Raw genomic sequence first — 142,462 nt, forward strand, 5'->3', positions numbered from 1 at the left:
AGCAATATTCTGTGGTTCATGAGGGCTTTGTTGTTGATTGGTCAGAGCAGCGAGGTGTGACTCAGCCAAACTGAAAAGTCCCTACAAACAAAGGAGCAACCAGACACCTCATCTGACAAGAAAGAAGTCTGGCAATCTTTGAGACACTGTGATAGCAAGAAGTCTTTTTAGCTGAAATATATACTGAGATCAGTATTGTACTGCATTGTACAGTAATCTGTCATACACATCTAATGTTGTGTGTAATAGAGGCATCCTATTGAATGCCATGCACTATAAAGGTAATTTAGTTAATTAGGTTGCCACTGCTGACGTATTTTAGATTGTCCATCTCATTATTGCTCCGCCTACATAATGTTATGTAGACAGTGACAAGAGAAGTATCCAAATCTTGGTAAGATTTTACTTTAAGCACACACATGTCAACAATTATAGCTTCTCCTATGGACATGACGTGTTTATTATTACAACTGAGTTTTACTCTAATATCATGAGAAATCTGTTTGCCCCCTACAAGTAAACATCTTTTATTTGAAATTTCACTTAAAAGTATTTTAATGCAGTTGTGTATTTACAAATACATTTTGTTTGCTACACTAGTCATATATTTTGTATTTGTGTCTACAAAGTGACAAATTATATGTTGAATGTGGAGGAAAACTTGCAGGCCTATGCTTTATTGTAGATGTAGATTAAACTCACTTCTTACACCTGATCCCACACGCTATTTTAATTATTGTGGCCACTAACCCGTAGGCAGCAGACTGTGCAAAGGCCTGCGCATTTCAGCTTGACATGGTGGACAGCTAACAACCTAATGTCTGAGGCAAGAAGGAGCACACGGTGGACTGCTCCTCAGCCTAATGGAGTCTGGGCCCTTGGCTGGTCTCCTTCTCTCAAGGCCTTATGACTAATATGATGATAGGGTCTGACTTCATCCATCATTCGTCAAGGTGTGATGAGCAGGTTGAATTTTGAAGAGAAATGGACATTAAGAAAAGGAAGTGACTTATATATTGACCCCGCCCCACAGGGGAAGCTTAAATTATTGTTAAATAAAATGTAAAAGAAAGAAGTACAAATACTGGAAAGCAGTTGACATGTCACTAATGAATAACATTTTTGAGTGGTGAATCATTATTGAAGATCACTTGTGGGCCTCAGTGCTTATTTAGTACATAAAGATTTACAAAACAATAAAATCTTAAAATCATGTTTGCACATGGTACAAATGTATTTTATTCTGGTAAAAAATTGAAACAACTTTTGGATGTTGTGGAGAAAGAAATGAAACTTCCAAAGAGATTCCAACGAGTTTGATGATATGTTCTTTGAGAATCGTTTCTGATGGTGATTATAATAAATTGTGATGGAAACAGCTACAATTATACCAAACTCTACTGAAATACTGTAGAAAATTAAGGACTTTTTAAATCAAGCTCTATTATACACGTTGTATTGTTCACATACACTTCCATACATTGCTTAATGTGTAGTTGTATGCAGAAACAAAAAACACAAGTTAAAGTTTCATACTTCAAAAGAGTGCATTTGTACATTTACAGTATAAACAAAACAACTAATCAAGAATGAACCAAACTACTGTTTTAAATTGTAGGCATAAAATCAGAGACTTGGTAGATCTGAAGACAGCATAAGTCATATGAAAGGTCAATAATAAATTACTACCTGAAAGTATACAAAAGTTGTTTCTAATGGGAGAAGAGGAATGTGAATGTTTAAGAAACAAAGGGTCAGGAGGACTGATGATGATCTTTGTATTTGTATTTGATAAATGTATGGAACAGTAGTGGGGAAACTGAAATAGTGTGCCCCACTTGTAAGTTTAAAACATTTTTTGAAAATACTATTACGGACAAATAACTACCTATAATCAGAATGGCATGTTGGCATTGGTATAGCAGGAATAGTGTGAAATTTGTCTGATGTTACCATTGATGTTAAATAGGTTGTGTTTTGTAAAAAGGGTAGGCACTTTAAATTACACAGGAATAGAATATTAATAGAAGAGAAAAAAAAAAACTTACAACACTACAAGTTCCTGTATGACCAAACCTAACCTACCAGTCAATCAAACATAATAGCAGTCTTGTCAGGAGATAAGAGCTGAGATTAGGCAACAGCACATCCATTATCTTCCCCATAGCTGGAGCTGAGACACATTACCAGGCAACAGACAGGATGGCGTGCTGTGTACACAAAACAGAGGCCTCAGATTACACACATTTCAGCAGTCATTTTCTGGCTCTCCGCAAACACGAGCTATAAAAACAGGACAATTACAAGCACCAGCCACCCGCATTCAGTTCCTTGGATTACGAAAACCAGAGCCCTTGAGGCGTCAGGAACGGAATGTTGGTTTTAGTCAGTGATGAAAAGCTGAAGTGGTCTAAGGAATTAGCCAACAGGCTGGAATTGTAGGTAGAACATCAGCGCCCCTTCCCACTCATCCATCATCCTACAGCCTGTGATCCCCCTCAGGGGCAGTTCCCATGGTCGGTGCCAACCTGAGCATGCTCTGTGGGGTCTGGAGCAGAGACATAATAATAATACAACTACAGGTGAGACTGCAGATGCAGACATGCAAACTCTGGCAGATCAATGGGCTGATAATTCCTGCACACGTGCAGGTGGAGTAACTTTCTGGGCACGCTGACAGACCTTAAAATTGGTTTTCATTAATGATACAATAAAACATTGTAAACCCTTTTTTTTTTTACCTTGTGAGAAAATATACAATAGATCTCAAGATCCATTCTTAATAATGTATGAAACTGAAACAAACTAGCATTTAATTTTTTTTTTTCTTGTCCCTTTGGACAGTAGCTCAAAATATCCTTCTTGTGTGTCTCCAGATACATTTTTAGGTTATACATGTGAGGGGGGGGGGAGCAACAAGGTCAAACAAAACAACTGGTTTAAAATTGTTTTAATGGATGATGATGCACTGATATGTAACATGTACAGAACACTGAAGGTCAAAGTTCTTTAAACATGCATTGGCCTGTGACCAAAGTTTGTGCTCTATAGAACATAATTTACAGGCATACCAGCTGCAGTACGGTAAAGTGAAAGGTCACGGGTTTCCTAGTCCTTTTCTGCCACACAGTACGTGCTTGTTAGGTTGTTTAGTAAAAATTTGCTTGTTAAGTACAAAAGTAAACAAAGTCTAAATTCAAAACACAACAGAGTATTTATACTTTCTATTTACAGTGTACATATTTACACCACAGCTTTGACGACCATTAATACCTACCTACAGTGCTGAAAGGGCAAACACTCTCTTAAGTTCGAAATGACCCCCCTCCCCTCATACTGTGAGGCACCAGTAGAGTATAAAAAAATGACAATGAAGACGGTTTTGTACAGTTTTGGCAGTGTCTTTGCTCTTGTTAGCAGGGGGCTGAGGCACACTCTGAGCTGCTGCTGGATTGTTCACAGTCTTTGTCAAGGTGCTCCGTCAATTTTAGAATGACGACTTTCCTCTGGAGCTGCTGAGTCTCCGGTGGTGCGGGTTGTTCGGCTACTGGTTGCACAGAGCTCTCAGTAACCAAGTCTTGGCATTCCTGTGGCAGCAGCATAGTGATGATGTTCGAGTGTCTGCCCTGCACTGCCAGGTGTAACGGGCTGAGCCCCTGCTCGTCTGACAGAGTGCCACCATCTGGACAGTGAAGGAGCAGCTCTTTCAGGACCTGACAGTGTCCGTTCTCTGCTGCCAGGTGGCAGGGTGTGCGTAGGGCCTGGTTGGTTCTGTAAGGGTCTGCCCCCTCTTCTATCAACATCTTGACTGTGGCCAGGTGGCCTCGCTGAGAGGCTAGGTGGAGGGGAGTGAGTCCGTGGGTGTTCTGGGCGTGGATATCCGCCTTGTGTTTGATCAAGAGGCGTGAGGTGCTGGTGTGACCCGTCTCTGCCGCCACGTGCAGGGCTGTGTTAAACCCAGCAGACGTCATGTGAACATCTGCTCCAAGTTCAATCAGGATCCGTGCCACGCGGTACTGCCCCCTCTGGGATGCCAGATGCAGAGGCGTGCGGCCGTCTGTCGTTTGCCCGTCCACGTCGGCACCGGCCTGCTTGACCAGCAGCTTGACGATGCCCAGGTGCCCTTGCCAGGCAGCCAAGTGGAGCGCCGTCCAATTGTCCTTACACCTGATTCGAACATCAGCACCACGGCTCAGCAGCACTCGGATTACATTCTCTTGGCCGTGCTGGCATGCGACATGAGCTGGCGTGCGTCCCTGGCCATCGGTCTCGTTGATGGCCGCGGCCCGGTCTAGCAGCAGGCGCGTGATGGCCTCGTCCCCGTTCTGGGCAGCCCAGTGCAAAGCTGTGTACTGGTCCTCGTCCTTGGCATTGACGTTGGTGCTGCGCCGACCAAGCAGAAGTTCTGCCAGGGGCTTCAGGTGCTTCTCTGTGGCCAGGTGCAGGGGTGTAGAGCCACGGGCATTCGCGAGGTTGGGATTGGCATTGTTCAAGAGAAGGAACTTGACAGCCTCTTCATTGGCCGAGGTGATGGCGTGGTGGAGCAGACTGTCTCCTCCGTCCAGGAGAAGGTCGACATCCTGAGGCTGGAGGATCTTCATGAGCTTAGCAGTGTCTTTGGTCCTGATGGCCTCGCACAGCTTCCGCCTCTGGACCTCAGCAGAATCTGGGCAGGAAGGAAGAAAAGGGATGGGTTTGAGGCGAAATTCAAAAGTCCATCTAAACTGCTACATTTCCACTGATTAGCTGGGATTGTTTCTTTTCCGTGAATTCAGGTAATCATGAGCATATAGGACTTTTAGGTCAACTGGAATAACAGTTACAGTTGTAGGTGTTTCATCAGCTCTTACCACATGCGTTTTCTTTCTCAAAAGACAGCGAGATCGAGTCTTGGGAAGAGAAGGCGGAATCAGCCGAGGAGATGCCGGACAGTCTCTTGCAAGGGTTCTCTTTGCTGTAGCTGCTTTCCTCCTTCACTCGATCAAAGCTCCTAGAGATCCCAGAATCCACCTGGCTCAACAGCTCTGACAGGCTGTAATCCTTTTCCGGCAACATGGCTGACTTTGGACGCACCGGTATGTTGTCTTTAATCTGTAGAGCAAACAGCCAGATTAGCATATTTGGACAAGCTGGTCTCTGGCGCTCACATTCCATTACATTTATACTCCGGTATGTAGCTGCTGCCCTTATCCAACACCATTTACAGTACAATGGCTACTGAATGTTGACATTGTGACAATTTGCTGAACTTGAGTTTGATCTAAAATCCCTTGATTACACAAGTTCAACACCTTATCTTCTGTCCCTACAGACAGATATGACACAGTTCAGATATCAGCAGCTGTCGCCTCTCATGAGCAGTTCTTTTAGTCACGTACACAACAGCAAACACGGCGGAAATGACAAACAGCACACAGGTTAAACATTCCCATCAGTCAACATTCCTCTTCGGTGATGCAACTGTTGTTCAGGATAAAACATTTACACAACATATGACTTTAAAAGTCATCATCATGTCTGGAGCACTTTGGAGATAATTGTCTGGGCGGATCGTTACACATTAATGGAAATACAAACAGCTATAAAGAAGTTTTCAGAATTAAGCAACATGATATAAGGGGGTAATGACCGTTGTTTTAAAAACTTAAGAGGTTCACATGATTCACTATGTTAAAAAATCATATCTGTATCTTTATGAAACATAGGTCTGGTTCATCCAAATGCAGTTAATATGGTGTTGTCATGTCGTACCTGGTCACTAGTGAGTGTGTTCGGGGACGTGGGCTCTGGCTCTGACGTTGATAAGGTTGGAGTCTTGGGCTCCTCTTGAGGTTTAGAGCAGAGCTCCTCAGCTTCAGATGTGATTTCTGTAAGGACAACGTCTCAAGGTCAGGTTTCATTAACATCAAGGATGAGATTGTGAAATACAAAAAGGGGAGAAAAAGCAACACTAAAAGCAGGAGAGAAAAACCTCAATCTAACAGACTGCAGGACTTTCTAAGTCTGTGTTAGGAATAGGGTCACTTGTGTTCCATGTTGATTTTATATGTTATCATGAAAAAGGTTGACATTTTATTTGTAATAGAAGTGCACAAGTTACCCTGGAAGCTGGGTCTGGCATCAGGGTTTGTGGTCCAGCAGTGCTGCATGAGGCTCAGGAACCCTGTGCAGGCTGAAGGTCGACAGCGTGGCACTGCACCCAGGTCTGGGCGCACCCCCTTCACCACCTTCACCATGATCTGAAGAATGTTACTCTCTCCTAGGGAGGAAACAATAAGATACTTCAGATTTATCTCTAACAAATCAGGTTTTACACACATATTTGTGGGGCACATAAATCTGATCTGAAGCCTTGTTTTCTGACGTTTGAAGACAAATACAAATAACTTGATGATGTAACATGCTGCGGTACATGAGAACATAACCTAAGGTGCTGGAAGGAGCCAGTGCCTACAGATATAGCCAGTTATGCCCAGCTTCATCACCATCTTCCCCTGTGCTCTGATAAGGGAGTGTGTGCTGTTCTTTCATATGGGAGCAAAATGGAAAAGCTCTAAACAGATCCTGGTCTGGCCTTTTTCTCTGTGGGATCAGCCCAGTCTGTGATTCAGAGCAAACAGGTAGAGGCCTTAATCACAGGTACTTCACCCCCTATTGTAGCCTTAATACCCTTTGCAGGTGGAGGAGGGCGACGGGAAGGGATGGTAACCAGGGCATTTCTCACTTTTTCATTATGTCTGGATCAACATAGGCGGTGCCAGAGCCAACTTGGAAACCCTCATATAAACACTGGTCTTCATAAAGAGCCAGATTTATGAAGTGAACTGCTACGTGATAGGCCTGGGAAGAAAAAAAACCCACTCCGCTTGCCAGTCTAGCCCTGTCCAACTGCCTGCTCTGGAATTCACCGAGTAAACACATACACTACAGCACCTGTACACCCACACACATACACACAAACACACACACGCCCTGAAATGTGTAACCTAAAGTGTTCACCTAGGGTTGTGTCTTTACTGGGAAATGTAAATGCCTGCAAGGGAAGTGTTAAAAATAGACGAAAAGTTAAGAGGAATAAAAATAAATATTCAGGTCAAATTTAATCAGGCCGGGTGTTATTTTTATTAATGGTATGGCAATGTCTGTCAGTCAGTCCACCAAGACTGAGATATTTCAGAAACTACTGGAAGGGTTGCCATGACATTTTGTACAGACATTCATATTCTCCAGAGGACGAATCCTACTCACTTTGGTGATCCCCTCTGACTTGATGTGATTAAGCTTGAGCACCACCACATTTGGTACAAACATTCATGTTCTCTTCCGGACAAACTGTCGTAACTCTGACTTAACCCTTTACATCATTATCATCATTTTAAACTGTTAATTTGTCAAGTACTTTGGTCCACGACCGAATACCAGCAAAACTAACGCCATTCACATCAACCTTCAGGTGTACTCTATGTTTAGTGCCAATTAGCAAATGCTAGCATGCTAATACGCTAAATTAACATGGCGACTGTGGTAAACATTATAACTGTTAAATATCACCATGTTATGATACCATAATAAGCAAGAATCATACTTAATAACATACAATTCATTAATTTTCTTGGCAGGAATGGCTTCATTGGTGTCTTGTATTCATCGTACTACAAGTCTCACCTTGGTAGGGCTTCTTCTGCGTGAGAATCCCCCAGATGACAATGGAGAAACTGGAATAGAGGCAACATGAAATATAAAAGGTGTCAGTACAAGGAAAATGTCAAACATGATACATGTTTTCTATTTCAAGCTGAAATTGCTTATTGTTTAAATCGTCCCCTACCACACTGTTACTGTATAAACCAGTGCTGTCAGATTGTAAAAAATTATTCTGTGGAAAGTGCTAGCAAATCCATGTCCTACATTTGAACAATTACACATACTGATGTGAGTCAGACCTTGACTGAACATGCAAACGTAGGTGAAAGGTAGACAGACAGCAAAAAACAAAAACCTACAGTTACATAAAAAGGTTGCATGCAGACTGCTATAAAACTATCCAACCTGTATACGTCATGCTTGGTGTCCGGCACTCTGTCCTTCTCAATGATGCTCTCAGGTGGCAGGTAGGCTATAGTGCCACAGAAGCCGTCTCTACTGATGTCATCAGCCCGTGACAGGCCGTTCCATCGGGCCAGGCCAAAATCTGATATCTGAAATGGGGAGAGATCTGATAAGACCCTCAAACAGAGCAACCACCGCCTTTCTCATGAAGCACCGTGGCCTTGATGACTAACTTTGCCCGCTGAGTGTCACAGGCTGCTAAGCTCTTATTATGTACTCAGTGGTATGATGAGGGCAATGCAGCCATGTCCCAGCCTGTAGGAGAGGAGAGGCCCTTCACGTTTGTGTTGAATAGTGCACACCCACACTCTTTCATGCACGCACACAGACACACACACACATTCACAGAGGGAGATTTAACAGGAGATGAATTAATCCTGTTGGGACAGGCCCGGGTGAGGTGTTTACATCCAGGTATTAAACTCCAGAAATGACAGTTCCCACCCATTGCTCTCAGTGCAGTTGAGCTGTTCAGATGTTGGACAGAGGCTGAGAGACACCTGTCTGCCCAGAGCGTGTGCAGGGCTGTCATTTTTAAAAGGATGAAAAGGAACTGCAAAGCACTTAACAGCTGAAATTGCTTCTAAAACCGTAAAACTCTGACATTTAACCAGCTTTGATGCCATGATGGCTGTGACTTGACCTCATGGCTTAACAGCAACACAAGAATTCAATCATTACACTTCAAAAGGGGAGTAATAATATATGAGCCATGTCTAATAATACAATTAAGATGATGGATTTTTCCCAATCATTAATTCGTTTACATATTGTTACTGCCATAGAAAAACAGCTGTTCTGATAACAGCCAGAATATATACATAATAGTTATCAATATAACTAAATATTGGCAACACAACAAAACCATTTAGGCCATATTTTAGAAAAGATATGTACACACTACCAGCTGAATATCACAACTTTTTAATGTTTTCATGCAGGCTAAAGAATGGCCTTAAGAGGCACTAAGGATGAGACAGACTCCCTACCTTGACATGATAGTGAGCATCCAGCAGGATGTTGGCCGGCTTCAGGTCCAGGTGGAGCAGCGGTGGGTTCATGCAGTGCAGGAAGTTCATTCCCACCGCAGTCTCGTGGATGATGCGGAAGCGGAGCTCCCAGGGCAGCGGCTCGGTGGCCAGCAGGGTCTCCAGGGATCCGGTCTCCATGTACTCCATGACGAGGCCCTGTGGGTCCTCACAGATCCCATACACTGGCAGGATGTATCGGAACTTGGCTGCCTCCATCTTCTTAGCCTCCTCGAGCAACTCTGACCGCTCCCTGTGATTTTAAAAAAACAGTTATGTTCAGTGGGTCAACAAACTGCAGACGAACCATTGGTTTTAAGGTATTTAAGTTAGCTTGTTTTTAACCAATCCTTCCACATCCATTGGCTCACAGACGTTTATCAACTATATCTTCTCATCAAACATTAACCTTGTGATTCTGGCGTCATACTTTGCTCATTGAGCTGTAATATTTGGCATAACTTTTGTCCTAACCCAAATTATCCCACATTACATGTCATCCTTACTGAGCTCACAGCTTTGCAAAATGTTTACTAGCATTAACCTTGAATATGTGACTTCTGAAAACATCTATAATTTATTTACCAGTGTTCATCCCGAGTATGTGGATTGTGCTCTTAACTGTCCGGGGGCTCTTTTAAAGCCTTGAGGACATTCTAGCTCAGCCTGGAATGCATCAGGAGAGCATTAAACAGAGCTCTTGTTCACTGTTGCTCAACCTTTGCACAGCTCCCTTTATCAGCCCACTGGCCCCACTGACATACCTCAAACCCAACTGTGCAGGTCATTCATGACCTCAGTGCACATATCTCCAGCAAAGGTTGCTTTAAAAATGCAAACTCTTAATGAGGACAGATGAGAGAAAGATAAATCACTAATGATTGTGTTCAAAGGAATGTGCTTCGAATGTAGAATTAGGTGAGCTGGACTGGGGCTTCACTATTAATAAAATGAAATTGGATGCACAGAAGAGACTCCTACAACTCTATTAGGTGCAAAGTGTATCAGGTTACTAGAAGAGTCATGTTCCATAGGCTTGGCTATAATTGTCCTTTATAGTCAGTCCAAGTAAAGGAGGCACAAGCCCCAAATCTGCCTGGCAGGAATAATCAAACATAATATGGGAGAATGAGCATGCACTTGTTCGCTAAATCCTTAATCTAATCCAAAGTGCTCCTCAGCAGCTCTTTAGAACCAAACAGTATCCCTGCTTTAACAGAGAGGCCCGGTAAGACCGGTTTTACAGCTTCTTGTATTGTCTGTACCACACGGCAGCAGCCTGCAGACAGACAAAGGTGGCTTTGAGTTCCTATTGCTTTATGTTATGTGTGGGTCAATGAAGGCTGCAATCTAATGACTGTTTATGTACTCTACAGATGTTTGGAGATGATAACATCTTTGGCTCAGGTTCAGCGGATGCTTTATGTTGCACCACAGGTTCGGAGAGGATGTTAGTCCCCTTTTTTTGGTGGCAATGTTGAAACAGCCGCTTCCTGTTTGTTAGTTATCTGTCTGAAATGTTAACATCATAATCATAATCTGATATCAGACAATCCAAAGAACAAGAACAAGAAAATAGTCAGCTGAGTGATCAAATGAGGAAAACATATTTAGATAGCTGGGGCTTAACCTCAATGTCATTTTGAAAGGACAGCTGCAACTCGGTCAGGTACTTAATGTCAATTTGTTGAATCACTTCATGAGCAGTGATTTATTTGTCCACACATTAAAACATGAAAAAAGGTTCTTGTGAGGTAATATTTATAATTTGTCTGAAGCCCACAGATGAACCCAGTGTGTGTATACACAGCTGAGAAGAATGGAAACTTCCATTGAGGGGCGGGTTGCTGTGCTGCTGAGGGGGTTGTCCTTCAATGAAGGCTCTCATAGAACTTGACATTGGTCACCCACACAGCAGGACAGCTGACACACACACACACACACACACACACACACACACACACATTAAAAATTAACATTAAAAAATCCATTTTTCTTTCTTTTGAGATCCATGCAGAGCAAAGCTTCATGGTTATGCAAAATGTTACAGAGTTCAAGAGGGTTGAGTAATGTCTAGTGCCTGGGGGAATGCCTGCCTCACTGAAATGTACATTTATTAAAACCAGACCCTCGCTGAGGCCAATAGATTAAAACGTCGCTGTTGATTGGGGATATCAGCAATGAACCTTTCATGTTAGGGTCTGGTTAGAATTAGTAAGCGGCTATGGCCCTGAGCAATGTGGACTTGGCTTTACCTGGGGTATGAATTAGCATGTCAGTGGTCATTACAACACAACTTTACGGTGTCTAGATATCTAAAAGTGCCCTCGTGTTTGCTGCAGAGCCACTTTTACAGCTGCAGTGTGTGCCCAGACTGGCAGTGAGTGAGTCACACACAATTCCTGGTGTTCCACTATTCAAGGAACACAGTGGAATGAATTTTCACCAGCACAGTAATGATCTAAGCCTCTGTCTGTCTGCTGTTTAGTCATAAACTGGTGATCAAATGCTAAGCTTAAGACACAGGAGCTGGCTGAAGACAAGACAGATCTGTCCATCTGGCACTCAGAAGGACCAAATACAGAAGTAAAGAAATATCTAAACTATGTCGGAGCTTCACCAAGAGCATGTTGAGCTAAATTCTTTTACACTACTACATGTAATTTTACACATACATTAGCTCAAAGACAATCCATCATAACCTGTAACTTACTTGTCATCCACATGAAGGCAGGGAGGGCACTTGATAGCCAGCCATGTTTTCCACTGTACGTGCCGGACTTTGTATACTTGTCCAAATCCACCTGAGCCTATTTGCTCCCAGCTGCCAAACTCAGAGCAATCAAATGTCCTTAACAGCCCCATATTCCCATGTGGAGAATCCGGGACATCCATATCCGTGTTGAGAACCCCACCAGCTGGGTAAACTCCTTTTTTATTCTTCACCAAGGCGCAATCCAGGCGAGTGAACATACACAACACACCGACCTGCCCGCTTGTGAGCTCTTTCCTTGTTGTTCCCCTTGTCAAGCTCAGAAAATGCCCCTCCCTCTCTTCAGGTGAAAAAGAGGGGTTGGGCCTGGTGCTGTGACATCACTTCCTGGTTTGGAGACAGGCAAGAAGGCACCATGCTGCCACAGCGTCTTTAGACAGTGGTTTTCCAGATGCCCTAAAGTCCCACGCGTTCTCATATTTCTGCCATGGAAATGAGAGAATAACCTTTGTCCCACTGTAAAAAAAAAGAAGAAAGAAAAGGGGAATAGGCAGGTTATGTGATATTAATCAGATGGTTTGGGAATGTGTGAACCCATCCAACAGAGGGGATCAGCACATGCTTTCATAGCTGTGGATTGTCAGTATATAAAATCTGCCGGTGTCACAACTGTGTGAAACAGTCGTCCTGTGTGGAGCTGATATGAAAGTGTTTTGCTCAAGGACACTCAGAAGTCTTGAACCTGCGTCCTCTGGTGGGAGGCTCTAAATGATTTACTTTTCACTTATCATCAAACAAGGATGTACTGGAGGTTAAATCAGCCTTATCTCAAGTTGTTGACGTAAACACAATGATGCAAACTCCTAGAATACTGTACATTAAACAATTATATGAAATGATGCATGACTGCATTAATCTACAAAGTTGACTATTTAAAACAGTTTCCTTGAGTTCCTGAATGTAAGACATCAGATTTAAATTACTTATGCCTTAGAGGTTTTGGCTCAAAAAAAAAAAAAATGTCATGACAAAAAGTTAAGACCCGTTTTGAGCTCCCAAAAAGCTTCCCTCTGGCCCTCTCTTCCCCCCTAACCATTTCCGTACAGTTCCTCAAGGATCTCTTTGATTTTTGGGCTATGTGATGGCTGTTTTAATTTTCCGCTTTTTGTTTCGGGGCCTGGATTCCTAATTTTAATGTAGTTTTACCTGCATGTCAATATATAATGTTTGAAAATAGAAAACTGTATTAAATGTATCTATAAGCAAATAATGGCTTTTGGGGCCCCCCTCTTGCCCTCTGTGTAATCCAGGCACAAGAGAGGACAAAATGCTATTTAATGCATCTCTAAAAACAGTTATTCTGTATTGTTGTTTGCTTTGTAGTGAAAATACCACCACTTTATTTATCTCCACCTAACAGGCATAACTCATGATGTCACTAGATCACCCTGCTCCACCCTGCTCTCCGGATTTATTTAGGAAACTGGAAGGACGAGCTATATAAATCTGTCATCAGAGAGGCTATTGAGACAATAAGCAGATTTTATTGGTCCGTGAGGAACAAAGCCTCATTTCAGGCTGGCAGCTCATATGATCAGCGTATGTCCCCTGAGGCTGCTGCTTTGCAGACACACAGAAGCATTAACATATGCAGAGAGTTGGTCGGTGGTGTGATTGAGAGCCCTTTGAGATGTTAGTCCACCCCTTGTGTAAAGTGTAAATGTATTCTCTGGGGCAACGTCGCACCTCCCAACCATTACAGTGAAAGAGGAACTCTTTTTTCATGTGCTAATTAAATCAGTCCTTTGCATCTGCTTTACTGCTCTGATTAAAAACAAGAATATAAATCAGGTCCGTTCACTTTTCCCCACTGTGAGAAAAATGGCTCCTTTTGAGCTCCTCTTTAGTGGTCTGAAAGAACCAGTGAGCAAAATGTGGAGATTTGTGACTAAATTCATGTTGGAATTAACATCAATATGTGAATGTTCAGTTGGTGTGGTACGGTATTACTGATTTCTTGCACTACTGATACTGTGCTTCAAATTTGGTGAAAGGTCTTCTTTATGAAGGCTCTTTGCACCACATGTTGGAAATCTTGTTTTGCAGAACTGTTTGTTGGTCTCAGTAGGAAAACAAGTTTGGTAATAGTAAATATAAAAACATACATTTTTCCCCTGTGTGTGAGAAACAGGCTTTATCGCCCTCTACTGGAAGTTTCATATTAAAGCATTTAGCTCTGTCATATGAGTGGTCGAACAGCGTCAAAGACATATATGTATTTATAAAAAGATATGCAGAAATGCTAATTTGACATTGTAAATTTCAGGGAAATAGGGAAATGTTACAGAATCTGGCACTGGTGAAAGTATAGCAAATGTTGTTTTTTCCCCTGTAAAGGTCAGTGCTGGGTTACAATAGCTCAGCTGTGTTTGAACTATCCAACATTAAACAGTAGTCCCAGATATGGAAAGTATGAAGTCCATGACTGAGCGGTGGTGTGCTCATACTACAGGTTTATGATTAAGTGAAATATTCTGTTGCAGATTACTCACCATATTGATAGTTTCAGTGTGAAGTTTGATGTAGTAAACATGTTCGCATAAAACATTGTCACTCCACAATTACATGTATATATCTATTTTTGTTGCTTCAACACAATCACTTCATTTCTAATGTTTTGATGTATGTCTGTTCAGCTTTCACCCTGTCTCTCCATTCCCCATAATTTATTAATTATTATATATTATTAATTTATACTTAATTATGAGAATATTGTATAATGGTAATATAAGTATTTGTATTGTTAAACTTTCTTAACTTCACATAAACTTCACACAAAAATCCGTTGAACTGTTCAGGCTGGTGTTAACTGATATTCATACTACACATAACAAGAATTAATATCAAACCTATGCATTTGATTGGAAATACGTTTTTGAACCTTTTCATTTTATGTAAAGGGCCAGCTCTGGGCCTGAGGCCATCTAAAGGTTTGTTTTGTGAGAGAACCAAGCATAAATATTTTATTGCCATGGGAACAAAACCACCCCTAATACGGATTTAAAAAAAGAACACGTTGGTTGTTTTGTGTGTTCCATTATTAAAGTATGAAGTTATGGTTTGAGATAACAGAATTTGAGGATAAAGTGGTGAATGTTATTTCAAACAAATCTCCTTGTTTCTTCAAAAAAAACAAAAAAACAAACAAACATTGCTTTCTGGACAGCTGTTTGTGTTTTCACAAAATCTTTGTGAAAAAAGAGAAGATTCATTTTTGTCTGTCTGGATCTTTTAAATGCAATACCTGGTCTTTCTCTAGATAACAGAAAATGTAGAATACTAATTAAGATTTTCTTCTTATTTTGCAAAGAAATGTATTTTGTTATCTTGCAAGGAAAAAGCAGAACTGTGGGTATAAGTTTGGGATCGTTTGCTATCATATTAGGTCACAGATGCGAGGATTTGTTGATTTATCTTAATCTGGATGCTGATTTGGCCCTGCGATGGACTGGCGACCTGTCCAGGGTGTACCCCGCCTTTCGCCCGATGTCAGCTGGGATTGGCTCCAACCCCCTGTACGCAGGATAAGCGGTTGACGATGGATGGATGGATGCTGATTTGATAAGCAGATTTTGTTATAAGGAGCAGAGTCGTTTTTTTCTTTTAAGTATTTGTACTTGTACTGTAATGGGTCAATTTAACAAATCTTTCCTAATTTGCTCATTGTTGGCATGGATTGGAAGTTTTAAGTTGTATGTTCCGATGCTGTGATCCGTTTTAATTTTGTATCTCTGGAGAACATGCAATATTCATTAACTAATTGTTTATGTGGATTCCCCATCACCGATTCCTGTGTTTTAAACTAATACTTACAATGGCAGTACACGCACACACATTTATGTCCTTTGACTGATTATGTGTGTTACACTCACATTGTTTCCAGAAAAGCCATCAGCTTCTGGAGGACTGACTGGAGGACAAACAGGGTCGCTGGTCTGAGACCTGAGGAGATCCTGGACTGTCACAATGCTATAAAACAGACTGAGACAGAAACAGAAGCAGGTTTGATTCAGACGCCATTTGCACCACGATTTAGAAATACCTTGCTGCTGAAACGTGCCTCCCTTCTGGGCAATTATCACAGTTGAGCACACAAACAAAATGTATATGAAGACAAAAAGTACAACCATTTCAAAGAGGTATTGTGTTTAAAAATAACAGTACAAAAACTCCAGTATTTCTTCCCCCCCCAGATAGTCCAACAATAATTACAGTTTACAGCATTCAAAAATAACATTTCAGGAGTGAGCCAACCATTACTTATCACATAACCTGGCAGAAGTGCTTTCTCTTAAAACTGCAGACTGCACCGAATAGGTCTTCTTTTTCAGGTTGGTACATTTTCATATTACATTTGGCCAGTGCCATTTATCTTGAAAACATGCATGTTTTTAAAAGGCTGGTAAGGCATTTGAATATTCAACATTGCTTTGGTTTGAAATGTAAATCTTCCAGAGGAGTGTCAGTGATTTTGGCTAAATGTACCATTTTGCTTTTCTTTTTAAATATTATGGTAAAAATGAACAGCTACTTTGCTTTGTCCGTATAAAAAAAGAAAAATCATTACAATTTCATTCACTTCCATTGGGCTGGAGAGGCATCTGGGTGATCAAAGCTTTGTACAGCTTGATAAAATCTACTCTAATATATAACAATGTGAGGTGACCAGCACCTCCAGTCTCTGCTCTAGTAGCTGAACATCTGCTGTCCGGAGCTGCTCTGCTGCTGCGGCGTGGGCGGCTGGCTCTGGTTGGGCCGGCCTGGCTCGGGGCCTTGATTCTGGGCCTCCTGACTCTCCCCCTGAGCCCCCTCCGCCATGGCGGTGACCTGGCTTGCCTCAGCTGCCGGTACAGGCCTCCAAGCCAGAGTCGGGGCCTCCAGCTGGTGGCCCATGGGGTTGACCAGAGTGGTGACGTTGATGAAGTGGGCGACTGACTGGGGCGCTGCGCCTCCGCCAGGGCCCACCGTCTCTGGGACGAGTTCGGCTGGCCGGTTGTGGAGCATGGCGGAGCCGCTGACGGTGTCGAAGGTGACGGTGAGGATGGAGTTGTCCAGGGTGAGTGGCCGGTCGCTGGCTGTCAGGTGGCCCACGGCTACGGGCTGCAGGCTGGTGAACTGGGCGGGGGCGTGGCTGGTGATGGGCGTGACGGTGATGTTGGTCAGTCCCACTGAGCTGTTGGGTGAGGAGACCGATGGAACGCTGGAGTCGGCCAAGACCACCACCTGAAACAGCAGCAGCAGGTCAATTAGAACAACAACATATATACACACAAACACTTCTGAGCAACAACATTTCCTTTCAGATATTTTTGAGTTTGGAAGCGGTGTGATGAACGTCACATACTGTCAATCATGACTTAATATGGGATGTAACCTATTCCTGAATTAATACTGACTGGTGAAAAAATACTTGACTTAGAACAATACTCCTTTCAGATATTAAAATGTTAATCAAAAGGCCCTACAGAGTGTGTTATTATTTACTGATCAATATTCAGATCCAATATATAACAACCCTTATAAAGTCATAATTGATGGATAACTGCTGATGTTATGACATTATCTGTCTATTGATGAGTTTTATTACTTTTTAATCCCATTTAGGTTTTTACATTTTACCAAAAATAAAAGCAAGCTCCTATTTATACAGAACGGTGATGGCATTATTCTACCACAGATGTACATCATTTGTTTTTGTTTTTTTATTCTGCTTGCCATCAGCAAGGTGTGGTCAGCTGCTGTCTCTGGGCATTTTTTATCCCCCTACCCATTTCTTGTGGTCTTAAAAAAATAAAAAATAAAAATAAACGACCTCTTATTATGACAATAAAAAAAACAACTTATGAAAATCTTCATATGTACCTGCTGGATACTCTGCACAGCTGAGCTCGTCTCGGTCTCCTCACCGACGATGACGGTGTTGAATTCCGCCATGGGCTCGTGCCTCGCCTCGGGGAAATCAACATATTCGTCGGACTCAGAAAGCTCCGGCTCAGCCTGAACTCTCTGCTTCTTCTTGGGGTGTCTGGAAGGTCGGCTCGGCCTCTCCGGATGCGCTGCGTCTTTTTCCAGAGACAAAGTGGGCTGAGGAGAACATATGGACAGCGACAGGGTACACTTTACATCTAGACTGTATTCATTTCGTCTTTCTGCAAACACAAGCATGTCACACAGGATGCGTGTAACACCAGGAGCAAAGTGAATCATGGTGATGCTAGGATAGATATTTAATGCAGAAACACTATGCAGTATGTAGATGTCTGATTCAGAGCTCACACTGTGAGTAAACAGGAACTCTTGATATTTTCACAGTGACAGTTCTACTATATTTAGTGTACAATCAAACGTGCTAAAAGGGCACCACAAGAAAGTATAGGGAACGTGATGTACAGTAGTGCCAGGCAACATCATCATTTTACCATCTGATGCATAGATGGGATATGTAAATCAAATGACTTGCTCTGTGCACTTTACTTTATTGTGATCTAACCTGCACGATGCTGATAGACGAATCATGAATCATCGAGGTTTCCTGAAAGTCATCAAACTCATCGATTCTTACAGACACCACCTAAAAGGCGTGAAGGAGAACAATGACTTTTCATCAAGTCGACATTTAGGATACAATAACAGAAACTGGCCCGGGTGGTGAAACGCATCGTTTCCCCGTCTAACCTCGGGGTGTTTGCGTCGCAGATGCCGGTTCATGGAAGCCCGCGTGGACACCTTGGTCCCACAGAGGTGACACGACTGGGCCTCCACCTTCTCGTGGGTCAGATGCACATGCTTCTGCAGCATGTACTCTGTCAGGTACTTCTTATCGCACGTTGCACATGTCCACGTCTTACCCACTGCGGTGAGAAAGAGGGAAACGGGATGAGACGGCCAAATTTGCACTCTACAGGTGGGAGCTTCTGACATTTACAGTTTTGACCTAAACATTTCCTCTCCCCTTAGACAGAACTCTTTGTTCCAGTCCTTGATGAAGAATAGAGACGTGCACAGAAAATCCATTTACCACATTACACCAGGGACACCAATCAAGGTTTACATTACATTCTTTATATATTTTGACTTATCTGGTAACTTTTTACTATCTTTTGTCAGTCTCTGGGCTGATTTCATTTTCCCCTCTATCTTCCCAACAACCCCCCCCCACCCCCCCAAACATGTTTTTATTCTGGCAGCATTCTGGCTCAGTACACAGTGGGGGGCAGGGCAAATGACAGGCTCCCATGTTCTGCTTGTAACTTTCTTACAATACTCAGTGTCGCAGACTGAGGAGTGGGCGTCAGTCTGGTGAGACACTCACCTGTGTGGATGAGCTTGTGTGTTTCTAGAGTCGTCCGCTCACTGAACGTCTTTCCACACAGCTCACACATGAAGTCCTTAATACCTACAGGCAGAGTGTCACGAGAATGTTACAACAAACAGTAACACCATGTACTTAAAGTAAAGTTTGCACTGTCGACGTCAGGGTGAAAAATGCACATTTATGCAGCAATCACATCTATAGTTGTGTCCATTTATGAGACCATTTATTGATTTTCTTACACATTTTGTGAATCTTTCAAAACACACTCATTTTGACTCACCCGTATGTCTCTTGTAGTGTTTCAGCATGTTGACCTTTTGGGCAAACTTGCGATTGCACGCTTTACACTCGTACTCTTTGATGCCCTTGTGAAGCTTCATGTGGTGCCTCAGAGCGTGCTTGGTCTTCATGCCTGCCCAGGCAAACATTTTGTCAATATGAATACGTATTGTATTTTCAACATTGTGAGGAGAAAGAAAAAGTAATGGCGTTTGACCTTTGCCGCATTCTGCACACAGGAAGTCTCGGATGTCATCGTGGACCCTGAGGTGCTCCTTCAACATGTCCTTCCTCGCAAATGATTTGTTACACTTGTCACAGCTGTGGCTCTTTACCCCTGGACGATCAAACAAACACAAATGCAGACACTCGATTGAAGTGAATGAAGAAAAAATGCTTGTCTGTGTGATATTATCATCTTGTGCAGATTATTTTTCTGTTACACGTCACAGCAAATATGTCAAGAGTTGTTTCTAATGTCGAAATATCACACTGCTCCTTCTCAGTCATAACTCTGAACACACAGATAGGATAAATGTCCATTAATGTGCTTAACAAAAATCATTAAAAAAAGACGCTCATTTTAAGTTCAAATCTTGCCCCATAATCTTCACATTTTCTTCAGTTTTAAAAGTGTTAAAGAATTTAAAAGTATTCAAGAGTGCCAGCTAATAGCCAATTCAGCATGACTTTTTAATGGTGCAAATTTGGAACATTGTAAAAGTATCAGCTAAGAAACAGGCCTCAAGGTGTAGCTTCCAGCTCACTCACTAACCCCATGGGAACCTTATACTTATAACATTATGTACTCAAAACATGTTTATGCCAAAGATAAGCAAGAGAAAGAACAACATGTGTGACAAATTCATTAATACTAGCTTTTCTGGTTAGTCAATAAATGTTTTGACATTTCTAAGGCTCTGCACGTCCTGTCGACGTGCTTCTTATATCCCTGGAACACCGACACTCTCGTCTATCTGTTCACATACAGGTATTTGCGAGTATCTCATGCAGGTTGAGCTGAGTGAACACCTGTCTAAGTCCCACACTACCACTGTGCTCCATGTAGGAACACTTTAAACCACACAAGAACATCAATCCCCAGGACACGACACAAACATTACATACAGAGAACCCAGGCTGTTGCTCACCAGTGTGGATGATCTTGTGCCGTTCCAGGTTCCCAATACTATTGAAGATTCGGCCACAAATTTCACATGGATGGATGTACCTTTAGGAGAGATGGGCAGATTTGAAATGATTACAGTTTTTACGGCTTCTTTTATATTTGAATTTCACTTTGAAATGACCTTTTATGCTTCAAATCAGACAATTTGCTTTTAGCCGCAGTAACTTAAGCTCTTATAGATCCAGACCTGAACCTTCTCAATAGTCCCTAATGTACATGGATTTGAAACAGATTCTTGATATTCAGTTGCAGCTGCATTAAAACGTCTCTTTATCTCCATCTCCTCTTTTGCGATCAGTATACATGTTAAGGGAATAATAAAAAAAAAAGTTAATGGCTTCCTCATCAGCACACTCTAAAATAGTGTCTGTAATATTTTGTATAATCAGTATACAACAGACCTCAGGTCACATTCTCGTCTCCATTCTTATCCATTATCTCAGCCTCGACTGGGCAAGGCTACGGAGACATACAAACCGCAACCACAAATGAGAGGTGGAACGTCTTGGTGCCGCTTCCTGCGGTCCTTACTTCTGCACCGCAGGGTCGGGCAGCTGCTCTCTGTGGATGACCAGGTGAGCATTGTACGTGGCCTTCAGCGCGAAGCGTCGGTTACAGATCCCGCAGCCGTAGCCTCTCTCCTTGTGCTGCTCCATGATGTGCTTCAGGTACTCTCGGCCCTTTGCAAATGACAGCTAGAGACACAGAAGTAGGGCGCGCGTGAACTGGAGTGAGACCGAGTGAAAAACTCTCTGTCGCCATAGATTCATAAACAGCCTTGAGCATGTTCACTGAACACTCCGCTCAAGATAACCGGGCAAAGACAAGACATTTTGTTTTCTAAAACGGTACTTTGTACCACACCAGCTCTCTGAACGGTTTGGATATTACTACAAGTCAATAAGTGGGTTCAGATACAGACTTAACAGCCTGTGTTGAAGTCTGCGGGCCAGATCTTACTCACTTGACATTTCTTGCAGTTATACTTGTGGTGCTCAGGACCATCTTCCTCTTCATCGTCGTCCGACTCGTCGCTGTCGCCCGCTGAAATGCCGATCTTCTTGATGAAGCCCTCTCTCTCCTGCTCATCCATTAAGGCAATGTCCTGGAACAAAAACAGCTCTCTGTAACGCGTCAACTCAGCGACAGCTAAGATCCAGAGCGGGTTTAATGAAACACGTGTGAACCGAGGTGCTATGTAATAACCATAATGACATCTGACCGCTTTTTTTTTTTAATCCAACATGGTGCATTTTAGTTTCATCTGCGGGGATACTGCTAGCGTGGCTAAAAACAAAACCCCTTTGTTTTTACAAGGAACGGCTCCATTCGCTAGAAGGGCACGTTACATTGCATTCTCACTGGCTGTCGAGTGTCGTGGGAGCTGAAGAGTGAGCTACAACTCAGCTGAACTTCTGGACAACGAAAGGGTCTTTAATTCAGTGCATACGCAGGCCGAGGCTTGTAAGACTTTTTGTGCATAAGAGGAGGACTAGATACCAGAGATTCAGACTGCGCAAATAGTTTGACACCTTTTTCTGGATGTTTGGTTGTTTGCTGCATCAAAGAGAAACGAGTACAAACTGCTGCATTAGCGGATATATGGACTGAGTAACTGGTAGAAAACAGAGCAGTACCTGACATCATGCCACATTCTAGAAAAGGTTTTCTAATTTATCTACTTTGTCTGCACAAATAAGTACAAACACTGAAGGTGCTGAGATTTGCACTTGCTCCATTTAAGGATAAAAGCGGTTATATTTTTTTACTTGTGTTGATTTGACACCCCTCAAATATACATTTGCCAGTGCCTTATCACTTCATGGTGACACCTACATCGGTGAGAAAATAAAACGACGAGAAATGTTAAATGGGAGCGATAGAGAAGTGTTAGGCGTGGGAATCCAGACGCCTCCGCTCTGCGCCGTCTCACCTTGAAGTGAACGTGAATGTGATCTCGGAGGACGTCCACGCGGAAGAACTTGCGAGCGCAGATCTCACAGGTGTACTTCTTGTCGCCGTGAGTCAACAGGTGCTTGTTCATGTTACTCCTACAGGAGAACACCTGCACACGCACACACACACACACACACACGTCCATGTAACCGGCGAAGCACTTCTGGACGGGATTTATGTGCAGTTATTTGACCGGCTGCAGTAAAGGGCAGTTAATCTTCGCTCACCTTGCCGCAGATGGGACAGGGGGACGGCTCCTTCCTGTACTTGGTCCCTTCTTCTCCATTGGCCTCCAGCTCCTCTCTTTTCATGTGCTTTGGTCCTGTCCAGGATGCATTGTGGTTTAACTTCAGCAAAGAGCTTAAAAGGCCCAACAGAACAAATACGGTAACATGGAACTAAAAGGTAGGTTTGATGCAAGTCGGGCCTCTGTGCCGTTCTCTATTATATTTGATCCACTTCAGTTTTTTTCTTAAGAAAATTCAAGAAGTAAACATTCCATATTAAGTGACAATTTTCTCCTACACTGCCCTTACCAAAAACACTTGAAACTAAACACAATCCAAAATGCAGCCTTGCTCCCTCACCCACACCGTGCCTCCTGTGGTGCTCCTGCATAACGTCTTTGCGGTAGAACATCTTGTTGCAGATCTCACAGGAGTAGAGCTTCTCGCCGTGCTTCTTCTTGTGCTTGGAAAGGTTGCTGTTGGTGGAGAAGAACCGCGAGCAGATATCGCACTGGAACGTCTTGTCGTCTGGAGAGAGAAGGGGACGGAATGAATTAAATCTAACCCGGCTGAAATGTTATCAGAAATCAGAAATTAACTTTTTTTTTTAAAAAGGAAAAAAAATAATAATATGAAAGATAAAGGGGGGGGGGAAGCATTATTCTAAACAAAAGTAAATAATAAAAGACAATCCTACCTGTCCGGCAGTTATGGAACTTTAAGGCATTTTCCAGGCGAAAGGATTTCTCACACGTGTTGCATTTATATTTGTACTCGTGGTCAGGCTGTTGGGAGCACGCGAAAAGAGGACATATAAAACATCTGAACTGACAGGGTTCTGCGGTAACACTTTGATGCGTTACTCACTACGTTCTTGCTGTGCTTATAAGAGATGTGCTGCTTTAGACTCTCCTTGCGACTGAACAACTTGTCACATTCATCACATTTGAACAGCTTATCACCTGTGAGAACACACAAGAAGGCATGCCCAAATTTATAACTTTTTTCGATTTTTGTGATTTCTCAGAAAGAGACGCTGAACCCAACACTGTACCGTGAGATCGGATGTGTCTGTTGAGGTTGCTGCTGTTCTGGAAGACCTTGTTGCAGAGGGAGCAGCGGTACACCCTCTTGTGCTCTCTGGCTTTGTGTCTCTTCAGGACAGCCCCGCTGTCTGGCGCGCTCAGCAGGCTGCTGCTGCTCTCCGCTGCTGACGCCACCTCCGCCGCCTCGGAGGCCACCGGCTCTGAGCTCTGCACCGGGGGCTTCACTTCTGCACACATCAGGAATCCAATGTCAAAGGGAAATCTACAGCAGACGCAGCACCAACTTCTGAGCCCAATAATGATACTGATGTTTGAGATGAATATAAATCTTGTAACAATACATAGTGACATAGTTAGCACAGACTCAGCTGTACACAAAGTACAGCGGAGTCTGATGGGACTTAGTTTTGTAGGTATTCAGTTATAAACCAAAGTAAACCGCAGCCACGCCGCTTCCCCCGGTTAAAAAGACGTAAAAAGACTAATGTTTACTGAAGATGTGTCTTAACATGATATCAAGCGGTTACTCCTCAAATTGGGTCCAGAAAGTACATCACAAATTTTAGGTATATCTTAGTGATATACTAAAGTAGCGGTCGACCGATATGGGTTTTTCCAACGCCGATATTTAGAGAGCAGGGCGGCCGATGGCCAATATATAGTGCAGATATCAAATCATAGATTGGGCTATGCTGTAGATTTCAAAACGTGACTGGTGTTTAAGGGAGAGTTGCATTATTTTATATAGTATAACAATATACTGTACTTTCAACGCTAGCCAGTAACGGTGTTAGTTTATATCTGCTGTCCTTTGTGACGGGAGAAACACGTTGACATTTAGAAGAGAGAATGGTGAATTTAGGGGCTCTAAACCTTTTCACCACCTTCCCAAAACTCACCAGGCGGCGCGCCAACGTCGTTCCACAGCAGCCACACTGACATGGCTGCCTGCAGATGTGTCCACAGACATTTTTTGTTTGCCTGCCTCGAGAGTGCAGGTATCCGCCGATGTGCCGCTTCTCTCAAAATACCAAATATTGGCCCAATAAAAATCGGGCAACTGATTGTATACTTACATATGCATATCACAAATAACCACAGTACCTTTGAGCTGTTCTTGTGTTGTAGGCTGGATTTTTCTGCTCAAGCCAGACTTTCTTTTCATTTCTCACCTTTGTTTTTGCTCGCTGTTGCCGTAGCTCCAGGCCTGCGTCCCTTAGCTCTCCTCCCTCGGCCCTGCCCTCTCTTGGGGCCCGGTCGAGCTGCCAGGGGGTCACGCTCCTCTTCGTCGGGGCCGACCGGACTCTCGTCCTGGGGCGGGTGCGGGTCGACTGGGAGCACCGTTGCCGTCTTCACCTCATCGAGGTGACTCAGCATATTGCCTGCGATCGACAGAAGGAAGTCGGGAATGAGAGCGTGGGGGTCAGCTTCCCTCTTAATGAAATAAGAACATTTCTAAGATGTACTGACTGTGTTTTGAGCTTACCTGCATTGTGTTCTTCAGCCACTGGGGGCATGGGGGCGCCAGTTTTCTCTGAGGTCTCTGTTTTAGCAGACGAAGACATCACATCTCAGCAAAAGAGAGAAAAACTACAAGTTACTGTTGCCAAGGCACCCTACAACAGCATCGGTGCTGCAGAGTCACCTACCTGATGGAGGTGGCGGTGGCTCAAGTGGAGGCTTAAGTGTGGACTTCTCCATCTTCTTGGCATAGAAAGCTCCGTACCAGACCCTCAGCTCTGTTCCTGGCAGCACATCCTGGGAAACAAACAAACAGGGGCCAAAAGGAAGAGTACACCAATCTCCTATTAGAACTGAATGAGCTGAGGAAATGAATCCCTGAAATCTTGGGCAAACAGCAGCGGCCCCTAAAAGCTCAGGTCTACCAAGTACCTGGGAGGTGTTGAAGTACACGCCATCGTCCTGCTGGTAGGCCGTCAGATTCTGGTGTTTGTGGTCAGTGGCAGGTCGTACCAGCATCATCCAGTTGCAGTCTTCCTCGCTGCTGGAGTCAAAACACACCACCACGCCATCCTTCTGGAAGATCTGCCCATTGAAGGATCAAGGATTAACAAGAAAGGAATCTAAGAAATAGCAAAGACAACTATCACGTCCGTCGATTTACAGCGCAACAGAGCATCAGGTGCGTCCTCTCTGCGTGCAAACTCGGTCAGCACCTTCAGAGGGAACGCTCCTTCCTTCTCCAGATGGGGGACCCTTTTAGCTTCAAAGGGCCCAAAACGGGTCCTCTTGACCAGCCGGCGCAGAACGAACACGCCCTCCTCCCCGTCAGCCACATGTCTGATCTCCAAGCTGTTTGGCAAAGACGACCTGATCCAGGACGAGAAGGACGGAATGGCAATCACACAACAATAATCCAAAATTAAAAGTACTTCACCTCGTGTTCTAATAATCTAGCATGTGCGTGATGGAACTTCAAGTGCCAGAAAGTCACTATTACTCGCACACACTCTCTTCAAGGCCTATAATATTTATAACATGAATGAAATCACTGGTTTGACTGCAGACGCTCCGTGTTGTCACTCACCGGGCCCGGCTGAGGACAAAGGAGTCCGGGACGGTCACCAGCGGTCCCAGCTCAGGACACTCGGAGTCATGGTACTGGCCACAGTCCTCACACCCTGCGAGACACACACACACACACACACACACACACACACACACACACACACCTGTCACAGCAAAGTCTCACAGTTTGCCAGTACAGGTGAGAGCTGGATTCATACTCACAGATGAACTCATCTGGCGTCTGCTCAGCCATTATGCCAACCTGCAAAGAGAGGAAAAGACAGCTTCTGTCATGCTATTAACAGGAAACAATGATCAGGGCAGGGGGGAGACCTGACCCGAGATCAGGTCCTGCAGAAGAGGAAACGTACATTTATATAAAGGAACTACTTTTAAGAGTGTGTTAGAATGTAATTGAACTTCCAAGCCTGCATACGCGTTTAACGTGGGACGCATAGGAATGCATCAGACCTCCTGGCTACACAGCGGCGTTATTATGACTACATTAACTGGTTTAAGCGATACAGTTGGAGCAGGCATTATTAACATATGCAGTCCGGGCAGGAGAAGGGATCCAGGATTTGAGTCGTTCCCAAACTCTAGCCGGGTTTTAACTCCGATCTGAGCGGCCCCTCTTCAGCAAAATGTAACAAAGAACAGTCGGCATGGCGGATGGACCGGAGACTCAAGCCACCAAACCGGAGTCGATGCTCTTCAACGCCATGCAGTCAGCGGAGGAGGCGGCGCAAGAGAGCCCCGAGCGAGGCGACCGCACCAGCTGCAGCTCGACTACAACCCTGCGTCGCCATTTTGAGTGAAATTGGTGCACATTTATGGGAAAACACGTTACCTTCTCTGCAAAAGACCCTTCATTTATCGGATCCTGACTCCGGGTTCCAATCCGCTCCAGAAACGGCGCAAGACCGGAAACGAACCGCGCCCAGTGCATTATGGGCAATGTAGGCTCATCAGAATGGATGTAAACAACTCAATCAAACATTAATTAGACGATTATTGGTTTTACTGTAGGTCGTTAAACAAAGGAGGCATAAAAGGCAAATTCAAGTACTTGAATTTAAAAAATGTATCCCCTTTAATTCCCATTAGATGTTATTATTGGTAGTAATGGTGTAAATTAAACCCAGGTAACCCCACATACAGATCTGAGTAGTACATTTTTATTTACAGCATTATTCTACAGCTTTTACTATACAGCAGCTTATGTAGGGGAAGTCTTCAGGTATTTTACTTAAGATTAATTATACAACGACGTAAAAAAAACAGAAGTTAAAGTGTTGCATTCAATATACTAAGTAAAAGTCAGCAAAATGTATATTAATGTGAAAGCAACATTTTTCAGATAGCTGTTGGAGGTGGAGATGATTTTAACTACTTTGCTGGTTAAACTGCTAAACACTTTACCTTTACTCTTATAAATCCATTTCTGTTTGTAATTTAATCTTAATAAAATTAAAATATTATCTTAATATTAAATATGTTAATATCCCTACTACACTGGCCGTTTCACTTTTTACGAGACTTTTTGAGGAATCAATACCAGACTCAAATGACTTCATGATTTTTACTGCATGCACCATGCTAGAAGCTAATCTGCAAAAGAACTTATTTATTTTGCTATTTGATTCACTTCTATTTCTAGAGCACCTTTTCATAACAGAGGTTATCTCATTGTACTTTTCAAACAGAGCAGGTCTAGACTGTGCTCTTTGTAATATTATTTGCAGAAACCCAACAGTGCCCACCACGAGGAAGCACTTAGCGACAGTGGCAGGGCCTTTATATCCGACTGTAGCTGTCAGATAAATGCAGTGCAGAATAAAGGACAATATTTCCCTATGAACTGTATTGTAACAGTGTATAAAATGGAAATATTCAAGAAACAGTATTGCTGAACTGTATTTAAATACTTTCAACAACTGCGTTATTTTCAGCCAGCAAAGTAGGACACTGTTGACCATTCATGAACAAAAGCCTCTGTAATAATTCATGTGAAATACCATATCAGCATGTACAGGTTTACAAGTGACAGAAGCACTGGAGAGAATTCACTACAGCACTACTACAGAAAACGGCACCACAGTCACAGTTATTCAATCCATATTTATTGCTGAAAATGAAATAACTCGATATATATATTAGTTACAATCCCTGCAGGGAAGTGACTGACATTCTGCAACAACAGTTAGGTCAGTCAGTTTCTGTGCACAGAGCAGATGCCAATGATAAAAAATAAAAACACACGCACACACACCAGGAAGCAGTTTATTAATCACATACAGCCCTACTGCTCACTGAATGCACAACAGCAGCCACTGCTAGCAGGCTGCCATAAGGAAGGGCCCTGAAGCGGAGCGTAATTAAAACAACCCGTTTTCCCCCCTCAGTAAAGGTGATTTCTGTGTGAATGGTAACAGATTTTTCTGCAGCCTGAATCAGACTGCAATCCGTGGTGGTGGAAGGGTGCAGGGTGATGAGAAGTGATCGCAGCTCGATTGTGAACTGTAAATACCAAGACACAAAGACAACCCACGCTGGCTCTGCAGTGTAGTGTTGTCATTAACAGCGAGTGAGTGTTTTTAATCTCTGAGTCTAATATTAATAATGATGTAAACACTCAGTTATCAGATATGTTATGTGCATAGGCTTCTTGATTATAGACATTGCAGATGGTGCAAAAACGTGACGGTACACTTGTCTCTCAGAGCCAATCCAACAGTGCGCTTCTGTCTTTAAATCCTCTGGTCTGAAAGTCACATCAAATAGAGGAGAACAAGTCCACCCGTGACATCATCCTCAGGATAACTCTAAGGCAATCTGTTAGTTCTGCCTGCTACTGTGCTGCATCATTTCTCTGAGCAGATTAACTCACTGACAAAACATTAACAGGATGTACAGAAATATCTTCAACAAGCTGCTTACAAAAAGAAAATACAATCATTAGCTGGATAAAAAAAAACAAACAGCCACTACTAGCCAACTATTTGGTTGCCCCCAAATGTGTTCACCCTTTCTCTCGTTCATGTGTTCATAGCTACATCCTTTAAAAAAAATAAAACATCAATTAAAAGAACGACGATTTCATTCGGTTGAAAAGCAGGATTTAAATGAGCCTAGAACAAATTTCATTAATGCGACAAGTAGTGTAACGTCACAGTCTCTGGATAAAGGTTCATACGGTTCCCTTTTGACACATTAACAGCCCTGCTGATAACAGTAGTGTGCAGGAGGAATCTTTTAGGAAGACAAAGAAGAAAGTTGCATATCGTTTGAAAACACAGCAGAGAGGAGTAAACACAAAATGCTTGCATACAGCGCGAGCTTCACGTTAGCCACACTGCTTGTCTTGTTTCCTGGTTGGAAGGGTGTTATCTCATGTTAATGGCCGGCGTTGCATGTAAACATGTTAACACAACCTCTGTACATGCCGATCATAAATAACTGGTTCTGATATCTTTTTAATGAGGTTGACATTTTCCCAGATAGCTTTGTTTTACAGCCGTTACACGCAAATGACATATGGCTGTTCTTCTGATCTCATTTTATTAGGAACAAAATTAAAAGGACTTTTAATGAATTGATATAAAGACCACATTTCATAGAATTAGTGTCAAAAGTAGTCGTGTCACTCCCACTTGCACCGGTGGTGCGGCGACAATATCATCTCCCTTTGTGAATGTTGTTAACACAACTCTCTACCACAAGAGTAGCTCCTGTCATTGCACTTTAAATAAAGGGTACTCAAATTGTGCAAATCATACAAACACCGCTCTTTTCTTTATCTTTGGTCCTGTTGGTCCACCGGAGGAAATTACGGTTTACAGCAGGGAGACTTTACTCTTTACCCACAGTGGCAGTGAGGTAAAGATTGACGGCCCACACCAGTCCCTTCTGTCAGTAACAAGGCCACAAAAGCACTTAAAGATTTCAAAATGTTGCATAAAAATCAAGAAAACATGCAATACAATATCCTCTGAAATGCCATTAATTCAAGACAGGTAGACCTTCATCCACACACTTGCTTTTGGTGGAATATCCGTTTCTTATAGGAAGCAGGAAATGGCAATAGAAGAGGGGGATATTACTCCATCTGCACAGCTTTCCCAATCACAATGCAGGAGCCCCACTATGCAAGTCGGGCATTTAGGGAGTAGGTTAGCCAGGAAGTCTACCAGTGAAAGTTTGAGGTGGAAGTGGCGACGGTAGTTGTTGTAGGAGGGAATGAGGTGAGGGGGGGTTGGGGTCACGCATGTGGCTCCCCGATGGAGGTAGAGCCATTGGCTTTGCCCTTATTCTTACTCTTACGGTTGAGCATCCGGCTAAGCGTGGCTGTTCGGCTGGCTCGCTCCACTGCAGCCGGAGACTCCAGGTAAACCAGGTCATTGTGTGACTGGCTCATCCCCGGGTCCTTGCGCTGGTGACGCCGCCGGAAGAAGAGCTTGGCACTCTTCTGAAGGAAGCTCCCTGTAGATTAGAAAAAAGAAAAAGGTCAGGAAATAATTATTGCGAATGACTGTGTCAAGATGACACCACTCAAGGCTAAATAAAACAGGTATGAACAATATTCATTTGAAGTATCTGAAGAAGTAGCAATCTGAAGACAGCTGAAGCAGCAGTGGCACAGAATTTGTGTTAGTTGGAAATTGTTGGTTATTGATGATGAAAAAAAATCTTTCACTACTCGTCTTTCCTCTGTCAAAGAGCTCTGTCAAGCTTTGGATAGTGACAAGAGACTGTGCTTAATCACCAGCTAACACACACTGAACTGTACCACCAGAGAGCAGCCACAAGGTCCAACCTCACTACAAGCGCATTCTCTCCTTTCAGCACATAAGGAGTTTCTGGGATTTGCTAATTTCTGTGGATTAGATTAGGTTGATATAAAACAACATAAACACTATGAAAACTAATTAATGACAAATTAGGAAAGTAACATCAGTATCCTACATACATAATAAATGCATACATCAGAAGGCTGAACAATATACTATACAGCAAAATGAGAAGATGTTTGATCTCCATTTGTGTGATATTTTACTCTGCAGTATATTTATAATGTTATTATGGACTGAAACTGTGAGAATGGTCTTTGCCACTTTTAGTCCCAGTGCACATGGCAAGGGAATATCTGAAAATACTCACAGCACTTTGTCTATATTGTGCAGCCCCACAAGTTCTAAATTGAGCAACTATATGATCTAATTTCTAATAGATTTTACATGAACTGAAAAATGAACGTGACATTGCAGAAAAACTATGTTATCTACTCGACCGATTGCTAGCAGACACTACACATACTAGAGTTCCAAGGATTCTAGTAACTCACAAGTAACTCATGAAGTAACTTACTCATCTGGATATAATGTCTGCTTAGCACTGCCTTCCTCTAAGATGGCAGTGATGACAGTTCAAAGAGGAAAGGTTGAAACAGTAGGAAGGAAAGAGAGAAAAGAACATGTAAACAGACTGCATCACTGGGCAGCGACGGCCGTGAAAACAATCAAACTGATAAAGTTTTGTCTGTAAGGAATTATGTTTTGAGAGGATTTTAAACATGACTTATGGAATAATACGGCCAGAAAAGACCAGCCATGTCACCATGTCCACAGTTACTCGCGAGTCCTCTCTGTGACCTCTCACCCCTTCTCTTCTTGCAGCTTGCCTCGGACACACACAGGGATAGTGAGGTGTGGACTAGTTCCTCCCCGGTTTGGCTCTCCCAGTCCTCCGGAGGCCGACCTATTCCACTGGGGCCTTCCTGGGGCTCAGACTCTTCTGGCGGGCTGCTGGTCCCTGACGCGATCGCTGTGGTCATATCCTGAGTAGAGCTGCCCTCTGACATCGAGGCGTCCATCGCTGCAGCGTAGCCCGCCATCAGAGCTAGCTCATCATCCTGAGACAAGGGCGTCTGGCAAATTAAGCAGATTCGCGTAGTTAAAATGTATTTCTAGTAAAAAGATAGCTTTAATCATTGGCACATTTAGTGCACTTCAACAACACTGGGTATCTGTTGCTGCTCCGGGCATGGCACACATTGTTTTATTTAAGATCTACTTCCTTCCTCTGTCTTCATGATCAACATGTCGGGGGACAATATCTTAAAAACTGTGGAAACTTATTTCCAGAGAAGCAAACACTTGTGACTGACCACTCATCGTCTCATTTAAACCCTGTATATGAAATAAGTGAAACTGTTCAACTAAAGTGAAATAAAAGAAAGTGAAACAGTATAATGCACCAGTGAAGAGTTCCTCTGGTACTGGAACTTACTTTGGCGATGCCAGAGATGATGATGGTACTCTTCTTCACTGGGGACTTGAGCTTCTGCTTGGCAGACTGGTGGAGTTGTCTGATGGCGGCCTCGGCCACCGGGTCCGTGCCATTAAGCATCAGCAGCTCAGTATCAGAAGAGGACAAGGCCTTGCTGACCGTGGCCCCTAGCATGGACGTGTGCTCTGAAACGCGACGCTCTGACAACTTGGGCTTGATAGTTGCCGCTTTCTGGGCAGGATCTGAGGGAGCACAAAGTCATCGACTGCTTCATGGGCATAATGGAAGTTCAAAACATTGTTAACAATGTGCATTATGGGCCAGATTTTATAAAGGTTTGTGTGAGTAAAAAGGTGTGCAAACTTGATATCACCAGCAAATTAACACATAAGCTGATTCTGATTGTGAAAAGTAATGGGAATGTAACATGCAAATAATTTACTACATGCAATGCGATCTAACAAGGCTAACGGCAATTTCATGCGAGTACAACCGCATCTGTATTTAATACGTTTGAAAGGAAGGTGCAAACCAAAGTGTTGCGAGGAGATGGCTGCTGTTATTGTTAAGAAGGAGGCACAGGCGTAATGAATGAAGAAGAGGTAGAGAAAGGGTTTTTTCCATTCGTGTCAATATTTTTGGCATGACTGGGGAACATATAACGTGCACATTTCGCCTCTCCAGCAATGCCATATTGGAGCTGACTTAAGGGCTGATTTGGAGCCAGTTACAAGGAGTAGTCAGCTGAGGGGAATGGGGCGTTGGGGCGAGAGACCGGGCACGCTGCGGACGGTTGGTGTCCCCTCTGGCTGGATGAAGCATGACACTCCTTGATTTTACGCATGATCCATGATGATACAGAAATATAGAAATTAATGACAAAAAGCATACTCTCAATATTTTAGAGACCCCCCAAAATTTCACAAATCATGTTTTTAGGGGAGTTCATGTCTTATTCCCCCTGGCTCCCCGTTGTTCACACTCTGTCTGGGTCATTCCAGCACACTGTATCTGTTTCTGCTGGGGTTTCCCAAAGCAGTTTTTCACGTGTGCTGTCCCAAGTACTTAGTGCAATCTGAGGCAGGATGGGCAGGTACGTATGATTTCCACATACTTCGGACACACTGAATGAATAAAACAAGGTTTTTACGCAGTGGCTGTTTTCCCTCCTGACTTTCCATGGCGGAAACCATTAAAACACGCAAAACCCTCATTTAAATACTGCCTACTCCATTGTGTTTGCACCTGTTGTCACATACGCAATAATTCTTAGTTGATCACCCATAACAGGTACATTGCACATGCAATATTTTAGAATGCACACGCACTTTTGTACTCTTTATTCTGGGTGTTAGTAAATCCGGCCCTATGAGTTGGAAAAAAATATGCATTTTCAGGTGTTTTTAAATAAAGAGCCTTTTTTCACAGCAGACATTTTGACATGTGATAGCAGGAAACATGCAGCTCTTACAAATAACATTAACGGTGGCCCTGTTCTGTCTGCTCTATTCAAGTGTCCAAATAAATGTTACAGTGTGACAGCGAGCCAGCATGCACAATACTAGGACCCCAAAACTGGAGCAGCTAAACGGAATTCAACCATGATGTACGTTATTATTTTCACTTGTGCTTCTTCTACTGTGGCATGTCGAAATGTCTTCCATGAAAAAGGCCTATCGACGTCTCGACTGTCTTTCTGCTATTGTTTAGGATTGGCAAATGTATGTATGTCATAACACTAACACCAAACTGCTGAACTTATTGTGTAGATGTAGTGTCTATAGGATTTTTTTTAGATATAGATCTCTTTGTTTTTGTACTACTTAGCATTGCATGTTTAATAAGAAATGTCTTGCCTTTTCCTCTCTAGACCTATTTAGGGATGGGACTGGTCTAACAGTGTATTTGAACTGTTGTAATTCAGTTTTAGATTTTATCAAACAGAAACCTCTAATTACTCTATTTATACTTTGCATTATTTTGGTGTCCAAGGTATCAGGCCCCAACTCTCATTGATATTGTAATAACAAGACTCACGCTAGCTGCTCTGTGAGGACGTACTTAGGCTGAATACGAACAACTTTAACATGCAAATGTTTAGCAGGTATAATATGCACATTGCCATCCATAGAGCCAGCCTCTGTTTAATGTCCTAGTAGGATCTTTTAGAGATTTTATTGCAAAATTTAAAATTTTTAAAAAAAATATTTTTTTTTAATGGTGATGCCATTTGCAGGAATTTGTATACAAATTGTATGGATTAAATCAATATTAAGATCATTATAACAGCATTATCTCAGCATGAGCAACAGCATATTTAAAGGGGAAACACATTTTCAATGCTCAATGGCATCATCATAAGTCAGAAGTAGAATAAGAGGCTTGTTACCAATATCAGCCACTGCACCATAGATCTGCTGGGTGCTGATAACTCTGGTTTTCAAAACTGAAATGCCAGCCTATACTGTTGTTTTGGAACGGTCTGTGGACATTTGAAGGCACACACTATCTCTTTGCATCAGCTGTTTTTACTTTTTTTTCTAACAACAGCATCACTTGAATAAATAGAAACCTCCATGAGCCTCCCTGCAGTGTAACTTGTTTGGTATGAATTATGAGACACATGCCTTCTCTGAAAAAGACCGGTCTCACTAGTCTTGAAGGTTTGCAGTGCTATACCTATGTTGAGTCCAAGAGGGAGCAGTCGACCCGGCTTGCTCTTCACTGCGGTGATGGTGGTGACCACCGTGCCACAGGGCATGACTGTACGGTCCATCTCCACCCTCTTACTGGAGGCTGGGGTGGGAGGGTGCCAGGACCTCACCTCACTGGGCTCCAGGTAGGTAAACTGAAGGACACAATTCTCCACAGTTAATATTCTAACTTTGTGTACGTGATAACCTCTGATATGTGAAAAAGAAGTAAACTATATCTGTTGATATAGGATAACATCCCAATGTTAACTGGGATAACAGTCTTACGTCAGTAGTAAGTGATCCAGTCACTATGTCTTTGGTCATGAGTGAAAATGTTTGCTGTCCTTTGGGATGCTTCTTTACAAGATCAAAAGGCACTGACACTTGACCAAGTAAGGAATCTGAAAATAAGAAAAACACACCAAATTTAGTCTGGTACTACCAGAACATGTGACAGTCAAAGTTTGGCAACAACAACAACAAAAAACCTCTTCTGTCATAATGACTAAAGCACAAATATCAAAAGGCAGCCAGTCATTTCCTTACTCTCTTGAGGTTGTCCATCATTCATTAGCTGCACATTGAGCTCCTTTGAAAGCCCATTCAATTCACTGGTGAGATAGAAAAAGAAAATATTAAAATGCATTACTTTGCAAAAACGGCGATTGTTTGAAGCATGCTATGGTAAAGCTTACAAGATAAACGGCTGGTCCCAGGCAGGAGTGCTTGTGTTCTTCAAAACAGAGGTGTTAAACCTCTGTGGAGGATCATCCAACTGCAGTACACACAGAGGATTCATGCTGCCTACAAACACAGCAGAAAACAATCAGCATCACAGTCATTTACAGCTGATCAAATACAACATGCTGCTGCTGGATTCAATTTTGCTTTGGTCACTTCCACTGCTTCACTTGAATGGGCAAAGGCAAGGTCAGCGTATATATGATAAATTATACATAGGGTAAAGGGCACTCACAAAGTGCTGGTTGAAAAATCTCCCTCAATACATGTGATGAAGCCTATTTCATGGAGGACTTAAACTGACAGTCATTAGCCACAAGCCAGGCTCCAGTACTGTGAAAGCATCGTGTCTTACTGGATACAACATCAGCAAAAACCTAAAGACAGAGCATCCACTGCAGCAGCTCTGGATCTGGCTTCTAGCCGACAGGAAGTCTCACAAGTGAAGCTAAGTATAACTGCTGTCCACTTAAAGGAAGGAAAATAGATGGTGAAGTGCTGAATGCTGTGTCATGTCTCTGCTGTACAATATTAAGTTTTGGGAAGGACACAACTAGAGAATGACTCAACACAGGAACTACCAAAACAAAGTTGTTGTCGACGATGTTAAGGTCTAAGACTTCATCGCTAACAACTATTTTAACAGCCTTTCATCAACTCAAAACATTTTGTCTTCGAGTTTCCTGGCTGACACTCACTGATCATAGGGGAGTCTTGCTTCTGTGCAGGTCTGTGCCACCACACTGGCTATAGCGAGTGTATTATTAATGATGATGGTGGGTGTTTTGTTAATATACTGCCAACACTGTTGAGGTTTAAACAGTAGATTACCACCTCTGAGAGCCAACTGGCAAACAAATCTCAGAAAACAAGTCTTAATATAACATCATTGGAATATTATGCATTTGAATTGACAAAATAAGTGAAGCTGGAAATATTTGCACTCAAGCAGGACCAGCAAGTGATTGAGCTGATTTGCAAAATGCCATATATGTAGTTTACTTCAGTATAACCCTTTCTTTATATTGATAATGCAATTAAAGGAAAAGTTTGATATTTGGGGAAATATTTCTATTAGCTTTCTTGCTGAGAGTTAGAGAAGAAGACCAATACTAAACCAAAGTGCAAATAAGCTGTGGCTATATGGGGGTTATGTGCCCAAGTTATTTTTTGGTTGGTGGCAGTGACTTCTTGAAGTCTTTACTGGCTGCTTGCAAACCTCATGCCGACGACAAGAAGTCATAGCGTCCAGTCAAAGAAACAGACAGACACATAACCCTCACAAAGCGTTTGGTTTTTGTACGGATATGAAATTTGTTTACCTTTGGACAAGGCCATGCTGGCCCATTTCCCCTTTTTCTAGTCTTTGAGCTGAGCTAAGCGTCTCATGGCTGTGGCTTCATATTAAACAGACTGTGCTAACGCTGCAAGAGAGCGAATACGCAGATTTCCTAAACTGTTCCTTTAAGGTTGTGTGGTCTTCTCCGGCAACTTTCTTGACACAGCATAGGTATAATGCAAAAGATTTCACTTTTTTATATGTACAGGGAAATGGAAGTGCCTTAATAAAAATACTAATTATTCTTTGTACTGCACCTTGTGTTTCCTCTTACATTACTGGGATGAACCTTAGGTAAATATGATTTGTTGGAAGGAGGCTGATGGATGGAGTTTATATGGCTATTGACACAGGATAAAGCTTGGAAGAAACATATCAAACACATCTTTTCTAGAGCTGTCAAATGTTTGCATTTCTTTGAACTGATAACCATAAGCCAGAGTTATGACTGCAATGTCGGTGTGAGTTGACCACTTGCCCACAAGGTACAGAGGTGACTGAGGACGGTTTATGAGCTCAGGACAGAATAAAGACACTAGCTACAGCTGTTTCATCAGAACCTGCAGCATCTTCCTCCTGATTCAGTGTCACCCGGATGTTCTTCACCAGCAGTTTCCAGTCGTGAGCACGGGGGGGTTTTGGGGGTGACACCACGTTGTTGCGGGCATCCTATTAGAGAAACCATAGTAAGTAAATAATTCCACAATGTCGACCGATTGGCTGCAATATAAATTGCAACATGTACCATACCTTATTAGCGGCTTTTTATTATAGAAGTGGCACAATGCTACTGAATCAAAAAGAAACTTTTCAGTAGATCAAATTGTATCATTGATCTTAGAAGATATCTACAACATGCTTTTGTGTAAATGGTGAAGTGTCAGATCCAACCCCCCCATTTCTTTATAGGAGAATACAACTACAGCCAGCTTCTCAACATCCAAGGTACAATGTGCATGTATTCATAGCATTCTGTGTGACAAAGACAATATAACAGTAGTTTGCACAAGAGGGGAGGACTCTATGAAAAACAACCCTGCTGACAGAATGTACTCTGTATTTGAATAGTATTTTCATAATGACCACTAGACTAAAATGTGAACACAAGAGTATAACACAAGATCAAATCAGAAACATGGCATGCCATGACATCCGGTGATGGCTGGGCAAACGGCGTGTCACCAAAAACCTTTTTGTAAATGCATGTCAGCATAATACACTGCTCAAAAAAATAAAGGGAACACTAAAATAACACATCCTAGGTCTGAATAAATGAAATAATCTCATTAACCTTCTGGCCCCATCATGGTCATTTTTGATCTGAGATACACTAAACGTCGTAAAATATATAATGAGGCCAGAGGGTTAAATACTCCTTTCTTTACATAGTTGAATGTGCTGACAACAAAAATCACACAAAAATTATCAATGGAAATCAAATTTATCAACCCATGGAGGTCTGGATTTGGAGTCACACTCCAATTCAAAGTGGAATACCACACTACAGGCCGATCCAACTTTGATGTAATGTCCTTAAAACAAGTCAAAATGAGACTATGTCACATCTGTCACATGTGCTCAGTGTGAACCTGCTTTCATCTGTGAAGAGCACAGGGCGCCAGTGGCGAATTTGCCAATCTTGGTGTTCTCTGGCAAATGCCAAACGTCCTGCACGGTGTTGGGCTGTAAGCACAACCCCCACCTGTGGACGTCGGGCCCTCGTACCACCCTCATGGAGTCTGTTTCTGACAGTCTGTTTCTTTTTGAGCAGACACATGCACATCTGTGGCCTGCTGGAGGTCATTTTGCAGGGCTCTGGCAGTGCTCCTCCTGCTCCTCCTTGCATAAAGGCGGAGGTAGCGGTCCTGCTGCTGGGTTGTTGCCCTCCTACGGCCTCCTCCACGTCTCCTGATGTACTGGCCTGTCTCCTGGTAGCGCCTCCGTGCTCTGGACACTACGCTGACAGACACAGCAAACCTTCTTGCCACAAATTGATTGTCAATCAGTGTTGCTTCCTAAGTGGACAGTTTGATTTCACAGGAGTGTGATTGACTTGGAGTTACATTGTGTTGTTTAAGTGTTCCCTTTATTTTTTTGAGCAGTGTACATTTGATGCATTAGTGCAGCAGAAACCAGCTGAGAACACAGCACTGACAACTCCTCACCTTGTAGGCAAACAGTTGCTTGTTTACATACCCAGCAGAGTAACATTATACTTCCTTTAGAGTGGTGTTTGTGTTACCTGATGAATGTAAATCAAATATTTACTCTCTTTTAGCTCCATTTTTGATCTCTAACGCTGGTCAGCTCTTTAGCTACCAAATGGTCCACTAGTCAGTTAGTCGCTGATGTTTGTCTCTGCTGTTTGGTGCTGAGTGAGTAGCACAGAGTGGCTTTTTAGAGCTTTTTTGCTGAAAATATCTGCCATCTGCAGCCGAAAAACATTATGAGAGTGGCAAGAGTGAAACAAAACAGAAAGGTTTTGAGCTGGTCAGCAATACAATTTAAAGAAACTCACTATGAAGCTCCATAAAGGCCAGGGCAGCTACAGATTCAGCTGATAATACTCTGTAGATTCATCACCACAAGTAACCACTTCCACATTTCAGTGTTGTTTTCTCTGTGTCATTCAATAATTTTTTTTTGGACAAATACAGATTATAGCCACTTTAAGGTCTATTTGTCAGTTTGCAGCATACTGCAAACAACGACCTGGCGTGACAGACTTGCACACACTTGTCTGCTTGGCGTTCTTGTGTGGCTGCTGTTAAGATGTCATTCATCAGGCTCCTCCACTCACCTTGACCTCTGAGGCCTGAGCAGGCCTGCAGCCCAGCAACACAGAGGGACGCGTCACACATAGCAGCTGCCTCAGCTGCTCCTTTATCGCTGCAACACTGGAAGTGTTGGCATTGCCCTGATAGAAAGAGGTCACGGTATCAGATAAATCACACACATATTAAAACTTCATTGACAGTATTAACACAAATACATAACCTCCTTTGTGTGAGCACAAAAAACAAAATACACCTCACTTTAAATGTTACATTTTATTTTTTTTTACTTTACTGGCCTGACGCAAAGTAAGGTTTTTTATTTTTGACAAAATCTTGCTATAGATTTTCAATAAAATCTTCAAAACAACAACAACAACAACAACAAACAAACAAAAACCTGTTTCAGTGTATCAGAACTAATACAGACAGGAGGTACATCCCTTTATCTGCAGCCTAACAATTACCTGGGTGAAAGTGGGTGTCACCTGCAGCTCCCCTGTCTCCAGGTGAGACACTCCCCAAGTCACCTTGATTTCATCTTTAGCTTCTTGCATCTTTAGATCAAGCTGAGGAACACAGAGAAAACCATATTTGCCTCACAATGTCATGGTGATCAGAGGTCATACACTGCTCAACAGCTTCACTTACAGTAAATCTATACAATAAACATAATGAGTTCAGGATGTTTAAACTTACAGTTTCAAAGTTAATTGGGGATTAACATGGTTTAAACAAATCCCAGGATTATTGTGGCTGCAGAATGTTCTGTAATTCATACAACTTTTTTAATCTTTGTGTCCCTCACTTGAAAATAAAGTACTAAATTACACTGCACCAGTTTTTTATATATATAGATTTGTTAATGTTAATTTGTTGACTCACTTCAATGGCAGTAAGCAAGTTTTTTCCCCGTGTAATTACATGGAAATTGTCTTCATTGTCTTTGTTTTATAAACTTCTTCCTCTTAAATCATGTTTTGTATACTAAGTCAGTGTAAGTAAACACTGAAATGATATGACCATTAACACCCACGCACTGGTCAACACCATACACTGTCCAACAAACTTCTGCAATTCCTCTATGGTCATCCTGACAGACCGGTTAAGTAGAGAATGTCAGCAAGATGTACATCTACATCTAGCTCAGCCAAGAAAGAAAATGAAAGAAGGAGAGAGAAATGAGAAAGACAGAAAACCAACTAGGCCATCCTGTCCCAGCATGCCTGGATTCCAGTGTAAGACTGAACAGCCGCCTCTGTGATGCCAAACAAAGGCCTCATCAGATAGCAATGAGAAGGATTCAAAAGAACAATATCACAGCTTGCATTAATAAGACCCGGGTCACTTCATACAAATCTTAAAGAGGAAGGCTATATTAGCAGCATAAAAATAACTGAAGAACAGAAACGGTTTGCCAAGAAGTGGCTTTTTAAATGTATAGCCATTAAAGTAGTTTAGAGGCTCACATCACCCGATTATAACTTCAACAAAAGAGAAGTGCTTGTTGTGAAGTCATACACTACATAGGGTTTTTACATTGCAAAGATACTGCCCATGTCACATGTGCCCCCCCCCCATCACATGCAACTGGCCATGTGGTGCAGTAGTGTGTTAAAAGACAAAGTCCACAAAGCAGCACACCGCAGTGTACTGGTGAATTATTGTGACCATATACTTTAAATGTCATGGGCTTCTGTTCCACATATCCCCAGCACTCATTACATGACAAGCCAGGACCATTCTAGCATGGGTCTCAGTCAAAAGCTAACACATGTTCCAGCAGATGGATGGAGACGTTTGAAAAGGCTTTCTGACTTTTCCAGACTAAGCTGAAACAATCAAGAGTGAAAGGGAGACAAGAGGCTTCCTTTATGTTCCTGCAACAACAACCGATCCCCAACCAAAACAAAACCGGCTCGACTCTAATCCTGAGTCTCTCACTCAGGTTGTATTTGTGGCACAGTGAACTCACGGGGGGGTTACAAGCACCTTATTGGTTTAAAAACAGCTTTAATACAATTGGGTTAGCTGGCATCCATACATTGGCTGAGATTTAACACAGAACCTAAGAACAGGACGCAAGCTTACCACTGCTTAATGCACACTAACCATTACACAACATCACCTTTGACGCTCTCTGCTTTATTTGAACACTGCATCAGAGTTTGACGAGGAAAGATTGTGAGTGAGCCATGGAAATGTTTTAGTCATGTTTGGCCATGATAAATAAAATAAATCCCTGTAATTTCCAGGTAAGAACAAGCAGTCATCAGTCATTTGTGTCATAGCGCCAGAGTCACATCTAGGCCCCTGATAAATGTGAATGTAGACAAAGCAGGGCCAGCCTTACTGGAAATGGGCCTGACAGTGATTTTAATGAGGTCTTCAGGACATTTGCCAAAAAAAGATATCCCAACCATTAAATCTGAGTCTTCTGCCAGCAGTGAGCCAATGCTGGGCCGCGCATCATGTTCAATAAAATCTCCCATTAAACTAAACCACAATGACTTCCAAAGGATGTGACTGTTTTCAGGCACCCCAGTGTTAAAGAGATATTCACAAAAGAACAGATGCGTATCGTTTATGTCTATGAAACGCACACCTTTAATAGATGCCTTTGGACCAACAATAGAGCATTTACCTGCAGCTCCAGTGGAGTTATACAGACTGTGTATTTACAAGGGTCTGGGGTGGCCATGGCTGTTGATGCTGCACTGACAGAGAACTGAAGCTTCTCCCCAACCACACTGCAGCAAGCGGCCTGTTGGGAAGACAAAGTGAGGCATTAGTGTATTATTATTATTATTATCATTAGTAAGCGAATGCTATAGCTTAAGCATTTCAATGCAACTCAGATGTAGTTATATCATGTACTATGGAAGCAACTCAAACAGGGAGGGAAACTAGAATTTGTACTAAAATGTAAGTTGCTGTATGATTATCCATGTGTGAAAGGATCTGTGAGGATTTGTTGACAATACATTTATGTTACCATGACATGGCATAAAAAGGCACGTGGCTTTTGCTAAAACGGATCCAAAAGCAAAATATTTGAGCAGTTATCCTGGATGAGTGAGAATCTACAGACATCTTAAAAGCAGTTCACACTGAACTGTAAAAAAGGAAAAGGATCTGCACTAGCTTCCAAAGGCATTATCAGCAAATCCAATCCTCTGCGAGTACAATAAATCCCCTTCACTGAAATGGAATACATCTTTAACAGAGTAAATTACCAACCATTGGTAAAGTGTCTTCTTACTTGAAAGATATTTATTCATTGCTTTCATTCTGATTTCAGTGTAGGTTACGTGTGTTTTTGCATCTAGTCTGATATTAGACCCCTGTGAGGAGAAACCTTAACATAAACATCAGTGCCGGTGCATTCCTGTCTGGCTGCTCCTCCTCAGTGCTGAGCTTGACAGCTATGTAAGCTTCTTAAAACGCACGCACGCACACATGCAGACGCAGTGTATATTTTTACCCACACACAGTAAAAATAAGCCTCTGTTCATTAGACTCCCTGCATTCAACAACAGAGCAGCTGGTATTTTGCTCCATATTACGATGATCACAAAAGAAAGGGCTGAGTTTGCACTGGGAGCACTGCTACGCCGACCAGGCCAGCAGCAGAGCAAGCTATTTGTCCCTATCTGACCTCGCTAAAAACATAAAAAGCCCTCCGGTGGCAGTTTGTTTTACACACGGTCTGCAGCAGGTTAGCACATAATCTGATGAAAGAAGCACTATTCAAGTGTTTATAGTCTTTTTCATGTATACGTTTTCATTCACAGTGATTTTTGTAGTGAGCAGGTTGACACCTGGGAAAAAAAAATAGCCAAGCAGATTCATTTGTCAGATCTAAATGAACGGAGGAAATGTCTGTACCAGTATTTCTGAGTTGATGAGTCAGTGCTTGTTCACTGTGGGCTTAAATGCAGCACTTGGTGGTAAAGCAACTCCCTCTCCACTGAATTAGGGAAAGGGAGATTGATTTGAGGGACAGCCTTTGTCAATAACGCACACAAACAAGGAAAGTAGAAATCCAGTCTGTTGCTATAATCAAGATGAATGCTACACCATGGGAAATAAAATATATAATTGTCTTTAATAACACACACAACACTGCCACAGATCTAGATAACGCTCAGAAAAAGATCTTCATTGATCACTGGAAATACACAAAACAAAACAGCCATAAACACACGAGAAAAAGGCATTTCCTTCAACTGTACTGATAAAACACCTTAAGGTTAGTATACCTTGTTTCTGGCCGACTTCTGAAAGCTGGACACTTGGCTGACCATGAGCTCTGAGGCCTGAAGATCATCCTCTTCAAACGTCAGCAGAACAGAACCCTAATGAGGAAGAAGACAATAAGCTTAAAACAATAGTAAACACCTATTACACAACTCACAGAGAGCGGGGGAATGAGGATGCCAATAAATGAACAATGATCTGAGCTGGCGACGTCAATGCATGTGTTCTGACTTGATATTTCTAAGGAATAGAAACAAACGCAGATGGTTCAGAAGTGGTGCAAGAGGGTGCAAAAGTGTACATGAACATGTCAGATCAAATTATGTCCGATGTCAAAAGAAAGGGGTAAGATTTCATTGGAGTAGGGTGGGTCTGCAAAAGCTATCCATATGAGAGCACAGATAAGGGGATTTACTTGAGTTATTACAACCCTGTCACACCATATGACAAGCTGCACTTTCTTCACTGAAGTCACCTGCCTGCCACAGAGTAGTGATGGCCTGGTGGTCATGAGACTTACCCCACGCTTCCTTGATTCGTCATTCAAAGCCCTGCACCAAGCTCCTCTCCACTGACTTTTCCAGCTCGCCAGTGACAGCGCCCATCCCAGCAGAGAGGCGGCTTCCTCCTTCGCCGCATTGTCCTCCGCTGCTCTCTGCTTATTTCCTACACCCCTTTGTTGGAAATACTGTACGAAATACAGTATGAGAGTGACCAGGGACGCAAGGAAAAGTGTGACCATGCATATCCACTGCGGATCCTCCAAACCAAAATATGAACTGGAACCCTCAAAGTCGGACATTCTTTGCAAATGAAAACGATGATCACAGCTTAACACACCTCCTTTGAGAGGTTTCCTGGCAACCTCATAGTAAGTAATTTGGTCAGGGAACGGCCAAATCAGTGAAAGCGATCTCCCACAACTGATAACAGCCCAGATATCAACCCCCAAAACATATTATGCTTTTTGTTATCCATGTTGCAGTACTCCGTAACAGATTTTAAAAGCCATATAGAGGTCGTAAATGACAAAAGCTGGTTATAGAGACTTAGACCACTGTCAAAGAGCTAAAGGTAGTCTCTGGCTTCTCTCCCCCTTCTCATTGAATATGGTTGTTAGCTTAGTAAAGCTAATCTTCGCCACGGTTCGCTTAACTAGCTATTCAACATTAGCTACTGAACCACTAAAGTTGAGCAAATAGGGATTATTTCCAAAGTTTGCAGTTGAGCTCCACCAAACGATATCCAGATACAGAACAAGAGTCCCGGGAAAACATCCTGGAAGCGAGGAGAGCAGTCCTTACCGCTGGACTTTGAGTGCGGCTCAGTATGACTGTATAAAGTTGCAGCTTGGAAACGGATATGTGGCACAAACTGTAACTCCCAGAATGCACAGCGGCAAATGACAGAATTTGTTGACGTCCGGTGGTCGTGCGAACTTAAGCGTTTTTCACAACGGAGGCTACGGTGTGGTACCTAGAAGAAATTATTAGCTCATGAATGCTGTTTTTTTGCTATGTTAAATACAATAAGTCCCATTAAAAAAACGCATTTAAGAAAAACGACTCCGAAAGGGTGTTCTGAACTTCGCGGCTTGCCGTAGATTGTCCCACTGTCATCATTACCACGTCTTCCTGTCCCGTTTGTAGCAAACACTTAGCTAGCTTTCGTTACCATGTCCCTGTGCTCAGTCTGTGGACGTTACAATTGGAGGTAGGGTAGCTTTTATGGAAAAAAAAACTAACGTTATTTGTATTTTAATATAGTGTAATACACGGTGTAGGATAGGCCCCGCCCCTCCTTAGAGGTAAACAAAATATATCTTCGTCACCAAACGTGATCGACATACAGTAACAGTTAAAGTTAGCCATCACCCTACTTGAGCCGTCGCATGTAAATGGAAATAACTATCATTTCACAATGAATTGCCGCTCGGAAGTTCTTGAAGTAACAGTGGAGGCCAGGCAGGTGGAAGAAGCTATGCTGGCTTTGTTGCACACCATTTTACTGCATCGCAGCACCGGGAAATTTCACTACAAAAAAGAGGGCACCTACTCCATCGGTACCGTGGGCACACTAGACATCGACTGCGACTTCATCGATTTCACCTTTGTGCGGGTGTCCTCCGAGGAGCTGGACAGAGTGATCAGAAGAGCTGTGTCTGAATTCAAGGTAATTGTTGGTTTCAACATGTGATTGTTGACTGTGATGCATGGGCAGGCCTGTAATTTGGATGTTTTAATATATGCTTTGGTTACAGGATGCTTTGAGCAACTCTGGCAGCGATGGCATGGGGCAAATCTCCCTGGAGTTTTACCAGAAGAAGAAGTCTCGCTGGCCTTTTTCGGACGAGTGTATTCCCTGGGAAGTGTGGAGCATCAAGGTCAACGTTGTCAACCTGGCCAATGAGCAGGAGAGACAGATCTGCAGGGAGAAAGTGGGCGAGAAGCTGGGCGAGAAGGTGATCAACGTTGTTGAGGTCATAAATCGCCACGAATACCTGCCAAAGATGCCCACCCAGTCTGAAGTGGACAATGTTTTTGACACCAGTCTCAAAGATGTCCAGCCCTACCTTTACAAAATCACATACCAGATCACTGACTCCCTGGGCACCTCTGTAAGCACAACAATGAGGAGGCTGATTAAAGACACCCTGGCACTGTGAGGATGCTCCAAGACACAGAGAGAGAAAGATATGGATGCTTTTATCCATTCCTGTATCTATATCATGCCTGACAACTCTTTCTATTGATAAGTGTCCGCTCTACTCCTGCTACAATGAAGCAGTGTCAATGTAATTAGTCACTGTTTTGATGTCTCTGCTGTGGTTCCAGTATTGGTTGTACCATAAGATTCTTAATTATGTATTGTCTGTTTTAAAGAGATTTTGTTTTTGCTTTCTCTTTTGTAATTGTCTTCACCTTTAACACAGTGTATATCAGTTAAATTCTTTCAAAAGTTGTCTTGCTGATAATGTCAATTCTGTAAATTATTGTAAATCTTTGACAATAAATGTTCATTGTAACTGATGGTAATTATGGTCAGCAGTCATAACTCTTTCAAGCTAAAGATTGATGCTGTAAACCTCTCCTAACCTTTGAACTAATGGCAACAGATGGGTTTTTTTTAAATAGTTTGGGAACAGATTTCCTCATCTATGTGGAAACTTCCTCTTTGCACACAATTTCACGGAGTGTGACCTTACACACGGGTAGGACAGGATTTCCAGTTTCCAATTTTTCCAAATAAAAGCAAACACCTCCCAAGTTTCCAGCCAGAAATTGTCACGGTGGCCCGCAGCTTGAAAAACATCCCCCTGGCTCAGTGTTGTCTGCCAACATAATGACATGTGTTGTCCATTTTCCCCATACCTCAGTTCCACAGGTAGATTAATCAACAAGCTATCTGGCTGTTAATGATCTGTGCCTTACTAGTGTGTGTGTGTAAAGAGTAAGGGAATGCTCTTATAAGTAAAACAAACTCATACATATATTTAATTGAAAACCTAAAGTCTTATTATAGGTTTGGACATTTGGGAATACATGGCAAAAATGTTCTTTTACCCTGAATATATAGCCTTGGAGATGTGTTTTACTAAATCCAAATATATACATTTCCTTTAATTTAAATACTGCACACTCTTATAATGGCTTTTAAATACTGAGGCAGTACGCCAAAGTTAAAAAGTGTTTTGGTGACAAAGAAGACGCAGTAAGTCCAGAATCTATGGTAAATATGGTTTAAGCAAAAGCGAACAAGTGGCAACAAACAAGCTCACTGAGGGTTATGGACTAATTTAAGATTCAATTTAGCTGCGGGGCGGGAAGAGTTTACCACTTAAAACCGAAAAATTCAAATACCACACATGGTTGTATATATATTCCATTGTTACTCTTTATTACAGAAATGAAACACAAAAACTGTAGAAAATCCTAAACACAAAACAGCTGCAGGTCTCCAAAAGCAACAAAAATGCAACCAATGCTGATACAAATATTCATTATTGCAGTGAGAGCACAGGAATACTAAAAAGATAAAACCTTTGTTTACTAACAAAATTGGTACAAAATCGAGGATACAAACACATCCATATACACAAGTCTAATCATTTCTGTGAACGTTTTTATCACAAGAAATTAAGAGCACTATTAACAATACAGAATTTCTCCACAGAATTTAACATCACAATGCAGCTTGCGTTGCTCATTTAGTGGAAAACAAATTTCCAGAGTTTGTGTAGAGCACTCTTTGAATGCAACATCTCCCAAATAGTAGCAGTCGTAATAATTTATGACAAAGTTCTAATGCATCAAGCCAAAGCAGTATACTGTATATACTTGAAAGAGAATACAATTGTCACACAACTGGAATACAATCAAAACACAATCTTTAATAATAAATCTTTAGGAAGCAGGAACACTCTCTCACCATTCATAGAATATAAGATTTGCTTTCTAATGCCCCCCTCTTCTTGACTTTACCACCCTGAAAAGCCTGAGTCATAAGTCATCTGAAACTTTATTGTGCTTTTATGTCAAATAATATCGGTAATATTATTTTTAAAGTTGCATAAGGCCATCGAAGCATTTTAAAGCTCTGTGTTTAATTGCAGAAATATATAAGTATTTTCATAACACAGCACTGGGGTGGCAGACTTTAGTGATTCAGAAATTGTGACAATGTCTAATATACTCATTAACACTAGAATTTTCATATTTATTATTTGGGTATAAACATAAACTGCATTACCATTCTGCAGTGTGCTTTATGTCTACATAGCTGAATGATGTTTGCCAGTATTTAGGATACTATCATATCTACCCAGCCCATTATTTTCACTTGCAGTTTCCCCAGTTTTACTACTAAGCTGGTCTGAGCACCTGTTATGAGTTTTTACAGCAACATTAGAAATGTTAGAGTAGTTTAACCTGTGGAAAAAAACAACTTCTAAAATCTTATGACTGATGATTGATGTCTTATTCATTTGTGTACACATAAAAAATGATTCACCAGGCTAGTAATTAGGAAGATTAATTATAAGTACTGAATGAAGACTGTAAGCAATTTATCAAGGCTTAAATGTGTCTAAAACAACAGTACAGTATGTGGTATAGCATTGTTATTATACTGAAGGTCTCATTCAATCAGCCCATGAAACCAAATGACACAAAGGCAATAAGAAACTCAAATATGAAAGAAGTACGAAGAAAGAAAACAGAAACTATTGGGCCTTTTCATCGTTCTTCTGCAGCCTAAAACCCCAGCTAGTGAAATGATCCAAGCAAGAATTTTGGACTATGTCCCCCTTAAAACAGACTCAAACTGTTAAACAAAGTGCATATTTAATACATTGTTGAGGCCACCAATATTATATTAAGGGGTGTCACTCACACCAAGAGCTAGATCTGATACAAAAGCAAAAGCACTACTCTTTAATTCAACTGCGGGCTCCGAAGATTTAAAGCACTTTTTCCACACTGAGAAAACAATGTATATAGTTGAACCTCTTTTCACTGTACCTTTAAACGGTACAGCTAAAAGTAATGCCAGGTGCAACTCTGTACCTTGTTTTCTCAAAACACCTAGATAGATAAATACAGGTCGACAACTAAAAGATGTGTAAAATAGATAAATGCTTATAGTTCATTTTGATAGGAAAATTATCCATTTATAATCATCTCATCTCACAGAGGATTCTAGCACTTGATTGCACATTCACGTTTACACCTCTATTGAACATGGCCACTTTAACATTTGACATTGGAGGCAAGCGAATAAGCTATACATTCAAAGTTTTCCTTTTTGTAGGCTGAGGTGTGTTAAGTAAGTATTGTCTCTCAGAGAGAAGTGCACTACTTTAACATGTCTGGTGTTTGTTTACATGTGGCTATGGCTCTGCTCATGGCTCCAGAGACTAAAGGCTGTCTTGAAGGTCCTGTGACAGAGTTTACACATATACTGCCTCTTAAATGTCAGGGCAGAGAGAGAGGGTGCATGGTAAAAGAGTGTGTCTGATTCCTGAGGGCCACCTGGATTCTCCATGCTGTTGGACCTTGACAGAGGGCTGTGGCTGCTGGGTTGCCACTCTAGCTCAGGCTTCTTTACCTTGCTTACTGAGGAGCTACAGGGCTCCGGGCTGCTGGACTCCTCAGCCATTGCAGCAGCGACTGGCGCCGTCTGGGGGGACTTGAGCACGGAGGGCTTTGGGGAGGGACGTTCAGAGTTTTGAGGGGTCGTGGGAGGGGAGGGAGACTGAGGTGAGGGGTGTCTGTCGATCTCTTTGGCTCCAGGTTCGTTAGCAGTCGACATGTGGGACTGGAAGTGACTCCAAAGGCGGAAGTTGGTCCTAAAGGCTTTGTTGCAGATGTGACAGATGAACGGTTTGATGTGGCATAGCAGCTCCTGGTGTCGCTCCAGGTCCTTGCGAGAGCTGAAAAGATTTCCACATTTCTCGCATGGCCACACACCGGGTTCCTCGGGCCCACTTTTGGCAGTCTCTGTGTTTTCCCTCTCACTCACAGCCTCCTCTAACGGCTCCTCCTTCACTACCAGCTTGCCATGGTGGCCCATGCTCAGGTCCTCAGGCACATATGATGAAGAATCTTCTGAATCGTACATGGGTGGACCTGAGGAGTCACTGTAACTGATGTTCTCTCTTGAGCTCCCAGTTGCTAGAGGCTCATCGCTGTAATGCTCCTCTCTGAGCATTTCAGACGCCTCTTCGTTGTCCTCTTGTTGCTTCAGGTGAATCTGGTCTTTAACAGTCATCATGTTTTGGTTGTGGACCTCCACTTGGTGGCGCCATATGCTGAATGAGGACTTGAACGTTCGCATGCATTCCAGGCACGTCAGTTTCTTGTACTTACAATGTGCCTCGTGGTCCTTCTTGACCGTTGGACTTGAGAAGCGGAGGCCACAGTAGGGGCATACAGTTGCATGTCGACAGCCCCTCTCATGGTCGCCCTGTTCAAAGAGTGAAGACAGCTTCATATTACAAAGTCTACAGGAGTAAACGCTGGCGTCTGTGTTCTTCTGTTGAATGATCTCATCCTGTTCCTGGTAGAGGATGCTCTCGTTCGTTGTGTCCTCGTCAGCTTTTTCAGCAGGATGTGTCCTTAAATGCTGTCTGTACTGAGACTGGAACACGAATACTTTCCCACAGTAAGGACATATGAAGCTTGGCCTTGATCTCTTTTTGGTGAGTGCAGGAGATTGCAAACCCTGCTTATTCCTCTTTAACTTCCAAAGCAAGGCTTTCTTTATTTCCCTCTCTCGCACAATATCTATCAACTTCTTTTGAAATTTCTCATCCAGCACAGAGGAGCTGGAGGATGAGGCCGGGTTTTGTACTACACCATGCTGAGTTTGGCAGTGAGTCCACACTTTGAAGTTGGTATGGAAGCGCTTGTGGCAGATGTCGCAAGCATACGGCTTTTCAGGGTTGTGATACATATTTACATGACGATGTAGTCCAGCGCTGGACCTGAAAACCTTTAGGCAGTTCCAGCATTTGAAAATCTTGTTCTGAGGCGGCTCCCCACTGTTCTCATTAGAATCGCTGCTGGCACTCTGAGGTGCCGTTTTTAACATGTTCTCATCAAGTGTCTGGGGATGTTCTTTAAATATTTTGCTCTTCTTGAATGGGTACCTTCTGTTGTCTGGCCTGTCCTTTCTTTTCACAAAAGAATTGGAGTCTGGCCTTGACCCTTGGTCGTAATTCCGTTGCAAGTCTTTTAGATTGACTGGCAATGCATCACCAACTGTGATACGAATAATGTCCATGGGGTCAGCGAGTGGACTGCTCGGCTCAGCTTTCACACTGACCTGTCTTTCTACCTGAGTTTCTTCATCATACCTGCTGGGACACTTTGACCTGAGAACCAGGGGAGATTTTCTCTTTGAATTGCCGTTGTGAGCTTCTGGCCCGGATGCTTTTGATGCCATTTTAACAACTGACTGCTCACGATTTTGCAGCTCCTTGAGCTCCAGTGTTGGTGAGAAGACTGGAACAGGGCTGTCCATGGATAATGATCTTCGGAGTAGGCTTTTTATGAGCGGCCCGCTCCTGTCAATGGTCTGGCTCGGCTCACTGGCCTGACCCTGAAAGGGCACTTTGGTGTGATAGTCGGGCTCCTGCGCCTCATTTTCCTCCGTAGTGTCCTGGTCAGTGCCAGACTGCAGCCTGATGTGCTGCACTTCAGCATCACTGAAGGACACTGATGATGTCAGCTGGGGCCTAACAGATGTGATGTGTGATGAATTCCCTTTTAATATGGAGGTGTATGGATACGTGGACTTCCTTTCAGCAGCTTCATTCTGTTCAGATGATTCCCTGCTGATGGATTCAGAGTTCCTAGCTGATTCATACGAGTTGTGTTCTGCTGGAGGCTCAGCTGACTCTCGAGTAGAGTGGGGAGGTGATGATCTCTCTGATGTTTTTCTCGGATAATTTGAGCGAGAGGGATGGCTTGTGTCATGCCGGACCCGGCACACAATGACGCTCCTTGTCTGCACATCATTCCCCTCCCCTTCGGAGAACGAAAACCTTTTTCTAGATACACAGTAGGACGCATGTGGCCTTGTTGACACGATGTTGGTGAGGAAAGGGATTCCAAGGCTGTAGCCCAGCTCTTGAATAGCTGCCAGGCTGCCTTTGTCCACAAAAAGTGAGGAGGAGTAGATGTAATTCAGAACTATCTCGAAGGCGTCAGGCTCACAGAAGTCCAGATTTACAACTTTCAGTGACTCTGCGTCCATCCTCATGAACAAGGACTGGAAATACTCACTGCTGGCAGCCAGAACACTCTTATGGGCCTGGTACCTCTGGTCCGCCACAACCAGGACTACATCACACATCTGGCCCCGCAGGCGCTGCTCATTCAGAGCCCCTAACACTGAGAGGGCATGGGAGGGATTGCTGTAATGCACTAGGCTCTCCATGGCTGAAAGACAAAACAAGATGATTATATTTGAATGCAGGAAAGTAAATACAAAAGGTGATCATTATGTGTGCACATTAGTTTGTCATAGAGATGGGCATGAACAGGTTCAGGTATGCCTCTGTCTATTGGTCTTGTCATATCTCATGTCAGAGACAGCGTATTGTGATGGAATTTTAATTAAATTATCCCAGTATATGATGAAGCCTTTATTATAGTTAATCCAGTTAAACAAGACTACAAATATCAGCATCTATAGCCCTTTAAACAGCAAAATAAAATCCACCATAAGTTATTGAGTCCTGTTGATGTTTTATACTCAGCCAGGACAACTTGACTCTACTGCAGTTTTGCATATTTTGACAATTTATGAGAACTACTGCAAATAATTGATGATTTATTTACTTATCATAACATTATTGGCTATTTTATCTAAGTATCTTGCTTAGATAAGTGTGTGGTCTATGTGGAAACAAATAATTGTTTTAAGGCACAGTATAGTATCATTACTGTGCCTAAAAACAATTATGACTCTGTGGATAATGCATAGTATAATCACTGGTAATTTTGTTCTGTTGGTCAGATGAAAAAGACGCACGAAGACATCAGCCTGGAATTTTGATAATAACCGCTGGTTGCAGACCTACTATGAACAACTTTCAGTGGAGTATCTATTTTTTTAAATTATAAATATTAATGACTTAAATAGAGTCAATTATAAGACTAATAATTAAACTAATTTAAATTGTGTATTGTTTTAAGTAATGTTTCTCTGGCAATTTTTTTAATTTATATTGGTTGTTGTTTATGATGATCACTAGAGGTCAAAGTTTACCCTTTTTATTTACCACAGCATGGTGCAAGCTACTACAGAAGGACATACACAGCAAGTTTATATGCATTACATCATGTTAGTTATCAGAAGGTATGAAAATGCTGTTGTGTCAAGTCGCCCTCAGTGACATGGACTAATGCAGGAAGTTTAAAATAAAAGGCTTTTCACCACAGAACGTGTTTACTGGGCAGCGGTGGTCCACCTCACCTGCATTAAAGACCCCACTTACATAACCAACATTTGAATACATTTCTAAGAAATGAAACATTAACAGCAGAGCTGGTATTTCATGCAGCAAATACCACACATTTGACGAAAGTGACTAGAGTTTAGTCCATCATCTACTGAGTAAGTTGATTGTGAGACGAGATGCAGCAGGATCTGGCTGGTTTCCACTAAGCCTAAACACTTTCCTGATGGACAGACATTGTGGCACTGTGGTAGACATTGAGAATATTGCTATTACACTGCACTTTTTTTTTTTTAAATAGTGTGCATATATGTGTTCTCTATACTGCAGCCTGTGTTTGATTTTATTATTGTAAAGTAAGCACATCGTGAGCAATGCACAATCCAGAGTGAAATTCCTCGTATGTGTACACATACCTGGCAAATAAAGCTGATTCTGCTATGCAGTAATTTTCCATAGGTAAGTTTGGATTCAGTAGTGTGGGAGCACAATGATGTAAATATAAAATATATAACCTGTGTTTTTAGTAAAAGGTACAAATCAATCTAGTACTTATATAAAATAATGACAAAATTGGTTATTGTGTTTTACATATAAATTTTTATATAACATCTTAAAAATAGGAATTCTGTGTTAACCTCCTGTATTGTTATAATGCAGACACCATCATGTTTCTGGGTAATGTTTTATTTAAGTAGCTATTAAGGAGAATATTAACTGTATATAAAACAAATGTAAAATGTATTACATGATTTTTTTAATCTGAAAAAAGGCTGTGTCCACATCTCACCTTCAGTATGGTGACTGGGCAATGAGAGGACAATGTTTAGAGACATTTTAGCAAGAAGTTAACCTTGAAACTAAATAAGGGGGGGGACATGCCTATTACTGGTGTACTGAGAGTATTTATGCTATGCAGAAATAAGACACCAATTTATTCAGTTTATTTGCATTGTGTATTTGTGTGTGTGTGACACACACTGTCTGGAACAATTGTAAAAAATGCAAATAAAGACAAAAAAGAGGAACAAGTTTTTCACAATCCTAGTTTCCTCAAGAACACTGCACGTTGCTCCTTCAGGCGTTTATTTTGAAAACTGTGACCGGAAGGCATGTTACTCATGTTGCCATTTTTGACACTTGCTATAATAGATTCATGTGCAGAAGCTCCATTCATTCACCAAAAACTAACAACTGCTCAGTTGCCTATTCGTCAAAACTCTGAGTTCACGTTTAAGAGGACAACTGGGGACATTCAGCCCGCGTCTCGTTTCTAAGAGGAAGTCGAGGGAAGCGTTCAACATTAGATCATCCATGAGACGTGGCTCAATTTCTCATGACAGATAACTTCTCCAACCGAAATGCCGCTTTCAGTTTAGTAATGAGTCATGCGTTTCTCTTTTTGTATCGGTAAAAGGCGAAAGAACCGATGCTAAAACGGTTCCGCTTTGATGTTTCAACGGTTCTATCAAATAAAGAGGGGGAAAGTTGAGCGCGTTTCAATGGGCTCCGCCACAGTAATCCCGGAATCAAAACACAGTGGGTGCAGACAGAGAAGCTGTTGGAGTATGTGTTGGGGGGCGAATTGTACCCGCTACCCATGGTGGAAGTGGTGTTTTTTTCTTGTTTTTGTTTTTCCCCCCAAAACGGTCCAGCCTGGTATGACACGGCGCAGTTGCTGGCTGCAAAACAGGTTGTCGCTCGTCAGGGTTTACAGCAGCACAATCCCCCTTTCGAGTTACGTCAGGGAGGAAAAGGAAAACGCTTCTGCTTAACAGCACTCTACCAACTATGTTTCACCCTGCCTGCTCATTTTGTTTAACGTTAAGTTTGGTAGTCTATCTACACTTACCCTGCCCGTCGTCAAGATGGTGTTTCCTCCACACAGCCGGGACTTTATTCACTGTTGTGTACATTTCTGCGCGCTGGTCGTGATTCCATCCATCTTGAATTTGACGTCATCCCACACCAGGGATGAGGTCATCGCAAAGAACGCTCGTCACGTGCACTGCGCTCTGATAGGCTAGTAAAGGACCTGGGGGCGGGGCCAACGGAAGACTTGACAGGCTAATTTAAAGGGATAGCTCATATTTTTTAGTTTTAGATGTCGTGTCGCTAACTGAAGTTACACTGTATGTTGTAATTAGCTTGGTATTTGAGCCCGGTAATTGTTTGTAAGTATAGTTTAAACTAAGTTTAGTAAGTTTGTAGCTCTATTTAGCTTTGTAAACTGGCCGGGTATCTATTTATTTATTTTAGTTTTATGTTAAAAAAAAAAAGAACACATTTTCACTGTGTGTATACGAGTGTATATATTTTAAATAACCGCCTTTTGATTTTAGCAAATTAAAAAAATCTATTTTTTAGTTTTTAATACCTATTTTATGCATTCAACTACAGTAGATTGTCCTTGGTAGGTTTAAACTGTGAGAAGCGGAGATAATATGCATGTGAGTGCACACCTCCTAACCCCAGTGAAACTAATTAGATCCGTGATTGAATGCAAGTCAATAAAGCGTAGCAGTAGATGTGTGTCATTACTGGCATCCATTGGGGACTTGTTTCTATGTTTATTTGGCCTACAGGCATCCCCCTGGAAGGCCTTGAAAGCCACACACCTGGCAACAGTGTCATGACTCAGGTATGGCACTGGTGGTGAAAAGTCAATATTTTCATTCATGAAATATGGCATAAAACCACGTTTTATTGAGCTGATGATTTTTATTTGGTAGTGTAACTGTATTTAAATTGCAGTGACATTAGTTGACTCAGCCATTAGCCCTGCACCTCCCTGCATTTACATGCTCCAGCACCTCAGCATGTAACCAGTCATTATCACTTAATGACTGAAGGAAGTGTAATGATGCACATTTTCACACCTCATTATGTAAAAGGAGCACCATTACATTAATACTACATTTACTAAGAATGAAAAAAATATCCATGAAAATATTTGAAATAATACAGAGGACCTGTAGAAGTTTCTTTCATCTAACATGAATGTATAGTCACATTCGCATAGTCGAAGTGAGGACAGAATCTTGATGGAGTCTTTTTTTAGAATGCGTCTTTGACAGCCAAAGCATCCCACTGGTCCTTCATATAATGAGAGTGAAGACATGTGGGAAAATGGTAAGGACGTCCTCACTAGTGTTCTCACACTAATGGCTGACACAGGCTGTTCATGCCAGCAGCATAGCAAGCACTGCCATGGTTACCTGTGTGGAAACCAAGCCATTTGAGACTTTGACTCCTCCCATAAGACATCTCTCTCCCTGCCATCAAAAACATGTTTACTGACACTGAGAATGAGTAAAATGAGAACTTATCTATTCTACAAAAATGTAAAGAGATCCTGGAATTTCCCTTGTGAAAATCATGAACACCAACGGCTTTTCTCTTTGCAATACACTGGCTCGCTAACATGTCATGCTGCCATACATCTTGGCAGTTCAAGGTGTCAAATTGTCTGAATATTTTCATATTCTTGCATAAATTCATGTAATTTCAGTTCACCGACAAACACATTCACATAAATCTAATACTTACCTGCTGGCTGTCATAATTTTGTGGTCCATTAGGGACTGATGGTGCAACGAGGGGAGGAGAAAGACAGAGCCACAGAGGATTTTATCTCTGAGCACACCATGAACAGTGAGTTAGCATCATCTCAAAGAGAAACATGCGCGTACAATGTTGTTGTTAAATATATGGTTGATCTGTGAAAAATGAGTTGGATGCTTTCCATCTGGGTGGCCGCGGCCCTGCTGGCTCTCTGTGGGGGACAGAACACTGTGCATGAAGGTAGGCTTCTACGCTGCTGACAGATTAACATGAATTGTATGTGTTGCCACAGAAAATGGCATTTATGAAGATCTACACTGTTTTCATTTGTTTTTGTTTAAAAAAAAAACAATTTAATGTCAATTATGTTTAACTTCATGAGTCAAGGAGCATTGTTAATGAATAATTCAAAATATAAAATCTGATGTCATTATGCAGCCAGAGACCAACATCAAAACTGAGATATATTGACAAGATATATTTTACTCTAGGAAATCACCTGTCTGGCTACCATCTCTGTATTCACAATGAGACAAGGATTGTGAGTTTCCTGGTGATGCATGAGGTCCCCTATACTGTGACAAAGCCTTGTGGTGGCTGGCTCCTCTGGAAGACATGTACAGTCACACTTTACAGGATGACCCATCAGACTGAGTACAAGACAGTGATGGAGCAGGTGACCAGGTGCTGCGAGGGCTACGAACAAGTCGGTCATTACTGTGCCCTGCGTGAGTGTACTGCACACCATTTATGCATCAATTGGATGGAATAGTATAAAGGGGCACATATTGTTGTGTTTGTTGTTAGAGTTAAAGTATCTTTGTACATTTAAAGATATAGCATCACACGACAATGAATTTGTGGTACTGTGTGCAAGACACCAGATGGAAGCACAGAAACTGCACTGCTACAAATATCTCGCTGCTAATATATGGCCTATAACATGTTATTTCCTTTGAACGAAGCTGTAAACAGGAGTGGTGAGTTCACTGCCAAGCCAGGATCCTGTCCAACCGCAGATGGATTGCATCCCGGATCTGTGGACTGTGAGTGGGACATGGACTGCCCAGGATGGCAAAAATGCTGCCAGAGATTGGGTCGCTCTCTCTGCAGTGATCCTGCAAGTTAGTATGCATTACTGTTTTTTTTATGTGTAATTAAAGTATGCAACCGGTATGGTTTCATGTCATGTGCACAAGTTCTCACTTTTCTATATATTTTTTATTTTATTTAGCAGGTCTCTGCATATAGCTTTAGACAGTACAGCGGTAAGGGGAATGTTGTTTGTTATCTTCAAGGCACTGAAACATTACATTTAAAGTGAGCCTGTGTAACGTTGCCGTGCAACTGTGGCTACATGTGACAATTACAGGATAATAGCTCATGCTAAAACATCATAAAACAGGGCACATGTAGAGAAGAGTCATACAATTAGTGACCTGACTCAGTAGGGACAGTTTCACAACAATATCTATCTAAGTATATAAATATAAGTTAGCTCATAAGCTCCTGGCCCTGAGTGTACTGAATTGAGCAACAGTACATTTTATTGTTTGTGAGTCCAAGTGTACATTTCTAAAAAGATAAAGTCTCTTTAGAAACATGTCCCAATTATTTTGTATAATCCACAGACTGTGTACCATTTTCATCTCAACAAACTTCACTGTTACTTTTTTTTGTAAATGTCATTTTCTATTCTTATCTCAAAATGAGGGCAAATAAATTCAAACAGTACTGCATGCTCTGTTTGAAAATTATTAGGGGGATTGTGATTCCACATAAAGCAAAAAAAGGAGAGGGTTATTTGTATTTTCTTTATACTGAAGAGAGGATGAGCCACTGTAGTCTGATATCTTATGGTCTTTAAAAATGTTCTCACCCCAGATTTGAATTTTATTTCACCCTTCCTTTAGCTGGACAGAGCTGCCGCACTTGCCTGGTTCATTAAGTCACTGAAAGTGGTAAAAACCAATCAGTTAGTAGGTCAAAGGCTGGAATTTTGGGGTGCGCTATTTCTATGTTTAAGTAATTTCATTTCAAATGTGGTACATTTGGTGAAAATGATTGTGCCATTTACATACTAAGTTTCAAATAGTACACCGTTTAAAATCTGTATGCATCTTACCTTTTTATGATTAAATGAGTTGTACCACTCCAACACTGTTATAATGGGTGTTGCTGTTTTTTTCCCCAGTCAATGGGAGGGTCTACTGCCCTTCCTCACTCTAATATTTTCCCAACAGCCTGTTAGATCCCACTATGTTTAAGTGAGAAATTACGGGTTATCTTTATGATTGGAGTGAACTAACCCTTTTAATTTAACTTTCAGGTTTAGCAAATTATTCTGAGAATGGAGGGTACCGTTTGAACGCAACAGTGACAGTGAAAGCTGATTACCAGCAACTGATGTCCAAGGATAGAGGATCTTTGGATCACACACGACTGCTACAAGCAATGGTAATACTACTAATACTTCTACTACAGCTGTTAAGACTTCTGCTGCTTATATAATAATAATAATAATTATTATTATTATTATTATTATTACAGCCAAGACCACTAGCCAGCTACCAATACTGGTCTCTGATATACCAAGGCATCCACTTCTCTGTTTCAGAGTAATTTCACATTCATTTCATATTGATACTTTTTTTGTGTCTCTATTACTAATAGGTGACTGGAGCTCTGCAGTCTGAAGTTTCAGTTTATTACCTCAGCTCATGGCCTGTTCATCCCTACAGAACTGCCACCTCACTGCTGATCGAGTACAACTTTACTCTTTCACTGGACAATGTCACATCAAAGCTGCATCTTCTCCTCAATGACATACAGGAGGTGTCATATGTAACCGTGGAAGGTGAGGAGACACAGTTGTTCTGTGCAGCAGCAATCATCTCTCCGTGAAGCCACTTGGGGCTGTTTTTTTTTTGTCTCTTTAGAGAAATGACATTCTTGTAGAGTGTTGAGAATGATTCATGTTGCTGAGAACACGGTGTTCAGGAAAAAATGACTCAGTCGCAGCGCAGTTTCCTTCTCCCACCACTTCTATTTGAGTGACAGTCATCTGTGGGATGTTTCCTGCAATAGCGGAAAAATAACACCAGGGCGAGTGCGCACACACATGCACAAAAACAAACGCCCACCCACACACACACAAACACACACACACACACACACAGATGTTAATCATGAATCAGTCATACTTGGAACTTTTGCACAAAAGACACAGTAACAAGCTCGCCCTTATGCACAAACTCAAACACACATGAAGTTGCCTTCAAAATGTTATTTCACAGATAATTGATTTTCTTCTCTATACTGTAGGCACAAATTTAATTCTTGACTGATAAGTGTGAAAATGTACTTTTATTATTTTCCTTTACTTAGCCTTTAAATTAAAGATACAAGGAAGACAAGTGAATCAAATCCAACTTACACATTTTATTTTAAGTACCTGTATTCTTCCCTGAAACCAGCTTTTCTAAAGCATAATGTCACTTTTACAATCTAAATGTCTTTCCCTATAAATTATATTTATGTCATCATTTATCATTATCAAGTTTCACATTACATTTTGTAATTATTGCTCCTTATGCAAACAGAACCCTAATTCAAGAGTCATCACATGCAATTGTATTTCCAGTGTAACCTCTTCATATGTCTGCGTTTCTAATTGCAGATGTAGATGAGTGTGCACAGTCTGCTCTCCGTCAGTGCTCCCCTCAGGCAGACTGCCATAACACTGTGGGCTCCTACCATTGTGCCTGTCACCAAGGATATATTGATGTTGACCCCAGCAACCCTGGAGCCCGCTGTACAGGTTAGACTGTGTGGGAGTGTGTGCAAAGTAGTTCAAATATATATCGTCAATCATTTACAAGTTGTTTTACCATGTGGTTACGGTAGTGAGTTGAATTGCAGTGGTAAATTTAAAAGTAGGGAATCTACTATATACAGTGATCTGAGATTAGTAAGAACCATAACAACCCCAACGTATTCACTGTGTTTTTTATCTCATAAAACCTTGCTTTAAATCGTTCGTGTCTGCTTGTAAAGCTTAAAAGCTAATAAAGGCAAAAAAAATTATAAAATAAAATAAAACCATGAGAAATGTTTCATCAAACTAAAACAAAGAAATATTGTGGTAGGGTCAAGAATGACGAGGCTATGCGAGCCTTGTGACAAACAAACAGACTGATAGGGAACAAACCACTCTCTTGAAATGAAGCAGACATCATGTGCCAAAGTAGTTCCTCAGGCCAATCGAAGCTGCTTGAATCAGGAAATTGTGGTTAGATTTAACGTGATATTTTAAAGTTTTGCATCAGAAGCTTTGATTTCAACATCGACTTGTATTCCAGCTGACGCCAGGGTGTCGACTACCACAGAACCCCCGCTTACCTACCTTCCACCCATGAACGCAACCTACAGCCCAGCTTCCACCACCACACAGGACCCTCCCGGCAACAGCACCATAGGTATCTCCAGCTCCACTGAGCCCAATATGACTGCGCTGAGTAATACAAGCTATGTCTCTTATAATTCATCACATGCTCTGCAGTGGACAAGCTCTGCACCTTATACCAGCATGAGCTCAACTGTGGAGTCACCTCTGCCAACAACTACATGCTGTAAGAAACATTTTATTTTTATCTCAACTCTGCTTAAAGTCCCCATATCTTGATTTACAAGCCAAAGTAGTGGGTGTTGTGTCCAAATAGAAAAATGAGCTTTGAGTGGATGAGACAGCCCTGAATAGGGCTAGGATTATGCAAAAACCTAGTTTAAATTAGTGAGCTTTAAAGGTGCTGGTCGGTGGATTTTGTTACTTTAGAATAGAGCCAGGCTTGCTGTTTCCCCCTTTTCAGTTATTGTGATAAAATAAGCCAACTTGCAAGGCTAAAGCTAGCAGCCTAGCTTTAGCCTTGCATTTACCGTACAGACATGGGAGTATAAATCTTTTCATGTAACTCTTGGCAAGGAAACAAATAAGCATATTTATACCATATAATTAGCAAACTATTCCTTTAACTGCAATGAATGTATGGTTACCATGTTTTCTGTTCCTGTCCCTCTCCCACTACCCACCACTACCTTCCAGCTCCTCCCAGCATCACCAGTTTATGGTCAGCTAATGTTACTGGAACCTCCTTCTGTGTCCACTGGTCCAGCCAGTTTCAAACAAACCAGACTTACCAGGTTGTTGTAAGCAAAGGGTCAGAGGTTATTCATTTTGGGGTAACCAGTCAGACCACAATGAAGGTAAGGAGACTGCACCCCGGGGTTCTCTACGACGTCACTGTGACACCTCATGCCTGCGGCGGACAAGGAGTTGCCCTTCGTGTATCCGTCAAGACTGGTAAGAACTGTGGACAAAAATTGTGACTTTGGCTTTTGGATTTCTTTTTATTATAAACAGTAAGTGTCATTAAGCCTTAATTTGTGCATAGAATAACTGTGTGGTGTTAAAATGTTACTCTTGCCCATGTTGAGTTATAACATGACGCACAATTTCAGTTTTAATGATAATCTTACAGTTAGTATTAAAAAAAGCTGTTAAATAGTTGTAATTGTAAATATCAGACTGGCACAAACCTTTATTTTCTCTGTGTGGAAGTATTCCCACTCTTTCCTGTTAAAGCACAACAACATTGGAAATACATTTTTTGAGCCACAGGAAAAGGAGCTGATGTACCCAGATTTTTAAAACATTCAACCACTGAATACTACCCCTGGGAGTAATAAGTAGAGCAATAAAATTGCCCTTAATGACTTAATGACTAATGTGTGATGAAGAAAAGAGTAAATTTTTAACCAGTTGGCCCAGAGCTGGTAAGAGGGCTTGCATTTAAATGTGGAAATGTGTTTATTGTACCAAGTAAGGCTTTTCTTTGTAGATGCTCAAACCCTTCACGCCACAACACGACTTACCAATATCCAGTTCACTGATGATCTGCAGAACACCAGCAGCCAGGCCTACAAAAACCTCACAGAGAGTATTATAGAGGAGGTGGGTGTGTTACGCAGATTATACAGTGACAGAATGTGTGAAAATTGAATTCCACACCCTGTAAACATGTCTATTTCTATGAAATAAGAACTTATCAAGTTTTGTTCTTTCATCCCTCACCCCTCATTATTCTGAGTCGGTCTGTTTCCTTCATCATCAACAGATCTACCAGTCTCTGTCTCCAGAGATGAGGGCCATGGTGGATTCAGGCCAGATGAGAATCGAGATCAGAAGCTTTTCTCCAGGGAGTGTGGTGGTCAACTTCACCATCACCTTCATCCCCAGTGAAAGCCAAGACAACAGTAATGTAACCACAGCTGTGCTGCACTCCCTGATGAACAGCACCAAATACACTGTGGATGAAAACAACACACACATAAACGGTATGCCTATTTCTATTCTCCTTTCCAACCATGTGTTTTACGAAACCTGGGCTGGTAGGCATCAAAATCATAGGAAGTGCTTCAAAGAAATTGTCTCAAATTGCTAAAAGTAAGTTTCAGCAAAGTCTTTGATTTTATGCATCAAGAATAGTTATTGAAGTAAGTAAGTAATTGAGTAAATTACTTAATCAAGGTTAGTACTAGTCAGCTTGTGAAAACAGGTGAATGGTATCTTCTGTGAATGGAGCTTTCCATAGTCAGTTTGGGTTTAGAGACTTCAGATTCTTATCAGAAAGCTTTTGTTACAAACTGGGAACAGGAGTTTAAATGGTGTAGAAATTTACAAGGCAAGGAGGCGATACCAGATGATGCTATTGCATTGTGGGAATTGTAGGGTGCTAGGTTTTTGTGCATCTTGACCAATACCAGGACCTATAAGACAAGCTTTCTCAGCCTCTGCTGCCTTAGTTTAAAAAAAATGTCAATACATCTCTTGTGAGTCTCCCAACTTTATGGTCTCACAGTGGTGCAACACAAAATAGCTAGAGTACATCTTTAAGTGCTGACCACAATGACATAAGGACTACATATGTTCAAAGTGCTTTACATAACGCATTAAACATTGAAAGGTACATATTGTTTCAAAGGAAACAGTTGAAAAAAGTGAGTTTTTATAGCTATTTGTGCTTTAGAAATAGAGATAGTTTCTGTTTTGTACCATAAAATAATACAATTTTGAATATGTGACAAACTAAAATGTAATGCAGAGGCTTATTCATGTCTGTTTTTTTGCATGCCAGGAACCTACAGTATAATACTAAAGACGTATTGTGCCAAATACTTTGCTTTTTGTAGACTGGAATGAATGTGCTTCAGGGGAAAATGACTGTTCCCAGTGGGCTACATGTACAAACACCAATGCCTCCTACACATGTGTTTGCCTTGACGGATTTATAGACAAGACCCCAGAAAGGCCTGGACGAGCCTGTGAAGGTATGGTCTCACTGTGCTAGTGGGCTTACACAGATTGATGCACAACTAGTAACAGGATGTCTTTGTATTTTGTGACCAGAGTGTTTTTTCTTGTACAGCAATCCCTACCTCAGAGACAATGACACCACCACTCATACCCACAACTTTTTCTATAGTTAGAGCTACCCCTTTCTCTCAAATAACTCCCCCTGCTCAAACTGCAACCATTTCTAGCACTGCAACCACCGCAACTGCCCCAACAACAACTATTCCTCCTACAGCTACCTTGACTACCCCAACGGACACCGCTACCTACACGGCAACCACCCCTAATGCAACGACATCACTGAGTTTTACCCCTACAACCCCAACGGACACCGCTGCCTACGCGGCAACCACCCCTAATGCAACGACATCCCTGAGTTTTACCCCCACTACCCGAACAGACACCGCTACCAACATGACAGCCACCCCTGCCGCAACGACATCCCTGAGTTTTACCCCCACTACCCAAACAGACACCGCTACCAACATGACAGCCACCCCTGCCGCAACGACATCCCTGAGTTTTACCCCCACTACCCGAACAGACACCGCTACCAACATGACAGCCACCCCTGCCGCAACGACATCCCTGAGTTTTACCCCTACAGAACCAACGGACACCACTATCTACGCGACAGCCACCCCTGCTGCAACGACATCCCTGACATTTGCCCCTACAACCACTGTTACCAACCCCACTACAACAACCTCAGCTCCTACCAGAGCATCTACGCAAGGAGCCATCTCAGTCCAGTGCAGGGTTCCTGCCATCACTGTGGCAGTTAGCAGGGATTTTCTTCGGAGCGCCAAGATCACGGAGAGTGCCCTACACTTGGGCTTGCCGGAATGTGGCGTTAACGGAGGCAATGACACCCATGCCCAGCTGACAGTAGCCTGGAATGAGTGTGAGACTAGACTTGTGCATGTGAGTTTTTTTCTCTTCTGAAAAAGTGTTGGATTTGGGGAAACTTGCATTTTCCTATGCTCTTATGTTTTGTAGACACTATTCCAGCCAGCATTGTGTCTCTCAAACTGAAGTGCATCAACATCTGTACTTGTGACATCTGGTATTTTAGAATGAAACCTACTACACGGCATCTGTGACCCTGTTCAACACCATGGATCCGTACACCTCACCCAGTGGAACTGTGGAGGTACCCAGAGTACGGCTGCAGGTTCCCATCATGTGTACCTACATGAAGAGCATGCTCACCTTAGCTGACTACAGCTCCATGGGGTATGCTTCATGATGTCATTAGCAGTTTTCAAACGCGCCACAGAGCAGCTGATGCAGTTAACATGAATCCAAAGAAATCAGATAAACAAATATAGAACTTTGTCACTGCTAACTCATATAATGAACAAATAGTTCTTATATATCTATATTATATAACAGATTGCACTTTGAAAATTGCCTGTGAAGTCCTTATTCATTATAAGAGCTCATCGATTTATGAGATACCAATCATATGAGTGAAACACACACGAAGAGTAGGGGTGATTGTGCTTTTCCCTGAAATATTAGCACATCAAGAGTTAGATGAGAAGACTGATACCATTCTATGTCTCTGGACAGCTAGCCTGGCTGTATCCATAGTTAGCACAATCTGCCTCAGACTAAAGCTCACTGCTAACTTCCTGGAGTCTATGCTTGTTGCCTGGCAACTGCTCCCAGCCAAGAAATAGGCAGGAACACAACAATTTGAGTTTGGTTTTTGTACTGATTTAACAAACGAGATATAACAGGTTAATTAGTGAACTTTGGAAGTGCTGTTAGGCAGATTCTTTTACAACATTTGAAATGTGTTCCTGTTGTATTATTGGCTGTATAGGCTACATATATATATATTTTTTCCTCCAGGTATGACGTGATCAAAGATGTCGTCATGGGCTCGGGGTCGTTCAAGGTGACGGTGCAGCTGATGAAGGATGCAATGCGTCTACCCCACAACTACAGCTTGTCCCCTGAGGAGGCTGTGGTGCTGGAGGTTAGCCTCAACACATCATCAGAGCAGATTAAAGTAGTCATCAACAAATGCTGGGCCTCCTCTACTCCAAACCCTGCTGACAACTACAGCCACATCTTCATGGAGAACAGGTCTGCTTCTACCTAACGTACAGCACTATCGCTATGTGTGGAGTTTGGAGTTTGCATGTTCTCCTAATGTGTGCGTGGGTTCTCTCACTGTCCAAAGACATGTGGATTAGGTTAATTGGTGACCCTAAATTGTCCTTAGGTGTGAGTGTGACTGGTTGTCTGTCTATGTGAGGCCCTGCGATGGGGGTGTACCCCGCCTTGCGCCCGATGTCAGCTGGGATTGGCTCCAGCCCCATGCAACAGGGTTGCATGGGGCCCGGTTGACAGTGGATGGATATTTGATTTAAAAATAGTCTATGTATTTGATAGGACAACTGTGGTAGTAATAGGTGTTGTTTTGTTATCACAAGATCACAAGTTAAATGTGTTGTTAAACTGGATAATTAACTTACCTGTTTTATTAAGAACGGAGATAATTTTGCAGGGAGAAAGAGCTAGCCTAGGACCTCACTAATTAACATGTTATATCTTGTTTGTTTAATCCATACAAACATTAGTTGTAGTGCTAGAGTGTTTCCATCACCGTGAGATTGCCAGGCAACCAGCAGTACAGGACGTCAGTGTAGTGGCTTGCCAAGAAATAGTCCAGCAGAAAAACCACATTGTGTCATTTTTTCACTTCACAGCAAACAAGATAAAATATATTTAACGAACATACATGAGAGTGAGACATTTTTTGATTAAGTCACACCAATGCAATATCTAAAAAAAGTGTCAACAATGATTAAACAGTCAATTAGTCAGTACAGTAACTCTATGTCAGTGGCTGGTTCCGAAAAGCATCTTCTCGTGGTATCATCGAGTCAAGTACCAGCAGGTTAGACAGTTGTCTGTGTTTGAAGCAATAAAACAAAAATTCTGTTTACAAATAGAACCAGATGATTAAATTTTGTTTGGGATTGTCATTTTATACTCAGTTTGGACACATTTTACAACCATATCACGCGCAGACAAAGAGTAAAAAAAAGAAACTGCAGCTTCAGTTTCTAAATTGCTTATCTCCGTCTCCACAGCTGTTCCCTGAACACGTACACCAAAGTGTTGATGAACGGAAACTCCAGCACATCTCGTGTGTCTGTTCAGATATTCTCCTTCGTCAACCTGAGCATGATCTATCTGCACTGCCAGGTCCACGTGTGTGTAGTGATAGAATCGACCACTTGTGTGCCTGTGAGTAGCCTACATCCTCAGATACAAACTTGTGGCTTTTATAGAGCGCAGTAGTCTAAAGCAACTACTGGCTGAAGCATCTAGTTGTTGAAAATTTGATTCGAATTTTCTCCTTTGTCACCTTTGCTCGTGTTTTCTTGCAGAACTGTCTACAAAGAACAGCTCAGTCTTCAAACAGGATTGGAACAGCTTTCGGTTCTTTCGGCCCTCTGCTGAGGTCAGGTAAAGGTGAGTGCTTTTACACAGAATAACAATATCTACTATAAAACGTTTCACTCTTCTGTGATGTGTGGTTCTATTAGAAACAACACATTTTCCAGCTGCCTGCCTCTGCTGTGCTTGAATTTGAGTCAAAAATGGGATTTAACTCCAGCTGAAGTAACAATGACACTTCAGCTTCTACTCTGCTACTGACCAGTTTTAAAAGTAGAACAGCTATCAAGTTCTTCAGGATCCATTATAAGCGTGAGTGTCTCCTCATTCAGTTTGAAAAGGCCATCTAGCTGTTGTATTTTAGCAAAAGTACTGCTGTCTCTATCATCAGTATGGCAAGTTTAAGTAGCTTGATGGAAAACACACATTTCAAAAGCCCCGAACTTGAAATATATTTCAGGCATTTGAAGTGATTTTTTTGTTTTGATGATAGACTCATGAGTTCAATTGAAATGTCAGCTTTTTGTAAATGTGCTGAATGAAAGACTTGAGATTAGTTCCTCTTACAGGTGAGTCAACCGTCCTGCTCCTTCCCTGTCTTCCTCGCTTTCCCAAACCTCCTCTCCTGTCACCCAGTGACTGGGGTAAAAGGCGAAGGGAAGTACTCAGAGTGACGCGATGACAATAGGAAGTTAAAGAGAAGGCAGACAGTAATATCAGACTAACTGAACATTTTGTCTTAACATCTGTTGTGTATCGTTTTTCTGTAAAAACAGCCAGTACTTATGTAAGTCACAGTAATTTAAATCTCTTCTCCATTGTTGTTGCAGTAGGGACTTTTCAATGAATCATCTTGTTTCCTTTTCACTGCATGTTTTTAATGCATTAACCCGACACTCATACTTGCAGAGCCCTTGGAGCAGGAATACGACACTCTTCACATAGTTGGAATCGCCTGTCTTGGAGTCGGCGTGACGCTCCTCTTCATCATTGGCTTCGCCTGCCTTTTCTTCTACCAAAGGAACCGCATTGGACACTACAACTTTAGCATGAAGCCCAAGCAGGAGAACTTCACATACCTTGTCTTTAACACCTAGGACTACAGGAGCACCCACAGCCATCGTCATAGGAAGAGATTCCGGCAGCAGCAGCAGCATGCATTTGGTAGGCTATTACAGTACGGCTGCCACCAAGTGGCACTGTTGCACCACTCATATATTAGTTCTCACCAAACATTGCACATATTTGCACATTATACAAACAGTGAAGTACAGATTATATTAAAAATGATAACTTGATAGAGTAGTTGCATACTGGAATGTGAAATATACAGACTATAACTATTTAATGAATATTTAACATTAGAACAATACCCATTGAGTATGGAGAATGTTTCAGTACATGGTTCACTTCCAACATTTATTATAATGTAACCATACCAGCTTGAACTGCATGTAGTTGTGTAAATTATAATTTGTAATGTAGTGAAATATGCTTAATATACACCATCTGCAATACCAGTCAAGCACAGCTAGCACTTTATTTGGTTTTAGCTGCTATTATCTTGTTGTATTTGCACTGAAATATTCATTCTGTTCTCACTTGTGGTGTGACAATAAACATGTCCTGTATGAATTCAGACACTTGGGGGTGCTGTTGGCACAGTTCTTAAGTCTTAAAAAACATGTTGTTGTGTTTACAGAGGACAACAAAAGGTATGAGATGTAAATGTTGTTATTATAACATATATAGTCTTTTTTGAAGTGGGTGGGGGTCATAGTGGGGGAGAGGGGTGTTACGTTCCTCTTTTAATCAGATTGGGGGTTAAGAAAAACATCTTGAGTAAGCCTTTCTCAGTCGAGGAGAGCTGAAGAGGAGGATCCAGCGTGGCCCCACACTTCCCATAATCCCACATTGTTGACTACAGGGTCATAAATGCAGCTCCTGGATCGACGGTGAAGGGCTGAATACTAAACAGCAGAGTCGTTCTCTTTGAGAGGAAGTCCCTGGAGACCTGTGGTGAAGGAGGGCTTACTACCATCTGGAGGGTTGCAAATGCTCCGCCTTCTAATTAACCCATTCAGCCTCACCGCCTGAGACCTGGCAACCCATCTCCATGGCAACAGCTCAGTGCAGGGACGGAGGGAAAGATGGATGGAGGGAGGGAGAATAGCAGTGATCAAAGGGGAGAGAAAGAGCGGGGAATGATTTAAGTTTAAAAGCATGAAATCAGCCCTTTGTCACTGACTTCCTGTTCAGATGTTATAATGCACATTTCTGGGCTTCAATTTCAAATTTCCACTACCTCTTTAAATGAGTGTTTTGGGACTGTTTTTTGTACAAACCTCAAGGTGCATCACTTATAACCTTACTCATACACAGAGGACACCAACTAGCAACAAAGCCCATTGTTAAAAGTGTTCAGCAAGTCATTCCCAAATTCATAAATCAGTCAGGCTTCGGGGACTAAAAGGCTGCTCCAGAGGAGAAGTTCATTTTTCCGCTCTGTAAACATATATTCTGGAAAGCAGCAGAGCCACATCCCTCATAATGGCTGCAACATGATCTGTGTCTCCACCGTTCTTCCTCTTTCCTCCCGCTCTTCCTCACATGCGTCTTTGTTCATCCAGGTCAAGGCGGCTCTGAGACAGTCATTCATTGTGCTGTATGCTGTGTGTGTGTGTGTGTGTGTGTGTGTGTGTGCAGGATATTTAGGGATCTCCAAAGGCTTTCACTCACACAGGTCATTACTAATTAAACATCTGTATTGTGTTTTTATACAGCAGCTCAAACCCTTCCTCCAAGCACCTGGACAGTGTAATGGATTGTAATCCTGAAATGTAAGCCGTGTAATTGTGGTGTCTAAGGACTGTTATACAATCTCATTTAACTAATTTAACTTATGTCTTTTAATTGTGGAATGTAAGTACATTTATTCAAATACAAATCTGCGGTACATTTTCATTTTATGCCACTTAAAACTATTACTCAATTATAATTCAAAGAGAAATATTCTGCGTCTAACTCTAGGGCAAAACTATTTAACAGCTGTACTACTTTACCAACATATTTCATACATAGAATTATATGAGAATGTAAGGAATTGTGTATAGGTTTAACTAACCAACAGTATACAAAGTAGGTAAAATGTGCAGCTTTATTTTACAGGTCCTGTTATTTCCTAAGAATTTTATAGAAACCTCCTGGAAAGATCTACGTCATTTAGTGCAACTTATCCTGTAGGTAAAGCACAGACATTTAGCTGTGTTTAGATAGTTGTGTTAAAGGGTCGTTGATTTGCAGAGGAACTTCATGAAAGAATAACTAAAATCTAAACACTAGCATTTACACTGAGTCCATTTGCCTTATAACTGGTAACAAAATATTACGTATCAGTTTCTTTCTAATTCCAAGAAGCAGTGAGACCTGACAAATAAAATGTTACCAAATAGGCTACACCTCGACCAACTACGGCAGTAAGTATGTAAGAAATGCAGTATAGATCTTTTAGAGTAGACCTGTCACTACAATTTCTCTTACTATAAACGCTGTAACACAACAGAATCGATGGTGATCCACTCTCTTCGCACAGTCCTCTTTGGATTTTGAATTATTTGTGAGTACTTCATCAAGATGGCTGACTTTCTGATTAAGACTGACAGATTGAGTGTTACTTCCCCTCCCCCATGGTTTGTTAAAGACAACAGTCTGTCAGTGAACAATTACACAAATTGCGGAAATCTTCGGCACCAATGCAAGTTGTGAAGCAGTGAGCTCAACTATGCTGCATGTGCACACTGTGTTATGTCTGTGTGCATGTGAGGAGGAAGTATAATCGTATATATTGTCATTGACAGTTTGCTATGAACCTAACCACAGTTATGAAGGAACATCTAATGAGGAGCAATTTGAAACTGTAACAAGCAAACAGCTTCATGAAAACCTCAAACCAGCTGCTTAGTCTGGTTTCCAGTCCTGTTTCTTATCGCTTTTTCACTTGTGCACTGGACTGTAAGCCATAAATGAAATATGAGTACCTGAAGGTTGCCAAAAATCGCTTCCAAAAATGCTGCTTGTGCTTTTTAAGGAAAGTAGGTAATCCATCGTGCTTTCCTTTTTGTTGCTGACTTGGACATCTGATCGAAGTGCACAGTAACAGGTTTAGACCTAGTTTTTGTCCAACATACTGAACAAGCAGGATAATGGACCAGCTTTATTTCCAGGCTTGTTTCAAAGTTGTTTGTTGGGTTAGTCTTGAGAGGGAGTCTTAGGGGTCGAACCTCAGTGTGTTTTTTGTTACAGACCGAAATAAGTCTAACACAGAGGTTGAAAACTGTCAAGTACTGAAAACTGGCATTGAATGTCTGGTCAGATTCAAAAACTCGTGACAATGTTTGACTATTTCATTCAGGCCAAGTTCCTGTATGGCTGCTTGTGTACAGACAAAATTGGGTCGGATTTCCCATGAAATCCATTGGTTTACGTAGGCTGTGAAGTCTCTGGGGTCTCTTGATTCTGAACTCTATACACAGCAACACCACACCTAACACCAAAACAAAACAGGCTCCCAGCACAATATAGACTCCAACCCAAAACTTCACATGAGGATCAAAACAACAAGAAAGTTTTATGTGCTGAAACCTGTCAGGCTAAACTGGAATCAGAATGACAAAAACACGGTCAACATCGTAAAGGCATTTGAGTCACAGAGAAACCTCCACTTTGTTTTCAATACAAAAACCGACCCAGAGCTTTCACCCTATTGGACAGGTAAACTAACATTACTGAAAAGCATGTGAAATATACTGTGGTTTTGTGCTTTAGTTGGCTCAAGTTCGATAATGTTATCTGTTGCAAAATACTACATTTGTATGGCTTGCCACATTACTTCACCAGCTAAAATGATCCACATTAGCATTCTGTGTACCACCAGTATTGTGTCAGTAAGTGTTGATTTTAGCCGGCAAGAAATGAAATGCAAACGTGGAATGATTCATTTATACAAGCCTACAGTGATGCAAGGCAGGGACAGCCAACTACTATAGCATCCGTCTCAGTCAATGTAATTTATGTGACCCACATAATATACAAAACAAAAAAAAAAAGTATAATTTTTTGATACATACTAAAAACTCAGGTATCCTATTGGAACTACTGTATATTGAACATTTTCAAACCATGCCAAGCCCTACCAGTTTAACCCCCCCGTTACTTAATGGGACATGTGTCACATCGCAAATTAAGGAGCCCTGTGCCTACACTACTCTCACTATCACTTCAAACCATACAAACCCCCTCTTTGAAAATGACTGACCATGCAACAAAAAGTACAATACACTATGGCAATCTGCAAGTTATGCTTATTTATTTACACTAAAACCGATTAATGTACAGTACAGTTTTTTGTAATTGTTGTGTAAGCACTTCATGGTGTGGCATATCTAATAATACTGATATATTCTTTTAAAGTAAGTTGCATGAAACCAGAAAATGATGTAGCACCTTTGCAATAATGCCATGGGTCAAACAGCTGTGACCTTAGAACCAAAAGCTGTCAAACATGCGTGTTTCAAATATGTGGGCTTCCTCTTGGATATGCTTTTCTTTTGTGTGGGATTCGCCTCTTTTCCTAATCCAACTTAGTTGCAAATACTAGATATTTACAGTACAGAGCAGCAGTGTATCTGCCTCCATACTGACAGGCAGAACTACTCAGTCTGGTTCCCATCTAGGGCAAAGCGTACGACCCCACCGCTCCTCCGAGGTTCGGGTCTTTCCAGTGGTGGTTGTGGTTCTCCTCCAGCAGCACCCTGGGAATGATGATAATTGGGTCGGAGAACCTCGTCTTTAGCATCTCTAGGAGGCAGCACATGGTTAAGATACCAGAGAAGAAGGAGACAGAAAGAGACACATGATGAGGCATTTCTCTCAGGTGAACAACAAGCCATTGGGTTGAGTTTAGCTGAGCACCCTGTGACCGCTCATTTCAGAGGAGAAGATCAGGCTTCTGTTTTAGGGCCGAAAAATCAACTAGAGACAAAGCTATAACATCACTACAGGGCTTCGTTGCTTATCACAAATATTATATAAAAATGCCTCAAGGCAATCTTGATAGAATTAAGTGACTTATAAATCATGTAATATAAAACTGAAAACTCAATAGAGTCCATAGGTTTAAATCTATACTTAACCCATTCCAGTAGTCACAGTGACATTATGAAAAACAGGATGCCAGTCGTGCAATGAGGGTCTCGGGGTGTTCTGTGAAACAATAGCTACAAGATGCAGTACACTATGGAATAATCCAAATCACATTTGAAAGGAAATAAATTAGCAGTACAAATTAGGGTGAAGATCATTAACATGCACTTACAATTCCCTTTGATCTCTCCAAAGCAGAGCCGCTTCCCTCATCCCATTCATACTTACCCCCTCCTCTTACATAACACTCAGACATTCTAGATAGGGTGAAACGTCTAGACCAAATGATCAGATTGCAGGTCCAACAGAAAACAGTGGCAGCATGCTTTAGAGACAGATTGAGAATGAAACAAACAAACATCGTATGAAACTTTTACTGCAGCAACAGCAAGCTAAGATGCAAAGTGCTACCGTCTAGAAGATGTGATTATGTGAGACTTGTCTCATAAATGAATATAAATGAGACCTCCCTGGGAGGGTAATTCAACAGTCATGCAGTTTATTTTAACCATAAAGAGTGCATTATAGCAGCTGACAGAGGCCCAATAATGGTTGGAGATGACTGGAATAAACCGAGGCCTCCTTAAGAAAAGGCACCTTAAGGAACCTTACATATAGCATGTGACAGCAGGCAGTCAGACAGCCCCATTCATCACCCCCCCCCCCATACTCTAGTGTCCATATGGAAGAGAAATACAGTGGGGCTATGACCTGAGCAGTAGACCAGAGATAATGTGGTGGTTCACCAGAAAAACAAAACTGTGCCACTGTAATAGAAAACAAAAGCAAATCACAACTCCATGAGCATGTATGAATGGGAATGAGTGGCATTTGTGGCTCGTGGTCTATATATTTTCGTTGCTCTTGTGATTGATTACCTGGGATTGGGTAGTGCACAGCCCCACAGGTGTTGCTTTAGAGTCTGCACCCAGCCAATATCTCGGATTGGCTGGCAGAGTTGTATGTAGTGGTACTGTTTTAGCACAACCCTTCAAATGAATCAGAATGTCACTCATTAGCACACGACAAATTGGACACACATCCACATCCAAATGTGACATCCTCAAAACCTCACATCATGACACCAGACTAAATGAGAAAGAACAATATGATCTCAGCAAATGTAATATCACACATTTGTGGGTGTTTTTTTTTGTATAAAGCTGCATCATTTGTACATTAACTAGAAGCATAAGAAGCACATGACATCTTATTCTGGATAAAAATTCTGGACATCCTTTGACATGCATGTTGCTCTATAAGTCGGATGAGTTCTTGGAATATATTAGAGACATGATGCAAAAATAATATATTCTTCAGTTCTCACACAAGAGCAACATGCAAGGCACGGAGAGGATGTCAGAGCTCATGCCAGAATGCAATCTTGGATAAGCATAGAAAGAAGTTGTGAGAGCAAAATTCTCTTCCATGTGGATTTACTTAATGTCGTTTGTCTCACGAAGACAAAGACTGGGACAAGAGAGACAATGACAGATACCTGCAACCGCTAATCTTTCACAAAAAAAAGCAAGAAGACACTGCTTTTTCTGCTTTTTGCATTTATTGTAATGTTTCATTAAATATAAGCAAGCAGATAGAAACACAAGCACGTCACAGTCATTTTTTTTTGCCCAAGACATAACTTTCTTTACCATATTTTCTATCCGTATTTGCCTAATAATCACAAAGATAGCACAGGGTGTGTGGTGTACTAAGCACCGTTTACATTTACTGCCCCTACACGCCCCCACCCTTGTGTTACATTACAAAGGGTTCCCCAACCAAAGGCTGCAAAATGCTAATGAGTCGGGCTCTAATCCCTGACGGGGCACGTGCTCATCTTGGATAGACATGGTGGTAGTGGTGATGGTTGGTGTCTCAGACACAGAATATAGAGACAGTACAGTTGTCCACTCAGAATGGAGGAAAGGATGCTGAGTAGCAGAACTAATGAGAACAGTGAGCTGTGTGTGGAGGGTGGAGCACAATGACGGGCTGACCCATGACAAGACTGTACAGTGCTATTCTAATCCAAAAACAAAGACATGTTAAAATGATGTCTCTCTCTCTCTATATATATATTTATATATATATGCTAAGACTTAGAGTAAGCAGCTAGAAGAAGCTAGATGCTTTGGGCCATGTGCAGACCCAGCCAGCATTTAGCCCTGCTTTCATATATAGACAGATATAAGCTGTATATACAAGGGAGGTTATAATTAGTTTTAACAAACAAACAGTTACAAAACAACTTACTTCATGTTCCCTTTTCCTTCAACACATCTCACTGAGGAAATTTGGATTACACCAGATTTTAAAAATGGAGGCTTTACACTTCTGGTATGCTTTTAGCTCTTACACACAAACACAATCCAGTGTTGAATCAACGTTTTAAAAATAAACTCATCCAACCAACATACTTTTTTTTTTACTTTTGGCCTGTAATTTGGTCAAAACAAGTACAACCATGTGGATTCAGAAACAGAGAGTGATGAAAATCAGAACAGTGGAGTCCAAAACAGAAGCAGTTACACTTGTCATCACATCCTTTAATGGCCCCTTATTGGGGTGTATTCAAATAAAACAAAGTATCAACAGATAAATCTTACTCACTCACAAGAAAATTAGATCAAAACAACTCCTTGTAAACAAATTTAACAAATGGCAGTGAATTGTTCATGAGTTATTTGGAACGTGAATGTGTGCTTCATCCATACAACTCCCTCTTTAAAGGTAATGTGAAAAGTGCTATTAGGCAGCATTATGAGCTATCGTCCCATGGCAGTCTAATCACATTGGTCACGGTCACCCTCGGCAGAGTGCATTTCAAAAAAAGCCAAAAGGAGGCGTGTGTTTGAGTGCACGCTACTGCTATTGCATAACTCCTGTGACGCTTTGCAATAAAGACCATGTAAGAGGTGATTACACTGAGTTATGACTATTGAGATTGACAGCTGTGCATGCTGTGTGCTTGGCAGACAGGATACAAAAAGAACCTCTGCACAACCTTTTCCAGCTCTACTGAACTCATCCTTCTCTGATTCTGAGAAATGTTGTTACTCTTATGTTAAATGTCATCACGGCCACACTACAGTATTATCTAATTTAGTGGGAATACTCATCTGCTATGTAAATGACTGGTGTTTAAAGTTTAGTGTGACCCAGATGGTTCCTTGGCAACATATTGGGTGTTACAAAATCACCCTGAATGAACTAAAATACCACTGTATGAATGGGTTTCACATGAACGGAGCAAATGCTGAATGGGTGTTGTTTTTTTTTAAAAGATGAACTGATAACAATTTTGTATAGCCTACAACAGAGTTCAGTTAAAAATGAGACATTGGATTACACAATCACATGGAACAAAGCATTGTGATATTGCCCAGCACAGATTTTGAGCCCTGTGAGGCTCTACCATGAACAGTAGCAAAGATGACAGAGCAGGTACACAACAAGCCGTGGATCAGACACTCATGACTAACCAAGCAGAACATTTATCAAAGATTTTCAGATTTGCTGTTAATTTAGCAAGTGTAGAAACCATATCCATAGCGCCAATTTGATTATCTTTTCTCCCAAAAACAAAAAGAAGGGGACAAAAATCCTTGATAAACTCAACAAAGCAATCTGCTCAGGTGATCAAAGCCAACCCTTCAGAATTGCTCGTCGGTGGGCCCATGCAACAAGAGTCATCCATTGGCTGGCCAGGCAGCCAGTAGCCATGGCAACCTGGAGATGGAGGCAAGCAAGTGGGGGTGGTGGGTGGCATCAAATGGCGGAGGAAGAGGATGCTCCCGCCCACTCGTTGCTATAGCGATCTAACAAAGCGTGAGGTGGGAGGAGCAATGACATGTCAAGTCTAAACCCCCAACATGTTATTTTATTATTATTGTACAAATTTAGCCAAGAGGTAGTGAAAGAGGACAGAGTAGAAGAATGAGTGGATACTGAGAGACTGAACAAAGAACAGAAGAAGAAAGAGATTGCAGGGGGAAGCAGAGGCAAAGAATAGAAAGAAAGATGAGAACCTTAATTAATTTTGCAGCCTATACGTTTGTTTTTCCCCCAAAAAATAAGAAATGAAAGGAGAAGTAGTGCTAAATGATTTTTACTCTTTTGCCTCAGCCAGTTTGTTGTTCATCTCTTTACTTTTCTCCTTGTCCCCCACCGCCGGCCGGTTCTCGGGCTGGTTCTCCGAGGTCGCCTTCTTGGAGCCCCTCAGTGCTGCGCTCTGCTTATCTTTGGCTTTCTTCACTGGCTTATCCCGGCCTGCGGCTCCAGGCTTTTTGGGTTTAGAGCGAGGGGAACTATACCTGTCAACCTAAGGATGTTGGACAGCGGAAATGAGATTCCTGAGCTGAAATGCCTGAGTTATGGTTAGTCATTTCTAAAACTGTGTTGTGCAATAAAATGAGCATGGCAAGAACTTCACATTATAGAAATACAAAATCTTTCTTCTCCCCTTCCCTAAATTCATTTTAAGCCATACTACAAAGTTCGAAAGGTGCGTTCTCACCTGGCTGGCAGGTTCTATGTAAGGCTCGCTGTACAAACTGCGTATCCTCCTTCTCTCCAGGGCCTTGTTGTTAGCAGGCTGCAGCGGGGCTTGCCCCTTGTAGGTGGAACTGTAGCTGGTCTCTTGGCAGCTCTTCCCGTCCGGTGGCAGGTACTGGGACCTGGCCCGGATCATCTTTGTCGGCTTCACATCCGTGTAAGCCTTGTACTCATTTCTGTGTGGAAAGAAGGAAGTCAGCTATCATAAGAAAATGGACTGTGTTGTAGAGCTTTAAAACCCCTCAAGAATGATTGTTAATAAAGAGGCATGTCAGTGCACAGGTGAGAGTGACAAGCTACCTCCTCTCTACCTAATTCATTTATGTAAATGCTTATGATAAATATATGCTAATATAGCCTGGAGACAGATAGCTTAGTATAAAGACTGAATGACTCCAAGGAGTCACTGGACAAGAAACAGTTCAGCACGTGACCCCCCATAAAATCACAACAAGAAACAAAACAAGCAGGAGGTAACGTGTTCATTTTGTAGCTTTAGAGATGCTGGCTGAAGTCTGATTTTGTTGCCTTTGAACAGAGTCATGCTAGCTGTTTCCTCCTGCTTCCATCTTTTACACTAAGCTAAGCTAACCAGCTGCTGGCTCTAGCTTCGTATTTAGCTTATGAGAATAGTGTCAAGACAGCAAATAAGCATATTTCCCAAAATGTCTAATTATTCTTTTAAAACCAATCAAGAATCTTGTTTGTTTTCTAATAAACAACAGCTATAATATTTCCCATTCACTTTTATATTGGTTCAGTGTACATTTTCAATGTTTGTATATTTTATAAATACTATTTTGTTAGTTTTGCAGCTGATATCTGTGGTATAATTAACATTAATATTGTATCTGATGTTTGCTGTCTAACTAACTTGCTTTGTTGGAACATCATTAAAGAAAATCTCTATAAAAATATGTGAGGTGAAGTGGTGCATTACTGCTGTAGAGCAGAGTATGTCAGAGGTACTGGAGGTGGGAGGAGGTCTGCACCACAGTCTGATGGTGTGATATTTTGTAGTCCTCACACAGCAGTTCTGAAGAAGGTCAGCAGTATGGCATACACACAGAGCAGGCCGGCCTGCAGCATGTGTTCTGTGTCATTCTCCTCACATTTAAAGACCAATGCATAACTGTACCACAGAGGACAACCACAGCAGCTTAATACCAGGCGCATAATAAAGTCATGTACTTTAAAATTTCACACTGCATCACACTTTCCCTCTCTCCTTTACTTTTCTCTGCAGTGTTCCCTCAGCATTACACATCCATTCATTTGCTGTAAACTACCATATGTTATAGAACAACAGCTGTTTTCGTTATTGATTAATATGCTGATTATTTTCTCAATGAAACGATTACTCATTTGTTAGATAAAATGTATGAAAATTGTGAAAAAAAAATCTCAATTTTCTTGAGACCAAGATGAAGCCAACCAACAGTTCAAGACTAAATGTTAGACAAAGAAAAGCAGCAAAACCTCATAATGTAAAAACTGGAACCAGCTTGAGCTGTACCCTGCCCTATTGTTATAAAATAAGAAAACCATTGAAATTCTGCTTACAGCAATGCTGAAATTTTCCTTACAGAGGACACTAAAAACATGCATTACTATTGTGGAAAACAGATAAGCTGAAATGTGCCTTTGCTTGAAATGATGCTGCTGCTCATAGTTTACTTATCTATCTGGTCAATTTGTATGAACCTTGGATTTCTCTTTGTTTACTCCTGTTTTTTTCAGCCGGAAACAAAACAAATACATTTTCTCTTGTGATAAAGGTGTACTTTGTCCCAACAGACAGCTCTATAGAAAATGAAACAATGGACAATGCCAGCATGTAATCCCAAATCACTTGTCTAACTGTTATAAACCTGTTAAATCTGTCAGAGAAAGAAAAGGGTATGTATGTACACCTACACACATAAGAATAAGAATAATTTTTATAGTGCCTTGCTCTTCCTGAAATAGGCCGCCATGACACTGTAGCTAATTACAAAAGAAAACCGACAGCTCTCTGGTTTAGGCCAGTCAGATGACACCCATCAGTCATCCCCTGTGGCTCCAGTGCAGTCACAAGCACATATACTGTCCAACCCCTAACGAAGCACAATTCTGTGCAACCACCGAGAGCCACGCGACTGAAGGCTCAGTGAGAAGTCGGCAAAACCAATAGAGGAGCAGACAAGGCCAGGCTTCTGTACTCTCATTAGAACAATTTGTTAGTCATATGGGAATACATCCAACTGGCAGCTATGGGAAACAGCCTTGGACCATGTGATCCTGTTTACTGTAGTGCTTGTGGCAAGGACAGGCGCAATGGTTTTCCATCTTTTAATGTCTTACACTGAGAAAAGGGTTATGAAACTGTAGCTGACTTGTCCAACTTTGCATCGCAGTGTGAAAGCTGTGTTCCGACCTCAAATGTTCTTGTGGTGGAGCGAAACGATAAACAACAGGTTGTGTGACTTGTGAGGCACAGTCCTGGATTTAAAGGATTTATAAATCAGTGGTAAAAAAATAATTATAATTTTGTGGTAGCTGTCTTTAGTCGTACCTTTGTTGGTACAACAGAACCTATACCTTGGACGACCCTACAGCCATGCTAGAATCTCTGTGGGGCTGTGCTTAGACACAGCGATGCTTTGAGCTAAAAGCTAATATCAGAAAGCTAACATGCTAACATTAACACTAAACACAAAGTACAGCTGAGGCTAATGGGAATGTCATTAGTTTTGCAGGCATTTGGTCATAAAGCTGAAATGTTGCCCTGATTGATGGTGCTTAAGGTAAAGTTAAGGGGTCACCAGATTTTACAGTTCAGTATTACTATTCATAAACAGAGAGACAGACAGACATCTGTCCACCATCCCTAGTGCCATGACACTAGCATGGCTAAAATATGAATTTCATGGTACAGTATGTTATATTCTTTCATCAAAACTTTGTGAAACTGTGTGATTGTAAATGAGGACCATCCCTCAATGATCTCTCAAGTATAACTAAAGGTTGAATGAAATAAATTAATCACAACTTAAATTAGCTGTCGGGTGCTAATAGGCTAGCTGTTCATGTAGAGGTGGAAATCACACAGAGAGCGATTACATAACAGAACTGAAGTCCACTTTCGATGCCCGACTGGCAAAGAAGCCGCATTAAAAAGACAGGTTATACAACAATGTCCAAGGCCAAGGGTATAAAGCACTCACATGACACCACAGGGTGTGTGTATGTGTGTGTATAAGAAAGAGAAAGAGATAGATTGTGGGTGCAGACAGGGTTCACAGTGTGAAACACCGGTCTGTACTATAACATTGCTGCTATTCATGGACATACTACTGTGTAACAATACAGCCTGTGTGTCTGAGGTCAGTGTGTACTTGGTACTTGTTTAAAAATGAGTGTTCAAAACATGTCCTTGGTTCAGTGGCTGTCACGTCACAGAGCTGCGTCTGCTGCATCAAGCTGCTGTACACATCATGAGCGTGAAAACATTGTGAGGTTCACATAGGCTGTTCCCTTCAGCTCTAAATAATCAATTCCTCTGGATTTAGTTACACTGGCATTTTACTGTGCAACACTGAAACTAGCAGTTCCCTGACACTGTACAGAACAAAAAGACACTGAGGTACTGAGCATGCTTGGTAAACCTTTTTGTTTGACTGTATTTGACTGTGGCAGGAAGAAAAAGGGTCACTGTATACATCCAGAGGCATTTTTTTATTTTTTTTAACATGTGGACATTAATTGGTGACTTAGATCGCCACAGATACTAAATATACAAAACAACTATCTATCTATCAAAACAATGTTTTCTCCTATACATACAATAAAATACAATATAGATACATATAAAACTACAACCAACTTCTCTATTCTATTCTGTTGTTCAGCAAAAATACAAATAATACAATCTTGCATCTTCACCCATGGGTGAAATTTAATCCAAATTTCTCAGTACAAAGCAAATTCTGTAATCCTACATCATTCATTCATCCTTTAACTGCTTTTAAAACGGAAACAGCCTCAGATCCCTGATGAAGACAAAGTAGCTGAAAGCGTTTGATGAATAAAGCATGGTGCACTGGAGAAGAGTTGTAAAACATGTTTTAATTTTGGAGTTGTACTGAGGCTCACACTGCTGTGTGTCCAGAGGCACAGTGAGGATGCTAAAGTGTATATAAGGACTTCCTTTTCAGAGCATATGAAATGTGTTGGCTGGTGTTTCATTGTCATTCACTGAGTTGTCAGTTTATTTTTCAATGTACTGCAATCCAATAAGTGACCCAGCAATATTTTCATTGTTCAACTGTGTTAAATAAGTGAAAGGTGTTTCTAATATCTCTGCTCTGCTCATGGGATGTCTGTATGGGGCAGCCAAAATGATCAGAAACACATTTCAATTTAACGTATCCTTGGGCTGCAACAAATAATTAATCTACCAATTATTTACTTGATTGACATATGACAGTTTCTTAAAGCCCAAGGTGATGTCTTTAAGTTGCTCAATCAAATGATTAACTATTTCAGTTCTCTGGGATTGTTATGTAGAGCAAATTTAAGTGTTGAATGTCCCTGGATTTATAAAAGAGATGGTGGTACAAATTTAAATCGTGCTTAAAGATCACTGTCAGATCTACTGTATCCCACCACTACAGTACAGCAACCTCTTCATTAGCACTTCAGTTTCTACTAACTCTAATGACCCACAAAATGCCACATGATATTGTTAACATTCACAAAACAATTTAAAACATTCAAAAACATTTTAAAACTATTTATATTTCATTTCAAATAACCTCCCCTTCTATTCTCTCGTGCTATTTTTCTTTTATCTATATTTATTTCTGCATCTTCTCCTGAAGATGTTTTTCAGCTCTGAGTCACTGAGGACCAGGCAATGCTATCATACTGCCTGATATTTCTTGCTGTGTGACTAAAGCTACTTTGAACGGCTGACCCTACTGACCCGCTGTGGTGGAGGGGATGTGCAGAGAAAGGTCTTGTCACTACGGCCAAACACTGGCACTGACAGGGGTGGAACCACGCCAGGGTACAGCACTGCTGAGCTTCATGCAGCCCTGCTCTAACATGACACAATCTGGACAACTCACCAAGGGAGAGTTAAGAGAGAAAAGAATAAAAACAAATGCCTGCAAATTTCTGCACATTTGGATCAAACAGTGTTGAGCGGCACATGTTGTTTTGACACATAATCGCAGTTAAAAGTATGATGACAAGCCACAGAAAACTAGGCAGCAGTGTGGTGAAAATACTAAATTCCCACACTCCCAATGAGAAACCCAAATGTGAATCAATCCTTTTATTGCAAACAGACCTTCCTCCAACAGCTCACTGGAAAGCATAAGGGCTCCAGTAAAAATATAAATAGCACTAGGAAATGAACCATGAACTATAATAATTAATAAACTATATTTCAATGACAAGATAGATAGATAGATAGATAGATAGATAGATAGATAGATAGATAGATAGATAGATAGTAGAGCCCGACCGATTTATCGTTTTGCAGATATTATCGGCCGATATAAGCTAGCAGCTAAATTAAATTAAATTGCTAAATTAGCCACAAAGCCAATGCTGTGTTTATCAGTGAAGGAGCGCGAACGTTAATGAGCGACTGAACTATAGTGTTTGATGTATTCTAAATATATCTACGAGCTGCTTGTCTGTAGTTACATTTTACGTTTCACATTGGGTTTTCTGTACAGGCTAAAGTCCTGTTTCTCCATGGCTTCATGAAAACGCTTAGTTGCTGGCCTTTTTCTGTCGCAGATTGATTGTTGAAGTTTGCCTCTCTGTCCACTTGTCCAAACTTGACCCCCTTTATCACTCAGCTCTCAGATATGTCACTAACTCTACTTTTAGGACGCATCATTGTATACTGTACAGATTGGTAGGATGGTCATCTCTTCAGTTGCGCAGGCTTGAACATTTAATTTTAGGTAAACTTCCAGTTTATTTAAACAGGTCATTTTTAACTTTTCAAAGCAGTCATAATCTCAGGTCACATAACTGGCTACAGTTCAAAGTGCCTGCTATCAGAACAGAGGCTGGAAAGCTAAGCCTGTTCTATTATGGGCCCAGGTCTTGGAATGATGTGCAGACCAAGCTCAAACTTCAATCTCTCTAAATGATTTTAAACATAGAATAAAGGAGGTGGTCACTGCTAACTGCAGCTGCTTTGCCACTTCTATTACCACTTAACTCCTTATTAAATCCATGATCTAATACTGTTGTTTCTTGTGAACTGTACTATGTAGGGTATTATGTAATACCTAAATGTTAGTGTTGTTGTGCTGTGCAACAAAATGTTGTTGTGGAGACTTGTTTTGCTGTGTTTTCTGTTGTACCTAATGATGTTGTTGTGATTGGTTTATTTGACTCTTGAAGATAGTAGTTCTTACAATACATCCCTAGTGGGACATGAATATAGCAGTTCATCTGATAGTTGTTGAGGCATTTCACTAAAAAAATGAAATGTCAAAATTGCCAAAGTCAGTAGGATTCATCTTCTGGGTAGTATGAACATCTCTACAATGTAGATGTACTGTACTTTATGTGTCCCGATTTCATCCATGTAAAATAAATCCTAATTCTGTACATTGTGTCCATTAGTGACAAATCAACCAGTCAGGTAATTTATTACTCAACAGAAATTGAATCAACAACTAGACAGACTGATAGACATTTGCTACTTTCAGCTTCTCATTTGTGAGGTTCTTTTTTTTAGGCTATATCATTCTAAATGGAATACTGTAGGTACAGATGTTGGACTGTTTTAGTCCAGACAAAGCAAGCAAGTTAAAGATGTCAGTGTGAGTTCTGGGAAACTGCGACCGATTTGGTTATAATGGTTAGAATATTATTATAATCAATGAGATTTATTTTTTTAATTCTAACATATGGAAGCAGTGTAAAATGTAATTTGCCTTTGAGTGTAACACTGTTAGAATGCACTTTGAAATTCTGTAAGCCATAAATACATCTGTGCACCAACACTGCTGAGACAAACGTCTGTGCAGTTATCACTGATGGTCACCACAGTGATTCTGGCTCTAATTCTACACCGGTGTTGGCCTGAGATAAAGTGCTGGCCCGCTTCTCTGCGAGTATTCTAGGGAATCAATGCCCACGCACAGTACTGTAGCTTCTCTTCCTAATAGTGTTTTTTGGTGTGTCAGCGGGTGTAGAGCCTGGCTTCTGGTCAATACTCCCTCCTTCCTCTGGGATCAGCTGGCCTCATCTCTATCTGACAGCCTCTCTGTAGCTTCTCAGGCAGTGGCTCAATGGAAACAGATACACTGAGAGCTGTAACAGTGCATTTACAGTGTTACAGTGGATCATCATTGTGTCACAAAAAATGGCTCCAATGCGTTTTACAAGAATTCTTGCCATTGTCAGTAATTAATGTCAGTAATTGAGACTTTGAAATGGTCAAAATTCAACTACAAAAACAACAACCATCAAACATACTATAGCAACCATTTTAAATCTCCCAGTGAAGGATATTGATTCGAGCATTTCTGTTGGGTGCTTCAGAAACATTTTGCAGCCATTTGCAGGTTTTCAGAGATTAACAGTGGTCAGTGTTTAGTTACAATTGCAGGTTTAACTTGGTTACAGTATCTGACATAATTCATTCATATCCTAAAGATATTTATTTGTGAATTAACTGTAATCAGATATAATAAAATCAGATTAGATTGGTTACATAAGACAGTTAGCATTAGCTGGCAGAGCTCTGAGTTGACGCAACAAATGGATATCAGGTGAGATTTTAGGATTACATTTCAGCAACAATAAATCTCACAACTAAACCACACTGGTTTTATTTTCAGTCAGCAGAAAAATTAAAGCGCACTTTAATTTGCTGCAAATGCGTTAGCTCGGGACGTGTGAGATAAAAACCCGTCCTTTTTTCCTCCCAGTTTATCCCGTCTCTATGTCTCGGAGCGGAGACAGAATGGGTGTTTCCGCATTCACTGCTTGTCAGTAGAAACATGAGGCTTTGCTGGCTCTCTAAGAGGATCATTTTTTAAATCCACCAGAATCCACTGGCCTCTTTACAGTGCACTGTCTGGTACCACGAGTGCTATGTAGGTTCTGTAAATGTGACATAAAAGACCAACTGAGTTGATGGAGAATCCTTGTATGGTAGAGGAAAGTTTTTATGTGCCTAGGTAAGAAACATGAGAGAATAAAAATCAGACAAAGTTCCTGAGATTGTTCTGCTGTGAAACGTGACACAAATAAAAAAAACTTTAATGATGCATCCTCAGTCTCTCTCATCCTTTCCTGAACTCAGCGAACCTGCATTACCTGCTTTGCTGTCGGCATTGAAACACCACTCTCATTTGTCATTCTTGGTGGTGCTTGATAATTCTTCATGCAATGTGCTATCTGAATGTCTTATTTGACGCCGCACATCGCATAATGGAACAAATAATGCTGACAGGATGAAGGATGGCCTTAGTCAACAGTGCTGGTAGCAAAAAGAAAACACTAATAAAAGGCTCCAAGAGCTACTGTCTGAGACACATGCAAAAAATGGCATTTAAACATAATGCAGCGTGTTGGCGGTGAGATGACGGTTGGATAGGGCATGTGACTGGGAGGCTTTTGGTTGAAAATGCTGCACCAATAAAGGAAAGAAAATAAATAGTTAAGTGTCTTCTGCAGCCACAGTAGTCAGGTTTTTGACCACGATATAGTACAATAACTGACGCCACAGTTGTACAAAATGCTATCATACATTCACTTGACAAGAAATGATCAATTTCCTTTCATTTTTCCAGTGTTTCCAGCACTGTTTGTGGGTCAAAACAACATTTTTGTGCAGATGACACAGTCTGTCAACATCAGCTTTTTCAAGATAACGATCTGCCTTTAACGTTCTTCAGACATCTCTGCATAATCTCAAGCTTGAACTGAATGCCGACAAGACAAATGTGTTTCATTCTCAGGAACCCACAGTTGCAATTTACATCTCCTTGCCATCCATACACTTCATTGTAATGAAATCTATTAATGGTCAGTTGGAGAAACATCTATTTCTAAGTACACTAGAATTTTTTTTATCAGTTTGACACATTTAAGAAATTACATTAGTGGTATCCTTGCCATTACTCAGCAATGACATGGAATTAATTTATAATAATAATAATAATAATGATAATAAATTGTATTTATAGAGCACTTATCAAACAAAAGTACATGTACATGTGTTCACAGACACACAAAGAGAAAGATTAAATGATTAATTGCTTCCAAATTCCAAAAGGGATTTCTTGCAATATGCTTCATATTTTGTGACAGGTAACCAGTAGATAACCAGGATTTCTGTTTTATTAGAATTGAGCTGAAGAACATATATTGACATCATCAGCCAGGCAGTCCTGTAGCAAACTCCGCATATTGAGGTCAGTGGGCTTAACAGGGAGGTACAACTGTGTGTCATCTGCACAACAATTAAAAAAGAAATACCATCACCCAAGGAGAGCATTTATAGGAAGAACAAAATTGGTCCAAGAATTGAATCTTGAGGGACACCATAATCGATATGGAAAAAATTCTGCATGAAGTTGTTAATAGACACATAGGATGAGAAACAGTTCAATGCAGTACCAGCTATGCCCAGCCCGTGCCTCAGTCTATCTAACAGAATTTCATGCTCAACTGTGTCAAACGTAGTACTTAGGTCTAGCAGCACCAGAATTAAACACATGCCTGCGATGACATTCACTCTGAGAAGGGCTATGTGCATGCTGTGATAATGACAAAAACCAGACTGAAACTCAAAGATACCATTGTTTTCCCCAGCAGCAAGAAGCTGCTTTGATACACTTCTTCGAGAATCTTAGAAATAAAAGGCAGTTTAGAGATCGGACGCTAATTACCTAGGAGGGTATAGGATCAAGCCCAGGTTTCTCTAGCACAGGTTGGACACATGCAGTTTTAAAGTAATCTGGGCCGCAAGTGGACAGGGAGCTGTCAGCAGAGGCACAAGCAGAGGCTGTGTAAAAAAAACTGATCAACTGCCTTTACAAAGAATCTGGGGTGAAATAGCGTGTTCTTGCATCTTTCACCATCCTATTATAAAGGAGTAATAACTCTTTCATAGCCACAAAGTGGAACTGGAGACCTGATATCTTTCATCTACATTCTGCTTTTCTACAATTCGGTGTACAGATTCAGCTCCAAAGTTGAGGAACACAGAGAATTAAACAAATTGTCCAAATCATTGGTGTAGGACAAATCAAGAAACACTGAACAGAGTACAGAATTTAGAGGCACTATGCTCTTTAAAGAAACGAGTATGCTTAAAGTGGGGCAGGATGCCGGACTCATGTTGCTGAAAATTAAAAGAATAAAAAAATTTGGGCGCTCCATCAAAGATTTGGCAGCTGTTTTGGGGGGGGGGGTGGGGGTGGGGGGGTAAATAACAGCAAATGTGACTGGGAGTGGGCCACCAAGTTTAAACATGGTGTACTTTATATATATTATATAAATAAATGTTTTGAAAAGAAAAGAACCATCTTTAACAATCTATGCTGGGTTACGTTGAAAGTACAGCTGGGGCTTTGGCTTGGGTCTTAAATTGCTGTCATGAATGTGTCCAGGTGGAGACATGTGATGTAAATAGTCAATCACGTGGGGAAGGCAGGACACGGTGCTGCAGGTTAGCCAGCAGCATGCGACCACCTGCTGTGTTTGGATACAGACAGCTGCATTGTGGGCCACTCATGGTATTAACTGCTAGAGATTCACGTCTGACAGTGTTTTGATAACAGGAAGTTGCCCTTTTATCTGCTACCGATGCTATGCTAACCTTGGCGGTTATAGCAGTAAACTTAACTTAAAAATACTCTGTGGGTCGTTTTTTTAACAGAAAAGATACAGCACAACTTTCATTTTGTTAAACAGATATATTGTGCACATTAACAAGGTCAAGGTTTATTTTGCCATGGAATAAACATGAATTAACAGAAGCTGCTTGAGTAATGTATTGTAATGTGTAAATCTCCCGGAGACTGCTGTCATTAGAGCCGGCCTCTCCATCTTGCTGCAGCTTGTTATTCACTGTTTATGTGAATGAAAATTTAAAATTAAGATCTAAAAATTGCACTCTAATCACACAAATCACTGATATAAAAACGATTTATAACATAAGCATAGAGTATGATAACAATATCTTAAATGCGTTTAAAAAAAAAAAAATAGCTGTTGTCAGCTGGATCTGAACCACCAGCCGTCCAAAGCTTCTGTAGTAACGTTAACATTAATGTTAGAGGTGTAAAGACCAAATCCCCCCCGGAGCACAAAGCTTCCAGTCAGGGTACAATCAGCATTAGGACGGTTAGTTGCATGGCTAACTGAGAAGCTGACATAGTAGCACTAGCAGCTTCTGTTAGCAGTGGTTAGATGCTAAAGTATAACCAGTAACATATAAACTCAGTGAATCGGAAAAAGTAGAGGCAGAGCAGCAGGAGGACATCAGAGGAAAAACCGGACAGTATTTTCTCCTCAACTCTCCTCTCCTGTGCTTGTGGAAGTTGGCCAATCAGAAGCAAGTGGGGTTTCAGGGAGGGGGGCCTTAAAGCAAGCGGAAAACTGACCCGAACGTGAAGTCCCTTAAACCTGCATTCTATCAAACGGCCAGCAGGGGGCGACTCTTCTGGTTGTCCAGCTCCATTAGAAATAATGGTAAAATGACCCTACTTCTCAGCTGATTTACTACCTCAGTAAACACAATTTATGGTTTCAGTCGCTAGTTTCAAGTCTTCTTCAATACAACTTGATGTTCATTTAGTAAATTATGGAACCATTTAGAAAACAGACCATAAAGCAGAGTATTCAGGGCAGGATTATCTATGATTGATAAGTTGTTACCATGGTGACCTGTCAATCAGGCCAGAGTGACTCGTACCCACAGCACTGTGTAAATTTAACCAGCACCGTTGAAAAAGCTTACATTGCATCTCATTCAAGATGACGGCGGCTGACTTTCGCCTACTTGATAGTCTAATGTGAGCTGCAGGGGCAGTCAAGTCGGACACATTCTACCTGCAGCGGCTTACTGTGAGCTGAGATCAATGACTGATCTCGCGGCATTTGCAAAGACAAATACTGCGAGACCAGGCAATAGTGTGGTTCCAACTTGGTGCAGTCGTGGAAAAGCAACTGCGGCCGCCGGACTCAGCGCCTGCAGCTGCGAGGTTTAAATGTCATGTGACATGGTGACGTTTTGCAGCGCCTGCGAAAGTTGGACACAATTTCTAACCAGCATGCCTTGTTTTAAGTCCACACACGGCCATTAGCTCCACCGTCTCGTCCAAATATGGATATTTGATGTTGACATATATGTGCAGGGGGCCTGGAGGTCCTCCCCCAGAAGATTTTGAGCATTAAACTCGTAATTTCCTGCATTCTGTATATGAAGGAAAACTGTATTGAATTGCATATTTTCATATTGTGCTAAACAACCTTTCATTAGGTGAAACATTAGAAACTGAAAAATGCCAGTATTTAGGGACATTAAACCTGTTTAATGTAAGAAAAGCCATATGAAACTGTAGGTTAATTGGTTGTCCTTTCTCTTGCTTCTCCAAAATCTAACGTTAACTAAAATTCTAAAAAAAATTATTTTCAGAAAATAATAATAAATTATTGTATTATTTTTAGGGGTGCTTAGTGCGCCCCTGTCTAAAACTGATTGTTCAGAAAGAGGATGAAAAGAGGTGCTAAAGCAGTGGACAGTATGAGAAATATAATAAATATTATAAATATTTTTCAACATTAAAACATGCAAGTATATTTTCTAGTAAAAACCCTAAATACAAGTATGAACCTGAAAAAGTCCCTTTAAACCTTTAAAGTCAAATGTAAAAGTGAAACACTGTCCAGTGACATATCAACATTGGAAAAATATTGTTGAGAATATGATTTAATTGATTTTAACAATATCAACCAGCCCTAATTGAGGGATCAGCTTTTGGTTGTTGTGTGCAGTGAGAGTCCTGTATGATTACTCGGTCACAAAAACAGATATCAAGAAAGCCAAAACATACTTTAACACATTTCTTGTTAGTGCATGTGTTTGTGTAACTGTGTGCACACCATCCACGGTATTAACCCACAGTTGACCTGCTTCGAGTCTCTGCTGCAGAGGAAAATAGAGAGTTGACAGGGCTTCTGCTTGTCACAGTGCAGCCATTTCATGCCATGTGGGGGGAAAGAGCCCTGGGCTGCACCCTGCTGACTGCTCACCAACAAAGCAAGGCACCAAACAGCTGTAAGACTCACTCCACTGAACTCACATAGCGCCTTTCACCTCTGCCAGCCAAATCACACTTCAGCCGTGGGTTCCTGTATCTGCCCAGATCTGCACTCTGTGACAACGCTGAGCCAAAAAATAAAAACCTGCATCCTTTATCTGAACACTAGGGCTGAACGATTAGGGGGAAAAAAAGATTTTTTTTGACAGAAGCCATGTCAAGCAGCACAGAGCAGAGTAACCAGGCAGGAAGTCAGACACGGAACAGCATAGAGAATCCGGTCAACTTTCAAAATAAAACACCCTTTGCAGACTCCCAACGGTACATCAACAATAAACACAATTAACACAGACAAAAAAACTAACAATTTAACTGGATAGCCTACATAACACTGGTAGAAACACAAAAAAGTTAGCGAAATCAGACAGGCAAAACACTCTCATTCTGAAATGCTCCATGTGGATATGTAAAGGTGCTTTCAGACCAAAAGCGAGTGTTGGGGGCGGTGCGTTTACATACAAAGTCAATGCAAAGATGCGATTTCCTGTTGGGTGGCAACATGAAGGCCTTCACGTGAGTTGAAAATTTTCAACTGGAGTGAGAAAGTTGCACGACGCTGAGTCGCGATAGCCTAACAGCATTGAGATTAACCGGATGTCACCGACGGCTTCAGAGCGTTGTGTGGAGAGGGCCAGGCAGAGCGGGGATTGAAACGCCGCTGGCCAGCAGAGAGCTGCTAAACTTGGGGGAGAAGTCAAAACAGAGCAGTGCTGCAGCTTTTGGACAAATAAACACCTGTAGTCGGACTGGATTCTGCTCTGACAACTACGCTGTTTACTCGCAGGGGGAAAGTTGATTTATCTTCACTCGAGCTTCTCAGCAGCTAGTTTCAGTGCACATCTGGCTCCACTGTTGTTTTTAGCGTCGTTTGGCACCCAGAGCTCTGTTGTACTACTACTTCATGTTTAAAAAACGGACAAAACTGGACATTAACTTACTTAGAGAAAAGAAAGCGAGGAAGATGAACTTCCTGGTGAGTTCAGAAAATATGTGTCTTGTGGTTCGGCTGGCGCCATTGTCCCATGTTTTCCTCCAGTTTCGTTTTTTGTTGTAAAATGTACACGCCCTGTGCTCTGACTGGTGAGTAGGACTGTAACAGGAGGCGCATGGCGCTTGAGACTGGCGTGCAAATCTGTCACTGCATGACTGTTTAAAATGGGTCAGATGTGCTGTATAATTAACCTTCATTTTAATTTCTGTCTTCATGATTAGCTAATCGTGTTCTTTCAAATTTCAATTTCGATTTGAAAACCATTAATCGTTCAGCCCTAGTGAACACTGAATCAAATGAAAGGTTTCAGAGATTGTAATATTTAATATAAATGCTGAGATATAACTCTTTAAGGTAAGACAAAGACTCCTAAACCCCTAAAATTCCACTAAAACCTAGATTACAGCAACAGACAACAATGAAGGCTCAATGGATCTCATATTTGTACAGACTGTGACATGCGTGACTTAATTCTCATCCATCCACCAGTCCCTTTCATCCGCTGTAACATTACATAATAGGACAGAGTGATCAGCCTCAAAGACCTAAACATGTTTGGCAACAACTCCCCCATGACCTTTTCATTGAATTACCTTCTGCAGGGAAAATAAAAGTTCACTGCTCTGCAATGTTTTCACATGTTTCAAGAAAACAGTCTTTCAATTAGTTTGCAAAAATTAGGTGACAAATTATCCCCAATTTCATTTTGTAAAGATTTTATTCCAGGCAAAGGTTGTCCTGACACCTCCAATTAATAAGGGGATGTGAGAAAATAATTCAAGGGTAAGGGGGTTCAGAAAAGGGGGAGTATTTTTTCTTTTTGCAGAAGGAGTTTTTTGGATGCTGGTAGTTCTGCACCTTAACAGAAAGCAGAACTACAATGAAGTAAAACGAGGTGTGACATGACAGTTACAGCTCCTGGTTCAAAAGTAAAGAATAGCTGGCACATGGTGCATCATTCTGTTGAGTGTGCAATAATTAATGCCAATTCCACTTTTATTGTGCTGTTTATCTGTTAGCTAAATGCGAAAAGTATTATTCCTTTTAACAAATTAAGGTTTAAAATGGAGTAAAACATCTTAAATTCTTTGCACACTTTTGTTTATGAATGGCAGAATTAACTATATACAAGTCATAGTGTTAAATATTGAACATATTGTTGAGGGTGTTGCAGTTTGAAAGGAAAATATGAATAATGCTGGAGAGGCCTATTATATTATAAGTTAAGTTCAGCTCCCCTCCCCACCACAATCATTTCCATTCTGTCCCTAAACATTTTCACCTTCCAACAGATTAATTGCTTGTGTTTTCTGATAAAATGTATACAGTAGCCTATAAAACCGACTCTCAATATTGACTCCCAGCTGTAGGCACCATATGGACAGGTGTATAACTCACTTGTATGAGCTGCCGCCTGTAATCTCCTCTTTGATCTGCCTGTTCACTGCGTCCGCCGCCGCCCTCCCTCTGCCCTCTCCTTCCACCTTCAGGACAACTTTCTTCTGTCCCTCCTGTTTACTGGACTTCTTTTTCCTTTCCTGCCCCTGCAGGAGGTCTTTCTCCTGCACCTTGTCGGCAATAGCGCTCTTCTCCACGCCGCTTTCCGCATCCGCCAGCGCCGCGTGCTTCTTCGCGTGCCTGGACCTGTCCGGTGCCCGGTCTTCACCGGCGGAGGTGGTTGGAGGCGGTTTGGGTATCCAGGGATGGTCGTGCCTTTTCGGGATCGGCCAGGGCTTGAAGTCCTTCTGGTACTGGGTCTCGCTGTTGAACGGCGTTTCCGGTCCGTGGTACTCGTTCTTGGGTTTACAGCTCGGTTCGGGTCGCACTCTCCAGTGCTTATAGTCCTCGCGCATCACCGAGCTGCACACGCGCTCCTCGGAGACGCACCTTCGCGGCGCGCGTTCCGCTGTCGTGGTGCGGCTTTCTGCGCGAGACGGCTGCGTTTGTATGGCGACCCGGGCCTGGGAAGGGTGGAGCGGCGGCTGCAGCTGGATGTGCTGCATCTCCGACGCGTCCGTGTACTTGGTGAAGACCAAAGGCACCGCAATGTCAGCCTTGTCCAGCTCCTTCCAGAAGCGGGCCATGCAGCACGCCCTGCTGATACAGGGCCACGCCATGGTGAGCTTTCGAGAGCTCCACTACAATGCAACCTGCACCGGTTCCAAAATGCAAAAAAAAAAAAAGATATTTCTCTCCTCCGGTGGGCCTTGTATTAAAGAAACAAGATGTCCGTGTGTCGGGACGGCTGCAGTAGGCTACTGTTGGCGTTAGATGCGATTATTATCCATTGTGTTTCTAAACTACACAGGTTTGAACGAGTTTAATTAAAACTAACCGTACAGACGTTTGCTCTGCTTCCCCCTGTGCCCGCTCTGTCCCTATGTCTTGCTACATCACTCCACGGCTGGGCACCGCAAGGAAAAACAGCCCCGCCCGCCTGCTCAGCATCCCGTAGACACAACTGGGGCCGCCGAGGAGGAAAATAAAAGTCAAGTCAGAGAGAATATCAATGACTTCCGGTTTCAACTGCAGCTTAAACGCCGTGCTGAGTCATTTAAGGAACGCCCGGAAAGAAAACAAATCAGATAGAAAGGGTTGAAGAGGAGCTATTAGGCTATAGGCTGGTACCACACGCTCTTCATGTCGCACATCTGTAGCCATAAACACTCAAGGGGGTCTGCTGCTTTGATTCTGAAACTTGATAATTGGTTTCCGATTTAAGGCTGATGAACACGGTGCGCTTGACTTAAACGATGTGTTTTTACGCACAAAGCTTATCTCAACATTTGGATATTAATTAAAACAAAACAATGTAACCTAAATAAAATGAATGAGAAATATCATGATACCAGATTGATTAACATTAACATTCACTATTGTACATAAAGATTCATTAATATAAAGTATTTTTATGTGTAAGGAAGTAATGCAGTAGGCTACATATCCTATGTAAAATATGGCTTATCAATGCCATAAAAAGGTCTGTTAAATGTAAGCAGATTCATGCAAAATTGCCTTTGTGACAAAAAATGCATTATTGGCAGACTGTGTCCACAACTAGCAGAATATATGAATAATGCCAACTCATTACACCCCGAGGGGCCTGTTTCACATCTACACTACAATTTCTAAGACATCTGAAAGACAGGCACATTATCTAAATAGGTGTTTATAATGAAGGCTGACAGCCCATTTTTAGAAGCAATAATAAATAACTATGCTTTAAGGCATGACATTTTCCTTTTCTTTAACTGCATTTACTTTTTTTGTCAGTGGGTGCAGGTAAAGCATTGACTGTCTAGCTTAATATTCAAGATCAAAGTGTTAATGAGGTAATTAAGAGATACACCCTGAATAAATCAATAATTTATGAAGCTGTAATGAAAGGGCCAAACAAAATGGAATGGCACTCAAACCTATTGGCCCTGGCAAATGTCAATCAAACAGAAGCTAATGGGGGAAACTCTCCTGTTATTATTGTTTTTTCTTCATCAACACCTTGGATAACCTTTACACACACACCTTGATTGTCGGCTGTGCATTTTCCAATCATTTCCCACAGCCCTGATAATAACGCCTTGTGATAAGAAATGTGTTACACCTCTGCAAATGACCTTTGTCACTGTCTGTATCTGTACCCAGAGATGCACTTATGTGGTTGCTCAACCAGATGGGGCTGCCTTTACAAATTCATAGACCAACATATTACAGTTATGGTTAACCACTACCCGCCTTCCATGCAGTGCAAGGAAAAAACCTATTAAAGCAACATGAAAAGACCTTAAAAAGACATTCCCCTTCATTGACTGGATTGTAGCAGCTCCTTTCTTGCAGGGTCAAAAGTCAGATGTGACGGATTGACAAATCAAACCCTATATATTCAGTTTCTGAGATAAGACTTAGTAGGAGGTGATTGTGGAGAGGTGAGAAGGGCAGACTTTGGACCCACTTCACTTGGCCTTCTTCACGACCAGCTGCAGTGCCACCACTTGTCTGTCCCCTCTTGTGGAAAACATGAAGGTTGATTTTGCCCCCTTGGACATGCCGTTGGACAGGAGACTGCAGACAGCTGCGGTGCTGCAGTGGGTCTTCTCCTTCCTTGGCCTGGGTGAGTGTGCATGTTGTGCATCCACTGGAAACGATGGGAGTATTTACAAGATGCTACTGTTCATGAAGTAAAATTCTACAGCCATTTTTCATTTCTTTACAGTAGGCATTCATATACATTAGCCTAGCTGCTCTTGGGTAAATTGCAAGTGAACACGGGACTTACTTACAGAGAACTCTTGTGACAAGTGACATAAACTGCTGGATTACCAGGAGAGAGAGCGGAGCTGACATGAGCAGAGTGCAGTCCACAGCTGCACACAGTTTGCCCTATCAGCTGACCCCAGATTACACTATGTTTTTCAAAGCTATTTTATATGTTGGAACCCAACTTGATGTGTCCACCTTTTGTAGTTGTACAGATGTTGTATATCAGTGGTACCTTTTTCCCTCCCTGGCATACACCCAAAGCCATGTCACGTTCCACATTTTTTCTTTTGGCTCAGGCTGCACAAAAAGTGCACCCTGTGGCCACCTTTACATGGGTGTTATTTGACACTATTAATAATATAAAAGTGGATATTGTTAATTTTTTTTCTTTTTACACAAGACATAGTGATAATGGAATTTTGTTCATTAGGTTTGGTCAAATTTGTAATACTACCACTTGGGAGAAGCTTTGGAACCATTTCTCCATTTATGTCTACCTCTCTATCTACCTGCTTGCTTGTTGACTGCTTTCTGTTAATAAACCTAACTTCATAAACGTAGCAGCTGGTGTTCTGGTGTTACAGTGCAACTGAATGTAGTTGGTGAAGGTCGGCAGCAGTAACAGTTAGCATTAATCAGCAGTAATCAGTTACAGCCAAACAACATAAGACAGATAACACAACATGTATGCCACAAAATCAGAAGAAAAATGGAATGCTATCATAAAACCACAAATAACGTGTCTAACACAATGATGTACAAGATTTTGAAAGACGTTTGGCAACTGAACACTGATGACTGTGTGCGTCCAATGAAACCACTGATACCTACACATTCCTCCACAGCAAGGGTCTATTTGCTGTCTCCTGCAGAACTCAATGCTATTAATGCAGAGCAGACATCTCCCATTCATTAAGTGGCTAATTCCAACCATGCACATTATCTTCAATAAACCATTCACATAGCGTGTTTTACATTTGTTATTGTATCAGAATGGATGGTTATATAATGCACTTGTTTACAGTATGCTCTTGCTGCTGCTCACTACACACGTTCTTCCTCTCCTCAGCACCCAGCTGCATCTTCCTGTTCTTTTACCTGCTGTTCACTCGCTTCTGGCTGATCAGTGTGCTGTACGCTGTCTGGTGGTTCTTTGACTATGACACTCCTGCACGTGGCGGCCGCAGGGTGCCCCTTTTGTGCGGCCTCAGACTTTGGGAATACATGAGGGATTACTTCCCCATCAAGGTGAGAGGCAGCTTTTAGAAATAAATAGAAATAAAATATTATACTCATGAACGACAAGGATAAGGCTGCACACAAGTTTATATTATCATTATTAGATTATATTAATTAAAAGAAAAATACGTTGCTGCTCAAGTTGCTGATAGATGAGTAGATTGATACCACTCCCATGTCTGGTAAACATGAAGCTGTAGACAGTTTAGCTGAGCATACAGACTGGAAGTAGGTGTTAACAGCTAGCCTGGTTCTGTTACTGTTACAGTTTTTACAGTATTAATAATACGGGTTATGTTGGACTGATTGGTCTTAGTCACAAGAAACTTTCTAAGGTTGTCTTGCAACCTCGGGTGACAGACCATTCCAGGAAGTCATTGCTTTTGCAAAAAAAACCAAAAGTCTATTCTGCTTTCTTCTAATCACTGGTAAAGCGGATCTTTCTAATAACCTCATAAATTTGTAACATAAAGCTTTTATGTGTTCTCTGTAAGCGGGGCATCACTTCTTCAGCAACAATTAAGTTAAAGGACCATCACTTTGTCTAATGATCTGTGGGGGGGGGGACTTCTCTCCTGCCTGTATGTGCCTGCTCCGCTCTGTCACTCTGTTTAAACACTACTGTACTGTATTTGGAATAAGTATCATTTAAAAAACACAATCACAAACAGCAGTGATGCATTTCCCAAAATGTCAAACTATTCCTTTAATCTTGTAGATCAGTGTCCTCCTAGTGATTTTTCAAACCTTGGCATCTGTACTTCAGATAAATTAGCACTGGTTTGATGTGACATTACAAATATTTTAAACTGGCCCTAATGCCACCGAGGTTTGATTGTTCATTACAAGCTTCTCTCTTGTAGCCTGTTGTGTCCCTCTTGTGGCCATGCATGAGTAGTGCATATATATAACTTAAGGTAACCTTGATCACTAGGTTTTGATCAAGACAAACTCAATATTTTATGTCAAATCCAACAGCATTATACCATTTGTTTTAGCCATGAAAAATAACTGGAAAGCAACTTTCTTCAGGCAAACAGAGTTTAAAATTTGCTTTCAAAAAGAATATAATGTCAGAATCTTAAACTGATATGAGATATTCAGGCTCATTTCTGTTATGAGTTAACCTTTATACCCTTAAAGAATAGTAACAGTAATACATATTGTCCTGTTTAGTTGAACTGAATCAGAACTAATCAGAATCTGTTTTATTTTATAGCAGAGGATAAAATTCAGTAAAAGCTGGGAAACATCTGAGATTAGAATTCTCCATTTTAAAATATAGATGATACAGAAATGTCTTTGATTTAAATCCAGAAATATTAATTCTACTACTGCTAGCCTACTACTACTTTCACCTTCATACTTTCTGTGTGTTTAAAAAATGACTCCTGAAAACAAACATGTTCTTGATACTGTTTCTACTTTTTTCTTCCCAAGATAAATACAGTCCTTTCCAAGACTAAAAACTTCCCTGTTTGCCCTGATCTCACATATCCACCTCAAAGTGAATCATTTCCACTATCATCTGACTCTATGCCACATTAAGTCTAATACAAGGAGTCAATGTAAGCGGTAAGAAGCAGTGTCCTTTTAGAGACCCTAATTAGTTTCATGGGTGTCTTTTCCCACCATACCTAATCACACCATCAGATTGAAATTTAACCAGCTGATGTGTGCTCACTGGGTTTTTAAGAGGACACATTCAGACAGAATGACGAATTATGTAGCTAAAGGACTAACAGAGCACGTCTGCCAAGGCTCTACGGTCCTCTACTCAAGTTATTTTAATGATATTAAATGTTAAGACATTTTCAAGTTGTTTCAGTCTGGATCTGCAGCAGAATACACATTGAGATTAATTAATTACCATTAATTTGGAGAAAACCCACATCCAGAGAATATCAGGGCTTTACACAAGCAGGAACTGTATAAAATGTGGTATAGGTAAGTGAAAAAGAAATGTTATTTTTCAGATTTTATGTACCAAAATTGTAGAAAATGTTGGAGCAGCAGTGGTAAAATTTGGCATACCATCTGTTTAGACAGAAGTGGGCTGGTCTGTACTTGAAATGCCACTCCACTTAAGAAAGTGCAGTTCAGGAGATAATAGTGAAAAAACCCACAATGTTATAGTGGGAAATCCTCAAAAAACTAAACAAAACACAGATTTACATCTGGATCCATCACTAAAAAGTAAATCATTGTTCTTTAGGCTTTTGGTGTACCATATTTTATTGACTTAAACCAAAGTCCTTGGCAGGGAGAATAGCGATACAAATTATATGGTGGTGACACAACTCTGGAGGAGGACTTTTTAAAATTTTGGATGAAAAAGTCAAAGTAAAAATAGAATCAAAGTGATATAAGTAATATAAAATTCCCTCTTTCAAGCTGCCTATTTGTCCTTGAGAAAGCATGGCTCCCTGAGAACAGTGAATTACTAATCTCACACACAGATACAAAAAGAGAGGGAAGCAGATAGCTTGCTGCTGCAAAACAAACTACAGCACATGACTAGCAACTCTTTACTCTTGACAGTGACCTTTAATACCTCACTATCTCCTCCCTGCCCGCTGTGGGCTAGTGGAGCTCACAAACAATGCTCCACATGAGAGATATTTTATCTAGTATGTTACAGTCGATTATCTAGAACTATTATTTCAGACACTACAGAGAAATATTTCTCAATTTCCAAGGATTGATTACATGCCCAGTCTAATGCTACATCACTTTACCTGCCAAAAAGAAAAATCATCGGTGTTATATGTAAACATTAAAGCATTTCTTTGGAGTTCCTACCCAGTGACAAACAAATGGACTATGACACTATTCTAGGGTGTTTGTAAAGATGCGCTCCAGGCAACTCCGAACTTGGTAATTACTAACCTCCAACTAGAAAAAAAAACATGGAACACCACTTGAAGTCAGAAAAAATATGTACCCTGACTTCACAAGAAACAGCTGAATGATGTCACACAGCAATGGTAGCTCCCATGGAAGCATACACTGTAAATTGTTCACCTTAAACTAAAAGGCAACATAAAGTATATTAGCTTGTATTAAATTATATATACAATCACACATTAAAACCTGTTCTGCATGTACATTGATGTAGAATCTGAATAGAAGGTGTCTGGAACGCAGCATAAGTCCACACCAGCAGAGTTCATTTTGTGGGAGGAAATAAGGGGTGTGGAGCATGCTGATTGACTTGTAGTCTTAATTATGGTAATATCAATCAGTGTGCTCCAGTCCTTTTTTTCCTCCTGGAGGTTTGCTGTCCTCAAACTGAGAAACGCCTGTTCAGCTGCATACTGCTGGAACATTTAAAGCCCTGAATCTTATCGCCTGAATAAGTGAACCAAGGAACCTCAAATCAATACTTCCTAGGTCAAAATATTATTTATTTTGTATTCGGGGAATGAACACACTAACAAACATATAAAGTATTTAAGGGGAGTTTGACAAGGAGGAAGTCTGCATGTCTCTCTTTGTTTTGTTGCTGCTTGATTTTTATCCTTTTTCAAAATTCTAACAATGTTAAGTAAAATGCTAATTTGGTGCGGTAATGGTCTACTATTTGAAATAATTGTGCAACAAATGAATTGAAACACACAACGTTGACACACAACAAATTTCAATGTATATACAGTACAGTACATAGATGTGGTACAGGAACAACAGAGCATACAATACTCCTTAAACCGTTGAGTTGAATGTGAACTCCCCCAACAAAACCCTAGCAGGGAAAAAATAGAAGGAACCTAAAGTAGAGATAGACATGCAAAAAAATATATAATTATGATGACAAAATGTAAAGTACTTTTTAGGCAGGTGTGAAAAAAATTGCTGTAAAGTAAGAATGTTTAAAAAAATCAATTAACAAAACAAAAATCTAAATAAAATCAATATTTGGTGGGACCACCCTCTGCCTTCAGGGATTCGGTTGGCAGGTGTATGATTAAGCAATTATACCAAACAGGTGCTAATGTTCACCAATTCAATATGTAGATTGAAATACAATCATTAACTGAAACATCTGCCACACCTGCCTAAAACTTTTGCACAGTATTATAGATTGTAAAAGATAAGTGAAGAGGATGGATCCAGGAGGACAAGTGTCACCCGTTAAGTAAGCTCTGAGCCGCACCATCTTCTCTCCACCACAGAGACCTGGAAAGAGGTCAGGCCACACGAACACAGAAGATGACACCGTTCACATAGAGAGGAGAAACACAGGAGAGAGAGAGAGGCCGGTGGCTGATATGAAAAGTTTGCAGCCTGCTTGTTGAATTCTCGTTGGCAGGATAAAGATGGACTACAAGTTCTTGTGTTAATAGATTAATTGTGCTGAGAGCGGCCTACCGGAAGTAAAGTGGTAGGCCAGGTCCGTGGCCTGAAAGGAAGGAATGGTAATAATTTTGGTTTTGCAGTAGAGGTGCAGTGAGGCCCCTGTGACTGACATAAATATAACATTATAAGATTGTTCGACATTGTGTGTATGATAAGTCATTGTGTACTTATTGTTCTGTTGTAGCTGCTCGAATACGAGTTAGTTGTTAGGCAGTTTAGTCCACTGCTTCCTACCCTAGATGTTGGGCCCCTCCGCTCTCTTGAAAGGGTCACCAGATAAATCTGAGGGGTTGTGAGATGATTATTAAAACAGGAGGGAAGAAACAAACAAACTTCTGCAACACAAATGTTTGCTTTTTTTGTGAAATACTGAATAATTTGACCTCTCTCAGCCTCAAACCGTTGTTTAAATAAAACAATCTAAGACTTTAGAATAACTCTTTGGTGAAACTGCTAACTCATAGATGAGAAATGTAACACAAGGCCCCAACATGATGGTGCTTTTTAAGGGGTCACATGCCAAAGAGGTTGGTCATAATAACCTGAAAAGTAACCAGTAACTATACATGTCAGATAAATGTAAAGGAGTGAAAATACTATTCCCTTTGAAATGTAGTCAAGTATAAGGATAAAGTAGCATAAAATGGAAGCACTCAAGTAAATGTCCAAGTACCTAAAATTGTACTTGAGTACAGTACTTGAGTAAATGTACAACTGAGGGTATTGTGTGGGTAAGAGGGGAAGGGAAATTTACAGTAGGCTGGTTCTAAATGCTTTCAGACACTTTGAGGAGGCCACAGACAGGAGGGATGGTAGAGGGTCAGAGGGTTGCCAGTGTTGAAACTGGGATATTGAGGCACATGTTTGGGTTGCAGCCAGCTGGGCCACCACGGTGCAACACTGTCAGCTCTTTTAGGAGAAATCGGATGATCCAAAATAAAATATTCTCCATGATTAATCTCCACGATTATGGATCCTTATTCAGACACAGAACTGGACCGACATTAATGCTGTCATTTGCACAACGTTCTTTTCTTTCCTTCCCCCCAAGTTGGTGAAGACAGCTGACTTGGACCCCAGGCACAACTACGTCCTGGGCTTCCATCCCCATGGCGTGCTAGTGGCAGGAGCCTTTACCAACTTCTGCACCTATGCCACAGGCTTCAAACAACTGTTTCCTGGCCTCACCAGCTACCTGCTCATGTTGCCCCTTTGGTTCAGAGCCCCATTCTTCAGAGACTACATCATGTGTGCAGGTGTGGGCCAGAAAACTTAATCATACTCAGTCGGAATGGCCATTCAACTGTCTCTTTAAATCAGCTGAGTATACTGACAAAGTAAAGCTGTATTTTTTATCATCAGGTGTATAACTATACAGTATTTTATTCAATTTAAGGAATTATTTTACTTATTTTGATCGTTGTATATCATTTTGATTTCTTCTTATTTTCTGCAGGTCTGATTCCTTCAGACAAAGAGAGCGCCAGCTATCAGCTCCGCCGAAAGGGTGGTGGTAATGCTGTTGTAATAGCAGTTGGTGGGGCCCCAGAGGCCCTTGATGCCCACCCTGGGAGCTACAATGTACTCTTGGCCAAGAAGAAAGGCTTCATCAAAATGGCCATGGAGCACGGGTAAGAGCAGAGGGGCCTGCGGGAATGAGGAATGTTAAATACAGCTAATTTTCCAAGGTCTTATGGCTTATTGAAAGGTTTATTGTTGATCTATTCATTTTAGGTTTCTTGCGGCATGAGCGTGGCCTCTTGAAACAGAGGCTTATTCATGTCCCTCACAGGGAATTTCCTGGGAAATCACATAGGCCGTTACGAGATCAATTTAGATTGAAAGAACTTATGTAAAACAAGAGGATTTCAACTACTGGATGATATTAGTTAATCAGTTAAACAACATTTTTCTTAAATCTTTTTTAGTGCTCATCTGGTGCCAGTCTTCTCCTTTGGCGAGAATGAATTGTTTGAACAAGTGAAAAACCCAAGAGGAACCTGGCTTCGTTGGATACAGGAACGGCTGCAAAGCATCATGGGTATCTCGCTGCCTCTCTTCCACGGACGTGGCATTTTCCAGTACTCCTTTGGTCTCATACCCTACAGAAAACCCATCAACACAGTAGGTGAGTAAACAGCTTTGCTCTGGGTTCTGCAGAGAACCTTTTTATGTTCCATGAGTTTCATCTGGAACCCACAAAGGGGGTTCTACCAAGCACGTTTTCATATTCCATGGGTTCATCTGGAACCTACCCAAGGTGTTCTACCGAATACGCTTTTATATTCCAAGGGTTCATGTAGAAACCACCCAGGGGTTTATTGTATATTGCAGTCATCCATCATTTTAACAATCTAGCTTACAATTGCCAATGTTTAAATTCAGAAAACATTCAAACTAGTGTTAACGAGTAAAACATCTGAGCCATCTTCAAACAAAGTCACGCAAGTTCCAATGAAAGCAGAAGGACTATGTGCACATAGTAATGGTGACAGAGGAAAAGACTGAACGAGCCTGTCCTCCAACTCCTATATTAATATGTGTCCACTGGCACACAGTCAGGTGAAAGTGAGAGAACCCCACAAAGTTTATTTATTTATTTATTTATGTTATTGTTTCTTACCTTTTCATCTTTTCTCCATTTCCTTCCTTGCGCACCTGAAGGCTCAGACCTTTTCACTATCATATAAAATATGAAAATAGATCCTGACATCTGTTCAGCAGTGTCAGTCAGTCTAGCAATCTCTGGCAGTCTCTGGAGCACGCTGTCTGTGATGCTAATCAAATGGTAATCCTCCACTTCAGTGTGCACAGTACACAACAAGTGCAGGCCAGTTGTGAGACGCAAAGGAACAGGGGTGCAAAGGGTATTTCTTTCTTTCTTGCCTTGCCTTCTGAGGGCGACCAGCGTGGGGACAACTAGAAACTGGCGCTTCAGGCGACTGGCTACATGGTCTATGCCTTTTAGCCAGCCCTGGATGAGGATCTTTTACCATCCATGCTGTCAACAATCCTTGAAGAACCTAACAACCTTGAAGTTAGTTGTTCAGGAAGAATCCTTTTGAAACCATAATTTGTAAGAATAAAGTAAAGTACCCGCAGAAGGTTACAGTATACAATTAGCTTCTTTCTGCACTGTTAGCTTTAATCTGTAGTTTCTGTGCTATTGCTGTAAACATCAAATGCATAGATCAAACAAAGGATGCAATGCTTTAGACTCTGCCTGGCGCTCAAAAACTGAGCTATATTATCTATGCATAGGTTTTTCCCAACCAACTGTTGACTTTGGCAGAAACATCTAATATCACTGAGATAGCAAAGGAGTTTAAGTAACTGTGAGAAAATATTTGTCAAATGAAGTGGTGGTTAGAATATTAAAAATCTTTACTCAAGTACAAGTAGAATTACTCCCATAAAACAAGTAAACGTATAAAATGACCTGGTCAATAAAGCAAGCCAGGTCTCAAGTCTCTTTTCTGAATAAGTGTTTATCTCATGCTAAGCATCAGGTTAAAAATAGCCACTGTGGGTATTTCTGCATATTTCAGGGAAATGCACTTTGCTTTGCATGTTGATTATCTCCAATTTATTTCTGTTAAATACAATTATTTTACTTTATTTATTTTAATCTACATAAAGGTATTGCTAAGATTGATCAATTTGAAAATTGATAATATCACACTGGCTAGCTGCCAAGCCGAGTATCATTGCCTGTATGTGTAGCCAACCAAACCACTTGCTTTGATATGAAGGGCACTGAATGTGATTTGCCTTCTCCAACAGCTCAGGCACCCAATACAAAATGATTATTCCTAAAGCATCTATGAACATTATCTAGACAATGTTAAGAATTACTGTGGCAATAACACAAGAGCAGCGTACTGTTGAATGGAGCAGGGTAAGCTAACATATAAATCTGTTTCATCAGCGATATTCTATTTATTTATATATAGCCTGTCTGCTAAAGCCACACTTGATAGTCAACTTGAGAGTCAATGATAGACCACCGCCTTCTGGTTGGCATGCAGCCCTAATGCCATCATGTTTTAAATAAACAGACCTCTGGGAGAAGCAAACAGACTATTTTGCAAATCATAAAGTACATTGACTCTGTTCTTCACCTTGTCACCTCTCTGCAGTTGGACAGCCAATTAGGGTGGAGAGGAATGAGAAGCCAACGGCCGAGGAACTTGATGCTCTCCACCAGCTGTACATGGATGAACTCAGCAATCTATTTGAGGAACACAAAGGCAACTATGGAGTGGATAAGGACACACACCTGAACTTTGTGTAAAGTAGACTGATGGAGTGGATTAAAATGCCTATTTATTTCTTAACCCCTTAATGCAGATTGTCGCAAATTCGCATCACACCTCTTCCTTTCAGACTGCAGCTGAGATGGCGTATGTATTTCCCCAATGCCTGTTTGCGCATATTCAATACGTACCTGGGAACAGTTTGCAAGCACTGGTTTCTCGTTTATGCCTGTTGTCACTAATTTGCATCATACCTATTTTGTATTTTTTGAAGGGGTGAAGCTGTGGTGCTGCGAGCTCAGATAAATGTACCCTTTGATTGGCTCTGTAAGCCTGACTTTGCTCTCTCTCTCTCTGTTAATTAAATATGAATATTGTTGTTGGTAATAATTATACTGGTTCTGCAACAAGACACACTGCTGTTTCTGATAAGGTCGGAATCAACTACTGTGTAAAAGAAAATCAACCACAATGCAAATGTTTATGTGTCCACCGAAAGCTGGCTCTTCATTCAGACTGCTGTCACTTTTCAGAGCTGTGTAAGAAATTGTTCAGCTGGATCGCCCAGTTGTGGCATCTGTCTGGGGTTATGGATTTTGTGCAACATCTTACACTTTCTCAAACAGTCATAGAGTTGAATTTGGGTTACAACATCATTTGGGGCGACTGTCATAAAACGCCAGTAATTTCATGATTTGGTATCTTTCCAAATGCAATAAACAGAGAAAATAAAAATCTTATATACACAATTCAACTGATTTTCTTTTGTTTCTTTTATATCGAGACATAAAAGGAATAGTTTGTGCTACTTTATACTTCTACTTCTAAGTTGGATGTATTTATCATTTTACAACACAGGGTTGTGTAATGAGATTAAGTTGTTGTTACCCTTATGATACTCACAAAAAAAGGTTATATACAAAATTATTTTGAGATACTAAGTCATTTTTTCGAGAAAGTTTCTCATTATAATGACTTACGGGAGTGAGTGTCTGAATTGGTAAGATCTCAATACTTTTTAAACATGTGAAACAACATGGTAAAACACAAATAATATGTTTTTGCTCCTAAATTCTTACATTTACAGTATTTCAATTACTAAGATGTGCATTCCCATCAAGTTTGTTGTGAAATGAGTAATGGACGTGAACTAAACTGGGGTTGAGGGTGGTTTTGGTCATATGTAGATCAAACACGCTCAATAAAAATGAATACGTGTCTCACTTATTGTTTTATTGGTTCTAAATTCCACATTAAACGTTGAGTGCCTGGTTTTGGTTCCCAAATGATAAGACAGTCTGTGAACATTGGCACACTTTTTATATGAGATTGCAGGATCCTGATATTTCCAAATGAAATGATTGGCAGATTGGACAAGGATCCTGACCCTGATCTTTTCAACACAGTCTAGACAAGATTTGTGTGTGTGGTTGGGGTGGGGGGGTGGATTAATATGCTGACTAACAGAAAAACTTGCAGAAGTACTGTGATGCAAAAAAGACTATATAGTAACTGAGGAAATATTATATTTAAGAATTAAAAAGCAAGCACTAAAACGTTGGCAGAGATAGAATTAATGTGACTCTACGGTCTTTAATTGTAATCTGAACAGACCTATTACATTCATACATTTCATATTCTGCAGAGCTGCAATCACATGACAAGACGGATGCAATGAGCAGGCTTTGTGTTTCAGAAGAACAAGGAGGAGAATTACTTTATTAACCCTTGTTGGGGAAAATTCACACACACACACACACACACACACACACACACACACACACACACACACACACACACACAGGGCCTGAAATACTCACATGCACACTCTTCACATAGTCAGCAAAACAGAAGTGTATGTGGACAAAACTGTGAATCATTTTTCATTGCTTTCACACAAAATTCATTCAATGACCACTTTCTCCAAAATCCATGAACTCTTTTCCCATTACTACTTCACCACCTGCAAAACATTAAATACCTGCAGCACATTTTTCAAATGCTAACACACTGTGTCCAAAACTGTTCAAAACACGTTCAAAACAAAATGTTTGGAAATTTCCTGAATTTTTGCTGTAGCTGGACAGATACAGTATATATAGAAAATCTTTGCAGAACATTTACATCCATTTTATGTTTTAGAGAAATATGTGTGATGTTTTGAATGCGGTTTTACTGCGGTTAAAACTTCAAGCTGAGTGTAAAGCAAGAAATGTGCTTGTATTTTAGCAGAACTGGTTCAAGGGGATGGTACATCAATTACAGACTGTGGTCACTGGGTCTCAGGTACCACTGTTAACTATGTAAACAACTGGAAAAAAGTGCATTGCAGCACTGAAATGTCAGGAACTTCTTTTTTTCACAAGTAAATTACTGATTGCATTTCTGATTCATTCTTGTAACATATACTATAGTACAGTCAATAAAGTGAAAATATGTTACAGGTTTCTTCCATTTTTTTCCAGTCGCTTTGGTACATTTGCAAAACTATTTGTTTTGGTAAACTATGACTAAACTTTTGATGATTGAAAATGCAGAAGGCTGTACTTTTTCTGTACGGCATAAATACATTTCAACAGTACAGAGTTACAGTAAACATTGCAAGAGATTGGACAGGATTCACGGTTACACTTTTACTGTATGCACTGTAATTTGTTGACACCATGTCATTGTGATGCAGAAAAAAAAAAACAAGACTATTTTACAGCACTGCATAGCACAACAGAAACAATTACAAACTAAGAAATGGAAACATGAAAACACCCCCCCAGGTTGATGCTCCTGTCAATTGGGCCACAGATTCTTATTCACAGCACAACAGATCAGAACTTCATCAATTTACTGTAGGACACATTTACAAAACAAGTTTAATAGACACATGTAGGAAAATGCAGATTATGACATGTTCAACCATTTTGCATGTAGTTACTTACGCAATGAACTTATGTCTAGATGTTTTGGGGGGTAAGACTTCTCAACAAAGAACCAGTATACTGTAATAAATTGTGATCACCATGAGTAAGCAATTGATAATGTAGGAAACAGCAGACAAATGTACATAATAATTTGCATAAAAGTGTCAAAGCATGTGCAATTTGCAATTTCTCAAAAGACTGAGAAATTGCTTTTACATATGATGTGCACAAGTGACTGGATGATGTGGAGGTTGAACAAGATGTGAGAAATGTATCAAAGTGACTGAAAACAACTGGATTCTATAATGAACATTTCAGGGATAAAAGTTCAACAAATGTACGTAATGCTTCCTGTTGTTAGTGTTTTGTAGGTCAGTGTGTTATGAGTGACAATGTATGCTTTCTGAGTGGGTATTGTTGCCAGTGTTTTGGCTGAACGAGTTTATTTTGAGGCTTACTTGAAGTGTTTTGGTGGTTTGAGTGACTTTTAGAGGTGAGATTAACTGTTTGGCCAGGATGCATGTTGGTAATGCAGACTTTTGAAAAAGTGGCTTCAGTTTTGACCATTGCATCTTAGCAATTGAAAAAAACTGTAAAGGCATTGTTGTGATGACCACAGCTGCTCACAGTTGTTAACTGTTTGTGAGTGAGGTCAGGGTAACAACATTATTGACTTCTTTTTGAAGACAGTGGTCAAAGTACAATAGTGTTCACTGAATCCTTCTTCTTTATATCTTATCTAGCCTTATTTTCTGAAAAGAAAAGAAACATAAATGGAGTTCCGGGCCCTCAAGTTATTACAGATACATACAACAACAGTGGCTTGACATTTTTTATGATTGAAGAGTTGTGTAAATTTGACTGCTTAGTGAGTCCTTAAGTAAAACAAATATAGAAAGGAAGCTTGCATGATAAAGTCCTATCTACAGATGATTTGGTATCTGTTCTACAGATACGATGGCCATACACTGAATGAATTATGTAAGAAAATGGAACACAAAAAACAAACGTGTAAACAGGTTAGATTAATTATGGGATTGCATAACACATGACAAAATATTATATGCAGGAAAAACTGACTGAACAACTTGAACTCATCACATCCTTACAATCTCGACTGTTAAGTACAGTAAATGCCAAAATAACAGAGAGAAAACATGATTAATATTAGAGGTTTGTTGCTGAGACTGTAATGTAAAATTGCGTGATTATATCGCTGATGTCCCAAATTGTTAGATATTGACATTTCACAACAACAGTCTCATGTCAACGACTGTATGACGGCTTTCATCCAAAAACAGTTATGATGCCTGGGCCCAGATATGTGCTATCAGTTTACCTTTTTGGGATTGCATTAGATACAAAGTGCAAAAGATTTTTCCAGTAGAGACTGGCTATAATATTTAATTTGATAAAGTGATATGGGGCCCCGACATGGACGGGGGCTGTGACTGAAAACGTTCTAAGAATCATGACTTCAGCAGAATTATTGCATCAAACAAACACAAAAGCTTAGACTGGAGTGTGTATTTATTCATTTAATTTCTTCAATTGGGTGTTTGTAATATAGTTTCCCTATAGTATGGTGAAGTGCCAAAATTCCAGGAGTCTGGATGTACTGTGGATGTTAAATTGCTACTGGCCTCCTTTTTGAATCAGCATGACTTCTGTTTCTATAGATTAAAACTTGACTTGAGAGCTAATATGGTATGCTACATTTGGCTGCTATTTGCCAGCAGCTGTACATTAGTCCTGTGCCCACCTTCAGCAGGTACTGGCTTGGTGAGTGCCCTCTGGCAGACTCTCTGGCAGAAGCCACAGAGAGCAGGACTTACCTGGAAGCTTGACCCGATGGCAGCCTCTGTAGACTTACACAACCCACAGCTGCCACTGACTGCCGTGCTCAGTGCCTGTGCAACAACTGCAATAACTCTCCAGTGTTATATGACAGCAGTGCAAATCATTTTGTTAGAGCTGCTTTTATTTTGCATCAAATAGCCTTGATATACAGAACCAACCCATCACAGAAAAGAGTTTTTTGTTACACTGTCTGAACATGTGAAACAAGGCTTCATGTGGGCAGCTGTGGCTTATATTGTGTAAGGCTACAGATGCTGCCATCTGTTTATAATGTAAGAGTTAAACTATCACAGGATAAGTTATATTGCTCTACTAGAATAAATAAAGTGACAACATAGACAAAAGTCTCATTTAACCTACTGCTCATGTTACATAAAGTCTGTAATTCTATTTGGGCATTGCCTGACCATTGAGAACAAACCATAGATAAAGTAGGCTACATGCATTACAACAAAAAATACCATGTGTTGTATAGGCCTTTATACTGTAGACCAACCATGGGACATATAAGATGACAATCATTTATTTTGTAGTGATCTAATAGTAAAGTATCAATAATTAGGACACATACAGCAATGTTAATGTAAAACTGAACACTTATACCACGTTCACAGATACAACCATGTAACTATAAGACTGTCTCTTCCAACCCACAGGTGCAGGCTTACACCTGATGAAGTGGTGAGGCAAGATTGATGCACTAAAATATGTTTGTCACAGTTGAATCACGTGCCCCCCCCCCCATAAATACACAGCGAGAGGCGCAGGAGCTCATTGCTCCTTCTGATTTTCCACCTGTTGACCTGTGTGTGTCTTCTGAACAGGGAGGACACCGCCACTTCCAGCTTCACATTACAAATAAATGTCTTGTCTTGTCTCCGTGTTTTTGGCTCCTCCCCGCACTCATTAAATGTCGCACGGCGCGTCAGTCTGCTGTAGTCGCAGGCAGACAGAGGAGCTGTAGAGTTGGGCTTCCATCATCTTGACAGCAAGAAAACAGCTGTTTTTTTTTTTTTGTCTCGGGCACCTTCACCATCCAAGAAGCCTCGGCTATGAAGACCATTCTTGCTGCATACTCTGGCGTCCTCAAAGGTAAGACGGTTACTGGCTTGCTTGTGCAACGTGGGCTGCAGCAAGCAAACAAACCAAAGGTGGTCAAACAAACCAGGAGTCGTTTGTGTTTCAGATCAGAAGGACATGGGACACACACACACGCACGCACGCACGCACCAGCCAGTTTCTGTCATGTTGTGTAAAGCACTTTGTGGCATTCTAACAAAACTTGCCTTTTAAAAGTACCATCATTATTATTCTATCAGAAAACATTTTAGAGGGAAGGTGCAGCAATGCAATAAAAACACTTAAAACATATTTTAATTTTCAAAACTAAAAATGTGCCCCCCCAACCCCAAACGTTTTCAAAACTTTAAAAAAGCAGGGATGATTAAAGAAAATTAAATTGGAGATTTAATGCTGCAATATTTGATTTGTGCGCTGTGACTGTTAATGCCGCTGCTTCCAAGTCAGGTACTAACAGAATGCAACTAACTGTTTACTGGGTGTGAGTAGGCCGACAGTGAGAGCAATTTTAAGCTGGAGTCAAATTCTTTCTATGTGTACACATACTTGGCTAATAAAGCTGATTCTGAACATATACAGAATTATGAGCAGCACTTGTTTGCTCATTTAGAGGTTTTGAATTTTTTACTGCAGTTGAAAGTTTAAAATTTTGGCTAAATTAAGAATTATTTGCCAATGTCCACAGTGTGAATTAAAGATTTCTTCTGGGAAAATTAATGAACTTTTAACTGGAGGCTAGTCTAGTAAAGAAATTGTACATCATTGTTCTATAAGGCAGCCCAGGCCTGCGAGGTCTGCTATGCTTATGAATCCGTGAGTTAACTTGATGACACTCTTTTGCTGTGTGGTGTCAGAAATACACTTTTAATTTGCAAATGTAAAAAGTGTCAATGAACCGATAATGAAACTGGATGATTGTTCACAAACAAGCACATGGATCCGCTGCGGGACATACTGGTGTTTGTTTACCCTTCTGATTGGTGGCCAGTTTGATCTGGCTCGCCCCGGGATTCTAAGAGCATAGTGCGAGTGGGCAGATTAACCATGAACTGTTCATCCTGGCCAACTCCATCTCTCTTCATCAGTCACTGGCACTGATTCAAGAGTCATAGCATCATAGTTTACAGGTAATACCACCAGCTGCCTGGTGCTGGGTTATTTTCAGTGTGTACAGATGGGATTAGACAACAGTGTTTTCCTGGAGGGGAGATCATCTTCTTAGTGACTCTCAGCAGTATGAGCTTGACTAGCTTTATTCGCTCGTGATGTGTCAATTAGTTAATGCTCCCTCTCTGCACACAACCTTACATGTAGCTGCGTGGCTTCACTTTTATGGGCTGGTGACAGAAAGAGCTGGTGAGTATCCTAGGCCGTGTAGCTTTGTTTTGTTTGATATTCACCTTTTGGCTTGGCTTAACTCAAAGCAGGACTAGGAAAGTATTACTACTAGGGGCGTGTTACCTGCATCTTTTTGGTCTGATTCATCGCCAAATGTTTCTCTTCCTCATCTATTTAAGTTTCTCTAACTGGGTCTTAATCCACACACATGGATACAGTTTTGATCAAACCCCTTTTATGCTCTTGCTCTCGTCTTGCATGTCTTGTCTCCAGGGACTGGCTCCAGCATCCTCTCTGCCCTGCAGGACCTGCCCTCGGCATTCTGGCCCTGCAGATCCAAGATGGAAAAACATCTCCAGGTCATCTCTGTGCTGCAGTGGGTGATCACCTTCTTAGCTTTGGGTGAGTGAGTGTGCTTGTGTGCGCGGGGCTCTGTGTATTTCACCTAAGCTGTAAGAAAGCAAAGAAACCTAGAAGACTTAACTTCTAGTCCCATTAATCTCCTAATACGGGGGTTAGATCTCTGAGCTGCACACATACTTGCTTCTGACTTGTGATTCCTTTTCTAGCATAGCTTTAACTGAATAGTTTAGCCTTTATATCAATACTTCATATTATTTTAGGTAATAGATTTGTCCGTATTTACTTATACTTAATTGTGCTGTCTCTCCCCTTTCCCTCCAGGTGCTGCCTGCACTGTGCTGCTCATCTACATGTTCTGCACTGACTGCTGGCTTATTGCTGCTGTTTACACCGCCTGGCTCATCGTAGACTGGAACACCCCGAAACAAGGCAGGACATTACAGATCAATTAAAAATCACTGTTGTTTAATAGTTCAATTTTGAGTCCCACATGAAAAAAAATCACTGGTCTGATGACATTTCCAAATATTTATAGACATGATATATCAGAAGCTACTGGTCTTATTTTTCTGAAAGTTGGATTTATGCATTTATCAATATTATGCATTCTATTTCATTCTTCCTGACTGCCAAAGGCAGTGCTTAACACTGGATGTTATCCATCTCGCGCATGTTGCAGCTGGAGTATTCAATATCAACAAAGTCACCTGTGACCTGAAATGATGCGGGTCGAGGCTTATATAAGGCCACATCATCATGAAAAATTACCCTACAAAATCTTCTAGCCAAGATTCTGGGTGACGGAGAACTCTAGCAGTCATCTAGAATTCATAGAACCGTAGTTACATACATAACTCTCGTTTTTGCACTATTTTTGTTACTTTTGTAATGATTAGCACACACAATGTGCTTTTGTTTAGAGCTTGTTTCTTTTGGTTGGTTCTTAACCTGTTTATATTAGAAAGGTGGTTGGCAATGCTGGTCTGTCAGTTGGTCGACCTGTCTTTGGTTACTTGTCTCCAGACAGAGAGATCAACTAGTATTTGGACCATCATAAGGTTTACATTTGGTGCTAAAGCAACACTTTGGTTTACAAACAAACACCTGCAAATCTAATGGCATTCTCATCAGCCTCAGCTGTACGTTGTGTCTATTGCTAATTAGAAAATGTTAGCATGCTAACAAGCTAAACTACGATGGTGAACATGCCTGTTAAACATAAGCATGTTGCATGCTAATGTTAGCATTTAGCTCAAAACACAGCGCTATGCCAAAGTACAGCGGTATTTACATGTAATTGTAGAGTTAGTTTTTTTTTTTTAAAATAGGGCTGAAATAATCTATCAACAGAAAATGATCTGTCAACAAGGTTGATAATCAGTTAATGGTTTAAGTAATTTATCAAGCAAAAATTACATTAATTGGTTCCAGCTTCTCAAATGTGATTGTCGGTGTTGTATTGTTAATAAATAGAAACTTCTGTTTCTAACCTCATTAAAAACAGGAATTTTGAAAATAATTGAGTTGCAGCTCTAGTTTTGATGATGAAAGTGATTTCTAATCTGTAATGTTCTCTTCAGGTGGCAGAAGGTCCTCTTGGGTGAGGAGCTGGACAGTGTGGACATATTTCCGAGACTACTTTCCAATCAGGGTGGGTAACTCAACAGAACAGTGTAAGAATTGAGATGTCAGAGTTGCAACCAGCAAAGAAATGAACCATGAAAACGTGCCCAACTATGTGCATTTTGTTGCTGTCACTCAAAAAGTACACTTACTACTTATAACTCATGCTTAGGCTAGTCCGCATTGTATGATTTTAGCCTGTTGATCGATTTCCAGTTGTGCATTGGTTTGACATTATAGATAAGCTTATCAGGGGTGGATTGGGTATCAACTGTTGGATCCATGTTGTTCCTTGTCCCATGTTGATTAGGGCCTGACGTTGGTTGGGAGTTTTAGACTTTGTCCCGCCTGATAGGCTAAGGAGCAGTGCTAAGTTTGTTTTGCCTGCATCCTTGAGAGGACTGCCCTGGTTCAGAGTACCGAGGGAAGAGTTACTGCAAACTGGCACATGCACAGCAAAGCACACACTGAATGCAGTGGGAGGGCGGTGCGTGACTAAACTGTCAGTGAAAGAGAGAGAAGTCAAGATTGGAGTGTGTTTAAAGAGAGAATATGTTTTCTTTGAGATATTCTGCTTGATTATATCCTAACTGTCCAAAACCTACAGCAGTCATGCGCTTTTATTGAAGCATCACTTTTGTACAGACTTGAGCTGCTGTCATTCATAACAAAAATAATCAGGAACTCTTTTTATGTATTTATGGTATTTTCTCATTCTCTGGTTCCAGTTTCTCCAGTATGCAGATTTGCCACTTTTTTATATCATTGTGAATCAAATTTTTGTAGGTTTTTGTCACTTAGGACAATATTCTGCTGCATTTTATATACAAAGCAATTGCAATATCACACTCACACCTGTATTCCTCTCTTGCTGTATTAGCTTCTGTTTGCCCTCACAATGCTAGTGAAACACAGGCTTTCATACAGCTTGTTTGATTTCATCATTTTAAAATCACTTCAGTGTAAGGACAAATGGGCTGCCTCTCTGTTGATGAGCTTATCTATGAGTGTAGAAAGAAAAGAGGGCTGTATCACTCCAGGGAGAGGAAGTTAAATTCCTACCCTTTGAACTTTAAACTTTGTTCATTACATTGATCTGCACTGTTTGTACCATAGCAGTTCATCTCAGTGGGTTGATGAAGTCATTCTTTTGTCACCCAGACTCTTAATGCTCTAGTTTTTCTCCCTTTTTAAGAACCCTAAATATTGCTGCAATACATACATTCATTTTTTTTGCTGTTTTTGCTTTCTGGCAGTGTTGAAATATTAGTTACTGACATGGGCAAGTCTGTAGTTGAAAGTTCATCTCTTGTAACAGAGCTGAATAAGTCATTTAATGTGGATTAAGATACTAATAATAATTAAAAAAAATTATTGGTCAATAGCTCAAAATAACCAGACTATATCCACAGGGCCATTAATTGATTTTAGAGCAAGCGTTTTATCATGAACACATGACTTTATTTCTATGAGTTGGAAGCCAACTGGTCAAAGTCCAAACCAACTTTAAAATCAAGTAAGTAAGTGAGGACTGTAAGAGGTCTGGAGTGTGACGGTTATGAAAACAGTTACATGAACGTCTGCAAAACTGTATCAACACTAGAAACAAAGACTCTTCTGTAATACTGGTGCTGTTTGTTTTTTTTCCTTTTGTTTTTTTTCCAGTAACCAGTGAATCTAGCCTCCATCTTTTTACTGTCTCCTCTAACTATTCAAGCTGTTAAATGCTGTGTATGATCTCCCGCCGTCCCACCGTAACCCCTTTACACCTGCCATGCCAGCCAGGTGGAGTTCTGCAGTACTATGGAGATCTTGAATGTGATCTCCTTTGCTAATGTGGTTATGCAACTGTTGTGTTTGACTAGCTACGAAGGGAGCTTTGTGTACTCATTGTGATGGAAGGCTACAGTGCAGATCATTTAGCAGTTTCATAACTTCAACATGAAACCAAGAGGCTAAAATAATGCTGAATGTTTAAAGTTGAACTTTATTGTTGCCTGAACAGGTGCACAGGTCATCATTTTACAACAGTACATGGGTGTACTGTACAGAGGAGAGTCATGACGGGTTTGAGCTGATAAGGATGTTCTATTTCATGTACAGTTAAAGGGTAGCTACAGTATACATGAATGGATTTAAGATTTCATAAAGTGTGAGGTTTGATTAACTGTGACACTCTAAAGTTGCAGGTTGATTGCATTTGCACAGTGCATGTGTTTCACGGCTTTACATTTAACTGAATTACAATTACTGTTTTGGCAATTATATTGATGATCAATGTAATATTTTTTTCGTTGTTCAATTAAAAATGAAAAACCTTCTCTGCTTCCAACTTCCCACATGTAAAGATTTGATGTGGTAATGCATTGTTAAAGGTCCAGTGTGTAATATTTCTGAGGATCTATTGACAGGAATGCAATATACTATCCATATCTATGTTTCCAGTGGTCTGTAAAGACCTTTCATAATAAACAATAAGGTTTTTATTGCCTTAGAATGAGCCATTTATATCTACATAACCGCGAGTCCCCCCTTCCATGGATGTCACCACGTTGCATCATCATGTTTTTACAGTAGCTGAAAATGGACAAACTGTACTACAGAGTGCGTTTCGTCACTACGTTCTTCTTGTTCTACTCCTGGTAGAAATCAGGCAGTGCAGACACCCATCACTATGTTGAATATGCACATTCAAAGAAGTACATAATAATACACACATAATCTATAGGGTTCGGCAAATAAGTTATGCATCGAAGCAATATTTTCAACAATTAATTGCTGGATGAGAATAAAATATATATAATATAATATTGACCTTCAGTGACATGTTGGTTGGTTAGCTCATTTGGTAAAGTACAGGATTTGCAATCCAAGGATTCAGTGTTTGATCCCCCTTCAGGGCAATTTCTCTCTTCAATAAATGGATTCTGCAGTGACAGTTTCTCACATTACAGCATGTGCTACAGTGTTTTTATTTCGGTGTTTGATCCGCATCCATCAACCTACTGACGCTTTTTCATTTCCCCAGTGTGTCCAGGCAGAGGACATTTAGGGGAATGGGAAATTATGGGTTATTTGTATTAGTTGTGTGTTTACCAGTATGTTTTAAGGTTCTCTCTGTTGTTGTATGATGTAATGCCTACTTGATTGATCTGCAAACTAATTTCCCTATGGGGACAAATAAAGAGATTGATTGATTTGATTTTGTGCTCTGTCAGCCACCGTAGCTGTCCTATGCTCTTTCAAAGGTTAGGGGGCAGTGGTAGACTTGACAGACACTGCTAGATACCACTAAATCTTACACACTGAACTTTTAATGGAATATTTTATACTTTTTAATAATAAAGTATGTTAATTTATTGGATATTAACGGCAAAATCTACTGTTATATATTATAATGATATATAACAACAAAGTCCATTGTATAGCACATCTCAAACAATTTTCCACTACACAAATAAAAGGCAACAATACAGGAATAAACTTGACTTTGCAGAAACCAGAATAATATAATGTGTATAACAAGTATTTAGTGTAGAATTGTTTTTCAGTCAAATTGGTCACTAACATGACATTTCTCCTATCAGATGTTTCCTGTCTAGCAGTGTCCCCCTCAAATGGAAATCAGCCTCACACTGGTCCTCTTTGTGCTATTGTCCTCCAGCTAATTAAGACCCACAACCTGCTGCCCAGCCGGAACTACATATTTGGCTACCATCCGCATGGCATCTTCTGCTTCGGTGCTTTCTGCAACTTTGGGACAGAAGCCACAGCCTTCTCCAAGAAATTCCCGGGCATCAAGCCCTCCTTGGCAACCCTGGCAGGAAACTTCCGCTTGCCCGTCCTTCGAGACTACCTGATGTCTGGAGGTAAGATGAGGTCTTGGAAGTGGACCTTTGTCCTATTGCTCACCTGAAATATCTTATGTTTACTTGGATCTGCTGATTTCACTGATTGCTGAAGGGCTAATTGCCTTTCAGGCTTCATCCTTGCCCATAGATACTGTACATTCTCTCTTAGGTTACTATAGGTACATGTTGTTTTATTGGTAAACAGCTTTCATAGGACTTTCTTTGTTTATTTTTGTTATGTGTAATGTAACAATATTCTCTGCAAAATGTCTGTTTTGAAACAATGTTTTCATTGTCAGCTACTATGGTTCAGATTTTGCACATGCTCAACATGGTTTATTTAATTGTACTTAAGTGTTTTGTGACTTGTAGGTTTGGCCGCACAGAACAATGCATTAAGTACAACAAAGCTAAATATAAGAAGAAAGAATTGCAATATTTGCAGCCAGGATATGACTAGGAGATATCAAAATATTTTGTATTAATCTATAGAAAAATGCCATTATTGCACAGTATTAGAAATGCAAACACACTGAGCAAGCAAGTGTATTTGGCTCAGGCCCACTTCTTTGTTACTGCAATTTTAATTATTTTTCCATCTTTTTTTTTCCCTCTCAGGTATCTGTCCAGTAAACAAGAATTCTATCGAATACCTGCTGTCACATAACGGGACAGGAAATGCTGTGGTCATCGTTGTTGGAGGGGCAGCGGAGTCTCTGGAGTGTACACAAGGCATAAATTCTGTCACATTGAAGAACCGTAAAGGCTTTGTGAAGCTGGCCCTGCAGAAAGGGTAAGCTGGCTGCACAATTGCAACTGCAACAATGAACATGAAAATATAATTCTCAGGGCTGCAGTGACTAGAAATGTTGAAATTACCTCACAGAGAGCATTACCAAACCTTTTTATTAATGTGCAGTGTTGTCCCTCATAAAGCTTGGAGCTCCTTTTGGCATGCAGTACTTTTTTGGAAGGGTCAGACTGTTTTAGCTGGCTTTGTGCTGCACTCAGCCATGCATTAATTACTATAACAAACTGCACTATTTCTGTCACTAACCCAAACAAGCCTCATTCCTCCTCAAATATAGCTTTGGATCACAGGGTGCACCTTGCACTAAGAAGCTTATGGCTTGCTAGAAAAAACACGCAGTTATGCAGAACTTCATTCATAATAACTAGATTAGCATTCCAGCTGATATAAACCTGGATTGTATATTGAGGTGACTTGCTTATAAAATAGAGATGATGTTGAAACCACTTAAATAACAACACTGACTTGTTTTTATAATGATGAAAATCATTAAATCAGTAAAAAGTGCAATCAATTATTAATATTAATATTCATACTTTTATTAAAAAAGCCATTATTGTGTGTACCTCATTCAAAGTAGATATGTTTACACTATGAAGTATAAGTTTCTTGTTTGCTATAAATCCACATTTCAGATGGCACATAGGAAAGTGGTTCTAGGTGGGTGTGAGATGATCACACAACATGTTAGGAAAGAAGAACAAAAATATTTTTCTGCTCCACGAAATCATGTTTATTTTTGGGAAATCTTTCTTATTTTTTGTAAAATACTGCACAGTTTTGTCCCTTAATGCCTTCGTATTCATATTTAACAGTCTGGGGAGGTAAAGATTGGCATGTTCACAGCTCATGGAAATATGTAGCCTTTGAGGTGTCGAGAGTTGACTTTTTTTTTTAAGGGTCACAAGCCCAAAAACGTTGGGGCCCACTTGTTCAGATGGGGCTCTATGCAAGGATTGGTAATGAATGATTTAAAAAAAAAAAAAAAAAAAAAAAAGATTCATAAATTATGAATAACATAAATTAAGAGTCCCAAATGTTTTATAGGTCCAAAAACCTTCTATGAAAACGTCTGGGCCACTGGTAAAATGCTAAATTTGAAGCTTAGCGACAGATCTAGTTAGATATAAGGAATATCGATCCAGAAAGTTTCCTGATTGACATAATTCATAATTGTTATACCTAGCCAAGACAAATATGTAGCTCTTCACCAACAGTAACACTGAATATAAACCCACACAAATATGAGAAATGTCTGTGATTTTGCAGTCTGCCTATGTGAACATTAAGCTAAACTGATTATTGATAATTAGCACATTGAATACATAAAGCCACAACAAAAGCAACTTCCTTTTTGGAAGTAACTGTTTTACAGATATAACTGCAATATTACAATTTTAAGATATCAAGGCATATAATTTAGGTTATAGAAAAAAAAAATGTCTGCAAAGGTTATGTTTTAGTAATTGGGGAAAATGTGTTAAATAGGTGTTCTGTGTATTAGAACCTTTTTTAAAAATTACTAGCTCATTTCTTAATGTTGTTCCTAATTTATAAATAAATTCACATCTGCTGCTTTGTGTAGAAACATACTTTTTGACATTGTCTTACAGTAATGTACATTTGGGTGACAGTTGCTGAGTTACCTGCTCTGTGTTTTCTCAGGTCTGACCTGGTACCGGTATATTCCTTTGGGGAGAACGATGTCTATAAGCAGGTGATCTTCGAGGAGGGGACCTGCTGGAGATCTCTCCAAAAGAGGTTACAGAAGATCTTAGGCTTTGCCCCGTGCCTTTTCCATGGATGTGGCCTCTTCTTCAGCAACTCCTGGGGCATTGTGCCTTATTGCAAGCCTATCACCACCATAGGCAAGTTTGTCTGCTAATGTTTGGTTTGAGTGATTCAGAGAGGTACACAAAATGTCAACCACCCCACAATACTCTGTTGGTCATTGTCCTCTAATAATCTGTACTAAAACAGCAAACCATTAACAGATCACCAGGACCCGCTTGATTAAGTGTATTGATGGTTAACACTGACGTTTCCAACAATTTCATAACAACTTTGTTTGATTATCTCTTTGTTTTGATTCTCTCCCTGTTTTACAATAGTTGGGGAGCCGATCACAGTGCCAAAAATTGAGGATCCAACTGAGGATATAGTGGATCTATACCATGCAATGTACATCAAGTCCCTCCAGTGCCTTTTTGACAAGTACAAGACCCGCTTTGGCCTGAAAGAGAGTGATGTCCTGTACATCCATTGAGAGGATGAGGGGGGCCTGTTGAAGCTCTGAACTGTGGCAGCATCTTCACCCCTCCACTACCATCCCATCCCTGTCAAGTCTTGGTGCCTGGTTTGGATTATCTCTGGACTGCAAACTATTCACATCAGAGCTACAGAAACCTTTTGTTCTCTGCGTCTTTGCTCTCTTTCACTCTCACGCAAGCATGCACGAACGCACACACACAAATAAATGAACACATTTGAAGAATAGTCCCCTCTCCCTGGTGCTGTCATCAGGTTAAACAGACCTGGTTGGAAAAAGTTGCAGAAAAGCTCTCATAAAAAGTATGCCTTTTTTAAAATTTGTATTTCCATTTCTCCATGAAGGAATCAGATTTGTACTGTCTTATCAGTCCAGAGGTGGGTTAGCTCCACTAGATGGAGCTGGAAGGTAACATGCAGGACTTAAAAGAAGTGCCAATGTTTTCTTTCTCTCATGCATTCATATAATTCTCCCTAAGCTCTTTGAGATCCTATTATTATTATTATTATTATATGCTAAAAGCACAAGCAATGCAAGTGGAAGGTACCAATTTATTATTGGGATGATAAGATCCAAAGATTAATTAAGCCAAAGATCTATGCTGTCCACACACATGCAGGTATTTTACTGTATGAAGGCTGAAAGTGAAGAAATTCTACAGGGTGAATTTATATTGTGAATGGACAATATGTGTGATTTTTATAATGCCATAAAGTATTAATTATTTTCTGCAGGGAGGAAAAAGCCTATTTCTGTGCTTGTCTCTCAGTGAATATTTCTGATGCACTTTTTGTATTGCTGATTACCTTCTGAGGGTTTTGTCTCAAGAAAAATGTTGTGGATGGGAGAATTTTGAACAGCACAATATTCAAAATGCTCAGGTCCATGGCATTTATCTTTTGTTTGATTTCCCTTTCTTCTACTAGTGTCCAGGTCTGGATGGGTGTGTTTTGTCTATGCAACAAAAAATAGTGATGTCTTGTAACATTTAAGTCTTATGGAAAGTTTTGAGCTGCAGTTGAAGATGAAGACTAGCAGTGAACAGTGGATCTCTTTATGACCGTGCCATGGGTGATAATTGAAAAGGAAGGGATTTTACTGGTCTTGCTACTGGTATTGTGTTATGTTTGAGGGTGTCACTAGTACTTTTGTAAAATAAGAGTATGTGAGGTATAAATTAATATATCCTGGGAATCCTCTAAATAAGTAAGCATGTGTCATGTTCGTGAGCAGTAAATTATAAGATTGTCATTTGAAGAGCGATTTCCTCTGTTTTCACCACTGGGACTTCTTATAAAGAGCAGTGTAATCCATGTGCAGTAAATTTGCAAGAAATAAACAACAAGACTGTTCTATATGATGAAAGGCATCCTCTGTCTGCCAATATTTAAATTAAACTTTTGTATGTTTTCAGAAGGAGATGTGTGTGGTTTTTGTGTCTTGCTTTTGGGCACACCTTCCCATCACTTTGAGCTATTTCTAACGGTGAATATTCTCTCAAATTTACTTCACTAGACATCCATTATATGATTTTGACTTCCGTGAGGCTGCTGTAGGACATAGACATTCAAGCGTATTCAACACTGTGTACTTCATTGTCAAGATTAATGAACAGTCTTAATCTGTGAAGTAACCAGTGACAATAGCTGTAAAAACAAATGTTGAGTAAAAAGTGGTATAAAGTCAAATGTAAATATTCTGGTCAATGTTTATAAGAAAATGTTAACTATAAAAATGTTTGATCACAGTATCAGTGCTATTTAAAAGCTTATTTTGTTAACCAACAACCCTTATATCAAACCATGCAGGGTCTATTTCAATTACACAAGGCAGAGTATTCCTAAAAGCAGAAAGCAATCAATACTTTTTGCAAAGTCCAAAGACCCTGTGCAAACAGAACTCCTCTATGTGGCTGATACTGCCCCCTGATGGGTGTTCAATATCCTGCAGTCAGGGTGAAGGTTCAACCACAGAGTGTATAGAAAGGGTTCAAGGCAAGCTCACCAAGTCGCCACCCTGAAATAATGCGCAGTGGTACCATAGTCGCATTAAGTATGAAAGAACCTTTACACAAATCATCCTAAAAGTGGAGTAAGCCCGCTACTGCTCAGATGTGGAGATCCAGTATTGGTGGAAAGTAGGCTCACATACATTTACTCAGGTACCCTACAATTGTGTACAAATTTGAGGTAGGTGTCCTGTAGTTACTTAATTAGCTGGTTTATCGACATAATATTATTTAATAGTTCTACTCAACATTTCAGACAGAAATATAGTTTTTCTACAGTACATTTATCTGACATCTATCATTAACTGTTAAATTGCAGATTCACATCTTACACGCAAAACATTATAAACATGATCAGTTTATAAATAGATTGTAACAGATTTAGCTATCCAACAGTAAGAAAGCTAGTTATTGCCTAATTAGCACCACATTGACAGAAACATAATTACAATGTTGCTTATAAGTTAATCCATCTATAATAACAATCCAATAATATAATATATCCCAATGTATAGCCTATAATAATGTAACACAAAGGAGTTATTTTGCATTTAGAGTACTTTTGGATAATTACGTGTTATTGAGTATTTTTACTCTGTGGTATTAATACTTTTACTAGTCTACTGCAGCGCACACACGGCACTCCAAATATATGGCCTTATTGATCAAATGTCAATAAAGCTGCCCTCAGTCGTTCATGGCTTAAAGCTTGTGTACTTGGAGATCAACGACATAAGGGTGACGAGAGCCCCTGGGAAATCTAATTTCTTCGTCCCTTTTTGTTCTAGCTCTTATGGAGTTTGCATGTCAGAAAAGGCCTGGATGTCACCGTGTAGCTGTCACCTGCATGTCACGTTGTGGGACGCAACTTCCTCATATTTTGCAGCTTTGACAGATTCCAGCGGACGCCCGCCCCCTCCTGGAAGACAAACAGACAATACAACCAATAGCAACACGGGCTTTCAGTAGCAGGTACCGCCTTTACGTGACCTACGTTCGATTGAGCCAATCAGCAGCCTAGATGTCGCGCCTCCCAACCGGAGACGGATTTCCGAACCAAGTGTAGCGAAATAGCCTGCACTTTGTTTACGTCCCGTTGGTTAGCTGTCAGCTGTTGTAGCGCTTTACCCACGCCAACAACCGTACCTGCATGCCTCTGGTGCATGCCTGCAGCTTCTTAAACTTTAAACCGAGTGTCCTGGATGTCGTGGATGGGATGTTTTGTTGAATGAGGGGGACCCGCTAGATGCCGACAGGAGGATGAACTCCATCACCGGTCGGGTTCTCGCCATACCCGCCGCCTCTGTCACCAACTCTGGAGCTTCATCCTCTCGAGCCTTACATGTGGAGCTCACATCCCAGCAGGTAAATGCGAAGCCTCTGAGCTCACGTTGACACGAACTGCTTTCAAATGAACTCAGGAAAACTTGGACCGGGCCCCTCTCAGTGTGCTATGTAGGAGTTTACAACTGCTGTCCGGAGAAGCAGGCCTGTCAGGCTAGTAGCTAGTTAGCCAGCTGCTGCTAGCTCGCAGTTAGCTAGCTTACTGGGAATACATGGAACTGGACTGACACGCCACACGCACACTAAAACCAGTTCGGCTTGTGTTATGCATTTTTGTGCCCGATTGTTTTTTCAGTGTGTTGACCTATTTTGACTGCTATATATCATTACACTACACTTTTTTTTTTTTTTTTTTTTTTTTTTTTTTTTTTTACAGCTAGTATGTTTAAGCTAATGGTAACTTGGCGTTATGTGAGCACGCAGGTGACAGCACGGGAAGGGAAATGTCATTATGTGACGTTATATGGTCTCATACAGCAATTTTATTGTGACTTAAAAAAATGAATAGCCCCCGTTTCATGTATGCTTAGCTAAGCCGATGGACTCTTTGGCCTCAAACACCCATCTCCCAGCCGTTCATTCATTCATTCATTCATTTGGAAACGACATGTAAAACGTCGGCAGATGACAGTTTAACAACTTTACGACTGTAACATCGGTCCATCAAAGTTTCACAGACGCTAGATATCGATTGTATTGAGAAACAGGATATCCACATTGTATATCTTTATTAGGCCAATAATCATATGAATATTGTGCAGCTTTAAAAACAAACATCTGATCTGCACACAACCTCCAGTGAGTCCGGTATGCAGCAGGGCTTTCTTCGACTAAGCTACAAACCTACATCAAAGCACTTCAGTCCAGATCAGGACTCCATATCTACACTAGAATCTACTAATCCTAACAGTATGCTGCTCCACATTCCCAGCAAGGTGTGGACTAAGTTTAACTTTAGTCAACTGTGAAACTGAGTGCAGCCTATCTCAAATACAAGCAGTTGAAATCTCTTGAACAAGCCGCAACATGTTTTCATCAAGTTGCCCTGCTGGGTGTTGCATACTGTTGGGGTTGTTAATGTGGGTATCACTTACACAGCATAGAGTTCAGCTTTCTATCGTCTCATTGGCCTGCGTTGCTTAGCGTGACCTACTCCATATAAGCAGCGTACAAGATGGGCAGAGCATGACAATTTAAGTTGGGCGTTCAATTTGTTCTTACTCCAGGAGATCAAACTATTTGTTCCTTGATGATTTTATGTAACTAAGTATGGCAGAGCCTATACAATATAAGTGCTTGTCCACAGACTTGTGTAATTTCTCTCACTGTCAGAAGGGGGAGAGAATATTCTCTAACTTTTATTAAAACAAATTATCCCAGCAACATTGCTCTGCTGGCCTACTGGTTCACAGTACCAAAAGATGTATAGATTTGCTAAAAGCTTGCCAAATAATAACGCAATAACTAGGGATGCACTGATCCGATACCGAAATTGGTTATCGACGTAATACGGATTCAAATAGCTGGATTGGGTATCTGTGACAAGGGGGGCCAATCTATGGGGCTAATTTATTCAATTTAATTACGTGTGTACTATGGGTAGACCGCAACAGTGCGCTAGGAGAGCTAACATAGCATGGAGGGAGCTAAAAACAAGGGGTCAGCAGTTTGGAGGGATTTCACGCTTGCTACGCCAAGAAGGCTACTTGCAATATATGCCAAGCCAATGTTTCCAAGGGATGGCAGAAGCATTGCAAAATATAACATAAAATAGATTATTAATATTACACTGGTATCGGATCAGTACTCATTGGCATTGGCCAATACCCAAAACCCAGGTATTGGTATCTGTATCGCGACTGAAAAGTCTGGATCACTGTATCCCTAGTAAAAATGTACTAAGGCTTTTTCTAGCTGTTACAGAGGCTTGACTGTGTACATAATTCAAGAGTATGGATGGTTATATAGTAATATCATACACTCAGTTGCCAGTTTTATTAGTTACAGCTCGCTGAAACAATGATATATCAATGAGGGTAGACTAAATATTAGAAATGCCAACAAGAGTACCACAAACTGCAGCCTGCAGACTACAGACCATGAAGTTGAATCATCTCCTTTCTAAAACAGTTTGAACAGTGAGGATTTATTAATATTTTTAATATTTATTTATTTTTAGTTTTCTGAGTGGATGCAAATGCTGTGTCAGGGTGTAGCTTCATATCAGGTTACTCAAATAAAACAAGGGAATCCCCTAGCTGCAAAGTACAGCTCTGTTTCACTAACTGTTTGAAGCCAGAGCTTTGGTTTAGTTTGTCCTGACCAGTTTCTAAGGAACTGGGATGCCATGCTCAAATTACAGATGTTCAGCGGAAGGCTTGTGACCAGCTAATAAGCTTTGTCATACTAATCTCTTTCTCACAAACCACCATCAGGCTATTTTGATCACATCATGACATGTGGTAAACTAATAGGAAGTGGGCCTAACTTAGATTTTTGTCAGAACGTGTAGTTTATAAAAAGGCCTGTGATATTAGTGTAGTTTTATATTGGAGAGCGTGACACAGCACAGTAATTTCATACTGAACACGTGTACTCACAACCATTTCTCTCTGCCTGTGGTCCACATTAGCACATTCAGAAATGTGCTCTTGTGACATTTTTAAGGGGGGTTAAAAGTCCCTCGCAGAACAATCAGTGTTTTTGTTCTTGCAGCCCTTAATCTTATAGGGAATCCCATGACTTAGATTTATTCCCAGCATAGTGGCAGGAGAAAGGCCCGGCCCGCTGGTCAAGGGAGAAGTTGTGATTGTGGTGACATGTTTGCCTGAAGCGGAGTCTTGTGTTTCCACAGTCACGCGCTGGCACACACGCACACACACGCACACACACGCACACACACACGCACACACACACACCTGCTTTCCACTCACAATTTATTTTATATAAAGATATTAGATTTTTACTAAAGTAGGCAAACCAATCTGCAAAGAACTTATTAATTAACAAACCCTGCAGATGCTAACTGTCGGTGGTTTGGTTTAGAGATTCACTTTAAACCTTTACTTGTTTAATTGTTGAAGATGAACTGATATGTGGACCTTTTGTTTTTGTGCAGAAAGTTACATGTTTAGAAATGATGGCTTTTCCGTAGCTGGCTCATTTTGATCTGTAAATTCTGCGATCATGTCATCATAATCAATCATTTTAGAGCTAAAAACGTTGGCACATTTCTCATTTGACTGTCACGTGTTAGGTAACTCAGTCATGCCTGACAGTCATGGCTGAGTTCACTGGCTACTCAGTTGTAAGATGTCATGCCTCCATTATTTGACTAACATCTATCAGCCTGTCACAACTGGTCTTGCCCTCCATGCATGTTAAATAACTGCTATTTTAGGCTGTTTATATATAAGATACACAATGTTATAATTCACTGATATCTAGAGGCATCTCTTTTTTACTTCTCCTGGGACCCAGTTAGGACTCGGTGCCTTCAGAACAGCCTAGATAGTATTTGCCAGTGAACATCACCTGATTGGAATGAACCTGAATACATGTCTGTTACGTGCTTTTCATCCATCCTCGCTCTCTCTTCATCTCTTTTTAATCTTACCCCTGCCAAACAGAGACGATTGCGTCATCTCCGGAGCATCGCAGCCAGAAACATCGTCAACAAGAATGGCTCCCCACTGCTGGACACTTACTTCACCCTCCACCTCTGTATAGGAGACCGCATATCTAGAGGTCAGTGTTAGCAGCCCTCCCACACACACCTTCCACATTGTCACTCCTCTGTGTGAGGACTGACAGTGGATAACATTGCTTGTTCTGTTCTCTACAATCTCACATGTAAGACATGTAAACCTTTTATTAGATTATATTTCTTTGCGCCATGTTTTCCCAAACAAAGTATTTTCCACCTCATTTGAACAACTGTAGCTGCTACATGGTCAAAATAGCTAAGGCAATCATGACAAATATGAAAATTCAAATTGCTTTAATTGTCATTATATGGTTTGTGATGGTTAAGTAATTCAGTGAGCATCTCAAGCCAATGTGTGATTGGAGGACAGGACAGTCCACCCTAAAATAGATTATATTAGTTATATAGTGCAATGATTTTGGACACAAGATTTAACATCTACAAACACAAAATCTGTCTCCCCGAGCTTATAATGTTGTCAGTTTACCCTTTTTTGGAGCCGCAGCATGGACATTGAACCAGTGGCCAAATCTCTGGGCTCCGTAGGAGTGTTTATTTAAAGATTATCCATTCAGGTCCTTTTTAAATGTATGGCTCCCAGCTCTGAAACAGAACGCATAATCCAATGTAGTCACAGTGGTCTCCTCGCTGTGTGGAGAACAGTGTCAAGAGTTTATCTGCTCTTCAGCAGAAAGTGGTTTGAATTCCCAAATTAAAAGCCGAGCTGAGGGTTGATTTAATCCAGTGTGCAGTGCATGAGTGTTTTCTACCTTCTTTTAATCAGCATTCTTTGATGTCTTTATAGATTTTTACAAGAGTGAAGTCATACGAGACTCACTGGTGAGTATACTTACCTAAACCTTCAAACTCTTAATGTCTGCCTCTTGGGATAGGGTCTGGATGTTGTCGTTACCTGTAGCCTGCCGTTGCAGTGTGTCAGTAATGTACACTGGTCATTATGTGCTGTGCCATGATGAAGGAAGACAAGCTTCCTGTATTTTATAGATGCCGTGGCTGACATTTATACCTGCTGCCTATTTGCCCGCCACAGTTTAGCCACCTCTGGATTTGTTTATTTCACTTTAACTTTACTTAAACTGGTTTCAAACTTCAAAGTTACTGCGAAGTGCTTTGAAACATGCTTTGCTGGATAAAATGCCAGACTTGCATCAACATGAATTGAATATGTGCTGTTCCCTTATGCAGCATTCTCTCTCGGCCTGTAAGCATCAGTCAGTTGTGTAAATGACCCAGCTGTATATTACTACGTGATTCTTCGGCCGTTCCGACTCTTATTTGCCCAGATGCAGGTCTGCAGGAAGCTATAGCAAGCCATTACTGTCAGGCTTGCTGCCGAGTCATGAGCTGACCTAAGCTGCCTTCCAGGCATGCTGTTCTGTACCTTTGGCAGACAAACTGAATAATGCACTGCAGGAGTCATGACTCCTGTCATCTCTCAGCCCAACTTCCTCCTGTTGAATTTATCATCCTTGCTGACATTCGTTCTCTAGTATTCTGTCTCCTTCCTGTCATGATTTGTCATGGGAAACGTTTCCTGTTGGTGTTCCTGTTTTCATTCTAACTGCTTAGCCCCTTTGCTTCCGCTACTAACTTCCACTAGCCTACCCTATGGACTGTACTTCTGCTTTTGACATTCTTCTCCTGCCTGTCCTTGAAAATGACCCTAAAAGCAAGAGTTTTCTCTCTGATGGAGGGAAATGGTACATAATTGAATGATGTAAATGGCTGCAGTGCTTTTTAGATCCAGTACTCAGTGCTGTCAGTCCAGAAGTTCAAGGACAGAGACGAAACTGTAGGAGGGATCAGACTTTGTCAGGTTAATGTAGAACAGGATGATTCAATTACTTTACATTGGATAGGGATCACATTATAACTTTGAATTTAAAAGGGGTACCACACACTTTTATTTAATTTTTTTTTTTTTTATCAATACTTTTTAGTATGCATATAAAAACAAAACACTCACGCTTGTATTGTCTCTGACATAAGTAGCTTCAATTAAACCTGTTATTGTTAGTTACAGTAGCTGTTATGTTTGGTATTATTGTACTCTTACCATACTCATTATCCTCTACAAGCGACTGCTAAACCTTGTGTGTGTGTGTGTGTGTGTGTGCGTGTGTGTGTGTTTATCAGAATCCAACTTGGCGGAGCCTAGACTTTGGCATGCTGCCAGACCTTCTGGACACCTCAGTGTCTTGCTTTGTGGTGAGGATCTGGGGAGGACAGGAGGAACAGTACCAGCTCCTCATAGAATGGAAGGTCAATCTGGATGGCCTCAGATACACAGGACAGCAGGTCAGACAACACACACATGAAAATGATAATAGCTATCTTTATTTGTATAATATCCAATTTTGTCACAAGGATCCCTGTCTGGTAGGAGATGTGTACAGGCCACATGGGGAGATATAAGTGGTGAGAGCAAAAACCTATGAATGCTGTTGTCATTTGTACACACAGTCTACATGACTTGTAAAACTGAAGTAATAGTTTTAATATCTGAAAATCCAACTATCAATTTGCAACACTTGACACAAAATGGTAAATTCTTAATTTTGACCTCAAAATGAAAACACATCTGTCAAATTATGTAGGTAAATTAGAGCATCACAACATTGCTTGTTTTTGTACAGTAATCACTGAGCCCTGGCCCTGAAAATACTCCACTCAAGCAGCATCTATTGTTGCACTGCTCAGAAGCACTTGGTGCTGCCCTTTGGTAGGTTTCAGCAAGTTGGTCAGTCAGAGGAAAGTGGACCTTTTAACGAGACAGGAGCTAAAATTGCTTGTTTAAGACGGGATGAACTGATGGGCTGCATGAAGGACCAGTTTAAGATAAATAGGATTTTTTTTAACTGTCCCTTTTTAAGCATTTAAAATACAATACATATAACATTGTCAACAACAATTGCCAACACTGTGACAGAAACTCAGTACATTGCAGCATTTTGACAGGAATCAAAAGGCAAGAAATTATATTTGTTCTTCCATTTCTCCCCCCATATATTTCAAATATATGTCAGTGGTGGTGATATAACAAGCAAATGTGCTGCAGTGCTGCTCACCAGGGTAATGATGTTAAAATGAGAAGAAAAGTTTGCAGACACATGTTTCATTGATTCAGTGATCTGTACGCTTGCTGCAATTAGCAGCAATAAGCTAAAATTGCAACTTGTGCTAAAATGAGGTGTCTGTATTGTGATGGCTGAACATCATTATGAGAAATGAGCCAAAGCCATCATGATATAACTCGGTGTTACTGGCGTTCTTTCACAGTGAGACTATTTTTAAAGCTCGTAAAAAGATACAGCACATCCAGATGTCCGCTGTCCTTTGTTCTCTCTGTCTCCATCCCTACAATGAGCCTCTACTGCCTTACTTCGTCCACAGATTCGATCCAGGAATCCAAATGAGATCATATTTGGATTGAATGATGGCTACTATGCAGCTGACTTTGATCACAAGGTACAGCCTTTTGTCCATTTTTCTGAGCTTCTGCATCATAATGGAATACCCAGTCCTAATCCCATTAGCTTTATTTTTCGCTGTTTGGCTTCGGGACTGAAACACTGACATGTGGCTGTTGCAGGATCAGTCGGAGCGGAAGAAGAACAGTCAGCTTCAGGTCGACCAGAGTTCAGTCAGGAACTCCTACAGTGTTTTCTCTTTGCTCAGGTAAGATTCATGCCATGTAGCTGCATTACATCAACATATTAGAACTGAACGTTAATCCAATGTATTGCATTTCCTCTAGTCTTATCTCTCATGTGCAGCGGACTTCGACTACTTATAAAGAACGATTTACACTATATTTGATTTCTTTTAACCCAACTATTCTTTCTTCAAATAGATTTTTTATTTACTTTTTTTTGCGCAGTTGGTCATGTGATTAAACTTTTAGCCATTATTTGTATTCCAGCAGATGGTGCCACAGGAAAGCCCACATTTTTTCAGCCATTATCAAATAGGCTCTGCTGGTCTTTAACTTGATATAAAGCCACAAAGCCTGTACTCTCCACCGCATGTCTTTGACATAATGGGACAAATACATGGAACATTTTAAGCAATCTATCCCAATGAAGTGACCTTTTACTATGCCATGTCAGATTTGGGATTTTGATTAGAATCAAAGTACTGATGATTTGGGGGGGGGGGGTATTGGGAGGTTGCAATACAAATTTATACCACAAGACGGAGACAGAGGTTTGCTGAGTAAGCGGCTTGCTAGAAGAGGAACTCTGGTACAGTAATTAAGGACTTGAGACAACACATGGCAGTTCTGGCATCTGTTGACAAACATAGGCGTGTTGTCCTATATTTATATTTAAATGTGGTCGGATGTAAACACAGCTTTCAGCATCACCAAGGCTTCCCCCGAGGGAAACCCACTGTTAACCAACGCCTGATCACATAAAAACATAATGACACCTGGTTTTAACTAAATACATGAATATCTGGAAGGTTCAAGTTGGACACGTCCAAAATAAGATAAGAATCCTGTTATTATGAGCATTATGAAGGCTTCCACTGGCGTTTTCCTACCATACGAATTAAATAGGGGGACATAAATGTGTCACAGACATTTTGCAGTGTCAAGAAAAAGGAGCCGGGTGAACTTAGTGGTCATGGTTTATGTTTATATGAGAGGATACCATTGCCTCTCCAGCAGCTTACAGGAGGGGGAAAAAAGCCCAGTTTGTATCATAACTTTTATGACCTTTGCCTTTGCTTCTTCTATTATTGCAGCTTTCTTTCTTATCCTCTTCTTCTATCCACACCCTGTGGGACTCTGTGGAGTTTAACACGGTTACATTGATCGCCCTCTTCCCACACACTGCCCTGCCTGCAGCGCCTCACTACTGTCAGAGTTTTTCCTTGGCTCAGTGGACTCATATGAACATGGTTTATGATTATGTACTGTAGAATGATTAATCAGATACTGTACACTCCAACAGGGATTTTCCTCCCACCCCCCTGGTACATAACCATATATACCACTTAGTTTCTGACTTGCAGAGCTCTGCCTTTTTTAAAGTGCTTTAAAGGGGTCATATTATATTTGGCTTTTCCCCTCTCCGTTATTGAGTTATATACCTTTTGTGTGCATGTAATAGGTTTGCAAAGTGAAAAACCACAAAGTCCAGCCCAGAGGGAGTTCCCATCTCCCACAGAAAACTCTGGTCTGAAAACAGCTCGTTTGTAGTCCAGCCCTTTCCTTTTGTTCTCTGTGAGGTCACAGCAAAATGCGCGTCATAATGCTCGCCTTGCAGCTAGTACGACACAACCGCCTGCTGCCTCTCCTTTTCCTTCCAAACACTAGCTACCCTCCAGTGGACATAAAGTTGTTCCTGTGAAATCTCCAATTTTATTATTGGCTCATCTACGTAGTTGCATGCACTATATAAATTTTATTTAGCAGTCATGTTTACATGCTGCTGGCGCTGACATTTTAATCATGTAAGAGCAGCAACGTATGCCCACAGGGGACACCCACAGTGTCATTCTCACCCAACTTTCTCCCACTCTGCCTTGGCCCAGAGCAAACTTTTTAAGTCTTTTTAAGTGCAGCGCTTTAACGGAAAAGGATGAGAGCTGCTTTGCTAAGAACCCACTGTTCTTGATTAATGATAATTTGTCAGCAGATTCACAGTCTGCTTTTAAGCCTAGCTACGGTTGACAACATGGTGATGTGGGCTAGAAAACACTACAGCTCTCAGATGGAGAGATGAAGAGGGAGAGTACAGATCATCAATCAGCAACGTCTTGTCTCTTTAGAAGAGTCTTCCATGTTAAGAAAGAGGCTGAGTCACATTCTACATTGAGCTGGGCAGAAAGAAAGCCAAGGAGACAGTGATGAAGATGAACCAGCTGTTCAACAAAGTTGTTTTTTCCTTTTGTAGATACTGCACTATTAATACATTTTTAGATGTTCCTCAACCTCCTAAGTACACTCCTCTTCTTAACAGTAAAGGTTTGATGTGCGAGCAGAGGAAGGGAAGCCTGATTGGACTGATGGTAGAACTGACTTGTGTCATCACATGACTATTTGAAATGGAGAGGCAAAAAGAGTGACAAAGTGGTTTACTGTTCCAGTTAATAATGGTTAGAGGCCATCTTTTATGGCCTATGTCACATTGAAGTAGTGGATAAGAGGAAGTACTTGAGTGGCCTTGCAGTTCTTACTCACCGTTTTCCTGAAAGCAAAGAGTTATGCACTTGCTTTTAGATGTTAGATAGTATTTATAATGACGACAAAAACAATTTAGGTGCTGAATGTTGATGGTTCACGTATATTGTAACAGTGGTGCATGTGACACGTGGTAAACATTCGTGGGGCACAACTTTCACAGTTTGGTGCTGTGACAGATTAAACTTGTCTGAAACGCCTCGTGCCTAAAGGGGAAACTTTTTTTTTTTTTTTCTCCCCATGATCAGAGCCATATGTTGCCTATGTTTCCTGAGTTGATTTTCTATGCTGCTATGTGGACTATGTATGTAAGTACAGTATGTGTCAACAGAAGCAGTGCATAGTGATAGTGAAACTCTGTGGGGAGTCTCTCATGTCTCAAAAGCTGTTGAGGTGATAATGCAGGCAGCCCATGAGGTCTGCTCACATGCTGGTTGGACGCCGTGGCCACTGTTCTTATGTAGTTCTGTATAATGTGCAGTGTGTGCTTGTTTTGTGTACTGAATGTTGTCTGTGAAAACAAATTTCCTCCATCGAGGACAATAAAAAAATAAATAAAATAAAAAAATAAAAAAAATAAAATTTGAGTTCTCATCAACGGGACGTTGTTGTGGTCCAGCTGGATTTGGAGTCTGTGGCTGTGGGACCACAACTACGTCCCATGTCTCAACCAGAAGGAACCAGACTGCACAAACAAACAGACCGCCTGAGCTTTAAATCAATGTGGAGATATGAATGTGGATGCTTGTGTTTTGATTTCACACCTCTGGAGTGGACTTGCACAGAATTACAGCAAACCCTATATACAAAATTTAAGAAGAGGTTTAAGGTTATTTTTTCAATTTAGTCAGTGGGCCTGCAACACTCATATTTTTTTCAGCCTGAGATTCAAGGAAATTGTATATTGCTGGTGAGGGATTAAGCAAATAATTGAGCCGTCTTTGAAGAATTTATTAATAAAAGAGAATAAACAGAGAAGTACTATAACACATACAGCTGGTCCAGAGATCTGCTTCCTAGGGCAGCTTTGGGCGTCTGGCCCCGAGCAAAGGGATGCATAATCATTTACACAGTGTAGGTTTCTATGTTTTGGGGAACAGAGATCCTCTCCCGGCCTGGAATGAAAATTCAAGGAAAGGAGAGGAACAACAAGAGAGGGAAAAACAATCTCACGGCTCTGACCTAAACCCTACATATGTGAACAGACTAATAAAGAGTAAACGGTAATAAGAAAAGCTTAATGTTGAGAGAAAAGGAAAAGGTATTAAAAAAAAAAATATATATATATATATATATATACACAGCTTGTCTGCCTTCCATTCTCACTACCTCTCCAATCCTTTTCTGCTTTTTTATTTTTCTCCTACTGTCTCTAGAGCTTCTGAGGTGCATGGAGGTGCTTGCTATCTGCTGTCATCCCAGCTTGTTGATGCCCCCAACCCCCCCCCCCCCCCCCCAAAAAAAACAAAGAACGAAAAGAATCTATATCCCAATTTGAAACTAACACTGTTTTGTGGCTAGGCCTTTCCATTTTTTGTTTTCATTTATGCTTTTTGGCTTACCATACCAGGCAGTTTAAGCGAGAAGCAAGACACTTATGCTGATGACTGGGGATCCAGACTTGTATAATTGTCTGCGGAGCGCTTGCCCCCTTTTTGACCCCTTTAGAGACCAAAAATATCTTTTCTCAAGATCTCTTTGGCTTCTCTGCATCTCTGTTGTAGTTGTCATATAAACATGGCTTATAGCAACACAGATCACCACAAAAACATCAGCCTGGAGGAAAATTGCACATCATGCAGGCTCGCCAAAGAAACCCCAGTAATCTTATCTTTTATTCTATGTAAGTGGAGACAATGGTGAGGTGAATAGCAAGTGGTTAAATGTGTTGACATTCTTTGGCAATGAGATACAGACCAAATTTAGAAGTGTTGTTTGTTTTGATTTTCCTACTGTGGTGTTGTCTGTTTTGTCCCTGGCAGAGGTGTGACAGTGGGGCATTATCCTCAATTTGTTGTCACAAAATATCTCAGAGCTTGTTTTGAATGGCTTAATTGGCTGCCTTGTTCAGCCTGTGGTGTTTGAAAACTGGTTACTGGAATGAATTCAATACCGTCATTAGTCCTTGGGCTTGTTTCCTCTGAGCCATGTTTGTTTGACAAGTGCATTGGGCACCCTTGCAGGTGATGAACACCTGGAAGACAGGTCAGGCGGCACGATGTTCAGTACATCTAAAATACTGCTTTGGTAAGGGGAAGAAGCCATTGCATTTGTCTGCTGAGTTTGAAGTTTTTTTAGGAACATAAAATTTGGCAGTGACATGGGTAAGGAATTTTAAGACTGTCTGCAGAGAAGAAAGAACGACCGTTTCGTGTGACCAACTTCAGATTTTACATAGTGATGTCAATTGTCCTCTTTTCGTTCAAAACTCTGCGTTTCAGAAACTGTGCTACATGAGGCCTTACAATGTGGCCTACTTGATGTTTCAGTCTTAGTTTCTCTCAGACGAACAGCGCACTTCCTGGTGTCTTCTGCAGATCTTTCTCTGGCTTATCTTTATGTGCCAGATGACACATCTGCCTTTGCTGATTCCTTCTCAGCCCTGATTGCAAAATTGCAGATGCTGGATCACAATACAGCATATGAACCATGGAGAATATTTATTTCAAGATAATCAGTAAAGGTAAATGAACAGACAATGTGAGACCTGGGTCAGAGAGGCTGCAAGGTCTCCAACTGCACTGTAAGACTGGAAGGTCATCCATATTCATTTACTTGATCTTAACCATTTTCACTAGATCTAAAAAGCCCCTATTAAAGATTGTTTACAAGAAAATAGATGCCTTCTGTTTATCAAAAAAATCTGTGAGTTTCAAAAGCACACATTTCATCTGACACCCCTGCAGGATCGAGTGCCACAGTCAAAGGAGAAAATGTTATTGTTTTTCTGATGTTAATCAGCATCGAGGATTGAGTGCACAGGCTCAGTCATAACTTCCTGCAAATCCCCCGTGGCAGTTGTAAGTTACCTCTCACGCCTAAGTCGTCATAGCTCGTGAGAAGGCGTTCACTGGACAGTTGCCCAGCGATTAAACTGCGGCCCTAATGAGGGCTCACTGTGGGAACCCCGCCCTTTGCCCCCTGCTGGTCCGTAGGTTGTGATAGAGCCTGATGGGCGGGCGTTAGGCCAAAACTCAGGCAATGATAAGGGGGCAGACATGCGTGAAAAGGAGAGAGGAGATAACTATTCTCACCTGGGGGAAAAGGCCATATCAGATTCTACCATGGCAGTCACCTAAACAGATGAAGCTGTCAAAACAGATTTGCCCTGATGTTCCAAAGCACTATCTCCAGCTGCTATCGCTGTCACCTCAGACAGATAAAAAAAAATGTGGGCAGAAAATATGAAATGATTTTCCTGTAGGACTCCTCCCAAAAGCTCATAGAAAATACTTCTTTTTTTTTTCGGAGTTGGTTGCCAGAAAGAGGCAATAATATCTAGAGGTGACTGTGTGAGTTTCATAACAAAAAGGATTTGTAAAATGACCCCACCAAGCTGGAAGCGTGTCAAAAAGAGCCTCTTACAAGTAAACCCACTCAAGAGGCAATTTCTTGAAGACACACAGCAAGCTCCTACCTAAGGAAAACCTCATTCACATGGCCCTTATGACCGGACCACAGGGATAGAGTTAGGCGAGAAAGAAACATGCCAACCAGGAGAGATGATCACCCATTAAGAAAGAAATCTAACCATTAGTGTTCAGTCCTGAGACATTTAGCAAGAAGTGGATGATCTAACACCAGCCTGACAATAATGAATGCTGATTGCCAGTCCCCCCCCCTTGTCTGTCCTTTGTAACTCATTCTCAACATGTGGGATTGTTGTCTGGAACTGGGTTGTTTGAGTCCCTTGAGTTGTGTTAAAGGGGGTTTTGTCTCTTTCTCTGGGCTCTGGACTTCAAGAAAACATACTTGGGAGTGATTTTCCTCTGTGATTTATGCTCTAAATAATACGCTGGCTTGTCATTTGTGTACTGATGTTGCTGTTCCCTATTTCAGTGATGACAGTGACATGGCATTTGGAATAAGGCCTCCATCTTTGTGGTTTGAAATAATTAGTTAGTTTTTAACGACTGTCTCCGCTTCCTGGGACTGATGGGTTTTGGGTTTACCGGACAACTTTTGATCTCATAATGTGGTTAGAATATTAGAAATTAATAATGATTTAAACTTCTGTTAGATATCATATTTGTGGTTTGTGGGATTTAAGAACTTGATCCGTCTGGTCTAATGAACTGTGAACTCGGAATGTTTGCAATATTGTTTTGGTCCTTTTGTTTAATGTCAAAAGTCGTCATTAACTTTTACAGTTCAGGATACACAGCAGTCGGGCTGGAACAATGGAGGTCAAACCCAGCAAATCAGAAAAAGAAATGAGGAGGGATAACAAACACTGCACAATGACTCCTCCACATGGGGACTGTCATTATTCTGACAATGCCCTCCAAACCCTCACTGTGAGCATCCAAGCTAGATGAAATGAATTACTATAGTCACAAAACTGGTGAAGCCAGTCAATTTAGCAGGTTTTAGAGACACAGTTCAGCATGGGGTTCTTGTGGTCCAGTGTGTGGAACGTGACTTTGTGTTCTCGTCCTGCAGACTTCACACAGCCCAGAGAGCCATCAAGCAGACCCAAGTGACGGTGCAGAAGATCGGGAAGGAGATCGAGGAAAAGCTAAGGACGACAGCGACCTGCACAGAGCGGGTGAGCACGGTCGCACGCCAGCAGAGAATTCCAGCTCATCCGCTAATTGCCTTTAAATCAGCAGCAGTCTTAAGGCAGCTTATTTTCAGTAGCAGTTGGTTTTTGTTTCAGCTTATGTTATAGAAATCTAAAAAATGAGTTGACTTTTGTGTTATGAGAAGATGAATAAAGATGAGGTGTTATTTGAGATTTGAT

The 142,462-nt window shown here is 41.0% G+C and overlaps 10 protein-coding genes and 1 long non-coding RNA gene across 16 annotated transcripts in view; 5 read left to right on the forward strand and 6 right to left on the reverse strand.

The window, feature by feature from the left end:
• Positions 1-2,935: 2,935 nt before the first annotated feature.
• Positions 2,936-15,877, reverse strand: ripk4 (receptor-interacting serine-threonine kinase 4). The gene is made up of 9 exons (XM_038709109.1): positions 15,783-15,877; positions 11,851-12,366; positions 9,099-9,390; positions 8,050-8,198; positions 7,666-7,715; positions 6,101-6,259; positions 5,752-5,867; positions 4,851-5,091; positions 2,936-4,666 (listed from the first exon to the last, which is right to left on the reverse strand). Exons 2-9 carry the CDS (start codon positions 12,108-12,110, stop codon positions 3,414-3,416), a joined length of 2,520 nt encoding a protein of 839 aa, XP_038565037.1. The 5' UTR covers positions 12,111-12,366; positions 15,783-15,877; the 3' UTR covers positions 2,936-3,413.
• A 162-nt stretch (positions 15,878-16,039) lies between these two features.
• On the reverse strand, positions 16,040-27,415 carry prdm15 (PR domain containing 15). 5 transcript variants are annotated; one of them, XM_038709106.1, is made up of 24 exons: positions 27,302-27,415; positions 26,674-26,713; positions 26,471-26,564; positions 26,100-26,253; positions 25,816-25,968; positions 25,572-25,680; positions 25,409-25,465; positions 25,095-25,304; positions 23,931-24,149; positions 23,744-23,838; positions 23,574-23,661; positions 23,237-23,404; positions 22,877-22,971; positions 22,627-22,758; positions 21,658-21,798; positions 21,225-21,388; positions 20,656-20,735; positions 19,722-19,841; positions 19,506-19,637; positions 19,223-19,306; positions 18,586-18,761; positions 18,401-18,481; positions 17,773-17,994; positions 16,040-17,133 (listed from the first exon to the last, which is right to left on the reverse strand). In XM_038709106.1, the coding sequence occupies exons 1-24, from the start codon at positions 27,398-27,400 to the stop codon at positions 16,597-16,599; spliced, it is 3,450 nt and encodes a 1,149-aa protein (XP_038565034.1). In that variant the 5' UTR covers positions 27,401-27,415; the 3' UTR covers positions 16,040-16,596. The 5 variants fall into 5 exon arrangements, with proteins under 5 accessions (XP_038565034.1, XP_038565032.1, XP_038565031.1 ...); XM_038709104.1 differs by having other exon boundaries at positions 23,747-23,838; positions 25,409-25,492; XM_038709103.1 differs by having other exon boundaries at positions 25,409-25,492.
• A 1,137-nt stretch (positions 27,416-28,552) lies between these two features.
• LOC119895792 (C2 domain-containing protein 2) lies at positions 28,553-45,906 on the reverse strand. The gene is made up of 13 exons (XM_038709110.1): positions 45,070-45,906; positions 44,552-44,647; positions 42,934-43,053; positions 40,757-40,858; positions 40,316-40,432; positions 38,076-38,184; positions 36,131-36,239; positions 35,982-36,046; positions 35,721-35,836; positions 35,419-35,587; positions 32,740-32,981; positions 32,110-32,377; positions 28,553-30,933 (listed from the first exon to the last, which is right to left on the reverse strand). The coding sequence occupies exons 1-13, from the start codon at positions 45,349-45,351 to the stop codon at positions 30,713-30,715; spliced, it is 2,016 nt and encodes a 671-aa protein (XP_038565038.1). The 5' UTR covers positions 45,352-45,906; the 3' UTR covers positions 28,553-30,712.
• A 150-nt stretch (positions 45,907-46,056) lies between these two features.
• Positions 46,057-47,584, forward strand: atg101 (autophagy related 101). Its single transcript, XM_038709111.1, has 2 exons — positions 46,057-46,721; positions 46,810-47,584. The coding sequence occupies exons 1-2, from the start codon at positions 46,470-46,472 to the stop codon at positions 47,212-47,214; spliced, it is 657 nt and encodes a 218-aa protein (XP_038565039.1). The 5' UTR covers positions 46,057-46,469; the 3' UTR covers positions 47,215-47,584.
• Positions 47,585-48,419: 835 nt separating this feature from the next.
• zbtb21 (zinc finger and BTB domain containing 21) lies at positions 48,420-56,498 on the reverse strand. Its single transcript, XM_038708429.1, has 2 exons — positions 56,366-56,498; positions 48,420-53,491 (listed from the first exon to the last, which is right to left on the reverse strand). Exons 1-2 carry the CDS (start codon positions 56,427-56,429, stop codon positions 50,427-50,429), a joined length of 3,129 nt encoding a protein of 1,042 aa, XP_038564357.1. The 5' UTR covers positions 56,430-56,498; the 3' UTR covers positions 48,420-50,426.
• Positions 53,508-70,551, forward strand: umodl1 (uromodulin-like 1). The gene is made up of 17 exons (XM_038708428.1): positions 53,508-58,317; positions 58,569-58,805; positions 59,043-59,201; positions 60,407-60,534; positions 60,751-60,934; positions 61,757-61,897; positions 62,439-62,708; positions 63,179-63,436; positions 63,975-64,087; positions 64,251-64,470; positions 65,326-65,463; positions 65,562-66,412; positions 66,564-66,724; positions 67,349-67,585; positions 68,599-68,755; positions 68,899-68,983; positions 69,818-70,551. The coding sequence occupies exons 1-17, from the start codon at positions 58,242-58,244 to the stop codon at positions 70,003-70,005; spliced, it is 3,603 nt and encodes a 1,200-aa protein (XP_038564356.1). The 5' UTR covers positions 53,508-58,241; the 3' UTR covers positions 70,006-70,551.
• Positions 70,552-74,285: 3,734 nt separating this feature from the next.
• Positions 74,286-96,473, reverse strand: map6a (microtubule-associated protein 6a). Its single transcript, XM_038709436.1, has 5 exons — positions 95,411-96,473; positions 79,629-79,842; positions 79,225-79,433; positions 75,988-76,098; positions 74,286-74,764 (listed from the first exon to the last, which is right to left on the reverse strand). The coding sequence occupies exons 1-5, from the start codon at positions 96,127-96,129 to the stop codon at positions 74,617-74,619; spliced, it is 1,401 nt and encodes a 466-aa protein (XP_038565364.1). The 5' UTR covers positions 96,130-96,473; the 3' UTR covers positions 74,286-74,616.
• Positions 96,474-97,978: 1,505 nt separating this feature from the next.
• On the forward strand, positions 97,979-108,874 carry mogat2 (monoacylglycerol O-acyltransferase 2). Of its 2 annotated transcripts, XM_038707419.1 has the most exons (6): positions 97,979-98,120; positions 99,339-99,517; positions 104,916-105,120; positions 105,321-105,495; positions 105,793-105,992; positions 108,004-108,874. In XM_038707419.1, the coding sequence occupies exons 1-6, from the start codon at positions 98,027-98,029 to the stop codon at positions 108,156-108,158; spliced, it is 1,008 nt and encodes a 335-aa protein (XP_038563347.1). In that variant the 5' UTR covers positions 97,979-98,026; the 3' UTR covers positions 108,159-108,874. The 2 variants fall into 2 exon arrangements, with proteins under 2 accessions (XP_038563347.1, XP_038563346.1); XM_038707418.1 differs by lacking the exons at positions 97,979-98,120; positions 99,339-99,517 and adding an exon at positions 103,367-103,923.
• On the reverse strand, positions 105,439-106,918 carry LOC119894754. Its single transcript, XR_005442976.1, has 3 exons — positions 106,488-106,918; positions 105,865-105,966; positions 105,439-105,511 (listed from the first exon to the last, which is right to left on the reverse strand). It is a non-coding gene; the product is annotated as an uncharacterized LOC119894754 (long non-coding RNA).
• A 4,821-nt stretch (positions 108,875-113,695) lies between the features above and the next one.
• On the forward strand, positions 113,696-125,649 carry dgat2 (diacylglycerol O-acyltransferase 2). The gene is made up of 8 exons (XM_038708163.1): positions 113,696-113,987; positions 115,587-115,715; positions 115,998-116,105; positions 117,257-117,327; positions 120,964-121,168; positions 121,769-121,943; positions 123,627-123,829; positions 124,073-125,649. The coding sequence occupies exons 1-8, from the start codon at positions 113,948-113,950 to the stop codon at positions 124,225-124,227; spliced, it is 1,086 nt and encodes a 361-aa protein (XP_038564091.1). The 5' UTR covers positions 113,696-113,947; the 3' UTR covers positions 124,228-125,649.
• Positions 125,650-127,291: 1,642 nt separating this feature from the next.
• The window catches only part of uvrag (UV radiation resistance associated gene), a 91,508-nt gene continuing 76,337 nt past the window's right edge, over positions 127,292-142,462 (forward strand). Inside the window, exons 1-7 of the mRNA XM_038708162.1 lie at positions 127,292-127,603; positions 131,212-131,329; positions 132,094-132,128; positions 133,446-133,607; positions 134,703-134,777; positions 134,902-134,987; positions 142,162-142,267. Of these exons, the coding sequence (XP_038564090.1) occupies positions 127,499-127,603; positions 131,212-131,329; positions 132,094-132,128; positions 133,446-133,607; positions 134,703-134,777; positions 134,902-134,987; positions 142,162-142,267 (687 nt within the window). The 5' untranslated portion in view covers positions 127,292-127,498. The remainder of the gene's footprint in view (positions 127,604-131,211; positions 131,330-132,093; positions 132,129-133,445; positions 133,608-134,702; positions 134,778-134,901; positions 134,988-142,161; positions 142,268-142,462) is intronic.

This window comes from Micropterus salmoides, unplaced genomic scaffold, assembly GCF_014851395.1.
Source record: "Micropterus salmoides isolate LMB-PRFRI ecotype aquatic unplaced genomic scaffold, ASM1485139v1 Ms_hic_scaffold_9, whole genome shotgun sequence".
In the NCBI taxonomy this organism is placed as follows: domain Eukaryota; kingdom Metazoa; phylum Chordata; class Actinopteri; order Centrarchiformes; family Centrarchidae; genus Micropterus; species Micropterus salmoides.

Coding starts and splice junctions, on each gene's coding strand:
- prdm15 (XM_038709103.1), bottom strand. CDS start 27,400: ATGCACTGGGCGCGGTTCGTTTCCGGTCTTGCGCCGTTTCTGGAGCGG. Junction 26,565..26,673: donor GACGCCAGATGAGTTCATCT/GTGAGTATGAAT, acceptor TGTGTCTCGCAG/GGTGTGAGGACTGTGGCCAG. Junction 22,759..22,876: donor CCTGTCCCATCTGCGGCAAG/GTGAGCGAAGAT, acceptor GTGCGTGTGCAG/GTGTTCTCCTGTAGGAGTAA.
- zbtb21 (XM_038708429.1), bottom strand. CDS start 56,429: ATGTACACAACAGTGAATAAAGTCCCGGCTGTGTGGAGGAAACACCAT. Junction 53,492..56,365: donor CCATCTTGACGACGGGCAGG/GTAAGTGTAGAT, acceptor TTTGTCTTTCAG/CCATGGAGAGCCTAGTGCAT.
- LOC119895792 (XM_038709110.1), bottom strand. CDS start 45,351: ATGTCCGACTTTGAGGGTTCCAGTTCATATTTTGGTTTGGAGGATCCG. Junction 38,185..40,315: donor CTCAGGCCTCAGAGGTCAAG/GTGAGTGGAGGA, acceptor TTTCTCTAATAG/GATGCCCGCAACAACGTGGT. Junction 32,982..35,418: donor CCCTCTTGGACTCAACATAG/GTATAGCACTGC, acceptor GTGCTCCCTCAG/ATCCTGCCCAGAAAGCGGCA.
- map6a (XM_038709436.1), bottom strand. CDS start 96,129: ATGGCGTGGCCCTGTATCAGCAGGGCGTGCTGCATGGCCCGCTTCTGG. Junction 79,843..95,410: donor ACAGGCGGCAGCTCATACAA/GTGAGTTATACA, acceptor CTTTCCACACAG/AAATGAGTACAAGGCTTACA. Junction 74,765..75,987: donor TGTGCACTACCCAATCCCAG/GTAATCAATCAC, acceptor GCTGCCTCCTAG/AGATGCTAAAGACGAGGTTC.
- ripk4 (XM_038709109.1), bottom strand. CDS start 12,110: ATGTTCACTCGCCTGGATTGCGCCTTGGTGAAGAATAAAAAAGGAGTT. Junction 9,391..11,850: donor TGCCTTCATGTGGATGACAA/GTAAGTTACAGG, acceptor TTAAAATCACAG/GGAGCGGTCAGAGTTGCTCG. Junction 5,092..5,751: donor ACACACTCACTAGTGACCAG/GTACGACATGAC, acceptor TTTGCTCTACAG/ATTAAAGACAACATACCGGT.
- dgat2 (XM_038708163.1), top strand. CDS start 113,948: ATGAAGACCATTCTTGCTGCATACTCTGGCGTCCTCAAAG. Junction 115,716..115,997: donor GATCACCTTCTTAGCTTTGG/GTGAGTGAGTGT, acceptor CTTTCCCTCCAG/GTGCTGCCTGCACTGTGCTG. Junction 121,944..123,626: donor AAGCTGGCCCTGCAGAAAGG/GTAAGCTGGCTG, acceptor GTGTTTTCTCAG/GTCTGACCTGGTACCGGTAT.
- mogat2 (XM_038707419.1), top strand. CDS start 98,027: ATGAAGGTTGATTTTGCCCCCTTGGACATGCCGTTGGACAGGAGACTG. Junction 99,518..104,915: donor GGGATTACTTCCCCATCAAG/GTGAGAGGCAGC, acceptor CTTCCCCCCAAG/TTGGTGAAGACAGCTGACTT. Junction 105,496..105,792: donor AAAATGGCCATGGAGCACGG/GTAAGAGCAGAG, acceptor AATCTTTTTTAG/TGCTCATCTGGTGCCAGTCT.
- atg101 (XM_038709111.1), top strand. CDS start 46,470: ATGAATTGCCGCTCGGAAGTTCTTGAAGTAACAGTGGAGGCCAGGCAG. Junction 46,722..46,809: donor GAGCTGTGTCTGAATTCAAG/GTAATTGTTGGT, acceptor CTTTGGTTACAG/GATGCTTTGAGCAACTCTGG.
- umodl1 (XM_038708428.1), top strand. CDS start 58,242: ATGAGTTGGATGCTTTCCATCTGGGTGGCCGCGGCCCTGCTGGCTCTC. Junction 62,709..63,178: donor TCTGCCAACAACTACATGCT/GTAAGAAACATT, acceptor ACTACCTTCCAG/CTCCTCCCAGCATCACCAGT. Junction 66,725..67,348: donor GCTGACTACAGCTCCATGGG/GTATGCTTCATG, acceptor TTTTTCCTCCAG/GTATGACGTGATCAAAGATG.